The 129,856-nt window shown below is 44.9% G+C and overlaps 1 protein-coding gene across 3 annotated transcripts; it reads right to left on the bottom strand.

Annotated features, from left to right (window-relative positions):
* Positions 1-10,285: 10,285 nt before the first annotated feature.
* On the bottom strand, positions 10,286-94,233 carry LOC147112259 (membrane-bound glycerophospholipid O-acyltransferase 2-like). Of its 3 annotated transcripts, none has more exons than XM_085996362.1 (11): positions 85,252-85,321; positions 71,144-71,261; positions 58,604-58,699; positions 57,643-57,698; positions 32,826-32,880; positions 26,094-26,277; positions 23,879-24,071; positions 15,004-15,107; positions 14,425-14,489; positions 11,687-11,819; positions 10,287-10,706 (listed from the first exon to the last, which is right to left on the bottom strand). In XM_085996362.1, exons 2-11 carry the CDS (start codon positions 71,149-71,151, stop codon positions 10,551-10,553), a joined length of 1,050 nt encoding a protein of 349 aa, XP_085852488.1. In that variant the 5' UTR covers positions 71,152-71,261; positions 85,252-85,321; the 3' UTR covers positions 10,287-10,550. The 3 variants fall into 3 exon arrangements, with proteins under 3 accessions (XP_085852489.1, XP_085852488.1, XP_085852490.1); XM_085996364.1 differs by lacking the exon at positions 71,144-71,261 and adding an exon at positions 94,092-94,233 and having other exon boundaries at positions 10,288-10,706; positions 85,252-85,329; XM_085996363.1 differs by lacking the exons at positions 57,643-57,698; positions 58,604-58,699; positions 71,144-71,261; positions 85,252-85,321 and adding an exon at positions 38,911-39,348 and having other exon boundaries at positions 10,286-10,706.
* Between the last annotated feature and the right edge of the window lie 35,623 nt (positions 94,234-129,856).

Here is a 129,856-nt window from a genome sequence, read left to right as displayed (position 1 = left end):
CCACCCTCTCTCTCCTCCCCCACCCTCTCTCTCTCTCCTCCCCCACCCTCTCTCTCTCTCCTCCCCTCCCCCTCTCTCCTCCCCTCCCCCTCTCTCTCTCCTCCCCTCCCCCTCTCTCTCTCTCCTCCCCACCCTCCCTCTACTCCCCCACCCTCCCTCTCTCCTCCCCTCCCCCACCCTCCCTCTCTCCTCCCCTCCCTCTCTCCTCCCCTCCCCCCTCCCTCTGTCCTCCCCCACCCTCCCTCTGTCCTCCCCCACCCTCCCTCTCTCTCTCCTCCCCCACCCGCTCTCTCTCCTCCCCCACCCTCTGTCCTCCCCCACCCTCCCCTCTGTCCTCCCCCACCCTCTCTCTCTCCTCCCCCACCCTCTCTCTCTTCTCCCCCACCCTCTCTCTCTTCTCCCCCACCCTCTCTCTCTCTCTCTCCCCCGCGATTTCCCGAGGCTCTCTCCCCCCCGCCCCCCGCGATTTCCCGAGGCTCTCCCCCCGCGATTTCCCGAGGCTCTCCCCCCCCCCGCGATTTCCCGAGGCTCTCCCCCCCCCCCCCCGCGATTTCCCGAGGCTCTCCCCCCCGCGATTTCCCGAGGCTCTCCCCCCCCGCGATTTCCCGAGGCTCTCCCCCCCGCGATTTCCCGAGGCTCTCCCCCCTGCGATTTCCCGAGGCTCTCCCCCCCGCGATTTCCCCGAGGCTCTCCCCCCGCGATTTCCCGAGGCTCTCCCCCCCGCGATTTCCCGAGGCTCTCTCCCCCCGCCCCCCGCGATTTCACGAGGCTCTCCCCCCGCGATTTCCCGAGGCTCTGCCCCCCGCGATTTCCCGAGGCTCTCCCCCCCGCGATTTCCCGAGGCTCTCTTCCCCCCCGCCCCCCGCGATTTCACGAGGCTCTCCCCCCGCGATTTCCCGAGGCTCTGCCCCCCGCGATTTCCCGAGGCTCTCCCCCCCGCGATTTCCCGAGGCTCTCTCCCCCCCGCCCCCCGCGATTTCCCGAGGCTCTCCCCCCCGCGATTTCCCGAGGCTCTCCCCCCGCGATTTCCCGAGGCTCTCTCCCCCCCGCGATTTCCCGAGGCTCTCCCCCCCCGCGATTTCCCCAGGCTCTCCCCCCCCCGCCCCCCGCGATTTCCCGAGGCTCTCCCCCCCCCCCACCCCGCGATTTCCCGAGGCTCGCACCCCCCGCGATCTCACGAGGCTGTGTGCTGGCGTCACGGGGGCCGTGCGCATGCGTGCCGGCGTCAAGGCGGCTGCGCAACGGCCGTGCGCATGCGTGGTTGCCGTTTAAAAAAAAAAAGCCAGAGCGGGCTCTCGCGGGCGAGGCGGCCCGCGGGGAGTAGGCAGGGAAACCCCGCGGGCTGGCGGCCGTTAGAGCGGGGAGTAAGCAGGGAAACCCCGCGGGCTGGCGGCCGTTAGAGCGGCTCACTTCGGGCCCCGACACCGTCAAACCTGAGAGGGGGAAGTAGAGAGAGACAGAGAGGGAAGAGGAGAAGGAGAGAGAGAGAGGGAAGAGAGATAGAGAAATTTTTGGAGCTTCAGGCCTGCCTGCAGCGGGCCTGGAGACCAGCACCGAGTCCCCCCTGCGCGAGGGTGAGGAGGAGGAGGAGGAGGAGGGGGGGGGGGGTTGCTGAACACAATATAAAACTGAAATAAATTGTTAATTAATTCCCTAACACATAATTCAAATATTTACCTTAGTTCCCTAACACACAAAGTGTGGGGGAAAAAATCGTGAAAAATCAAGATGGCGGCCACTCACCTCGGTTCAGAAGGATAAGGCCCGCCCACACACGCACCGATTGGTCGACCGGTCAGGTCACCGAAGCGTAGGATTGGTCAATCGTCGAGTCACTCGACACTCGACTGTAGGAAGACCTCGACGTCACACGGTCGCTAATGAGATGCTAATGAGCGGAACGCTGAACGTTTTTGGGATACCGCGGGCGGGATTTTTGTCCGGCCGAAACGTAAATACGCCGATGACCGGTCCGGAATCGCAAGCTTTCTTTTGAGGCGACGCGCGCGTCGGTACGCTCTGTAACTTCCAAACGCATAGAGACCAGGCGGACAGACAGACAGACAGAGACAGACACAGAAGAGCCGCTTTATATATATAATATAGATGAGGTCACTGGAAGGAACCCGAACGTGAACACTCTGGTCCCATCTCCTCCCCGATCCTCACTGAAAAATTGCAGACTGTAAAAAGGAACCAAAGATCTTCTCCAATGAATAATTGGTCAATGCTTCGCAGACCCCCCCCGGAACGTCTCCGCGAACCCCAGTTTAAAAACCACTGCCCTAGGTCAGTACGCAAATTAGCATCTCCAAGAAGTTGGAAGCATCCAGCTTGTCTTGGGTTACCACCTATGCCTAAAGTGTCATAGAATCAGAAGTTTACAGCACAGGAGGCCATTTGGCCCATCGTGTCCGTGCCAGCCAAAAGAGAGCTCTCCAGCCTAATCCCACTTTCCAGCTCTTGGTCCGTAGCCATGTATGTTACAGCACTTCAAGTGCATATCCAAGTACTTTTTAAATGCAATGAGGGTTTCTGCCTCTACCACCCTTTCAGGCAGTGAGTTCCAGACCCCCATCACCCTCTGGGTGCAGACATTTCATCTCAATGCCCCTCTAATCCTTCTACCAATTACTTTAAATCTAAGCCCCCTGGTTATTGACCTCTCTGTTAATGGAAATAGGTCCTTCCTATCCACTCTATCTAGGCCCCTCATAATTTTATAGACCTCAATTAAATTTCCCCTCAGCCTAAACAACCCCAGCCTATCCACTCTTTCCTCATAGCTAAAATCCTCCAGCCCTGGCAACATCCTCGTAAATTTCCTCTGTACCCTCTAGTGCAATCACATCTTTCCTGTAATGTGGTGAGCAGAACTGTACATACGCAGTACTCTAGCTGTGGCCTATTTATACTGCTATAGCATAACCCCCCTGCTCTTGTATTCAATCCTCAGCTTCCCTTTTTTGCCCCTTATCCCACCCTGTATGCCCCGTGACATCCAGGCGGCTCTAGATTTGGGAGTCCCACTCTTTTTCTTTGTGGGAACATATTTGCTCTGAACCCTCACTATCTCCTCCTTGAATGCCTCCCACTGCTCTGACACTGATTTACCTTCAAGTTTCTGTCTCCAGTCCACTTTGGCTAAATCACATCACAGCTTAGTAAAATTGGCCTTTCACCAATTGAGAACTTTTACTCCTGGTCTATCTTTGTCCTTTTCTAGAACTATGCTTAATCTAACCGAATTATGATCACTACCAAAATGCTCTCCCACTGATGCCCCTGCCCAGCTTCATTCCCTAAAACTAAGTCCAGAACTGCCCCCTCTCTTGTTGGTCTTGCTAGGTACTGGCTAACAAAAAAAGTTCTCCTGAATGCATTTCAAGAATTCTGCTCCCTCTATACCTTTTACATTGATTCTCTCACTTAATACTAGGGTAGTTCAAATCCCCTACTATTACTGCCCTATTGTTTTTGCACTTCAGAAATTTACCTACATATTTGCTCTATCTCCCTCTGACTGTTTGGGGGTCTATAGTACACTCCCAGCAGTGTGATTGCTGCTTTTTTGTTCTTCAGTTCAATTCATATGGTCTCATTTGATGATCCATCTATTGATCATCCCTCTTCACAGCTGTAATTATTTCTTTAACCAATACTGCAAACCCTACCCCCCCCTTTTTTATCCCTCTCTCTATCTGGTCTGAAAACCCTGTAACCAGGAATGTTGAGCTGCAATTCCTGCCCTACTTTAAGTCATGTTTCATTAACAGCTAGGATATCTCACTTCCACATGTCCATCTGTGCCTTATTGACTAGACTCCTTGCATTGAAGTACAGTATATACCATTAAGCACTGCCAAACTCCTTTGCTGTCTATTTTCTAGCCTTCGTTTCCTCCGCCTTACAAACTCGCTTACTAATTTTCAGCCTTCCATTTCCAGCTTTGCTTCTCTCCCTTCTGAATCTATGCTCGGGTTCCCATCCCCCAGCCAAGCTAGTTTAAACCCTCCCCAACAGCAAAAGGACTACTCTGGAGAGTTGATAGCACTGTCTGGTAAACTATTATTGTTGTATTGTCCCAGGTTTCTTGGCTGCTTCCCACATGGTAGCTGTGCTGATCATCCAGAATCCATATTGCACCTGTTTAGATAGAGACAAAACTTCTGAGACGTTGGCATGCCTGGTAGGTATTTACAGCTTCTCTGCAAGCATATGTGAGCACACCTTATTCCAAATGAAAAGATCTACAAACTCTGTGAAAGATGAGGCGCTTTGACCAATATGATCACAAAGGATGCTGGATTGACAAACACACAAATGACTCATGAATGTCCTTTAAGGAGGGAAACTTGTCACCCCTACCTGGTCTGGCCTACACACAACTCCAGCCACACGTTACATAGTTGACGCCTAATGCCCTCAGGACAACTAGGATTGGGCAATAAATACTACCGTGCCAATGTAGCCAACATCTTAAGTACAAAAAAAAGTTATGCACTAGCACTACAGTGGTTCTTGTACATTGTCGCTGCTAGACAATTAACATTTTCTAAGTGAGCTCAATGCAAATGATTGCTACCAAACTGCTTCCATCCTTGATAGGTTTATATGCCTACTCTTCCAGCAGCTGATCAAAATGGGGTCCTTAAACCTACTGTTAATACATAAGCAAGATTCTTTGAACCACTACTATAAGCCTTTCCACCATCTACAAGGCACAAGTAAGGAGTGTGATGGAATATTCTCCACTTGCCCGGATGAGTGCAGCTCCACCACCACAAGAAGCTCGTCATCATCCAGGACAAAGCAGCCCACTTGATTGGCACTCCATCCACCACCTTAAACATTCACTCCCTCCACACCGGCGCACCGTGGTTGTAGTGTGTACCATCTACAAGATGCACTGCAGCAACTCGCCAAGGCTTCTTTGGCAGCACCTCCCAAACCTGCAACCTCTACCACCTAGAAGGACAAGGGCAGCATGCGCATGGGAACACTACGATCTCCAAGTTCCGTTCCAAGTTACATACCATCCGGACTTGGAAATATATTGCCGTTCCTTCATCGTCGCTGGGTCAAAATCCTGCAACTCCCTCCCTAACAGCACTGTGGGAGTACGTTCACTACACGGACTGCAGTGGTTCAAGAAGGCAGCTCACCACCACCTTCTCAAGGGCAACTAGGGATGGGCAATAAATGCTGGTTTTGCCAGCGACGCTCCCACATCTCAGGACAAAAAAAAAAAAATTCTGGACACTCAAAATGCCTTATCAAAGTAAGTACCTGTACATCCAGTTGCATTTGGAACCACAAGGATTGGAAATTCTACATCCCAGCTAATAGTGTTTCCTGGAGACCCTTGGCACTCAGGCCAGGGTGAAGTCACACCCCTTCCTTTGCTCTTTTCTATGAAGATTCTCCAGGGCAAACAGTTTCAGTTGAGTCTATCTGTTTACTTTATAAAATGGAGTAGTTTAAACAGAAAGGAGTCTCCTGGACCTTCTTTCCCCTTTAACTAAACTGACTCTCAGCCAAACTCAAGCACTTCACGCTGAAAAGAATCTTACTGAAATGAAGAACTGGCTTTGTATTAAACAAATCCAGATGGCTGGATTTTCCAGTTTCCCACTCGCACAGTGCGGGGGGACCCAGGAGACAGCGGGAAACCCGGAAGTTCGTAGTTTTAACTCCACAGCGTGCGTGCAAGGTAAAGAACAGGCTGGCTTCCAGTCGTGCGGGGAACATTGACCAGGAGGCCGCTGGACCAGGTAAGTGCTGGGCCTAGGATGGTGGGGAGGGTCCGATCCGTGACCCCGGGGCTGAGTCGTGATCCCTGGGTGGGGGTTCCAATCCCGGGAGGTGGTGGAGCTTGTGGGGCCGGGAGGAAGCACTCCTGCTCCTCCCGGCCCACAAGGATTGCTCCCCGAGGCGGAGGCCGCCTCGGTGCAGCTACCGGGAATCCCGAGCCCCGGGATCCCCAGCCGCCTGCAGTAATGAGGCTTCAGGCCTCATAATATTTAAATTGCCAACTCGCCTCCTGGCAGCAGGTTAGCTGTCCGCCCAGCCCCCACACCCCGTCCCGCCTGAGTAAAAGGTGAAAGTGGGTGGGTTGGAGTCGGGCTTTAGATTTTTACAACTTTCACTTCTCCCCACGCCTCCAACTCATCTGTTCTCTCCTGTGAAAATTCCGGCCATAGAATCAAGGTAAACATCTCTGGCAGTAACAGAATACATGTAGGGGTAAAGTTTCTGCTTTGGGCACAATCGGCGATCTGGCCACAAATTGCGCTCAAAATTAGTTTTGGTAAGTTTTTCTCCCCCCTAGAGTTTCCGTGCATATCACCAAATGCAAAATCTGCCATGAACCAACGCAATCGAGCAGTGTTTTAGAGCTTTTTTTTTTTAAATGTTGCTTTAGAAAATATTCCTTGATATATTTAAGAGTAATAACTTGGTGCAGTTTGATTAATACAGCTGAAAATGGGTTTATCACAAAAAGTAAGCATTTTTAAAATCAGTGTCAATCCGCCACTTGATGAGCCAGATTTTAAATGACGGAAAATGACTTAAAAATATGCAGAACCATTTGCTAGTTATAGTGCGGCACAGGAGTCAGTTTAATAAACTTAAAAAAAATTACATTTAAGAGCTTTTAAACATCCTTGCACCCAAAAGAACCAGCTTAATTTTTAGAGCCTCCTCGATGGCCGGCAAACTAGCACAATTAGTGGAAACTCTGAATGGTGATTAATTCATCCCGGGAGTGTGGCCAGTTTTGTGGGCGGGGCCTGCTTCTAGCACAATCTTTTTTTTAAACTAGCGCAAAAGATCACGGAAACTCAATTTGCACTGAATATAATTTGCGCTTAAAATTCCGCGCTCTTCTGCGCGGTTACGCTGATTTTGGGCGAATTGCGCCGAAAAAACCCAGCTCAACTGAGCGGAAACTCTACCTTGTAGTTTATCATGTTCAAATGTCTCAATGTTTACACGCTGTATTTTTTTATTAGTTTATGTGGGTGTCGCTGGCAAGGCCAGCATTTATTGCCCATCCCTAGTTGCCCTCAAGAAGGTGGTGGTGAGCCACCTTCTTGAACCGCTGCAGTGTGGTGAAGGTACTCCCACAGTGCTGTTAGGGAGGGAGTTCCAGGATTTTGGCCCAGCGACGATGAAGGAATGGCGATATACTTCTAGTCAGGATGTTCCCATGCACTTGCTGCCCTTGTCCTTCTTGGTGGAAGAGGTCACGGGTTTGGGAGGTGCTGCCGAAGAAGCCTTGGCGAGTTGCTGCAGTGCTTCTTCGGCAGCACCTCCCAAACCCACGACCTCTTCCACCTAGAAGGACAAGGGCAGCAGGCACATGGGAACACCACCACCTCCAAGTCACACACCATCCTGACTAGATGTTTAAGGTGGTGGATGGGGTGCCAATCAAGCGGGCTGCTTTGTCCTGGATGGTGTCGAGCTTGCCTAGTGTTGTGGGAGCTGCACTCATCCAGGCAAGTGGAGAGTATTTCATCACACTCCTGACTTGTGCCTTGTAGATGGTGGAAAGGCTTTGGGGAGTCAGATGGTGAGACACTTGCCGCAGAATACCCAGCCTCTGAGCTGCTCTTGTTGCCACAGTATTTGTATGGCTGGTCCAGTTAAGTTTCTGGTCAATGGTGACCCCCCAGGATGTTGATGGTGGGGGATTCGGCGATGGTAATGCCGTTGAATGTCAAGGAGCAGTGGTTAGACTCTCGCTTGTTGGAGTCATTGCCTGGCACTTATGTGGCTTGAATGTTACCTTGTATTGTTTGCTTTTGAAGTGAAGTGACTTAGGCCTAGAAATTCAGTGGGCTGCGCCACCAGTTAGCGCCCAAAGAGGGCACTCAATGGCTTTAGCGCCACTGGCCACACCTCCCGCGATATTTAGCGGGGCGCTAATGGCGGCGTTAGCCTGTAGCGCTGCGCCGCCACCGATGACGTCATCGGTGTGCGCAGCGCCCCGCCCCGACCACCATATTTGGTCGCGCCCGCCTCGAACGCCGGTTGCAAATCGCGACCGGTTCACAGGGCCTACCTGTGGCGGTAGTGGCGCAAATTAAGGCGGAGGTGCGGGGCGACCGCCTGCCAGCACCTCTGTCCCCGGCCTCCTAACCCCCCCCCCCCCCCTGCGGCATTGCCGGCTGTTTCCCCGAGAGCCTGGCACTTCTCCTTGGTGCCGGGCTCATTTGCCGGCACTCGCGAGCGGGGCTCGCGCTGTTGCAGGCACCCCCCCTTAACAGTGGGAGGAAGGCCTGCAGTACCGCAGCGTGCCGTGCCGCAGCGTGTGGCGTTGCGCTGCGATAATCAGTTTCAGCACCCCAAGCGGGACGCGGGGAGCCTCGAGTAGCGGCCCGCTTCCGTTTGGGGCGCTGAAACTGAATATCAGGATGGCGCTAGTGGCTCCGCTCGCAGCGGTAATTCCGGCGCCCAGGCGAGCTTGGCGCCCCAAACGGCGCCCAACTGAATTTCTAGGCCACACTATTTAAGGAAATACCACAGGCACTCTGCGTCAGCATTGTTCCATAAAACAGCAGTGATATGACTCACTAGTTTGTATTTTTTGGTAGTATTAATTTAAGAAATCCAAAGTAGAGCCTGGCGATCATTACTGTCCACTGTTTCCCCTAGTGGCTATTGCTGCTTAATCATGTCTCATCTGAAGTCAAAGCAGCATCACCAAGCACGGCACTGGATGTCAGCTGGATGAGGCGTTCAAACCCATTACCTTCTCCAAAGAAGTAAATGCACTACAAACTAGGCTAAGCTGACACAGTACACATCACTTGCTGCTCATTCATTTAACTACAGTGCATGGCATCACAATAGATTTATTTTGCATAAGCAAAATCAGAAAGCTCTTGTTCAGGATAAGGGGTAGGACATTTAGGACTGAAATGAGGAGGAATTTCTTCACCCAGAGAGTGGTGAACCTGTGGAATTCTCTGCCACAGAGGGCGGTGAAGGCCAGTTCATTAAATATATTCAAGAAAGAGTTGGATGTATTTCTTAAGGCTAAAGGAATCAAGGGATATGGGGAGAAGGCAGGGACAGGGTACTGAATTTGAATGATCAGCCATGATCTCATTGAATGGCGGAGCAGGCTCGAAGGGCCGAATGGCCTACTCCTGCTCCTATCTTCTATGTTTCTATGTCTCATGTACTGAACCCTCAACTAGCAGAAACATATGGATTTGGTTGAAAAATGCACAATTCCTGGGAGGTACAAGAACTAATGGAAACTACTATTGCAGAGTGGATGGCAATATTATTCATAACATCTTCTATAGGCATATATATGCAATATTTTAATTTCCATGTAGTTTTATATAGAATCAAAGAGCACAAAGGAAGGCCATTCAGTCGGCTCTTTGAAAGACCTATTCCCTCCCACGCCCCTGCTCTTTCCCCATAGCCCTGAATTTTCCTTTTCAAGTATTTATCCAATTCCCTCTTGAAAGTTACTACTGAATCTGCTTCCACCACCCTTTCAGTTAGTGCATTTCAGATCATAACTCACTGCAAAGAACTACTTCGCCTCATCTCCCCTCTGGTTCTCTTGTCAATTACCTTGGCCCAGAACTTGGTGTCGGGGGCTTGCCGCGCGTGCAAGCCCCCGATGTGCGCTCACCCTGCGCGCCGACATCTGAAACCTGGCCCGCAGTGGATTTCCTGTCAGTGGCCCGGTTCTGATGTCGGCGCGCTGTGCTAACCTGACCCAGCGGCGTAGTTAGTGCGATGTGCCGGCTGGGATCAGGTGAGCACTGTTCAGCCAATCAGGGGAGGGGAAACTTCATTCATAAGTTTGAGAGTAAGAACTGTCAAACTCATGAGAAGTACTGCACCCCAAAACACTACTTAAACTTTAAATAAAATTTTAAAAAACATCCCAATCATTAAATAAAGTATAAATAAGTTTAAAAAAATAATTTAAACAATAATTTTTTTTTTGAAAAAATAAATTTTTAATAAAAAGGGTCTAAAACTAAACTTACCTTATTGTAGATTCTTTAAAATAATAAACCTGTGGGAAAAAAAGTCTAAATTGCACTAAAACACCACTTACCTGTAAAAATAAATACTCACGTGTGCTTTTTACAAGCGTAAAGACCGGAGGCCTTTACACATGCGCAAATCCCCCAAAACAGAGGAAATCCAAGACGCACGCGCTGCCCCCTACAGCGCACGCGCTAGCCTCTTCAATTCTTGGGTTAGAGAGGAAATGCCGGTTTTCAGTGCATGCGCTGTGCATGCTGAAAACCGGCATTTCCTCCAGCCAGACGCGCGAGTACCCCTTCCGTACTCACGCGTTTGGGGAGGAATTTCTGCCCCCTTAAATCGGTGTCCGCTGGTTACCGACCTTTCTGCCAGTGGAAACAGTTTCTCCCTCTCTACTCCATCAAAACCCCTCAATTTTGAACCTCTTAAATCTCCTTTAACCTTCTCTGCTCGAAGGAGAACATTTTATATTCCAATAAAACTACTACAGCCTTCTTTAGGCAACAGACTTTATCAGCTTACCTGTAAAATTTGAGAGACGGTTCCACCGACAGCAAAACAAATGGCACAACTGTGTAGCTTATTGCTATCATTGTTGCAATCCAGGTTATGACATCATAAAATAATTTGACAGCTGGTGACTTGATAAAGTAGAATCGGAAGTTGTTTCTAATCTAGAAAACAACAAAATAGTTGAGTGCAATACTTCAGATAACACACTGTCTTGGAGGTAACACCACAAGCTGCTGCTCGCAGTGGGAGGCGGCGCTCGCAGTGAGCACATCTCGGGAAATGACAGGCGTGCATCTCCTGATTTCTTATCTAGTCACTGAAATGGGCAGAGAAGCACGGGCTGTGCTCGCGCAGTGCCACTCCTCGTGGGAGCACAGAATTGATCCCATATCGTTGTCCCTTGAGCAGCCTGTATGTTCTTACTCTACAAAGCATAATTTAATTGTGTCTTTACTTTACAACAGACACTGCCAATTCTCACATATGCCTTTGAAAGACTTAAATGGCAGCACAAAATTCAACACCTCTAAGCGTTTTGGAATTTCATCAAAGTAAATTCTAACACACTTAATTATTTCTAAATTCTCTCAGCTTCTTCCATTTGTACATTTATGGCCCATTCATCCGGAGCTTGATCGAATTACAAAAAATAATTATTTTTACAAAGTTATTTTACTACAATACTAAAATGAGAAACAACATATGAAAGGTATAAAATGTATGAAAATCTTAAGTACAATTTATTTTCTTGTGTATATTTGGCTATCTACAAACTACAGGAAATTTTTCCAGACAAGCCACAGCTGGCCAGAAAAAAAAGGGAGTTTCTCCTAACCATCCAAGTTATATTAAAAACACATTCTGCCAATTCTTAAATTACTTATGTCTGTCAATTGTGAATTATATAAAACAAAGCAATTAAATGAATTTGGCAAGACCAACAAATGTAATTTTTTCAAAAATAAGGGAATATAATTGCAGACTTTCAAACCTCCATTTTTTTTTAAACAAGAAAAGCTATTTCCCACTGAAATAGTGTAGCCCCTTGAAATAAGTATTCTTGGAAGCAAGAGAGAAACAAAAAAAATCTGAAACTGTAGGTACAAACGTTGCATTAATAAATATAGAAACAATTACTTACTGCACGTGCTGCTAATGTCATTGGTATTCCTGTAAAAAATGTCATATAATAGCCAGGATACACTCCATGCCACATTGCAGAGAGCATAAAAGTTGCTACGGTTGGATGGTAAAGGCAGCGGTCATAGCAAACTCTGAAACAAAAGGGGGTTTACTAAATTCAGTGAAGATAATGAATTAATGTAAACAACTTCTAATCAACTCAAGGAATCTCCACTGGACCAACTCCTTTATTACAAGATGTAAATAGCAAAAGTTCTTAAGAGGGACATCATGGGCTCAACAATAACGATGAAGACTCTCAACATTGTATATTTCTCAATATTGATGACTACTTTGCTAGCAGTTTTCTTCTCTATATTGTCCGTCACAAATTCTAATCACTGGGTATTGGTGAAATCATTAAAGTTCAATAAACAATTTCCCAAAGTGGAATCTACCAAGGCTAATGTATTACGGTGAATGGCTAAGCTGAAGCTATAGATGGCTTAGAGGTTGGCAGTTACCCAGAGAATCAAGCTGTTAACATGCAAGCTGAGCAATACCTGTTTATAGTATACATCACCAGCCATTGAGAAAATTGCACAGTAGTGAGCAAGTTAGCAATTACACGGGATATACGGCACAGAAACAGGCCATTCGGCCCAACCAGTCCATGCCGGCGTTTATGCTCCACTCGAGCCTCCTCCCGTCTTTCCTCATCTAAATCTATCAGCATAACCCTCTATTCCCTTCTCCCTCATATGCTTGTCCAGCCTCCCCTTAAATGCATCCATACTATTCGCTTCAACCACTCCCTGTGGTAACGAGTTCCACATTCTCACCACTCTTTGGGTAAAGAAGTTTCTCCTGAATTCCCTGTTGGATTTCTTGGTGACTATCTTATATTGATGGCCTCTAGTTAAGCTCTTCCCCACAAGTGGAATTTTTTTTTTCTGTATTTGCTCTAGCAAACTTTTTCATAATTTTAAAGACCTCAATTAGGTCACCCCTCAGCCTTCTTTTTTCAAGAGAAAAAGTGACCCAGCCTGTTCATCCTTTCCTGATATGTATACCCTCCCATTTCTAGTATCAACCTTGTAAATCTTCTCTGCACCCTCTCCAGTGCCTCTATATCCTTTTTATAATATGGCGACCAGAACCAGGTCTCTTGTTGTAAATAAAAGGATTAATTTGGAAATAGTTTTTCTTAACTTGAGGTTAGACGAAGATAACTAATAATTTAAAAAAGTTGTATTCAATCATGTGGAAAACCTGGGAATAGCTGTGAAGAATTTAATCAATGCCTAAGCTTGAGCAAACTATAAATAATTAATTATACAGATTAACTGCCAGAAAACTACAATAGCTCTGCTCCTGAAATTTAGGTCAAAATTAAATTGACACAGCAGTGACTATACTTCAATAGGAATTCACTAGTTGTGAATTGCTTTGGATGTGCCGAGGATGTGAAAGGTGCTATTTAAAAGTTATTTTCTTTATTTCATTTCCGTATTGGGAGAGAGTCATAGAGGCACAGGAGGCCGCCATTTGGCCCATCGAGTCCGTGCCGGCTCTCTGTAGAGCAATCCAGTCAGTCCCATTCACCCGCTCTATCCCCGTAGCCCTGTAAGTTTATTTCCCTCAAGTGCCTATCCAGTCTCCCCTTGAAAACATTGAGTGTCTCCGCTTCCACCACTTCCGTCGGCAGTGAGTTCCAGGTCCTCACCACTCGCTGATTTCCCTCACATCACCCCCCCCCGTAGCTCTTGCCCAAAACCTTAAATATGTGTCCCCTGGTCCTTGTACCATCAACTAGTGGGAACAGCAGCCTTTGCCTGTCTAGCCTATCCAAACCCATCATAATCTTGTACACCTCTATCAAATCACCCCTCAACCTCCTTTGATAATCAGAATAAACAATAATTTGATGACAGCAATAGCCCATAGCAGATTTTAAATAAAGGCACTAGATAAGGATGGCAACATTTCATGGAACACAAAAACGGCATGCAATATCAGTACCATGATCAGAAAACCAGGAAATATTTTCAGAAAAAGTGCGTAAAAGAGCAGGAAGAAAAAAAAGAGCACAAGGGAAAACAATGTTGCTTGTATGACAGCAAGAGTACACAAGAGTAAGGGACAAAGTGAGAAAAAGAGGGAAGAGATAAACAGGAAAAAAAGATTTGCATTTATATTGTGCCTTACTATTTCTCCTCCCCAAGGCATCGATCCCTTTGCTGGATTTGTTGCCACAGGTGCCAAGCTTGCACTTTTCACATTATTCACAAAGATTACAGTCTGCTTTTGCCAAAGAACAAGGTTGCTTATTTCACTGAGAAGTGCTTCATCTCGAGCTCTTTCAGTATTCAAAGGGTCTCGTCTGACGGATTTGTTTTGATTAACTTCTGGTTTCCAGACTCCGCGTGTTGTGTTGGACCATTCCAAACCTCACCTATGCCAGCTGCTTCTTTTTTATGAATAAACTAATAGTTTAGTCAATTATAAAAAGCTTTTGGTTTGCTTGCAGACCAGGCTACGGAAGCTGCTTTTTGTGGCGAGAATAGGTAAAGTGTATTGGAAACTAGCCCGCATCACCACACCAGCAGCATCCGACCATTGCAGCCTGGGGATACAACATAACCTGCATCCTATATACGTAGTACAAGTTACAGAACCAACATCTAGCACTACTGCAACTCTACCTTATCTACAATTTTTTTTTTTTTTAAAGAAAACGCAAAGTCAAATCATTACCTTTTAAACCAGAGAGCAGTCTGTATGTTCCAGTTGTCAATGAACATTTTAAAACTTGTCGCAAACTGCAGAAAGAAAGCATTAAAATGGAAATTGTATTATGGGAATGACTGACGTGAATAGGGTAAATATAGGAAAGGAAAGCTCCGATGGGGGTTGTAAACTTTTTTTTTCTTTTAAAAACTTAAGTTTTTCAAACTTGCAGGGGAAATTTGGTCATTAGACTTCATCTGCACAAAATCGAGGTTAATTTCAGCATTGGAGCATCAGCATGCGGTGCCTCAATTAGGGGGAGGTGAAACTGTACCTCTCCGTCACAGAAGGAAGCAAGTAGAGGCCACAAAGGGATGCACAATCACTCTATGCTACTCATGCACACTTTCCAGTTTCAGATCTTGTTCCCATCCCTTGCTTATGTACCTCAGCAGTACTGAAAGGCCCGAGAGTAGGATACCTGGCCTCTTGGCTACAGGTACTGCATGGCCTGGAGAAACTAGAGGGAAGAAACCGGGGCGGGGCCACAAATTAGTAATTGCCCTCGAGCAAAAAAAAACCACAACCCCCAAAAAATATTCTCACCTCAATGTTAACAATATTTAAATTTGAAATTAAGTCCCAACGAGCATTGCCTTTCTCGTCATAACCATTGAAGCCAAATCCTGCAGCATTGTTGATAGCATCAGCTGTTCAAAATAAAATTGAATGCTACAATGAAAATCACTTTTTCAAAAGACCATTTTATGAATACACTTAATAGCTTTACACACACACACACACAATAATTCTCTAATTTGCTTTCATAGATATCAGTATTAGAATTTTTTTTGCTGTATTATAGCTAAAGCGGATACTTTGAGCCAGCCTGAAATGTCGAGCTCCCAAGCAGAAACCCAAGTTCGAACCCCAGCTAACTTATATATTTGACTAGTATTGCATGTTGGACTGCTTTCTTGTTCCTTTTCGTCTCGTTACTTTAAACACCAGATCATACACACATGTAGCAATGCAGGATCAGTCTTTATTGAAACCTCATACTTCACAAAACCAGTATAAGAGCGGAGTCATACTATCTGCAACCAGTAGGAGCTCTGTTCAGACATCATACTCCACACTTCCAGTATGAGCTGCTAAAACAGAGACTCACTCACAATCTTAAACCAATTTCATCACTGCATTCCATGCATACCACAATAAATCATAGTGCTTCAAAGATACATACAACTGCCAACAGAACAACATGATGTAAACAAACATGCACTTAACTCTTCTAATTATTTTACTGCCATGACCAGAAGCAACCCGATTGTCTAAATAAACTCTTCCCATTTCCACAAAAACAAGTGATCAAGCGGATATATTCCAGACCATGAAGCAGATAATGAAGCAGTCCATGCCCGCATGCAGCAAGACCTGAACAACATTCAGGCTTGGACTGATAAGTGGCAAGTAACATTTACACCACACAAGTGCCGGGCAATGACTATCTCCAACAAACAAGAGTCTAACCACCACCCCTTGACATTCAACGGCATTACCATCGCGAATCACCCACCATCAACATCCTAGGGGTCACCATTGACCAGAAACTTAACTGGATCAGCCACATAAATACTGTGGCTACAAGAACAGGTCAGAGGCTGGGTACTCTGCAGTGAGTGTCTCACCTCCTGACTCCTAAAGCCTTTCCACCATCGACAAGGCAGGAGTGTGATGGAATACTCTCCACTTGCCTGGATGCGTGCAGCTCCAACAACACTCAAGAAGCCTGCTTGATTGGCACCCCATCCACCACCTTAAACATCCACTCCCTCCACCACCGGCGTACCGTGGCTGCAGTGTGTACCATCTACAAGATGCACTGCAGCAACTTGCCAAGGCTTCTTCGGCAGCACCTTCCAAACCCGCGACCTCTACCACCTAGAAGGGCAAGGGCAGCAAATGCATGGGAACACCACCTGCAAGTTCCCCTCCAAGTCACACACTTGGAAGTATATCGCCGTTCCTTCATTGTTGCTGGGTCAAAATCCTGGAACCCCCTACCAACAGCACTGTGGGAGTACCTTCACCACACGGACTGCAGCGATTCAAGAAGGCGGCTCACCACCACCACCTTCTCAAGGGCAATTAGGGATGGGCAATAAATGGTGGCATTGCCAGCGACACCCACATCCCAGGAATGAATAAAATTAGATATGGCCGAGTGACACTTACACATTCTACTATCCTACTTTTGGGACGATATCCTCACTTGTAGGCCTCTTTACACAATTCATCTGCTGCTCAGTAGAAAGCTGTTTTATTTCACAGTATGCTGATCCCACAGACTGCCTAAAGAGGACATAGGAGGTACCTAGGCAGCACGTACTTTACAGATTGCTTCATAATTTTCCACCATTACAGAGTGCTTCATTTATGTCTTTATAAAAAAGCTGTCTAAAGTGTCACAAACGAAGACAAAGCCAGCCACCACCACCACAAGCCCACCCAACATGCTAAACCTCCAAGAATCCCCTGCCTTCGCCCTGAAACACTATTTTTCTCTAGTTTCTGTCCCATCTCCCCTCATGCCTTCTCTGAACTCATCTTGTCCATGAGACCCACACCCTGCTCTCAACACCATTCCCACTAAACTACTAACCATCCAACTTCCCTTCCTGACCCCTTGTCAACGTTCACTTTAATTTTGTTTAGCGCCACGTCGACCCTTTAAGAGGCCGCGCGGGCCATTCAAAATACCGCACATGCGTGTTTCTCATCAAAAAGCCACTGCGAGGGGTCCCTGGAGCGCTGGGCGGCCACGCAGCTTACAGGGAACATTGTCCCTTGCTAGCTGATGTTGTAAACAGTTCCATCTCCTCAGGTACTGTCCCCTTCAAAACTGCCATCATAACCCCTCTCCTTAAAAAAAACTACCCATGACCCCTATATTCTTGCAAACTATCGCCCCATCTCCAACATCCCTTTCCTCTCCAACAGGTTGCCCCGTCCCAGATCCATGCTTGAATCCATCAGGTTTCTGTCCGTCACAGCACTGAAATGGCAATAATCGAGGTCACAATTGACATCCACTGTGACTGTGACCATGGCAAACTGTCCCTCCTCTTCCTTCTCCACCTCTCTGCAACCTTTTTCATGGTCAAACACACCATCCTCCTCCAATGCTTCTCTTCTGTTGTCCAGCTCATTGGGGCGGCCCTTGCTTGGTTTCATTCTTACCTATCCAATCAATCATATCCAAAGCATCTCCAGCAAGGGCTTCTCTTGGCACCACCTCACTGTTGCCTCTGTGGCCCCCCCAGGATCTCTCTGTGGCCCCCTCCTCTTCCTCATCTACATGCTGTCCCTCAGACATCATCCATGGCGTTAGGTTCCACATGTACACCGACAACACCCAGCTCGACCTCTCTCAACCCTTCCACTGCCTCTGCATTGTCAGCATGCTTGTCCGATATTCAGTTCTGGGTGAAAATTCCTCCAGTAAAATATTAGGAAGACCAAAGCCATGGTCTTCAACTTTCCCAACTCCCCACCCATTCCATTTCCCTCCATGACCACTGCCTCAGGCTGAGCCAGACTGTTCGCAACCTCAGCATCCTATTTGCCCCGAGCCGAGCTGAGCTTCCAAGCCCATATATGCTCCATCACCAAGACCACCTATGACCACCTCTAACATAGTCGATCTCCAACCAGTCTTGGTTGTTTTAATTTCTCAAAAGGTCATTGAATATTGCTCACTAACCTTGTAAAAAAACAACTTGCTTTTATATAGCACCTTTAATGTAGAAAAACCATCCTCAGAAGCATAATCTAGCAGCAGGATTATTTTCCTGTAACTACAAAGCACTTCAAATTCTATTAATTCTCATTTGATCTTTGCTACTTTATTTCCAACTTTTCATTATGGGGGAGGAGACAGAGAGAGAGTGGGGGTTGTGCATTAAAGAAAAAATGTTCAGCCTACAAGAACAAAGGACAGCTCAAGGTGATCTTAAAAATGTGTATGCAGTGGACACACTTGAAGGGGATCTTCATCTAATGCTGCCCAAACACATCTGGTATACTGTTTGACCGAAGAATGAAAGCCCAGGTCACCGGTTTGGGATACTACCTTCTCTCAAACATTCAAAAATACTCACTCAAACCTATCTCATTACACTTTATTTAAAGCAAAATAATGCAATTCAGTTTTCAGACAGATCAATCACTATATTAAGTCTGTGCTCAATTAAAATCTAGAACGTCACGGATCCTCCATAACTGTGTTATTTCCCTTAAGACCGTCGGAATCATAAATAGCATGATTTGAGACTATAGAAACAGCTGAATTTTGTGATGGAAAATCAAATCATTAATTCTATACTAGTTGAAGGACAAAGTGCAGAGAGAATCATAGAATCGTTACAGCACTGAAGACGGCCATTCGAGCCCGTGCTGGCTCTCTGCAAGAGCACCTCAGCTAGTCCCACTCCTCCGCCCTTTCCCCGCAGCCCTGCAAATTTCTCTCTCAGATACTTATCCAATTCCCTTTTGAAAGCCGTGATTGAGTCTGCCTCCACCACCCTTTCAGGTAGTGCATTCCAGAGCCTAACCACTCACTACGTAAAAAAGTTTTTTCTTCTGTCGCCTTCGGTTCTTTTGTCAGTCACCTTAAATCTGTCCCCTCTGGTTCTCGACCCTTCTGCCAATGGGAACAGTTTCTCTCGAGCTACTCTGTCCAGATCCCTCGTGATTTTGAGCACCTATCAAATCTCCTCTTAATCTTCTCTGCTCTAAAAGGAGAACAACCCCAGCTTCTCCAGTCTATCCACATAACTGAAGTCCCTCATTCCTGGAATCATGCTTATAAATCTTTTCTGCACCCTCTAAGGCCTTCACATCCTTCCTGAAGTGCGGTGCCCAGAATTAGACACAATACTCCAGTTGAGGCTGAACCAGTGTTTTAGAAAGGCTCATCATAATTTCCACACTTTTGTACTCTATACCTCTATTCATGAAGCCCAGGATCCTGCAAGCTTTAACTGCTTTCTCAACCTGCCCTGCCACCTTCAACAATTTGTGCACATATACCCCTAGGTGTCTGTTCACGCACCCACTTTAGGATTGCACCCTTTAGTTTATATTTCCTGTCCTCATTCTTTCTACCAATATTTATCACTTCACACTTTTCTGTGTTAAATTTCATCTGTCTTGTGTCCGCCCATTCCACCAGCCTGTCTATGTTCTCTTGAAGTCCATCACTATCCTCCTCACCTGTTCACTATACTTCCAAGTTTTGATTCATCTGTAAATTTTGAAATTGTGCCCTGTTCATCCAAGACTAAGTCATTAATATACATCAAGAAAAGCAGTGGTCCTAGAACCGACCCCTGGGGAACACCACTGTACACCTCCCGAAAAACCACCAACCATTCACCATTACTCTGTTTCCTGTCACTTAGCCAATTTCATATGCATGCTGCCACTGTCCCTTTTATTCCATGGGCTTCAACTTTGCTGGCAAGCCTATTGTGGCCCTTTGTCGAACACCTTTTGGAAGTTCATGTACACCACCGTCAACCGCAATGCCCTCGTCAACCCTGTTACCTCAAAGAACTCATTCAAGTTAGTTAAACACGATTTGCCTTTAACAAATCTGTGCTTGCTTTCCTTAATTAATGCACACTTGTCTAAGTGATCGTTAATTTTGTCCCTGATTATTGTTTCTAAAAGCTTCCCCACTACCAAGGTTAAACTGACCGGCCTATAGTTTCTGGGTTTATCTTTACACCCTCCGCGGGTGTATCTCCGCGGTTTCTGCCTTCACTTCCCCCAGCATCCTAAGATGCATCACATCCGGTCCTGGTGACTTATCTACTTTAAGTACAGCTAGCCTTCTCATACCTCTTCTTTATCAATTCTTATCCCATCCAGTATCTCCTCTACCTCCTCCTTCATTGTCTTTGGCAGCATCTTCTTCCTTGAAGACAGATGCAAAGTACTCATTTAATACCTCAGCCATACCCTCTGCCTCCATGCGTAGGTCTTTTTGGCCTCTAATCGGCCCCACCCCTCCTCTTACTACCCTTTTGCTATTTATATGCCTATAGAAGACTTTTGGGTTACCTTTTATGGTATCTGCCATTCTATTCTCAGACCCTCTTTGCCCCATTTATTTTCTTTCACTTCGCAACTTTATATTTAGCCTGATTCTCAGATGTATTCTCGACCGGAAGTTTTTTTTTGCTTCATCTTACTCTCCCTCTTTCATCATCCAGGGAGCTCTGACTTTAGTTGCCCTACCTTTCCCCCTAGTGGGAATGTACCTTGACTGTACCCAAACTATTTCCTCTTTAAAGGCAGCCCATTGTTCCATTACAGTTTTGCCTGCCAATCTTTGATTCCAATTTACCCGGGCCAGATCCGTTCTCACCCCACTGAAATTTGCCTTCCTCCAATTAAGTATTTTTACTCTATAGATTGCTCCCTGTCCTTTTCCATAGCTAGTCTAAGCCTCATGATACTATGATCACTGTTTCCCTAAATGTTCACCTACTGACATTTGCTCCACTTGACCTACCTCATTCCCCAGAACCAGATCCAGCAATGCCTCCTTCCTCATTGGGCCAGAAACATACTGATCAAGAAAGTTCTCCTGAGCACATTTCAGAAATTCTTCCCCCTCTCTGCCCTTTATGCTATTACTATCCCAGTCTATATTAGGATAGTTGAAGTCCCCCATTATCACGACTCTATAGTTCTTACATCTCAGTAATTTGGCTGCAAATTTACTCCTCCATATTTTCCCCACTAGTTGGTGGCCTATAGAATACACCTAGTAGTGTAATGGCACCTCTATTATTTCTTAAGTCTAACCAAATAGATTCTGTCCTTGATCCCTCCAGGACATCCTCCCTCTCCAGCACTAACATTCTCTTTAACCAATACTGGCTTTCCTTCTCTATTTTTCCTGAACACCCTGGGCTGGAAATTCAGTTGGCTTTGCGCCCAGTTTTCGCCCAAAGAGGGCTTTTGCGCCAGTAGGGGTGGTAGTGCTGATATTGAGCGCCGCGGTAATGGCGGCGGTAGCCGGTAGCGCTGCGCCGGCACCAATGACGTCATCGGTGCGCGCAGTGCCCCGGTTCCGCCCTGCTACCGCCCCGACCCCCATATTTAGTTGCGGCCGCCTCCTCCGTGGCAGCCGCTACTAACACCCGGAGACCAGGGCCTTCCTGCAGCCTTAGTGGGGCGCATAAAGGTGGAGGTGCGGCCGGCCGCTTTTTCGGCGGCCGCTGCCCGCACCTCCTTCCCCGGCCTCCTCCACTACCCCCCCCCCCCCCCCCCCCCGCGGCATTGCCGGCTGCTTTCCACGAGCCCGGCACTTCTCCGTGGTGCCGGGCTCATTTGTCGGCACAATCCAGCGGCGATCTCCCCGTTGCAGGCACCTCCACCTTAAGAGAAGGAGGAGGCCTGCAGTACCGCAGCCTGCCGCACCGCATCGGGTGGCGCAGCGGCACCTAGAGCGCTGAAATTCAGTTTCAGCGCCCCAAGCGGAGGCGGGCACACCCTGGAACAGCGCCCGGTTCCGACTTGGGACGCAAAAACTGAATATCTCACGGGCGCAACTGGCACCGCGCGCATGCCAGCTGGCGGGCCCAAACTGAATTTCTAGGCCCCTATATCCAGGAATATTTAATACCCAATTCTGCCCTTTTTGAGCCAGGTCTCAGTTATTGCCACGACATCATATTCCCATGTGGCTATTTGCGCCTGCAGCTCACCAACCTTGTTTACTATGCTTTGTGCATTCACACACATACACTGTAAACCTCTTTGGCCATCCTGTGTTCTTAGTCTGCCCCACCCAATACCTTCCTATTTCTTACTTTCATACTATATCAGTCTCTCCCAATCCTTTGTGCGCTTCATTTCTCCTTTCCAATGCTCCATCCTGGTGCCCATCTCCCTGCCAAATTAGTTTAAAACCTCCCCACCAGCACGAGCAAACCGCCCCACGAGGATATTGGTCCTGGCTCTGTTGAGGTGCAACCTGTCCGGCCCGTACAGGTCCCACCTCCCCCAGAACCGGCCCCAATGCCCCAGGAATCTGAAGCCCTCCCTCCTGCACCATCTCTCCAGCCATGCATTCATCTGCTCTAGCCTCCTATTTCTATATACTCACTCGCGCGTGACACCATGAGTAATCCGGAGATTACTACCTTTGAGGACCTGCTTTTTAATCTCTTTCCAAGCTCCCCAAAATCTGCCTGCAGGAATCATCCCTCTGGGGGGAAGCTAGAACTAGGGGGCATAGTTTCAGAATAAGGGGTCGCCCATTTAAAACGGAGATGAGGAGGAATTTCTTCTCTCAGAGGGTCGTGAATCTTTGGAATTCTCTACCCCAGAGCTGTGAAGGCGGAGTCACTGAATATATTCAAGGTGGAGATAGACAGATTTTTGAACGATAAGGGAGTCGAGGGTTATGGGGAGCAGGCAGGGAAGTGGAGTTGAGGCCAAGATCAGATCAGCCATGATCGTATTGAATGGCGGAGCAGGCTCGAGGGGCCAAATGGCCTACTCCGGCTCCTATTTCTTATGTTCTACCTATGTCATTTGTACCAAAATAGACCACAACCTCTGGTTATTCTCCCTTCCCCCTCAATGTTCTGCAGCCACTCAGTGACATCCTTGACCCTGGCACCAGGGAGGCAACATACCATCCTGGAATCACGTCTGCGGCCGCAGAAACGCCTGTCTGCTCCCCTAGCTATCGAATCCCCATCTTTCTCCTCCACCCCAGTGTGGTGATGAGAGGAAGCATATAAATTTGGGGGGGGGGGGGGGGGGGGTGTTGGAAGGCAAAGAACCTTTTAAAAAAAGATAGGTTTTTTAGTATATAAACAATAGTGATGAATAAAATTTACTGTAACTAGATTTCTTGATAAACTTGCAGTTATATCACGATTGTTAATATTGCTATGCACTTCATTGAGCCCAGGAGTCAACTTCATTCTACAGTGGTAGCATTAAAATTATACCTAATTAAGCTCCTATGTAAAAATACCAGGGCAGGATTTCGAGAACGCTTATGATATTTATGAACCACTCAAGATTTTCTTAACCAAATCTTGGATCAGGCTGCCCCAAAAAACACATTTCAATTACAGATCAGGCTTTAAAGAACAGAAATGTCTTCCTTATCCACTCAGCACTACTGATTTTAAGTTTAAATGGGCTAATTTTCACATAATACATGAAGTCAGAAGAAGAAGAATAAAAAATGAAACAACATCTTGGTTTATCTAGTTCATGGTTTTAACCACGAGGTCACCATTATGCTCTTCTAGCCCTGGAGACTTAACTATTAAAAATGCATTTACAAGCCATTCCATTAATAATAAAAAAATGCAGTCTCAATTAAAACATTCACAAAAAAGTCAATGCTTCCAAGTCAGTCAAAAGCATTTGAAATGCTCACCAAGATTCCAAGCAAAATAATATTTTGGCCTGGCAGCCAACAATGAAATATATAGGTAGAACACGCGACTAGTTAAGGACGCTGTAGTCACAAAGGTGTCATCAATATTGTATTCGACTGGGAACACCTTAGTGACTGTGAGATGAAATGACAAAGAAATCCCACAAACAAGGAGCTTGCACAGTACAGCTGTCTGAAAGAAAACACAGAAGGAAAAACATTAATAAATTGTTACAAAATAAAACATTATCTTCAGGTTTTCAGAAAATCTATTTCTGGCACAGTTGCTCATCATTACTGCAATTCATGCTATAGTTTGTTCCGTTTAATCCAAAGTTACTTACTTCAAAAACATTTAACAATTCAAATCTTTTAAAGCACTAAATTCCCACTTTGCTGCTTTCCATGTGTTGCTTAATTAAAATTATTGGACAATTCTAACTTTTAGTGCAAGAAATGACTGAATAATGAGTAGATTGCAGTCACATCAACCAATTAATTACTCTTCAGACTGGAAACACACTTTTCAAAACTGCAGAGATAAAAGAAAAAAAACTGCAAATGCTGGAAATCAAAGACATTTACAGTATTTTCTTTTTATTTCAGAACAGAAATGATACTTGCCAGAATTTGCCTTCCTCGAGTTGCTCTTTTGAAAAGATTTTTTTTTTATGGGTGTTCTATTTGCTGTCTTCCTTGCTGCAAAACTCTCTTGCTACACTCAACCAAGAGAGAATAGGGAAGGCTGATTTTTTAAGAGTAGATTACTCTGCAGCTCCTGATCTTTTCTATATTGCCACTTCCTGCTCAAAATAATTATTTTATTCCCTTCTGAAATTTCTGTAGTCTTTTCTTAGCTGCCATTGTCCAGTGGATGCTTGTGAATTCTTGTCACAATAAAACCCCATAAACAACTTGCATAGATCACATTCATATATTGTCAAGCCAACAGATATAATAAAACTACTCCGCACAGCAGCAGATCAAATTTCCTGTCATTATAGTCACTTCCATGATCAAAAATAAATCAGTCAATCAATCAGACAAATTAGGAGAAAAGTTATTTTTCATTACGACGACCTCCAATTGTTTCCTCCCCCTTAAGGTTCAAGCACGTATTAGTCAGTTATCTAATGACCAACTAAAGACTATCCTCCTTGGTTTTTGGGGGTTGGAAAAGAGGGCGAATCAGCTGGTCGTTCAAGTGGCTCCAATTTTAAATGCCTGGCAATTTAAGTTTCAAAGTACAGGAAACACTCATTTAAACGGCACCTAAATATCCGGAATTCTCTATTAAACGGCAAAATTCTCACTCCGAAAACAACACCTCAATAACCGGCAATGTTGCAGAGTCCGAGTCTCCCGGGGTGGCCGAGTTAGTCAGTGGGGGTAGTTCTCCAAACTGCCACTACTCGGCTTCTTGGCACTGTCGGAAGTCAGAACACCTCAATAACAGGAGTCCGACTCTCCCGCGTTGCCGGGAGTCTCTTCTGATCCGCCATTTTACAGGGGTACTGTGCGTCTCCCACGCTGCTGGTAGTCATTGCATTGCATTACCCTCAACTGGCAATACTGTACTTAATCAAGCATCTTCCACCATCCATTTAACACAACATTCTGTAGGTGAGTACCCAATTATTGTACACTGCATATCTCTTGTTTTTTTTATTTTTCTTTGTTAAAAATAGCCTTGGTAGATAACCCTCTCCCTCATCCGGAATTTTTGATCAACCGACAACACGCCGGTCCCGTTGGTGCCGGATACCAAAGAGTTTCCTGTAACCCATTTCTGGTAGACTCTTCAATCTGAACCAGTCAGGTCCACAGCGGAGAGGCTTACAAATTTGTCTTAAACCTTTGGTAATAAGGGGACTAGTGTTAGCAGAGAAAATTGGCGTGGGGGCCAAACAAATTGGTGTAATGAGAGATATCCTGGGGCTTTATTGGATGCAACAGTTTCACACAACATGGAACAATTATCTATCTGCAACTTTATAGCAGGTTTCCTTGCTTGCTTGGCACATGGTTTCCCTGGAGCTAGGTAAGCTATACATCGGTGTCTAAAGGGTATCCAAGGAAGAATTCATTTATAGCAAATTCAACTATGTGATTTAAAATAAACATTCCAAAATGTCAATTAGATTTACCAGTTTGCTGCTTTTCAAAATAGTGAAATTCCAAGGTGAAACAAGGGTACCATATAAAAAAAAATTACCACAGGTGAAGGTTCACTTTTTCCACATTGTCCATTTCCTTTTCCATTTACTTCAGCACATTTCATGTGCAATGTCCTGCCTTCAATGAAAGCAATATAGTCCTTGTATGTGTATAACGGCCCCGCCAGGATACCCATGAAATTACAGATGTAGCTTAAATATTCCAATAGACTTGGCATGGTTCTGGAATTCAAATCATAAAAAAAGCACTTAATTTCAGTGAGCATATCCCTTTAGTTATCACTACACAATACTTTCAACAACTTTGGTGTAAAGAGACCTAATATTTTCTTGAAGCTGTGGATCAAAAAAACTGTCCTTAAAATAAAAACAAGAAGCACGCAGAGTAAAAAAAAGTCAAATACGAAACAACTGACTTAAGAATCTCAGTGAAAAAATGCATAAAGGATACAAGATCTGCACCTTTAGATTAAAAAATTCAGAAATGTTCATGTCTAACTTCAACCTCCTATTTTTTCTGCCACATCACAGAGGTATACAGTTAGTACATAGACAGACTTCAGTCTGAAACCTTGCATCTTGGATTTCCAAAACAATCGAACATTTTCAGCACCTACAAACTGGGAAGATTAAGGCAATAGGAATTAAAAACTTAATTAAAATTTCTCCTGCTTTTAAAAAAAAGATACAAAAATTAAAATAGGAAATGTGCAATGCTTTATATAATTCTACAAAAATGAGAGATAAGTACACAATCGGAGTGGGATTAATTTAATCTTCCTCCAGCAGCGCACAGTATTTTGCTGTTGTTTGGGATCTCAGGCCCAGGGAAAACAGTGGTAGGGGAAGAAAGGAAAATGTTCAGCCCACACTGCAAACATTAAGATTCATTGATCTTGCCTCAAATCTACTAAGCACAAATTATTACATTTCTAGGCATACTAGTCCAAACATATTAATTCTATATCTACATCACTTCGAACTTTACCTCCATAACTTCATCTCAAACCAATGAATTGCCATAGCGACAACCTCTCATCCCTCTGTAACCATGACTTAGTAGCTGGCATGAAAGCCCACTAGATTTTTGGACTATTTTTGAAACTGGGTATTTTGTCTTCAAAAAATGTCCTATACGCTTTACTGACTCCCTGCATTCTCAATGTATTGACATTAAGATTCATTGTACAACCTGCTGGCCCAACTCTCTCTCCCAGGGCCTCAACAGTGAAACTCATTAATTCTCTTAGGCAGTCCTTTCTCATAAAATCAAACTCTCAAAACTCAGGCACAATCTCTCGAGATACCTATTCCTCTTTCTTACTCAAGAATCACATTCCTCAATTAATAAATAATGCACCAGATGTTAGCCTGTTTTTCAGGATGGTTTGTTTACAGCATCTCATTTCTGGCTCTGCTTGCGTTTACCCCCATTTTGAAAACTGCAATCCTGGATCATTGGACAGCTGTCAGCTGCTACTCCTCAATTGCCATGTCAATAAAAGGAGCAGCATTGGAAACAGAGTTTCCCAAATATGCAGGCTGGTGAAATTCAAACAGGAAAATCAGCAGAACTAGAAACAAGAGCAGAGAGACAAAGCCACCTGCTGTTCCTTTTAATCAAAAATTCATGATCCTCTTGCTCAACACCAATTAAAATTTCAAGGAAACAGTGGCCAAGATCAGAGCACAGGCCAATATTAAATTCTTGGACTTTCCCAACATTAGAAGTTGATATTTTAGATTTACAAACAGGTGCAGATTCACAATAGAATGCCCAATCTTGAAATAAAGTTGGAGGACTGAGTAGCTAAACATTGATTTCTGAATTCTCTGCTGCAGAATTAAATAAATATGGATTGTACTGTAGTAAGCAGACAGTGCTCAGCAGTTAGCAGGTAGAGTCAAGCCTCCCAATATGGGTCTGGCTTGGAATTCGCTGGACAGAAAATGTAATGTAATGAAAACGTTCTGACGAAGGGTCATCGACCTGAAACGTTAACGGTTTCTCTTTCCACAGATGCTGCCTGACCTGCTGAGTATTTCCAGCATCTGCAGTATTTTGCTTTTGTAGAAAATGTAATGAGATTGCTTGGAAGTGGGTGTGACACTTCACATAATAAAGCACAGTGGCATAGTGGTTAGCACTGTTGCCTCACAGCGCCAGGGACGCGGGTTCGAATCCGGCCTCGGGCGACTGTCTGTGTGGAGTTTGCACATTCTCCCCGTGTTTGCGTGGGTTTCCTCCGGGTGCTCCAGTTTCCTCCCACAGTCCAAAGATGTGCGGGTTAGGTTGATTGGCTATGATAAATTGACCCTTAGTGTTAGGGGGATTAAATACGTGGGGTTATGGGGATAGGGTGGGATATGTGTTGGTGTGGGGGTTACGGGGATCGGGTGGGATATGTGTCGGTGCAGGCTCGATGGGCCGAAATGGCCTCTATCTGCACTGTGGGGTTTCTGTGATTTCTGTGATCTGTGAAAGTACTTTAAAAAAAAAAAAAAAAAAATACTTGAGTAAGTTATCAGAGCTGGTTTTAAAGTTACGCACCAGAATAAAAACTATAATAGGTGCACACCCATAAAAACTTTCAGCAGCAACCTTGCTACCTCCCAGCTTGCAGCCCCAATTCCATTTTAAACACATACTTGCAAATTACAAAATTTTAATCTGACCCATTCCCTTCAGTTCATTGGCTCAAAAGCAGACACTATAAATGACACCAAGCTTATTTCACCAGCAGCTCCCAACCCCACAACCTCTACAATCAAGGAAGAGAAGAATAGCAAGATCATAGAAACACCATCAAGTCACACTCCATCTTGCATTGGACATTTATTGCCATTTCTTTCATAGTTGTAGGTCAAACTCCTGAAATTCTCAGTGCCTCCCCGACACCAGCAGCACAAGAACTGCAGCCAATACTTCGGGGCAACTAGGAATGGGTAATAAATGTGGCCTTGCCAGCATCACTCGCATCCAAAGAACAAACGGGAGAGGGGCGGTGGGACAACAGCTTTGCTTCAATATAATTACATGGAGCTCTGAAAATTCCTTCAAGAACTATTTTTCAATTTTAATTAGTTGCTGCTCCTTTGAATTTTATTAAGATTTGTTTACAATGAAGCTGTAATCACTAGTATCTGACAGAAGGAAATGAAATGAAGTGATTCATGAACACAGGAATATCGACCAGTTTGCAGTATTGATGCACCCAAGAGGGGAAAAGACAAGTGAACTTTTTAATTAAAATTATCATAATGCAGCACTCGAGACAACTCCACATCATACTCCAGTGGTAAAACTTTAAATAGACGTCCTTAAACAGGTCAAGTTCACAAAGCATTCAGGAATACCCTGCAAAAACACTGCTGAGAAGTGATATTGTTGGCAATTGGGTGGCTTCTCATGAATAAGAACAAAAGAAATAGGAGCAGGAGTAGGCCATTCGGTCCCTCGAGCCTGCTCTGCCATTCAAATGAGATCATGGCTGATCTTCTGCCTCAATTCCATTCACCGGCCCTATCGCCATATCCCTTGACGCCCTTACTGGTCAGAAATCTATCGACTTCTGTTTTGAATATACCCAATGACTGAGCCTCCACAGCCCTCTGGGGTAGAGAATTCCAAAGATTCACCACCCTCTGTGTGAAGAAATTTCTTCTCATTTCAGTCCTGAATGGCCTACCCTTTATCCTGAGGCTGTGGTCCCTTGGTTCTAGACACCCCAGCCAAGGGAAACATTCTCCCAGCATCCACCCCATCAAGCCCTGTAATAATTTTGTATGCTTCAATGAGATCCCCTCTCATTCTTCTGAATTCAAGAGAATACAGGCCTAGTTTACTCAATCTCTTCTCATACGACAGTCCCGCCATCCCAGGAATCAATCTTGTTAACCTACATTGCACTCCCTCTATGGCAAGTATATCCTTCCTTAGGTAAGGAGACCAAAATTGTACACAGTACTCCAGGTGTGGTCGCACCAAGGCCCTATATAATTGGAGTAAGATTTCTTTACTCCTGCACTCAAATCCTCTTGTAATGAAGGCCAGCATACCATTTGCCTTCCTAATGGCTTGCTGCACCTACACATTCACTTTCAGTGACTCATGTACAAGAACACCCAGGTCCCTTTGAGCATCTGCATTCCCCAATCTTTCACCATTTAGGAAATACTCTGCCTTTCTGTTTTTTTCCACCAAAGTGGATAACTTCACATTTATCCGCATTATATTCCATCTGCCATGTTCTCGCCCACTCACTGAGCCTGTCGAGATCCCCTTGAAGCCTCTTCACATCCTCTTCCCAACTGACACTGCCACCTAGCTTTGTATCAGCAGCAAATTTGGAAATGTTACATTTAGTCCCCTCATCCAAATCATTGATATAGATTGTGAGTAGCTGGGGCCCAAGCACCGATCCTTACGGTACCCCACTAGTCACAGCCTGCCATCCTGAAGAAGACCCGTTTATCCCTACTCTTTGTTTTCTGTCCGTTAACCAATTCTCAATCCATGCTAGTATATTACCCCCAATTCCACGTGCCCTAATTTTGTTCACCAACCTCTTGTGTGGGACCTTATCGAAGGCCTTCTGAAAATCCAAATACACCACATCTACCGGTTCCCCTTTGTCTACTCCACTAGTTACATCCTCAAAGAACTCCAATAGGTTTGTTAAACAGGATTTCCCTTTCATAAATCCATGCTGACTCTGCCCAATCTTACTATTAGTTTCTAAGTGCCCAGTTATTGCATCCTTTATAATAAATTCCAGCATTTTCCCAACTACTGATGTGAGGCTAACAGGTCTGTAGTTCCCTGTTTTCTCTCTCCCTCCTTTCTTAAATAGCGGGGTTACATTTGCTATCCTCCAATCTGCAGGAACCATTCCAGCATCTATAGAATTTTGGAAGATGACAACCAATGCGTCCCCTATCCCAAAGGCCACCTCTTTCAAAACCCTAGGATGTAGGTCATCCGGTCCTTGGGATTTATCGACTTTTAGTCCCATTAATTTTGTTAGTATTGTTTTTTTTTACTAATAATAATTTCTTAAGTTACTCATTCTCACCACCCCCTTGGTTTTCTCATTTCTGGGAGGTTTTTTGTGTCAGTATTTATTTAATTTCTCTGCCATTCCCTCATTCCCCATTATAAATTCTCCCGTCTCCGACTGCAAGGACCTACATTTATCTTCGCCAGTCTTTTCCCTTTTCACATATCTATAGAAGCTTTTACAATCCGTTTTTATATTTCTCGCTAGTTTGTGCTCATATTCCATTTCCCCTTTCTTTATCAATTCCTTGGTTCCCCCTTTGCTGATTTCTAAAAAGATTCCAATCCTCAGGCTGACTGCTTTTTCTGGCAACTTTATAAGCTTCCTCCTTTGACATAATACTAGCTTTAATTTCTTTTGTTATGGTTGGATCACTTTTCCTTTTGCGTTTTTATGCCCTAGAGGAATTAAATGCTGCAAAGTTGGCTTCAGTGTTTTGATAGCTTTGAATGAGTTTATCAAGAAAGAGATTTTCTTAAACTCATTATAAAAGTGATCACTTGAGGCTTTTAAAAAAAAATTCTCTCTCCTCTCCACCTACTCATTTAATTTCCTATTTTCTATTATATACAATTCCAGGCTACGAACAGATCAACATTCAGCAGCCAACTCTCGCAATTTCATGCATCTTTGCATCACTCATTGGAGAGAGGGAAAATGAAAGGAGGTACTAGTGAAGTGGCTCTAATAAAAAGTACAATTCCAGTGAAAAGATATAGGAAACTAAAAATCCCACAGCCTGGTTGGTTGTATGTATGGGAGGAGATAGAGAAGAAAAAATATTAAGGAAAGAGATAAAAGTACAGGAAACTTTCTGGTATCCGGCACTGGCGGGACCGAGCTGGTGCCGTTAGATCAAAACTGCCGTATAAAACAACTCCAATGTTAAAACATAGAGCTTTTCAGCTCCGTGTGAATCAACAAACCCTGTTGCTTCAAAACAGTCGGCTGCAGCTGCAAGCGTCTCTAGCTGAAGCTGTTGCTTAGCTACAGACCTTCCAGAGCCTGACTGGGGAAACAAAAAGCAACAAGAAGTAAAAAAAACTTATAGAAAACGGCTCCTGAATTTTGCCGGTAGAGCTTTCCGGACTTTTTACCTCCAGTTAAACGAAAGTTTCCTGTGCTGTACTATCTTTTCACTGCTCTGAAGGTATTGACTAGTTTTCCAGTGATGCAAACTTACTTGCATTTTTATGACTCTGAAGCAGAACTCCACATATGTATACTTAAATGCACATGCAGAACATGACACTTGCCTCCCACTGCCAGTTCTTCCTAGGTGCCTCAAATCTGTCCTTTCTATAATAATTGAAGAAAATCAGTGACTCGGGCTGCAGTGGTAGGACAGTGAACTCATTTTAAAGCACGGACTTTCATCCCTTATTTGTCTGATCAAATCCAAGTTTCAAAGGCTATAAGGAAGCTTAAGTAAGCATGGCTAACTGGCCCAGGCTTCGTCAGGGCAGACTACCAACTGCACGATACCAGTGTCCTGCTCATTTCACCGCATTGTTTTCACATGAGTCACCATTGATTCATAGTGCACCACGTCAGAAAATACAGGCCAAATATAACTTACGGAACAGGTTGTACAAAATTTTCTCTAGATGTTGCAACACACAGTAATTATTCTGTGATAAGAAATCATACGTATTTAAAAGTGAAATTAACCGTTGCTGCCCAAGCATGGAGTTACTTCTAACAACTTACCGAACAGCTAAGGATTTTTGGACTGGAGTCAGATGTTCTTCTTTTCGTGCCATACCTAAAATAAACATATACAAGTTACAAAAAAGAAAACCTCAACACTTGTGCACATTATAAATGGTGGTGGGGTCACGCTGGAGGTGGGGAAGGGGTGAGCAATGTGATAATGACCAGATAATCTGTTTTAGTGATGTTGGTCACAACAGCAGGGTGAACTCCCTGTTGTTGTTCTTCAAATAGTGCCATGTTCACATCCACGTGAGGGGGCAGACAGGGCCTTTGTTTAACATCTCATCCAAATGATGACACCTCTGACAGTGCAGCACACTCGCAGCACTGCACTGGAGTGTCAGCCTAGACTTGGTGCTCAAGTCTCTGGGCTTGAACCTACAACTAACTGACTCAAAAGGTGAGTATGTTACCCATTGAGCCAGAGCAGACGTCGGAATCAAGAGGTCTGCATGGTGTGGGAGGAGATACAGGGCTAAATGAAGTTGCAGAGATAGGATGGGGGCCTTGGACTAAAACAGAAGGTTAGAGATGATGGGGTAGTTAGAGAGAACAGAAGGGGTTTTTTTTTTTTGAAAGGAGGAGCAATTGCAGTTTTGAAAGGGGAGCAAGACAGTGCCATAGGAAATGGATCAATTATAGGAGCATGGAGTCAGGAGGGGTAATTGAGCAGTTAGGAGTCAAAAAGCTCATCACTACTTGCTGCTCAGGGCCACAGAACGGCATTTTTGGGTAAGGTAGCAGAGGACTCTGACTGCCAGAAGCTGAGGTAGCACCAACCCAGCAACTCAAAGGTGAAATAACATTTTTTTCCTAAAGTTAGCTTGTGTACACAAGATGACCTAACCTTCAGACCACTATTAGTAAGTTACAGAAAGTAAAATCTGATGCATGTTTAAACTTTTATAGTTATGTATCTCAAGAGGCTCTTATGCTGTGGATCATTTTAATTTATAGTCAGCAATTTTATCAGTTGATTTTACAGTTTTATCAGGCAGCCACCAAATGAAACCATTGTTCAGATGACACCCAACCTGGCGGTTAGCCCTTACCGTCAGTGTGGACGGAAGAGGACAATTTTGCTAAAAGCTAAAGATGGAGAAGTTCTCGAATCTTTGGTGAAAATGGCATCACCACACCAACACTCCTCGCTCCACAAGCATGGCGTCCAAGTTAAAAACTTTTCTTGCATTCCACTTAACAAAACATCAATCTTCCTTTTCTTCCCATCGCTCACATTTTAAAAGCTCTAGAATATCAATAAGTATTTTAACTATAGGCTTACTGCCAGCAGTCCAAATTACTGAAAACAATAAACTTAACTGTTTGAAACCGGATTTTTACAGAAATACTACACAGGCAGTTTCTAGCATATGCCATTCCAAGAAGGAATATAGTGTTGGATTGTTGGATGACTATACTTTGAAGATTTTAACCAACCCATCTATTTATACACATACACTTTACAGCAATGATGAATCTTTTTGAACATGTAAACCATAGGTCACATTCACTGGTTTACAGTATTTTGTCCACTTTGGAAAGTAGCAAAGTTAGATGAGCAAATGTCCATCATAAGTTTGGCAAATATTTTCTAAAGTGTATTTAAAAGCTATTTAAGTGGCAAAATGATGCCCTCTCCCAATTGCACTGGGAACTAAAACTCTGGTCCCAAAGGAAATCTCGGAAAATGAGTTATGGCAACTTCAAAGCTTTGGAGACATGGGCAGAAAGAGGGATGAGGTCCTGCAGGCAGATTTTAGGGAGCTAGGAAAGAGATTAAAAAGCAGGACCTCAAAAGGTAGTAATCTCCAGATTACTCCCGGTGCCACGTGCTAGTGAGTACAGAAATAGGAGGATAGAGCAGATGATTGCGAGGCTGGAGACTTGGTGCAGGAGGGAGGGTTTTAGATTCCTAAGGCATTGGGACCATTTCTGGGGGAGGTGGGACCTGTACAACCCAGATCGAGACCAATATCCTCACGGGGGGTTTGCTAGTGCCGTTGGGGAGGGTTTAAACTAGCTTGGCAGGGGGGTGGGAACCTGAGAGTAGATTCAGAAGGGAGAGAAGCAAAGCTGGAAATGGAAGGCAGAAAATTAGTAAGCGAGTTTGGAAGGCAGAGGAAACAAAGGATAGAAAATAGACAAGGGAGCTTGGCAGTGCTAAATGGTATATACTTCAACGCAAGGAGTCTGGGGAATAAAGCAGATGAGCTGAGGGCACAGATAGACACGTGGGAGTATGATATAGCTATTACCGAGACATGGCTGAAAGGAGGGCAGGCATGGCAGCTCAACATTCCTGGTTACAGGGTTTTCAGACGAGATTAGATGGGGATAAAAAAGATTGGGGGGGGGGGGGGGGGTTGTCGCAATATTGATTAAAGAAAGAATTACAGCTGTGAGGAGGGATGATATCTTAGAATGATCATCCAATGAGGCCATATGGGTTGAATTGAAAAAAACGGGGCAATGACACTGCTGGGAGTGTACTATGGACCCTCAAAACAGTCAGAGGGAGATAGAAGAGCAAATATGTAGGCAAATTTCATTCGTGCAAAAATAGGGCAGTAATAGTAGGGGATTTCAACTTCCCTAATATTAACTGGGATAAAATTAGTGTGAAAGGTAGAGGGAGCAGAATTCTTAAAATGCATTCGGGAGAACTGTTTTAGCCAGTACGTAGCAAGCCCAAGAGAGGGGGCAGTTCTGGACCTAGTTTTAGGGAATGAAGCTGAGCAGTTGGAAATGGTATCAGTGGGAGAGCATATTGGTGGTAGTGATCATAATTCAGTTAGATTTAGGGTAGTTATGGAAAAGGATAAGGACAGACCAGGAATAAAAGCTCTCAATTGGGGAAAAGCTAATTTTATTAAGCAGAGATGTGATTTAGCCAAATTGGCTGGAGACAGAAACTTGAAGGTAAATCAGTGTCAGAGCAGGGGGAGGCATTCAAGGAGGAGATAGTGAGAGTTCAGAGCAAGTATGTTCACTTAAAGAAAAAGGGTGGGACTCAAATCTAGAGCTCCCTGGATGTCAAGGGGTAGGATAAAGAAAAAAAGGAAGCTTATGACAGATACAGAGGGCTCAATACTGCAGAAACTCTACAGGAGTAAAGTGCAGGGGTGAAATTAAAAAGGAAGTTTGGAAAGCAAAGATAGGGCATGAAAAAATATTGGCAAGGAAAACCCAAAGATGTTTTATAAATACATTAAGAGCAAGAGGATAACTAAAGTAAGAGTAGGGCCTATTAGGGACCATAAAGGTAACCTGTGTGTGGAAGCAGAAGACATGGGTATGGTTCTTAATGAATACTTTGCGTCTGTTTTCACAAAAGAGAGGGTCGATGCAGATATTGCAATCAGGGAGGAGGAGTGTGAAATATTAGATGAAATAAACAGTGAAAGAGGAAGTATTAAGGGGTTTAGCATCTTTGAAAGTGGATAAATCCCCAGGCCCGGATGAAATGTATCCCAGACTGTTAAAAGAGGAAATAGCAGAGGCTCTGACCATCATTTTCCAATCCTCTCTGGCTACAGGTGTGGTGTCAGAGGACTGCTAACGTGGTACCGTTGTTTAAAACGAGACAAAGGGATAGACCGAGTAATTACAGGCCAGTCAGCTTAACCTTGGTGGTGGGAAAATTATTGGAAAAAATTCTGAGGGACAGGATAAATCTTCATGTAGAAAGACACGGATTAATCAGGGACAGTCAGCATGGATTTGTTAAGGGAAGGTAGTGTCTGACTAACTTGATTGAATTTTTTGGAGGAGGTAACAAGGGGGGTGGATGAGGGTAGTGCGTTTGATGTAGTCTATATGGATTTTAGCAAGGCTTTTGATAAGGTCCTGCATGGCAGACTGGTCATGAAAGTAAAAACCCATGGATCCAAGGCAAAGTGACAAGTTGGATCCAAAATTGGCTCAGAGGCAGGAAACAAAGGGTGTTTTTGTGACTGGAAGGCCGCTTTCAATGGGGTTCCGCAGGGCTCAGTCCTGGGTCCCTTGCTTTTTGTGGTGTGCATCAATGATTTGGACTTGAATGTAGGAAGCATGATTAAGAAGTTTGCAGATGATATAAAAATTGGCCGTGTGGTTGGTAATGAAGAAGAAAGTTGTAGACTGCAGGAAGATATCAATGGACTGGTCTGGTGGGCAGAACAGTGGCAAATGGAATTCAATCTGGAGAAGTGTGAGGTAATGCATTGGGGAAGGGCTAACAAGGCAAGGGAATACACATTAAATGGTAGGACACCAAGAAGTGCAGAGGATCAGAGGGACATTGGAGTGCATGTCCACAGATCCCTGAAGATAGCAGGACAAATAGATAAGGTGGTTAAGAAGGCATATGGGATACTTGCCTTTATTAGCCGAGGCATAGAATATAAGAGCAGGGAGGTTATGATGGAGCTGTATAAAACACTAGTTAGGCCGCAACTAGAATACTGCGTGCAGTTCTGGTCACCACATTACAGGAAGATGTGATTGCACTGGAGAGGGTACAGAGGAGATTTACGAGGATGTTGCCTGGACTGGAGAACCTTAGCTATGAGGAAAGATTGGATAGGCTGGGCTTGTTTTCTTTGGAACAGAGGAGGCTGAGGGGAGACCTATTTGAGGAGTATAAAATTATGAGGGGCCTAGATAGAGTGGATAGGAAGGACCTATTTCCCTTAGCAGAGGGGTCAATAACTAGGGGGCATAGATTTAAAGTAATTGGTAGGAGGTTTAGAGGGGATTGGAGGACAATTTTTTTCACCCAGAGGGTGGTGGGGGTCTGGAACTCACTACCTGAAAGGGTGGTAGAGGCAGAGGCCCTCATCACATTTAAAAAGTACTTGGATGTGCACTTGAAGTGCCGTAACCTGCAGGGCTACGGACCAAGAGCTGGAAAGTGGGATTAGACTGGAGAGCTCTGTCGGCCGGCACGGACAAGATGGGCCGAATGGCCTCCTTCTGTGCTGTAACTTTCTATGATAACATACGACTTATTATCCTCATCTGCAATGTTAAGTAAGGAAAAAAAAAAGTTAAACAATTATCATTGATACTTTAACCTAATCGAATTAAGATTTTCATAAGCAGCCGGGGAGGGCAATAGGATGAGGTCAAATTTATAAAAAGGGTAATGTTCCATTTGTGGATGAGGGGCGAGTAATTACTGGAGTATTTATATATCTTGAAACTTGTGCAGAGAACAGCAACAAATGAAAGATTCAAGTTAAACAATGCAACACAAATGCCAGCCCATTTGTGTTTTTAAAAAAAAAACAATTCACAGCCTCAACACTTGCGTAACTGAAGGCAAATTACAATTTACAGATGACAGCTTTTGCTTTGAACACAAGTGATTCGAATCTAACCACATGTAACGTGAAACTACTTGTGTCTACTTGTACTCCGCATCAGACTGACACCAATATAAAATGACACTGCCCATCAATAACAAGTACCTTTCCTTTTGCTTGTAAATAGAAGAGGAGGCTCATCCCAATATTACTAAAACCACAGATATATAAACCTAGAATATTGCATGAAATTCACTCTTTCCATGATTGCAAGGCACCTTCACACCAAAAAAAAAAAATCTAGAGTCTGACGTAGGCTTGATTTTAAGTTTCTCAAATTGTATTTGTGCACTTGATTTGATGTAAAAAAAAAATTGTTCACTTAAACTAAGCCACTCAAAGCTCCAACTTTTTGCTAAATTTTCTGTTACTTACCTTCAGCCATGAACTGTCATGGCTGAATATGTATGCAAGAATGTTGCCAGCAGTGAAATGAATGTCAGTCATGCAAGCTTCATTGTCCAATTAACTCAGCAGTTTCTTGCACACAAGTACTAGAGAATGTTTCTATTGTGAAGATAATTGAAGAGGCTTCATTTGGCAATCATATTTATAGCCATCTTTAGAACTGAATTAAAGTTGGAAGGAAATCATGCACCATTCCATTTTGGCATGCGCCAACAACCAGCATGTCATGCATACATATTAAAAATATGGCATACACTACATAAATACAGCCAAAAGTTTAATCTAGGGACAAAAAATTGCATCTAATAGACTATGACAATTACCACATTTTGCTGAACTAATTCCAAATAGTTCATAGAGATATTATCCCTCTGCTTTGACCTTCTGTGGGCCTATATTGGAAACTACAGAAAATAAGAAGGTACGTTATCACCCGAGCAAAACCCATTATGCAACTACATAGCCATTTTAAAAGGATTCCATATTTAGTTCAATAAATTAATCGTCTCTTTAATTCAGTTACGCAAGGAAAATTACCTTGTGGGGGGGTAGCTCATCATTCAAGTTGGTCAGGCTCCACAAAGTATTGAACCAGCTTAGGAAACCAAATGATAATTACCAAAGTATTCCCTGCAAGACGTTTTGATGTTCTGCCATACCACCCAGGCAAGTTTCTTCCCCATTGTCAATTCCTATAATTCCCAAGACTCTACTTTTTACAGTGAAGCAATTTTTTAATCAATTTTTGGTTTTAAATTACAGGTCTGAAAAAGATCCAAGGGGTTGCTTCAGAATATGAAAGACGAGCTGTTTAAAACAAAGAAACGGCAACTTTGCCGCCTTCACCCACTTATCGTAATGATTTAGCACACACTAGTACTCTCCAGGAGGCAGAACATTTCTTTGGATTAGACACCTACCAAAAATTGTTTCCAATGATCAAACCAGTAACATTTCAAACTTCCGAGAATGTTTTAAAGATACAACTTTAGAGATGCTATCCGATCACTCCAGAGTTTGGGGCAAGAAGTGCCTGCTGTTGTGTTTCAATAATCCTGAACATGACTGGAAAATTGTCTCTTTGCCAGCTGGCAGCAGTTATGCATTGCTATGAGCCAGTTAGTACACTTTGTTTAGAGATAGGTTTAAAGATGCAAGATTCATAAGACAGTAGTATTGTTTAGATTTATTAAAAAAAGATTTGCTTCATCCATATAGGCATAAAATACATTTTGTATCAGAATAAATATTCCAGAGGCAAGAATAGAACAGATCAGTAATTCCCCCAAGGGGGAAGTTTAAAGACTACCCAAATTAGGTTTAAGGTGCTATGCCTATGCTAGATTGATTGAGGTTTAAATTGATTAATAAGCCAACTCAAAGTTAAAGCTAATATCTTACATTTTTCAGAGAAAAAAAAAACTATGAATCCAAAATTATTTCTTTAATATAAAGGATTTAGGTTCCAAGGCAGGACAAAAGGACTCAGCTTTGAAATTTTGCATATGAAAATCAATGCAATATTCTACATTATAGGATATTCAACAGGTGTCAGAAGATGGATAGCTGCAACTTGTAGTTTAAAAGAATTAATAGGTTTCAGATATTATGAACAAATGAGAACCAAGACTTTTTTTAAAAACTTGTGATGACAAATCGTTAGTGGAAAGTTTCCTGCCTGGGAGGGGAAAAAGGACCGGGGCCAGCACTTGGTACCTTTGAGGTATGAGGAGAATCTATCTGTTCATTCATCATCCTTGGGATGCTTTCAGCTTTGGGATGGGTTGGCAAAATGGCAGCCTGCACCTTTCTAGGTTGAGAGGCATGGTATCTCGGAGGCAGTCAGGTGTTGCAGGGCTCCATTTGTGCTGAATTTTAGGTATTACAACTGGGTGCTGGATGTAGCTCAAGAAATTCTCTTGGTCAGCATGGACCATTTAGCAGCTACTGTAAGGAAATGGCTCAGTCCTGGAGCCGCTTGCCTAATTTCACAATGCACTTTTCAGAACACACCCTGAAGCAAGAGCTTTCTAAAAAGGTCACAGCTGTACAAAAGTGAATGCAGGGAGATCGTGACAAACTCAATGCCAGAGGTCAAAGTTCTTGGGCCACCATGACAATTCAAGAGAGAGGTCCATAAAAAAGAGGCAACAGGCTCAAGGTACCTTTTTGTGTAGTTCAAGTTCCCTCCCAGCAACAAGATTAATGATACTACAGGTTGAACCCCGGTAATCCGGCACCCGACAGTCCGGCACCTTCAGTGGTCCGGCACGAATTGAAACCGACAGTCTTTAGTTTGCGGAGCAGCCGCTCGGCGGCGCCACCGTTTCCCGCGATAGAAACAAACATAATATTGTACCTAATATTGTTATTTTAGGTGTTATTTACCTAACCTTCAGTGGTTCGGAATTTTCAATGGTCCGGCACCGGCCTTGTCCCGAGGGTGCCGGATTACCGGGGTCCAACCTGTATTATGGTTTGCCAGCTCTAGAGCTATGCCATTCAGGGGTGATGTCAGGAACCACTTCTTCACACAAAGGGTAGTGGAAATCTGGAACACTTCCCCCCCCCCCCCCCCCCCACTCCCCAAAAAGCTGTTGAAGCTGGGGGGGTCAATTGGAAATTTCAAAACTGAGATTGCTAGATTTTTGTTAGGCAAGGGTATTAAGGGATACGGAACCAAGGTAGGTGGAGTTATGATACCGAACAGCCAAGATCTAATTAAAAGGGCATGGTGTGGAGTTAGCAGGGCAACTGCTGGTTTCATTCCCAGACAGTGCTTTTTTTTGAGGGGGGGGGGGGGGGTGCAGGGCAGGGCAGAGAGAGAGGAAGCCTTTTATAGGCCACAATCGCCTGTGGCTACACTACCCAGTAATAAATGTTTGGGAGACTCAACCTGCCTTTCTATGACAGAACTGGAACTGCCACCGCCGCCATGCGCTTGTGGAGATTGCCAAACTACTGTGCTGTCATTTGGACGGCCAGCATCTGGACTAGGAAGTTTAAGTCCATTCTTGTAGTGCTCCTTTTCCCTAGCAACAAGGCGGACAGGTGGTTTCATTCAGTCATCGTCTGTATAGATGCTGGAGAGGAGATATGGGGGCGGGGGATTTTTTTTCCATCTGTAAAGGGCTGAAAGTTTAATTATTAGCCTGGATATTTGAAGCCTGTCTACATCCAAATTTAAAAAAATACATTGCTCAAGTTAATTTCTCACCAGCCTTAGCCACAGCCATACCCTGTGGTTTTAAATAGTTGAACTTTGAACCAGACAGTTGGTCAAATCTTTGACAAAAGTAGAAGATGACAGGTTGGAACTACAAAGTAATAGGTTATCCAGATTGCAGATGATTTGTTGAACTTAGAATGCCTGGCTCCGGAGGCTCTGTATCCAAGGTCAAAGTTCTTGGGCCACCATGACAGTTCAGAAGAGGTCCACACGAGGCAAGCATGAAGGCACAACTCCCTTTAGGCTCTTGCCCATCACCATTAGGTTATTCCCCTGTTCAGTTAATACATTTGCTTCATTATTTCAATCTAAATCAAGGTCCGATACACATGCTCTACAGCTTTTGAAGACTGGAAGATCGAACTTGTGGAGGCACAAGATAGTCCAGTACCTAAAGGCAATTATCAGAGTCTGCTGTTAAGTTTACCAAAAGCTTAGCTAAATCTTAAGGCAAGGAGAGATGATCTCTAATGTTTTGTGGAGGCGAGACTTGCCCGCGCAAGTGATTTGAACTATGCAAGCTGAAATAATCTAGAATGAGGTTAGAAAAGACCCAAAAATGTAACAGCTATGCAACTTTGGGCGGTATCATAGTCCTCACTCAATGCTCACACACTTTCCCAGCAGAAGTCACTGGAACGCAATCAAAAGCACAAACTCAGATTCTCACTTTCCCCCTTAAGCCCAGGGTCACATTTCTGCCCTGGAATGGAGAAACATCCATTTGAAGTATGGTGAAGATTGTAATGTTTGAACACCACCCACTAATATTTTGTTCTTTAGCCCACTCTTAATGAAGGCAATGGCCTTTCACAAGGTGAACACTGGCAATTTTTTGGGAGAACAGGGGAGACTAAGTTGTAGATTCCTGGACCTGATTCTTCTTGCTAGAGGACCAGAAAATGAACAAGCTGCACATAAAAACAGGTAACAGCCTATAAACAGACAATGGTTCAAATTGGGATTGTTAATTTGGAATTCCGGCTCATGAGGAATTAATGGGACTAAGGCTCATTTGTGCAACCAAGCACGCCCACTGCTTGTTCCCAATTGCTTCAAAAGTTCTCCTTCAATTCAAATCAAATCAAATCAACTTTTATTGTCATTGTTAGTGCACAAGTGCAGTACAACGAAATGTAGGCTTGCAGCTCCCGAGAGTGTACATTTAGATTAAGACATTTAAACATTCAACATACATTTGGCTTGTAATACATTAACATAAACATAACCATAATAAAGTGCATTGGCAGATGTGCAGGCTTTAGAGTTTATTTGTGGAGTTCAGTAGGATGACAGCCCTGAGAAAGAAGCTGTTCCTAAATCTGGTCGTACGGGTGCGAATGCATCTGTAGCGCCTCCCAGATGGCAGGAGGGCGAACAGACTGTGGCTGTGGCGAATTGGGAGATAGTTAGGTCTTGGCAGCTGTGGGATATTCGTGAATGGAGGACTGATCTTGTAGCCCTTTCATTTGTTCCGAACAAATTCCTTTCTATTGAAAGGGATCACCAACAGCTTAGCTGAAGACCGGTTTGGAAACCCATAATCTTACTAACTATAAGGAGAGATTTCCTCATTATACTAGGGATAGCAAAGTTATAAACCTGCTTATGAAGAATGTGTTAAAAAAAAAAAAAACCTCTAATCTACAGACCAAATCACCCTATATTCATAGAAGATGCTTTGGCCAACAGATAATACATCTCATTAAAGTGCTGCTCCAAAATAGCAGTTTGTAGAAGGCAAGACTCTTCTGTCAGAACACATAATCCAGATTACACACCACACTTGATCAAGGAATTCTACCCATTTTGTCCTCTCACTTCACAAATTAGCATGTGGTCTATTCTTACACACACGCACACGGATGATACTCCATGCTTATGCCATATTCGGAAAGAGTTCATCAACAGTGAAGTGCAGATATCACCAAAATACAGGTCTCATGACGGGATGCACAAATTTAACAGCAAAAAAGAAATGGACAAAAGTCTCTGGCTATAGGTCTGGTGAGATTCCAAAATCCTCCCAGAGGTCCTCCCTTAAAAAGGACAGCGAAGATGGTACCAGCAACTCAACTCTGTTCTTGTGGAGTAAGCAGAGCTAAGGATCAACCAAGGGGAATTGTATATAATCGGAGAGATGAATATCATGGGTGATTTCCCAATAACATCTTAAAAAAAAAAAGGATTAAATAATTATTCCATCAACATTACAGATTGAATAAAATATAGCTGAGGGAGGAACTTAATAGCAGAGACAAATATCAACACTCGGTTTCTTTGGGGGTGGGGGGGAGAAAATGTATTGCTAATTAAGGAATCATAGTTGGACAATATAACCACCAAGCACTTAAATTAACTTTGCTATTGGTTAAATTTTAGCTATTTAGAATAAAGTTCAAAATCATTCAGTAATTTAATACCAAAACTGGAAGCTCTTTCTAATTTAATCACAAATCATAAGCCTCAGAGCAATTGGTAGTTCTCTCGTGTCTCCTATAAAAGAATATACCAGTTAATTTGGTGTATCCAGCAGGAGCATGGGACCACCACCGCCAAGTCACACACCATCCTGACTTGGAAGTATATCGCCGATCCTTCATCGTCGCTGGGTCAAAATCCTGGAACTCCCTCCCTAACAGCACTGTGGGAGCACCTTCGCCACACGGACTGCAGCGGTTCAAGGCGCCGGCTCACCACCACCTTCTCAAGGGCAATTGGGAATGGGCAATAAATGTTGGCCTTGCCGGCGACGCCCACATCCCATGAACGAATAAAAAAAGGTCAACATTTAAAAAGGAAATTTCTAGAGAAACAAACTTTAGTCAAATTTGAAATTTAATTTACACAATGTGGTGCAGCAGATACTTACAGTTGGCATCAAAATAGGCTTTCACCATTTCCAATGTATGTAGAGATACGCAATAGTATAGCTTTCCTAATCCAGATTTAAATTGACCTTGACCCACTGTTCTAGATTTCCCACCCATTCATAGTCAGTGGGCAGAAAATCTAGCCCCTGGGTATTCACACTTACAATATATTTAGATGCAACCACTCATTAAATTTGTATTTTAAGGATTATTTAGTCATCATTCTGCAATCTTAAAGACTATCTACTGCCACAGCACAACTGATAATTACTGAATAATTGTACTGTCTAGTTTTTAACAGTGAAACAAATCAACCTTGTCATCTGAAACTGAGCCATTAGAAGTAAATGCTCCAATCAAAACCCACTAATTTAAGAAAGGAGGGAGAGAGAAAACAGGGAACTACAGACCAGTTAGCCTGACCTCAGTAGTAGGGAAATGCTAGAATCTATTGTTAAGGACATGGTAACAGGGCACTGAGAAAATAATAGGGTTGGGCAGAGTCAACACGGATTTATGAAAGGGGAATCTTATTTGACGAATCTGTTAGAGTTTTTTGAGGTTGTAACTAACAATAGATAAGGGGGGGACCAGTGGATGTGGTGTATTTGGATTTTCAGAAGGCATTCGATAAGGTGCCACACAAGAGGTTATTAAACAAATTTAGGGCTCATGGGATTGGGGTAATCTACCAGCATGGATTGAGGATTGGTTAACGGACAGAAAACAGAGAGTAGGAATAAACAGGTCATTTTCAGGTTGGCAGGCTGTAACTAGTGGGGTACCGCAAGGATCGGTGCTTGGGTCTCAGCTATTCACAATCTATATCAATGATTTGGATGGCACGGTGGCATAGTGGTTAGCACTGTTGCCTCACAGCGCCAGGGACCCGGGTTCGAATCCGGCCTCGGGTGACTGTGTGGAGTTTGCACATTCTCCCCGTGTTTGCGTGGGTTTCCTCCGGGTGCTCCGGTTTCCTCCCACAGTCCAAAGATGTGCGGGTTAGGTTGATTGGCTATGATAAATTGACTTAGTGTTAGGGGGATTAAATACGTGGGGATAGGGTGGGATATGTGTTGGTGTAGGGGTTACGGGGATCAGGTGGGATATGTGTCGGTGCAGGCTCGATGGGCCGAAATGGCCTCTATCTGCACTGTGGGGTTTCTGTGATTTCTGTTCTGTGATCTGAGGGGACTAAATGTAATATATCAAAGTTTGCTCATGATGCAAAGCTGGGTGGGAATGTAAGTTGTGAGGAGGATGCAAGGAGGCTTCAAGGGGATATAGACAGGCTAAGTGAGTGGGCAAGAACATGGCAAATGGAATATAGTGTGGGGAAATGTGAAGTTATCCACTTTGGTAGGAAAAATAGAAAAGCAAGAGTATTTTCTAAATGGAGAGATTGGGAAATGTTGGTGCTCAGAGGGATCTAGGTGTCCTTATAAAAGAATCACTGAAAGTTAACATGCAGGTACAGCAAGCAATTAGGAAAGCAAATGGTATGTTGGCCTTTATTACAAGAAGATTTGAGTATAAGAGTAAAGACGCCTGTCGTGTATTGATTGCGAGTTTGACACCAGTCAATGCGGTAATGTAATGTGCATTGCATTATGGGAATTACCCAGGAAAGCAGCAGTCAGCCATTTTAGAGAATAGAGATCATAGTTGGAAGCCTGTCTGCCTGATTCTATGCTTGAATGCATTCATACAACCTTGGCGACGAGGATAACGAACGGAATCATTTTAGATAGGTAGTTGCCCAAGTTTTAGTTAGCTAGGATGGAGAAGACCGGCATTCAAAATTTTGCATGCTTCGCCGAGCCAGCCATGTTGGGTCCAAGATGGACGAGGTGGTTAACGTCTTTTGAGCTTTATGCCGACGGCAAAGGACTCATTATCGACGATACCTCTACAGCTGCCACAAAGCAGAGAAGAGCTCTACTTCTACACCTAGCAGGACCAGATGTCCAGGATATCTTTTCGACTCTACCGGACACAGTAGAGCCAGCAGACTACACAGCGGCGGTTAGTGCTTTGAATCACTACTTCGTGCCCCAGGTCAACGCAGCATTTGCTAGACAGACTTTTCATAAGTTGTCCCAGAAGGCAGGTGAGACTGTGCAACAATTTGCTACTCGCTTGCGGCAGGCTGCTAAAGACTGTGCTTTTGGGGGGGGGGGGGATGCAGATAATCAATAAGAGACGCTATCCTGAGTAGGTGCACGTTGTGGTAAACCACTGTTTGTATTCCTGTTTGTCCTGTTTGTATTCCACTGTGTACATGCCTGGACATGCCTCGGCTGACTCCTCCCACAGGTCCTAGTATAAAGGTGACTGCTCCCCAGCCCTTGTATCCTGGACCGGTCGACCACTCGAGGCAGACCTCCATTCTGTTGTTAATAAAAGCCTTTGGTTACTCTTCTAACTCTCAGTCTTTTATGAGTAATTGATAGCGCATCACACGTCAGCCTACGTGCGGAGGAAATTGCAAGAGGAAGGGTATGGTCTAACGCTCGCCCGCACGTTACAATTGGCCTCACAATGTGAAAACGTCGAGGAGCAGATGTCAGCCATGTCATGTACAGAGAAGGCGGAGACAGATACTGTTCGTCGTGTTACACAGAAGAGGGTATTATGCGAAAAGCTCGACAGAAACCAAAGGGAAATGGCGATAGGAATGAAAGGAAATGTTACAGATGTGGACACACAGACCACATGGGCAGAGATCCGAAATGCCCAGCACGCAGACAAACATGTCATAAGTGCAAGGGAAAGGATCATTTCTCCAAAGTATGCCGCACAAAGGGTACAAAGAAACAGTGTGAACAATGTAGAGGAACAAAATAACTGTGCATTTGCTGTTACTGGAAATAACGGGACAGAGAGACTTACCTTTTGTGTGGGGGGAGTAAACCTGAGAATGTTAATTGATTCGGGTGCAACTAGTAATGTGATAGATGAGAATACATGGGAAGGATTAACGTCAGAACACATTAAGTGTCAGTCACATGTCCCCAAGACAGAGAGAAAGTTATTCTCTTATGCTTCTAGCCGACCACTGTCAGTTAAAGGTGTATTCACATGTGGGATTACAATAGGTAAGAGAACTGAGCAGGCGGAGTTCATTGTGGTTAAAGGCCATGGAGAGCCGTTGCTAGGAAGGGAGACAGCCATGAAACTGGGAGTTTTAAAAATAGGCACAGATGTCTCAGCTGTGGTAGATGTAAGACAGCTACAAGAACAGCAGTATCCAAAGGTGTTCCAGGGAGTAGGAAGGCTAAACACAAAACAGATCAGTTTGTATATCGACCCACAAGTGAAGCCTGTGGCCCAGCCACTCAGGCGTATACCATTCAACTTAAGGGGGGCAGTAGAAGCCAAAATAAAACAATCGAGGGACATGGACATTATCGAACCTGTAACTGGTCCCATCCCATGGGTAAATCCTGTGGTTATTGTACCAAAAGCAGATAAGGATGTAAGGTTATACCTAGACATGAGACGAGCAAACCAGGCAATAGTGAGGGAACGATATCCAATCCCCACCGTTGAAAAGATACTCCAAGGTATGAACGGCTCGACGGTGTTTAGTAAGCTAGAAATGGGGTTATCACCAGCTAGAACTGACCCGAGTCACAAGAAATCACAACGTTTGCAGTACATAATGGAGTATACAGGTATAAGAGGCTGATATTCGGTGTATCTTCAGCTAGTGAGCAATGTCAGCACGAGATAGCTAATGCCTTAGCTGGAATAGAGGGTGTTGAAAACATCTCAGACGACATTATCGTGCATGCACGCACACGACCAGGAAACGCACGACAGACGCCTGCACGCGGTCATGACCAGACTAATGGAAAGTGGACTGACACTAAACTCAGAAGTGCCAATTCAACATGGACCGATTGATTTTCATGGGAATCCTGTTGTTTGAAAAGGGCATCGGACCAACAGCACAGAGAGTACGAGCGGTGGCAGAAGCTCGGGGACCAGAGAATGCTACAGAGGTGAGGAGTTTCTTGGGACTCGTTGGGTACAATAGCAGATTCATCCCGCAGTTTGCAACGCTATCAGAGCCACTGCGACGCCTGACGAGAAAAGACACACCATTTAAATTTGGATCACAACAGAGACAGTCATTCAGCGCACTCAAGGAAGAGTTGGCCAGAGCCGGCACTTTAGCATATTTTGATAAGGACGCACCAACCAAGGGGATAGCAGATGCCAGTCCTGTAGGTTTAGGCGCAGTACTAGTTCAGGACCAACAGGGACAAGAGGTGCCAATATGCTATGTAAGTCGTAGTTTAACAGACTGAGGGGAAATACTCTCAAACAGAGAGAGAGGCCTTAGCTCTTGTATGGGCTTGTGAGAGGCTGCATCCATATGTGTATGGCCGAAAATTTAACTTGGTAACTGACCATAAGCCATTACAAGTGATATACGGCCTACACTAAACCCTGTGCCCATATAGAGAGATGGGTACTTAGATTACAGCCGTACGATTTTAAGGTGATACACATTCCAGGCAAGCAAAACATTGCAGACCCACTGTCACGATTGCTGGGGGAGACAGCAAAACAGGAGAGACATTCTCATGGCTCAGATGAATGTGAGATTTGTAGCTGTGAGTGCGACACCAAAAGTACTCACTACTGGAGAGGTGGAGGAAGCCTCTGCTACCGACCCAGAGCTGATTGAGGTACGGAAGGCAATCACAAACAGACATTTTGAGAACTGTAAAGCTTATGCAGCAATTGCAAACGAGCTGTGCGTAGTGGGGTACCTAGTTCTTCGGGGAACACGCATCGTGCTACCCACAGTGTTACACACACGAGCCCTGGTGTTAGCACATGAAGGACACTTGGGAATAGTTGGAACAAAGCAACATCTCAGAACCAAGGTTTGGTGGCCTGGCATGGACAAGGCAGCTGAAAAACACTGTAAAGCGTGCCACGGCTGTCAGATAGTAGCCAGACCCGACCCACCTGAACCGTTGAGACCAACACCATTACCGGAGGGCCCCTGGCAGGGTGTAGCTATAGACTTACTGGGACCCTTGCCATCCAACCACTCCATTCTTGTGGTAGTTGATTATTATAGTCGCTACTATGAATACGACATCATGACCTCCACAACAACAGAGAAGGTTATTGATAGTTTAGAGTCAATCTTCAGCCATCATGGTTTGCCAATCGCCTGCAAATCTGATAATGGTCCCCAATTCAGATCTGAATTATTCAAAGAATACTGCGAAAACAACGGGATCAAACACCTGCAAACGACAGCAAAATGGGCTCAGGCTAACAGAGAAGTCGAGCGCCAGAATGCATCGCTGATGAAGAGAATCAGAATTGCTCAGTCAGAAGGACTAGATTGGAAACGTGAACTTAGAAAATATGTGACTGTGTACAGGAGCATTGACCATGCCACGACAGGAAAGAGCCCGGCAGAGCTGCTCTTTAAACGGAAAATGAGAGGAAAGCTGCCAGACATCACAGAGTCACACGCAGACATGGAAGTATGTGACCGGGACGCAGAACAAAAAGGCAAGTCCAAACTGTACGCAGATGAACAGCGGAGAACACAATACTCAGAGGTGGAAGTTGGCGACACGGTGCTGGTACGGCAGGACAAAGTGGTCAAGTTCACCACTCCTTTTAATGCCACACCGCACAAAGTTTTGAGTAAAACAGGGAGTCAAGTAGTAGTAGAATCTCCAGAAGGAGCACACTACTCGAGAAACACTACGTTTGTGAAGAAATACAGAACCAATGGACCAAAGGAGACACTCCATGAGCAGGAGGAAACACAAGGGACTGAAGACAGTATAGTAGACCCTGACACACATACCACTGTGACACAGGCAATACCCACTGACACCAACATGTCAGACATACCCAGTACAGCCAGACCTCAAAGGGTTAAAAGAAAACCCCAAAGACTGTCTGATTATGTCACAACATAAACTGTGCGAGAACTGCATGGGTGATGTTAAATATTTAAACCTGGGAATTATTTAGTTGTGTGGTAAGACACAAGTTTGTAAAAAGTTTATAAACCAAATAAGTTATGCAGTGTTATTGTAAGCAACTGTTTGTAAACTGCAAGTTTGTTTCCAAGGAAAAGGGGGATGTCGTGTATTGATTGAGAGTTTGACACCAGTCAGTACGGTAATGTAATGTGCATTGCATTATGGGAATTACCCGGGAAAGCAGCTGAAGTAAGATATTGAAAATTGGGCATAACAGGGCAGGTTAAACAGGATTTAATTGCAGCCACAGAATGTTTAAAGATGAAGTGTACTACTTACTTGTATGTTTAATTGCAGAAATGACTACCAGTTTGGAGAGATGAAACTTACAAAAGGAGACACTGGTATGACTCATTTCCAGGACACTGAACCTTAGAGGCAGAAGGAGAAACAAAACTTAGTAGGGGCCCGAAGGGGAATGGCTCATTTCCAAGAAATCAGCAGACCAGCATGACTCATTTATAGGGAAAAAACGAAACTTATCCTATGTTACTCTGTATGAATAAGACACTCCCAGATAGTGATTAATGTATAAACTTTTAAATCGATTGGATCTCTGAGGAGGTATGGCTTGCAAAATGTGTATAACTGTGTCTGCTGAGAGGCTCGTTGGAGTTTGGGTCTTGTGTAGGGACACAAGAAGTACTCCCCAGGCCTGAATAAACCGTTTTGACTTCAATTATTGGGTCTGTCTTTCTTTCAACAAGCCGGTGACGCCGACCTTGTATATCACTTGGTCCGCACTTTGGGGGCTTACATCAGCAGCAGTCAGCCATTTTAGAGAATAAAGAGAACATCGTAGTTGGAAGCCTGTCTGCCTGATTCTATGCTTGAATGCGTACATACAACAACGCCTTACTGCAATTATATAGGGCCCTGGTGAGACCACGCCTGGAGTATTGTGTACAGTTTTGGTCTCCTTACCTAAGGGTATACTTGCCATATAGAGGGAGTGCAACGAAGGCTCGCCAGACTGGTTCCTGGGATGGAGGGATTGTCCTATGAGGAGAGATTGAGTAGACTAGGCCTATATTCTCTATAGAGTTTAGAAGAATGAGAGGTGATCTCATTGAAACATGTAATATTCTTAGAGTTTGACAGGGTAGATGCAGGGAAGATGTTTCCCCTGGTTGGGGAGTCTAGAACCAGGGGCCACAGTCTCAGAATAAGGGATCGGCCATTATGGAGTGAGATGAGGAGAAATTTCTTCAGGAGGGTGGTGAATCTTTGGAATTCTCTACCCCAGTGGGCTGTGGAGGCTCAGTCATTGAGTATATTCAAGACAGAGATCGATAGATTTTTGGATATTAAGGGAATCACGGGATATGGGGGATAGTGCAGGAAAGTGGAGATGAGGTAGAAGATCAGCCGTGTTCTTACTGAATGGCGGAGCAGGCTCGAAGGGCCAAATGGCCTATTCCTGCTCCTATTTCTTATGTTCTAAATGCTAAAGTGTAGTAGAACCAGCCTGTTTTAATGTGCAATTGTTATGAAAATAAAAGACTAGGTAGAGATCACAATCAAAAATCTTGTAGACATGAGTGGCACTTAAAAATAATTATGCAATTTCAATACCGTGATACCTTCCACACACACACCCTATAATTAGTGCACGTGTGTACAAGTATAACAGATACTGAGCCAATGATGTGCACAGGATACATGTGAGCCTTCCTGGATACAGAATATCCAGGAGCAGTACATACATATGAAGTGTCTAAAGTTGCACTGTTTGAGCAAAGGAATGCGGAGCTCCAGCATCAGTTCACCACACTCCGCAACGTGTGAGGGGAAAGGGAAGGGAAAGGTTGCCCACTCACTCAAGTCCGTCTATGTCCCTTTATAACTTCCTGCTCCCATCTATGCAACTTATTGTGCCTCCTAACTTAGTGCCATCTGTAAACATGGATGTACAGCTCTACTCCTTCATCCAAGTCATTAATAAATATGGGGAAAAGCTGAGGCCCCAGAACAGATCCCTGGGGAAAACCATGCCAATCAGAGAACATTACCTTTATCCCTACTCTGTCCCCTACCTCCAAGCCAATTACCAACCCAGGTCACAATATCATCTCCAGTTCTATGCCCTCTCACTTTTGCTAATAATCACTTTGTGTGAACCTTATCAAATGCCTTCTAGACGTCCATATAGACAACTCCCTGTTGCTAGTGACCGCCTCAAAAAATTCAACTAGATTAGTCAGGCATGACCTACCCGTTACAAGTTCATGCTCTGATCAGCTCATACTTGCCCTAATGCTCAGTAAAATTAAGTTGAAACTAAAGGCTAAAAAAAGCACGTGATAAAACTAAAGCTAGCAACAAGAGCAGTGATAAATACCATAATTAATAAGAAACAAAAGGGTGTATGAAAAACATACAGCCAACATAAAAAGGGAAATAGCAACAGTTTTTATAAACCTATTCGGAGAAAGACAATGATGAAGGAGGGGCTGGGGGCCACACAATGAGCTTGGTAATGTATTATGGTTGAGAAAGAATTTAGAGTTACTCAAGAAATACTTTAGGCAACTCAGCCAAGTGAAGGAAGTCTTCACTGGCCTTGGATAAAGCAGCAGAGAAGCAATGTGTATTAATAAGGACATTTAAAAAGAAGCAGAGGGTGCTAGAAATTGAAGAGTCCTGGGCCAGAAAGTAATCACCCAGAAAATCAGATGTATTAGGAAGCATCAGCGATGAAACACAATTTTCCAAAAGTTATTCAAGAGCCATGCAAAAGGACTCGAGAATAACACATATTACACCTCTGTTCAAAAGTGAGAAGAAGAAGCCAGGCAACTATTGACCGGTTAGCCTTAGTAGGAAAACTACCAGTCACCATAATTAGAAATAAAATAAAATTTAAAAAACTTACATTTCTATAGCACTTTTCACGACCACCGGACGTCTCAAAGTGCTTTACAGCCAATTAAGTACTTTTTTGGAAGTGTAGTCACTATTGTAATGTGGGAAATGCGGCAGCCAATTTGCACACAGCAAGCTCTCACAAACATCAATGTGATAATGACCAGATAATCTGTTTTTTGTGATGTTGATTGAGGGATAAATATTAGCCAGATCACCGGGGAGAACTCCCCTGCTCTTCTTCGAAATAGTGCCATGGGATCTTTTACGTCCACCTGAGAGAGCAGACGGGGCCTCGGTTGAACGTCTCATCCGAAAGACGGCACCTCAGACAGTGCAGCACCCCCTCAAGCACTGCACTGGAGTGTCAGCCTAGCTTTATGTGCTCAAGTAGGATTTGAACCCACAACCCTTCCGACTCAGGCAAAAGTGCTACCCACTGAGCCACAGCAGACACTAAACGACGACTACTTAGAAGGGCTTGGACTGATCAGAGATAGTGAACAAGGATGTGAAAGGCAAGGCAGGTTTGATTAATTTGATAGAATTTTTGAAAGAACTAGTCAAGCTCCTGTGGTATGAAACACGTGTAGTCTTCAGATGAAGCCTCAATAGAGCATAGAGGATAACTGGATCAAAGCAAATACATATAAATCAGGCCCTATTTTAAAAAGTCATGCATTCGGTTTGCTTTTTAAAAATATATTTTCCAATAAAAATGCCTATTTGCACATTTGTTCTTACTGGAAACTGCCTGCGCAAATTTGAGATACTGTAATTACAAGCTCCTGCCTGTGGTGGCACTGCAGCATCTCCACTGGCCAAGGGTATAATTACCGTGTGACAGTTTCCATTATAAATGTGGACAGAGGAAGTTATAAATAGGAAGAGTTGACTGGGAGCTTGCACAGACTTCAGCTTTTTAATATATTGCTAGTTGATCTCTCATGGTGGTGCACATGGACCAAGTGCAGTCTTAAACCAAGGAGGGCAGAAAATAATTGTTTCAGTCAGACTGCCAAGAAGGTATAATGGGGTGGGACAGAGCAGACGATGTGGGGAGGGAGGGGAAAGAGGTTGAGGGGACAAGGGGGAAAAGAGGATGATGAGGGAAGAGAGCAGGCAGAGAGGTTTGAGTGTGTGAAGTTGGGGAAGAGGGGTCAGGCAGAAGGATGGGGCAGTGGGGTGTTCAGGATTGGAGATGGAGGGAGAAGAGGGTGGGATAGTCCAAAATTAAAAAAAAAAAATCAATGATTCATGAATTTAAAAAGGAGCCTCAAAGACACAACACCAAATAAATAAATAAAACAAAGTTAGCAATGGTGGGGATAAATTGAATTAAATAAATTGGGCATAATTAGATAATGGTATGGTGTAATAAACTGATATTGGCCCTTAATCAAGTTTTCTTTTTGCGTTCCTGATTTCACCATTAAAAACCTACACGCCAACCCAATGGATCAATCGGCTTATTTGATTTTTGCAGTACGATCAGCTCGATGAAATCACCGCTGGTGCAGAGGGGTAGATGAAGAGAGAAAGAAAACGAGGGGAAAAAAATGATTGTTGAAGCACTACACAGAACAACTAGAATTGGCCACATTCATACTGGAAAATCAAAGTCCTGAAACCAGCCACCCCCGTCCCACCCACTCAGCCAGCTATGGCATATTGCCCATCTCATCACCAGGAACTTGCACATTCTAGAAAGCCTCTGTCTGTTGCCTTATACTGTGGTTCTGCTCAAGAGAAACTCCATCTCTTGCTCCTGGATGCAATACTGTACAGTCCAACAATATGCAGGCCAGTGGCCTCCTATCCAATATCAAAGAAATAATATGCCCTTTACTGGAAGACCATGAAAACCAAATTCCCCACATTTCCACCAGAAACAAAGCTTCTGTAACCCCACCACAAACTTTTGTACGATTTAAAATAATCTGTACCTAATGCCAACAGTGTAATAAACTTTATCCACAACTAGAACTCTGTCCCCCTGTATGAAAACACAAGAGCTAATCATCACTTAAGGTAGAGATGTCCAATATTTTGAAACTGCGGGCCAGATAAACTTGGCAAAACTAGTGATTGTGCTGCAGATTACTACAGTGTACACAAAATTGCAAGAACCTTTATACACATAAAAAGCAAGAATTTCAAAAACAGAAAGCAAGACGCCATATGCCTAAAAGCAAGATCTCCATACACAAAAATGAGAGAATCTCAAAACTGGGATAACACGCGCACAAAAACAAGACCCCCTACGAAATGCACAAAGAAAAGTGAGGCCCTCCATCCTCCTTCCTCTGCCCCCACACTTCAGGTTGCTGCCGGTGTCCTTGTATACCAAATATATGCCACAGAGGCACAAAAACAGTAGGACCAATCAAAAGAAAGGAAAGAAAGACTTGCATTTATATAGCACCTTTCACAACCAACGTTCCAAACAATGTTCCCTCTAATTTTATTTTTGGGTGCGTGGCCCATTCAAACTTCTGCGCATGCGAGGTTTTTCCACCGAGAAACCAGCAAGCGGCCTGCACGGGAGCTTCAGACAGCTGCAGAGCGCCTGTGCAGCTAAAACGGGAACATTGGTTCCAAACCACTTTGCAGCCAACGTGGCAAGGTCCCACAAACAGCAATGTGATAGTGACCAGATAATCTGCTTTAGTGACGCTTGTTGAGGGATTAATATTGGCCAGGACACTGGGGAGAAAATCCCCTCGCTATTCTTTGAATAGTGCCGTGGGACCTTCAACTTGAGGGGGCAGACAGGGCCTCAGTTTAACGTCTCATCTGAAAGATGGCACCTCAGACAGTGCCGCACTCCCTCAGTACTGCACTGGAAGTGTCAGCTTGGATTATGTGTTGAGTCTCTGGATTATGTGTTGAGTCTCTGGAGTGGGGCTTCAACCCACAACCTACTGACTCAGAGGCTACCAACTGAGCCAAGACCGTCACCCAACCCAAGACAGAATTTTCACTCCAGGAAACCTAATTTAGATCCAAAGAAGAGAAATTCTCCTTTGCCAAGTCTATGGTCAGACAAAAAAAAATCCTAAGCATTACCAATTCAAAAGCAATTAAAATTAAACCCAGCACAATTAACTCAATGCAGTTCTTCCATAAGCCCAAAAGTAAATCACAAGGTAGATATGGATGAGAACAGCTCTTCACACCATGTTCACCCATCCATCCAGAAAGAATGGATAATCTTTTCCAATCCCTTCCCATTACAGCATCAAACTAATTTTAAATGGTTCCCAAGTTTTTGTCAACATTAGTCTACCCAGAAGTCCAGTCCATGCTTTAATAAGCTCTGAAGAACTTCTCCCCGACATCAGTCGTAAGTTTACCTTTTATCTTGTTAGTTTGAACCGTTGTCCCACTGTCATGGTTTAATTTTGAGATTGTGTGCTGGATTTACCTTTTCTGTACAAATACTATTTATTTACCTCTTGTAATGAAGTCACCTCTTAACTGCATCCTTTCAAAAAAGCTCAAGTCCCTCCAGACAATCCACAATACTCAGTCCTGTGACCCTAGGAATCAGTCTCGTGGCTCTTCTCTGCACTGCCTCCGTGGCTTAAATGCATGCCTTATATATCTTGATGATCAGAGCTGGACAATACTCAAGGTGTGGATTCATTAGGCCACTGTACAATTTATGTACAACTTCCTGACTGGTACTCTACGGTTTTGGCTATATAGTTCAGTGATTTATTTGCTTTGTTGATTGCAGCAATTGGACAGGTTGAGCACCAATTCTAGAAAAACCTTTACATGTCTTGTCTTCTCCCTTAGCTACTTCAACATCATTCATGGAGTACTTCCCAACGATATTGCAGGAGAAAGCATAACATTAGAATCCATTTACTGTAGTTTCCTCCTCTTGCCCCTCCACCAGCAAGGAGTGGTTTGATACTCGGACTGAGTTCTTGGGCAAGGATAAAGGGGAGGAGAGAGAAGAGAAGGAAAACTTTTAAAGAGTCCAGTACACTTGTATCTCATCTTGATTATAAACACAATTTACCAAAAAGTCTGATATTTGCTTACCATCATGAATTTCAAAGGCCAGACTGGTTATCTTCTGTGTAATTATCATCATTGGACTACAGAACAGAAATGGCAGAGGGGAAAAAATTCAGTTGTCATTTTTTTTGAAAAAAGCTGTTCAGAACATAATCTGCAGGAAGATTAAAATGGCATCTGGGAGACTGGGTGATGCAGGTTAAACTTTCATCGCTCGGAGCTGGGTGCAAATCCAGCTCTCAGCCTCCTCTGTCTGCTGTCTAAAGCAGTGTTGTCAAATATATTGCGATAGCAAAATACTGCGGATGCTGGAAATCTGATATATTAAATATATCTGATATATGTCAAATATATTAGCACTTACCACATGTGGCTAATTGGGAATCTAGAATAGGCTAATTGCATTTCTGATTAGTAAATAAAAAATTAGCAATAGACAACATCACTGAGTATGTGACTTCAATACTCATATGCAAGTACACTTAACATTTTTGTGCATTGGTTAGTAACATGGCAAGACGTAAAGCAGACTGCACAACTGATTTTTGATCATACTGAATGTATTACCTCCCTGGTTACTGAATGGTGATAATGTATATTTACTTAACATGTGAAGTATATTTACCTGTATTGAGAGTGTATGCAAGGAGTTTTCTACCAAAATTAGTGCATGTGGCTAAAGCGGTATTGCCGTAGCCACACCATGGCAAGTGAACAATTTCTATTGGACAACATTGAAAGGAGTTTGGGCAGTCTGAATTCAGCACCTTGTGGCATTACACTTTAATTATATAAAACTGGTGATTGAAAATCTCACCACCAATATCAACAGCTTTGGAATTCGCATACTAGAAAGCCGATTCTTATTTTAAAAGGTTTACGGTAATAGGCAGACGTCCAACGGTCACAGAATTCCAGTAATGGTTACTTTTTCCTCAAACTTTCTGAATCCACACATTAAATGAAGTGAGAGCAATACACTTACCCAGTAAAGTCAGCTGAATACTGCCCATAATCAAAGAGGTATACTCTGCTAACTTGGCACAGGGCGAGGTATCCAAAAGCAATGACAAAACAGAACCTAAAACAAATAAATAAAAGTACTTAACACCAAGAATAGATACTGTGCATTCAAAGTTACTTGCCTGGAACGTGCTTAGCATTCTAGGTTTCAGCTCGGTTTCTTAAAAGTATCCATTTCCCCAGGAGAAAGGAAAAACTATTCTCCATCAAGCTCCGAATATATCCATTTAATTGTTACAGGACAATCAGCTAAGGCGATTCTCATATCACACTAATGTGATTTCTAATTAGCTTTTCACACCAACTCTTGCCCAATTCACTCTGTTGCTCTCTCCAGGGAACCCAAACCTGAAGGGCGACATAGAAGAGACTGTGATGAAATAACTGTGTTCTGGATTGTCTGTTGTTGTATTTGTTAATGTCTGTAAATGTTTTACAGGTGTAACCACTAATGTTCCTCCCTAGCTCCGCCTTTATGGATCCTCCTGATTGGTGAAGAGTCTTATTTATAAGAGCTGGGTTTTACTCATAAGGGCTGGGTCGGTGATGAATGATGGTTGCCCTGTGTTAATTTGGTGCCAAGATTCTTACTTAATAAAAGCCTTTAGTTTTAAGTTGTAACCTCATGGATTCAGGCAGTTATTTGGCACATCAATTTTATTAAGTAACAACTTTGGAAGATGGATCGATTTTTGAAACCAGAGCGTCTGGATATCGATCCCCATTCGGCAGATGCATCGAAGAAATTTACACATTGGCTTCGATGTTTTGAATACTTCATCGCATCGATCGATCCCGACGGTTAACAAGTTGGGTCTTTTAACCAACTTGGTAAGTCATCAAACTTACTCTATATTTGAAGATATTACCACGTATGAAGAGGCCCTTGCAGCTCTTAAGGCCCAGTACCTTAAGTCGGTTAATGAAGTATACGCCAGGTATCTTTTGTCTACTCGCAGGCAATTACCCGAGGAATGCCTGGATGATTTTCTGCAGGATCTTAAGGCTTTGGCTAAGGATTGCAACTACAAGGCTGTCTCTGCCATATTGTATCAGGAAGAAGCCATCCGTGATTCTTTCATATCTGGCCTTCGATCTAATTATATTAGACAGAGACTCCTCGAGAATGACTCGTTAGTTTTAAAAACAGTTGTTGTTACGGCTCGATCGTTAGATGTAGCCCAGAAGAATTTAGAAGTGTATGCATCAGCCCATGCGTCTCTCTCAGCCTCGTGTGTTCCGAGTATGGAGGCATCCATAACGTCAATGGAGCCTCCACTTAATCCTACTGTTGCGGCTGTACCCCGTGGGTCCAAGTGTTATTTTTGTGGCCAACCTAAACACTCCAGGCAAAGATGCCCAGCCAGAGAGGCTACTTGTTTTAAATGTAAGAAACGGGGACATTTTAGTAAAGTGTGTAAGGGTAATCCTGTACCCGATGTCTTCTCTGCTGCCGTCCATCGTTTTACTCTAGCCTCGGCTACGGTTGACCAGACCATACCGTGTTCCTTGTCGAAATCTATGATGGACATCAAGATTAATGGTCGTCCTACTGGGTGTTTGATAGACTGTGGCAGTACTGAAAGTTTTATACACCCCAACCTTGTTAACTCCTGTTCATTGAAGGTGTATCCTACTCGAAGTGAAATTGTGATGGCGTCAAAGTCCCTTACCTCAGAGGTAACTGGATATTGTAAAGTCACATTGACCGTTAAGGATACGGAGTATAAGGACTTTATACTCCTTATATTACCTCAGTTGTGTGTGAACTTAATTTTAGGCTTGGACTTCCAGTGTCAGCATGAGAGCGTTACCCTTAAATATGGTGGATCTCAGCCTCCACTCACAGTCTGCGGCCTTTCTACTTTAAAAGTAAGTCCGCCTTCTTTGTTCGTGAACCTTGCTCCTAACTGTAGACCTATAGCGACTAAGAGTCGACGGTATAGTTCATAAGATAAAACATTTATAAAAGAGGAAGTGGAAAGGCTTCAACGGGAGGGAATCATCGAACATAGTAATAGCCCGTGGCATGCCCAGGTGGTGGTGGTTAAAACTAATGAAAAGAAAAGACTTGTGGTTGATTATAGCCAGACTATAAACTTGTATACCCAGACTATAAACTTGTATACCCAATTGGACGCCTATCCTTTGCCTCGTATTTCTGAGATGGTGAACCAGATAGCTCAGTATCGCGTGTTCTCCACCATTGATTTAAAGTCTACCTACCATCAACTCCCTATCAAAATAGAAGCCCGACCTTATACGGCCTTCGAAGCTAATGGGCGCCTGTATCAATTTCTTAGGGTGCCCTTTGGAGTGACGAATGGGGTATCCGTCTTCCAACGCGAGATGGATCGTATGGTGGATGAATACGCGTTGGAAGCAACATTCCCGTACCTGGACAATGTTACTATCTGTGGGCGCGACCAATGGGAGCATGATCAAAATCTCGAAGTTCCTAGAGACGGCAAAGAGGTTAAACCTGACCTACAACAAAAACAAGTGTACCTTCAATACTACACGTTTGTGCATTCTTGGTTGCATTGTGGAGAATGGGGTAATCGGGCCGGATCCTGAAAGATTACGCCCACTTAAGGAATTACCTTTACCTCACACTGTAAAAGCTTTAAGGTGTCTGGGATTCTTTTCGTACTATGCCCAGTGGGTGGCTAGCTACTCAGATAAAGTCCGACCTCTTATTAAGTCGACGTCTTTTCCGCTATCGGCGGAAGCTCAGGAGGCTTTCTGTAATATCAAACGGGACATTGAGAAGGCAGTGGTATGTGCCGTGGATGAGAAGATCCCTTTTCAAGTGGAAAGTGATGCATCTGATTTTGCATTGGCAGCAACTCTTAACCAAGCTGGTAGACCAGTAGCTTTCTTCTCTCATACATTGCAAGGACCAGAAGTTCGACATTCTTCAGTGGAAAAGGAGGCGCAGGCGATTATCGAAGCAGTCAGGTATTGGAGACATTATCTAGCTGGCCGATGTTTTACGCTTATTACTGACCAGCGATCTGTGGCCTTTGTTCAATACTAAGCAGAGAGGCAAGATCAAAAATGATAAGATTTTAAGATGGCGAATAGAACTGTCAACATAGGACTATGATATTCAGTACAGGCCTGGAGTATTTAATGATCCATCGGATGCTTTGTCACGAGGAGTATGTGCTAGTCTAGGTATAGATAAGCTTCAAAATCTCCACGATGCACTTTGCCACCCTGGGGTTACCAGAATGAACCACTTCATTAAGTCCCACAATCTACCCTACTCTATTGAGGAGGTCCGGACAATGACCAGAACCTGTCGTGTTTGTGCTGAATGCAAACCCCGCTTCTATAAGCCGTCCGAGCCAGCTCATCTTATTAAAGCAACTCGACCATTTTTGAGTCTCGATTTTAAAGGTCCCCTTCCATCGAGCGACCGTAATGTCTATTTTCTTATTATAGACGGAGTACTCTCGGTTCCCTTTTGTTATCCCCTGTCCGGATGAGGCTAGTGCTGTTGTAATTAAATGCCTCTGCCAACTGTTTTCTTTGTTTGGCATGCCTAACTATATACATAGTGATAGGGGTTCTTCCTTTATGAGCGAAGAATTGCGACAGTTTTTGCTATCGAAAGGAATTGCAACGAGTAGAACTACCAGCTATAACCCTCGTGGTAATGGGCAGGTCGAGAAAGAAAATGCGACAGTGTGGAAGGCTATCGTATTGTCTCTGAAGTCACGAGGCCTGCCGACCTCTCGCTGGCAGGATGTCCTGCCAGACGTGCTGCATTCCATAAGGTCTCTTTTGTGTACAGCGACGAATGCCACCCCTCATGAAAGGATGTTTAGCTTTCCAAGAAAAGCTACTACTGGAGTATCGTTACCCACATGATTGACGACCACAGGCCCTGTGCTGTTGCGCAGACATGTGAGAGGCCACAAGACTGATCCACTGGTGGAGGAAGTACAACTCCTTCATACTAATCCCCAGTATGCGTACATTCAATACCCAGATGGGCGAGAGGGTACGGTCTCTATTAACGATCTTGCACCTGCTGGAGTTCGAAAAGAGTTCGACTCGGAGTAGAGTTTTTAATCGTGGTATTGGACCTTCAGAGAGACAAACCCTCAGTGTGGAAAACACGGATGATTCTGGGAATTCGGATGAACCGGAGTTGGTACTCCGGGAGGAGCCTCGGCAAGAGTTACGTCGTTCCCAGAGGACTATCAGGCCTCCTGACAGATTGAATCTATAGCAGGGGGTGAATGTGATGAAATAACTGTGTTCTGGATTGTCTGTTGTTGTATTTGTCAATGTCTGTAAATGTTTTACAGGTGTAACCACTAATGTCCCTCCCTAGCTCCGCCTTTATGAATCCTCCTGATTGGTGAGAGTCTTATTTATAAGAGCTGGGTTTTACTCATAAGGGCTGGGTCGGTGATGAATGATGGTTGCCCTGTGTTAACTTGATGCCAAGATTCTTACTTAATAAAAGCCTTTAGTTTTAAGTTGTAACCTCATGGATTCAGGCAGTTATTTGGCACATCAGAGACTAGGTAGTAACAATGTTTTAACACCGGCTCTAAAGACTGGAGATCAAATCTCAGTGGCAGTTATCGCCATGATTCAGTAGTTCATTAGTTTCAGTCAGATTAAATGGGTATCCACGAGAAGGCGACGAGGGGAGAAAGGCCATCTTTAATCATCAGATACACCTCTACATGTCTAGAAACTTACGAGTTGGAGAAATTATCCTATAGTTTACCTAAGTTAAATTAAAAAAGACTTGCATTTCTATAGCGCCTTTCACGACCACCAGACATCTCAAAGCGCTTTACAGCCAATCAAGTACTTTGAGTGTAGTTACTCTTGTAATTTAAACAAATTTAATCTGATTGAATATGAAAGAAACTCAATGAAGCAGGTTTGTAGAGTGTTAATATTTTCTCCTCTTCCATTGCAAAGACATTAGGGGAAACACTGATTAATTAACACCTATGTGCAAATAACTAAAATTTTTGTGCCATGACAAAAACAGACAACATTTTGTCCATATGAATCCACATGACTCAGTCACACATCAAGGAACTCAGGAAAGCCACACCAAAGCCTTTTGATTTATTTAAAAATATAAATATGTAGTGTTCATATTTGTGGATCCAGAAGAGAGATGCATACAAAAGGAGGACAGCTAATGTTAAATAGACTGTTGCAAGTTTAGAGTCTCCCCTGGGTATTCTTTCAGGTACAACAGAGCTAGTCACTCCCATGAGCGGTTCAAATGTCTTACGGTCAGCAGTTTGGGAATATTCAAATACACAATAGCGTAACCCAGGTGTATAAAAATAGGATCCCCTGGTGATCTAAACCTGATATCGTGCCTTCCACACACGTGCTTCTCCAACCTTTTTGAAGGCAACACCAAGATACTTATTGAGACAGAGTTAGATATGAATCGTTAAGCCGTTTTATTTTACGGGCAGCAAGTGAACATAGAATGGAACAACAGTTCAAGCGAATTCCACTCGCTTTGCTCAATCTCGCTTCACTCAATCTCGCTTCACTCCTCGAAAAATAATAAACAATGTGCCTGATCCCTCTCATGGGCCAACTTGTTTAACTTTCTTTTGAGAAAATTGCTAACTTTAAAAAAAAAAAACTATTTTAGCTTTCAGCTCCAGGCTTACACCTCTTACAGTCTCTTGTTTAAAACTGGATGGCCATCAAATGTAGGTTTCCCCACCCCCCTTCTTTCTGTTAATTCAAGCCCCAGGGGGTGGCATCTAGGAAACTATAATCATTCTCACCACAACAGGAACTGTGGAGGAGCAAAGGAATTTGGGTGCCCAAGTACACTTAATCACTAAAAAAAAGGACAGCTACAAAAAAACAATTAAAAGTCTCATGGAATGTTGGCCTTGATCAAGACGACTGGAATACAAAAGAGAAGTTATGCTTCGGTTGTATAGAGCCTTGGTCAAAGGCCATCTAGAGTACTGTGTTCAGTTCTGGGCACTGCCCATCAGGAAGGAGATATAAAAAGAAAATACTGCGGATGCTGGAAATCTGAAATAAAAACAGAAAATGCTGGAGACACTCAGCAGGTCAGGCAGCATCTGTGGAGAGAGAAACAGAGTTAACGTTTCAGGTCGATGACCCTTCACCTGAAGGGGGGGTGGGGAGGATATATATTGGCCTGGAGGGGGTGCAGCACAGATTTATCACAATCATACCAGAACTTAAAGGGTCAAGTTATGATGACATGTTACATAAAACTTGGCTTGCATCCCCCTTGAGTATAGAAAATTGAGGGGTGATCTGATCAAGGTGTTTAAAATGATAAAAAGATTTGAGAGAGTAGATATGGAGAATTGAGTGTAGATATGGAGAATCCATTTCCTCTGTGGGGAATCCAGAGAAAGGGGGCAGAATCTTAAAATTAGAGGCAGGCCATTCAGTAGTTAAATCAGGAAGTACTTCTTCACACAAGGGGTAGTAGAAATCTGGAACACACTTACCCTGCCCCCCCCCCACAAAAGGCCGTGGATACTGGGTCAACTGAAATGTTCAAGACCAAGTTTGGTAGATTGTTGTTAGGTCAGGGTATCGAGGTAAATGGAGCAAAGGTGGGTAAATGGAGTGGAGGTACAGATCAGCCTTGATGTAGTTGAATAGCAGAACTGGTTTGAGGGGCTGAATGGCTTACTCCTGTTCTAACATGTGAATATCTTGCACAAAATAATTAATTGCTTAAATGCCCCCGGCCATTCTGGCTAACTGACCTGGAATGTGACGAGACAACAGAGCCGCTTTGCGACAGTTTGACGTAGACTGTGACGATATTGCAGAAACTTACTGGCTTTAAACATCTTCAATGTCTGCAGCGCCTCTTTTTTTTTATAAAAAGGCACTGAAAATTCACCTCGTTTTAAAACAATACTTACAACATAAACAATTCCAAAATTCTTTCTGGGGGAAAGAAAAATGTCAAAATTTGACAGAGACTAAACAAACAACTTGCTACAAAAGGTCATCTGCACAAAAATATCCTAGGGCAGCTGAAAAGAGTCAGTTCAGATTCGGAGGCTCTCCAATGTCTCGGTTGCTAAAGATGGCTTGTAACTGAACTACGCAGACTAGAAAGTCCCACATTTGGTTCCCATTCTGCAGGATCATTCTTAGAAGTGCTGCAATTGGCTCCAGTGGCCCCATCCACCCCAGGGCACTTTGACCAACTGTGGTACTCAGACTATTAACTCGGGTGTCTGTTCCTGGATGTGATCCCAGTGACCCCAATTGGAAAGGACACCTGCGGACAGAATAATGCTCAGCAGCAATGCCACCTACCCACCCCACCAAACACACACAGCGCCAATATTAAATGGTTGCATTTATGTATGAACAATGGTTATTTGGACACCGTAGTGGAGCAGCAACAGCACCCCTGGAATTATATTCCAGCATCAGTCAGTGCTTCCAAGAGAGGTGAACTAGGGTTTCCAACTCCGATTGCCCAGGAACTCCTGGAATGGGGCATGGATCTCCTGGGCGTTGCTGCAATAAGTATTTGAAAAGGAGTAATATTGAAAAGGAGTAATATAAAAAGATCTGGTGGGGAATGGAAATTGTGTTGCAGAGAGCACCAGTCAAAGCCTCCTTGTGTGCTGTAAATTCTATCATTCTATGAAACCTCCTTTATTGATTCAGAGCCCAGGGAGTGGTTTAGAAATGTTGTTGGTCGAGCTTAGGACGATGTGCCCTGTGAGAAGTGCCCCAAACACGGAGCTGGCTGCCCTTTGCGTGATCTGTTTGGTTCAGGCCGGTTTGTGCCAGCTGATTTTAACGTGTGAAGTCCAAGTACAGATCTGCTCTCCGTCACACAGAACCACAGTCCAAACAGATTGCAGCATGCAGGGAGTGTCGCTCTGGCTGCCTGCCTCTCGTCCATGCCCGGGTGGCCCTGGAAAGGGAGCATGCAGTGTCCACCAGTACGCTGAAGGCCTTTCATGGGCACAACAGGGAATAGATACTTGCAATATTCACAGGAGGAGTGTTTTAAAATCATGTGTTCTTTCAGCATTCTTCACAGAAATGACTATAAAGATGTAGCCAGATCTCAGATGTTAAATCACGAATTTATTGATGCTACATGTCACTGAAGTAGCAAAGACACGTCATTCCAGCGAGGCCAGCACACCGTTATTTAAGATAGCCATTATCCAGAATGGAGAGGCCAGTTCTCCTGCACCTCGTCAATTTCAAGCAAGTTAGTGACTTTCTTTCAAGTGAAATTCAAGAAAAAAATCCATTAATGTTGCAAGTCATAATGCAACCATTACTACAGTTCTGATGAAAGGACATGGACCTGAAACGGTAACTCTCTCCAGGTGCTGTCTGACCTGCTGAGTGTTTCCAGCATTTGTGTTTTTATTTCATTACTGTGCACCTTTCCACAGTGAGGGTTTGTGCCACACCCAACAGCAATTACACCATTATTAGGAGAGGCAGTCTTTGTGCTGCACTAACGGAAAGAGCAGTTACATATTCATGACTTTTCTTGCCCATTTATAGACAAAATAGTACAAGCTGCCTGATTAAAGTTATGCCTTTACTAAGGATCCGCTTGTCCCAAATCTGGAGGGTTTAGGAATAATAAGAAAGAGAGGAGGAAAAATAAATCAGGAAAAAAAGGGCAGCATAACAAGACACTGTTGCTTAGGCTGCAATTTTCTCCCTTTAGCTTCCAAAATAAAACCATGTTTTATTATCCAAAGTCAGAACTAATAGAAGATTAAAGGATATACTGCGGTGCCAAGATATGGAGCCACAAATCTTGCAAGAGGTTGAATATTAACTAGAAAAGTATGCAACTTCTGGCATATTTCAGATTAGCTACCAATAAAATGACAATTAGTAATCAAAGGAATTTACAATACAGAAGTGAAGGGGGAAAGCCAGCCCTGGATAATCATTTTACTTCCTCTGGCATGTATTAAGAGCTCCAATGTAGAACTTCTGCCGTGTCGCAAAGGCAGGTATATGGAAGTTAGGTCACAGATCAGCCATGATCTCATTGAATGGCGGAACAGGCTCGAGGGGCTCAATGGCCTACTCCTGTTCCTATGTTCCGATCACTTCAAAAGGCTGTTCCAGTAGTCACACCAGACACTTTTATACCAAGCTAAACTATTGAACAGATTTATTCAGAAAGGAGTTATTTAAAGAATATATTCAAAAATCAGTCCAAAAAAAATATTGGAAGCCAGTCTGTGAAGGGTTAAACAGACCCTTTGAAGGCTTCCCTGCAGAACTTGGGGTGAAATAAATGTTTGAGAAAGTTAATAGTCTGTTCCTTTAGAAACCAATAGGTTTAGTCTCTGTAGGATTTGCATGGGAGTATATCCGTAGGATATAAACCACCCCACTCGCATGCAGAGATCACACGGATTACAGATAATGGAAGCCGATAGTTGGTTATGAATGCTAAAGTGCTGACAATTTTAACAGCCAAGCACTCAGTAACATCTAAAAATCACATGGCATTCCAGGAACTTCTTACAATAAGGCCAAAATCATTAAAATAATAGAGGCTTAATCTTCAAGCACCAAGTCAACATACAAATTTTTAGCTATACAGTTACAAGGACATGAAAAAGTTAGACTAAAGCAACTGACTCTATATTGGTTTCAAGTTAAGACTACAGTCCAGTAACTTGAATAAATCACATTGAGCTCTGAAACTAGATAATACAGGAATGTCCTTTTGGAAATCGGGATTTTTTTAGTCCAAAAGTTTAAAATAAACAAACTTTAAAATTGCATCAATCTGGCCATAATGTAAAAATTACATATTACAGTATATACTAAACTGTTTTGTCAGACAGACAGATAGAGATAGAGGTACAGGAGTGACAACACAGTTTAGTTCCTCAAGACACTCCACATGGCAAGGTTCCAATCTTGGCTATGGAGGGGCGAAGGGAAGGGGGAGAAGGAGAAGGAAAAGGAGAACAACTTGTATTTCTATAGCACCTTTAACATAGTAAAACCTCCCATGGTGCTGCACAGGAGGATTAAGAAAAAAAATGACACCAAGCCACATAAGGAGAAATTAGGGCAGGTGACCAAAAGCTTGGTCAAAGATACAAGATTCTGAAGGGGATTGACAGGGTAGATGCTGAGAGGTTGTTTCCCCCTGGCTGGAGTGTCTAGAACTAGGGGGCATGGTCTCAGGATAAGGGGTCGGCCATTTCAGACTGAGATGAGGAGGAATTTCTTCACTCAGAGGGTTGTGAATCTTTGGAATTCCCTGCCCCAGAGGGCTGTGAATGCTGAGTCTTTGAGTATATTCAAGGTGTGGAGATGCCAGAGTTGGACTGGGGTGGACAAATGTAAGAAGTCACACAACACCAGGTTATAGTCCAACAGCTTTATTTGAAATCACAAGCTTTCGGAGCGCTGCTCCTTCGACGAAGGAGTATATCCAAGGCTGAGATCGAGTGTGTTTTGGACTCTAGGGGAATCAAGGGATATGGAGATGGGCGGGAAAGTGGAGATGAGGTCGGTGATCAGCCATGAATGGCAGAGCAGGCTCGAGGGGTCGTATGGCCCACTCCTGCTCCTATTTCTTATGTTCTTAAGTGGTAGGTTTTAAGGAGCGTCTCAAATGAGGAAGGAGGGGTAGCAAGGCGGAGGTGTTTAGGCAGGGAATTCCAGAACTTAGGGCCTCGGCAACAGAAGGCACGGCCACCAACCAATGGTTGAGTAATTTATAATCAGGGATGTTCAAGAGAGCAGAATTAGAGGAGTGTAATATCTCCGGGGGGGGCTGAAGGAGATTACAGGGGTAGGGAGGGGGGCGAGGCCATGGAGGGATTTGAAAACAAGGATGAGAATTTTGAAATCGAGGCGTTGCTTAACCGGGAGCCAATGTAGGTCAGCGAGCACAGGGGTGATGGGTGAACGGGACTTGGTGCGAGTTAGGACACGGGCAGCTGAGTTTTGGATCACCTCAAGTTTACATAGGGCAGAATGTGGGAGGCCAGCCAGGAGTGCATTGGAATAGTCAAGTCTAGAGGTAACAAAGGCATGGATGAGGGTTTCAGCAGCGAAGTCACAAGCCACTGAGCAATAACTGGACAGATCTGAACATTAGAGACAGAAAAGATAAAATTCATACCAAGTTCTTGCATACCTCCTTATGACTAGAGCAAAAATAGCACTGGCCCAAGCACAGGAACAAGAGCTCCTGTGCTGGCTCTATGGAATTACAAGGCAAATAGTCAAGCATTGTAGGTCAAAAAACCCTAAATTCAATCTCTGGTCTGTGTCAAATTAGCTGTCCTCAGCCAGGACAGTGGTAGGACATTCCAAGTGGCCTGGGCACTCCCAGGTTGAAGGGAAAGAAAGAGAGCGACTTGCATTTATATAGCACCTTTCACGACCACCGGACGTCTCAAAGCTCTTTACAGCCAATGAAGTGCAGTCACTGTTGTAATGTGGGAAACGCGGCAGCCAATTTGCGCACAGCAAGCTCCCACAAACAGCAATGTGATAATGACCAGATCATCTGTTTTTTTTAATGTTATGTTGATTGAGGGATAAATATTGGCCAGGACACCAGGGATAACTCCCCTGCTCCTCTTCAAAATAGTGCCATGGGATCTTTTACATCCACCTGAGAGAGCAGATGTCTCTCGCATTGAACGGCTCATCTGAAAGACGGCACCTCCAACAGTGCAGCACTCCCTCAGCACTGCACTGGGAGTGTCAGCCTAGCTTTATGTGCTCAAGTCCCTGGAGTGGGGACTGTGAACCCACAACCTTTTGACTCAAGAGCAGAGTGTGCTACCCACTGAGCCACAGCAAGAGAAAAGTTTTTTTAAATATTCATTCTCTGGATGTGGGCATCACAGGCAAGGCTGACATTTATGGTCATTGGCAGTTGCTCTTGTACATTTGAGTGGCTCGCTAGGCCAGGCCACTTCAGAGGGCAGTTAAGCATATGGGTGTGGGACAGGAGTCACATATAGGTTAGACCAGGTAAAGATGGTAGGTTTCCTTAGGCACCAATATCCTTTAGGATGTTAAACCAGTTAGGTTTTTAAACTTGCCAGCTTTTTATTTCTTTTTTTTATATAAACAGAATTCAAATTCTCAAACCGGCCTGATGAGATTTAAAATCACATTCTCTGGGTTATTAATCCAATAATATAACCACTGCACTACCAGGGTTGCTCGCTCTAGTCACTTTCCAACAACATTCGCTTGACGTACACTCGTGCGGACATAGATGAAGCCAAGATAGGCCATCGTGGCCGTGATACCCTCATGGTAAAAAAGCTAGTCAACACAATGCCTAGGTTTACACACAAATGCCCAGTTGGCCAAGATAACCAAAGAAACCCAGGAAGGAGATCAGGGTGAGAAAATTGAAAGACAGAGAGCCAGGGGGTGGGGGGTGTAGGGAAGATAAAAAGGGGGCACTTGGGAGTGCATTACCTGCTAGCCTCACCTGTTCATTGAGCCAGTGGCTGGATGTACAAGTTTTTTTTCTTTTCCCTCCAATAGTCAGGACTATTGATCTACCCAATGGGTCACCACAATATTAATTGTTCAAAAACCACAATTTCCTGAGGGTCAAATATTAATTAAAATACCATTAAAATAATTGGTCTTTGCTTTAAAACTCATTGAAAATTCAGAATGATTTTCTGAACCCATGTTATCAAGATTTAAACTACAACTTCAGAAAAGGAATAAAGTACTAAAATATTCTATATATACACATACACATGCAGGATTCATGATAAATGATTAAAGAAACAGCAACAGTACCCCACATAGTTCACATGGACATGAGGTAAGTTTTTGATTCAAAAATAGGAGAGCGCATTCAACCAACATCCCTAATCTCAAGGAACACAAAAGGAAGACCATTAAAAAAAAACTAGAAGCCAACCCTTTCTTCTCACACATTTATAACCACAGAAAAACAACCAATTCTGCTTACACGAGAATTCAGACATGGGGGCAAAAACTGGAGAGGAAAGAAGGTTGCTAGGTCCATTTATTGCTACCACCGGCTAAACATGAGGGGTAAGGCAAGGAATGATTTGTTTGTATTCTTTTGAAAGTATATTTCACATTATTTGACATGACACATGTAGCTAAGATATCAGATGAACAGATGGCTCACACATTTGACCCTGGAAGTTGCTGAAAACAGAGCTACGCAGAAATTGTAGTGTTGTACTCGTGGGCAAGTCACAGGTTTCCCAATACAGGAAACTCCGGCACCTAAATATCCGGAAATCTCTCAACCGGCAAAATTCAGGAGTAGGTTCAGGTAAGTTTTACTATATATTAGTGGCCGTGTAACCGGCGTTCCTGGATCTGTGGCCGTGTAACCGGGGTTCCTGCGCCTGTGGCCGTGCAACAGGGACGCCTGGATCTGTGGCCGTGTACGGGGCTCTCGTACCTTGGTAAGTATACCTCTCTGTAATCCGGACTTTTTGATCAGCCGGCACCACGCCGGTCCCGGATAAAAAAAAAGTTTCCTGTACTAGAAATTGCTCCAAAACCTTGGATCAGCAATTGATGGTTAACTCTACATATGAATTTCCAAATATGAGAAACAAAACCCAGTGTGACAACACTGTGCTGGAATGCACGAGATGCAAATACTTGAAATACTGCAGAGTTTCATAGTGTGCACTAAGTGAGCTCAAAAGTGACTGCAGGAAATTGAGGTCACCAAGACAAGAGTAAAGAACGGAAGACACACAAAAAAAACCTTTATTGTTCCCACAATTCTATAATTACTCTGGGCAACTAAAACCAAATACACACAATGATCAGAGATAAAGGAGTGTGAATGAGAAAATAAGAGACACATACTTCCTGAGTTTCTCTCCCCCTTCATTCCTGGGCTCCAATGGTGCAGATTGGGAACACACGTCAGAGAAGTTAAACATTGCCAATGCTTACAACTAGCAGGCTCAAACACAGTAAGGCACCATGCCATTAACATTCCCGCTAAGTTGCTCGGCCGTGTAGCGGTTGAGGTCCCACGCAGGCCTCTCACCGGCTTTTAAGTGGAAGAAACTGCCCATGCGCAAAAACTTGAATGAGCCTTGCAATGGGTTAAAGGGACTGCGCACAAAAAAAATTAGAGGGAACATGCCGCACTATTTTTTAAACTGTAATGGTACCAAGTAGAAAGTCAATGGACGGAATTTTAAACCCCAAGTATGGGTGGGTAGTTATAATTGTTTGATCATGCTCGCAACCTTGCTCCAACGAGCCCACTTCTGGGTTTAACGGTGACACATTGAGATGCCTGCGAATAACCTACTTGCCAGAGTAAGGACCTTAATTAGTTCAGACGGGCGGCTACTTATCGCAGCAATTAACATCCTTATGCGGTTTTAATAAGTTTTTTTTTGCATTGTATTTTACTTCACTAACTTTAAATTTAACTAACGTCTCCAGCATGGATTTCCCCGAGACTCGGAAAACCCAGCAACTGAAGGGAGGAGAGAAGGGCAGAAGTGTATCCCCCCAGCCCCTCGATCAAACCGGCTTCCCTCGCTGTGATTCAAACATTCCCCCCACCCCAACGACCTTCCATCCACCATCTCCCCCTCTCAATCTGGTTGGCTGCTAGCGCATGCAAATTCATAGCGCAGAACACAATTAAGCAGTCATTTCGAAAAAGGATGACGGATGTGAGGAAATGGAAATGTCACAGTTGTGCCACAGAATGGCCTTCTGATCTGGGGTTCTCAGACATTTTCACACCTACTAAACATTTTTATACGATAGCAAAATACTGCAGATGCTGGAAATCCAAAATAACAGAAAACGCTGGAAAAACTCAGCAGGTCAGGCAACATCCGTGGAGAGAGAAAGAGGTTTTTTTTCTGTTATTAAACATTTTTATAGCTTGATGCACACAGATAACAGCATTGGTAAACCAGTTTGGTAGGTCAGAAACAAACAGGCCAAAAAGAGCAGAAGTCAGTTTGATTTCAATATATGGCCTGAATTTGTGCCTAAAGAGCAACGAAATACAAGAAAATAACCCGCCCCCCCCGCCCCTTGTTGCAGATTGGAAGAGAACTAAAAGTTGAATTTTAAATACCTCAAAAAAGTTGTTTGAAACTGAAATACCCCTTAGAATTTACCATTTAAATCAAGTTCACATTTCATGCTGATGGAAGTGCAAAGACATATTTTTTGCTATTTCCTCCCGTTAAACATTGGGAAGACTAAAGCCAGTGCCTTCAGCCTCTAGCACAAACTCTGTACATTCACGCCGATTCCATTACCCTCCACGGCCACTGTCTCAGGTTGAAACAGACAGTTTGCAACCTTGACATCCTATTTGAGCGAGTTGAGGTTTACACCCCATAACCTCGCCATCACAAAAACTGCCCAATTCCACCTCTAACACACCCGTTTCTGCCCCTGCCTCAGCCCATCTACTGTTGAAACCCTCATCTCTGCCTTTAGTTATCACCAGACTTGACTATTCCCGTGCTCGCCTGGCCAGCTTCCCATCCTCCACGCTCCATATACTTCAACTAACCCAAAACTCTGCTGCCCCAAGTCCTGGTTATCCATCACTCCTGTGCTCACTGATCTACACTTGTACCTGGTTCCCCAATGCCTCTCAGAATCATAGAAAGATGCAGCGCAGAAGGCAGCCATTCGGCCCACCCTGCCTGTGCTGACTCTCTGGTAGAGCTATCCAATTAATCCCATCCCCTGCTCTTTCCCCATAGCCGTGCAAATTTTTCCCCTTAAGTATTTATCCAATTCCCTTTTGAAAGTGATTATTGAACCTGCTTCCACCGCCCTTTCAGGCAGTGCATTCCAGATCATAACCAGTCACTGCGTAAAAATGTTTTCCCTTCATGTTATCTCTAGCTCTTTTGCCAATTACCTTAAATCTGTGTCCTCTGGTTACTGACCCTTCAGCCACTGGAAACAGTTTCTCATTTACTCCATCAAAATCCTTCATGATTTTGAACACCTCTTAAATCTCCCTTTAACCTTCTCTGCTCCAAGGAGAACAACCCCAGCTTCTCCTAGTCTCTCCACATAACTGAAGTCTTTCAGCCCTGGTACCATTCTAGTAATTCTCCTCTGCAAAAGGCTTATTTAGCCACAAATTTTAAATGATCAATCGGCGTGTTCAAATCCCTTCATGGCCTCGCCGCTCATCTCTGAAACCTTCTCCAGCCCGACAATCCTCAGAACTCTGCATTCCTCCAACTCTGGCCTCTTGTGCATTCCTCAGTCCCTTCTTCTGTGCCATCAGAAGTGTACACGCAAATTCTTTCCCTAAACACCTCACCATCCTGAAAACCCACCTCTTTGACTAAGCTTCTTATCACCCCCGCCTAATGTGTTTATCTGTGGCTCTGTTGATTTAGTCCGATTACACTTCTGTGAAGCGCCTTGGGATGTTTTCCTACATTAAGGTGGGGGGGGGGGGGGGGGTATAACTGTAAGTTGTTATTTAGTGCATATTTTGTTAGACCCCCTCCAAAATACACCACCTCTTATTTCTACACATTAAATTACATGCTACACAATCTACTAACCTGCATCCTCTTGAAGTTGCTGCCTGACCTGCTGAGTATTTCCAGCATTTTGTGTTTTTATTTCCGACCCCCACGGGTGCGTATGCACTTGTAGGGGCCGCGCAAGTGCCAGTTTCAGGCGGGCAAAGCGCATGTGCTGAAACCCGGCACTTGCGACCTGTCAAGAATTCTCTTGACAGATCATCCGCATGCCCAAGTGAAGTGCTTCTGCGGGTGGAGAGTTGCGCTTTTTGCACAACTTCCGCCCGCTGATTGACTTGTCAAATTCTTACACCTGGTAAAAACAGGCGTGAGGCCGGCTTTTACCAGCTTAAGAGTTTAAAAAAAATAGAAAAATGAAATTTGATAACTCATTTATAAATTAAAAATGCTCTTCAAAAAGCTAAGTTTATTTTTAGCCCTGTAAAAACATTTAATTCTTTTCAAAAAATGTAATGTTTAATATTTAATTAAATGCCATTTTAATTATGTAATTTAATTTTTTTAATGTTTTACTGGGTTTTCAAATCTGTCAAAAGTATGAAGGGGGATTCCCTTCTTTCATTGGTTCGCCTGGCCCACGTGATCCCAGGGGCATTTGCGAACCGCCTGCATCTTTGGGATGCCTGGGCCTCTACGCATTTCGAAGAGGCGGCGCCCAGGATCGCAAGCCTCGGGATCTACGGAACCAGCAGGTAAGTTCGTAGATTTATTTCCGATCGGAGGCATCCGCCCGCAGGAAGCCTCCGATCGGAAATTCAGGGCCAATATGCTTTCTACAAATCTGTGCTGGTCATCCGTAACTAACCAAAAAGCACAATAATGCAGATGCTGAAAATTGAAATAGATTCACCTCATCTGTGATTGCCAGCTTCAGGTGAGGTGGATGGGGGAAGAGGAGTCTACAGAAAGTCTCGTTCTCCCCTCGAATCACAGAGGGTAATCTGTGTTCTTGTATCAGCAGCAAGATGATGTCTGTGTTTTGAAAAACAGGACCGAGCTAGAGAAGGTGAACCAAGATTGAAAAAATTAATAAGTTGCACCTTCACAGTTTTCCAAATCGGGAAGTTATACTCACTGAAATCTAGGAAGCTGTTCTGACAAAAATGTAATGGTGGGCCAGGGGGAGGGGCAGCGGAGTTGCTAAAGGGGGAAATGAAGCAGAGTAGGGGTAGCCCAAGAGGGTGAACTGCACCCTCCCACTTGTTTTTATTATAAAAAGATGGGAAGGAAAAAGGCTGAAAAGAAAAAGGTAACAAATAACAGGGGGGGGGGGGGGGGGAAGAGATCAGGGAGAAAGAAACAAGCCTCTAGACTTTACTATTCAGACACATTCCTGACTGGCCTCACAGTTTCTATCATTTGTGTACTTGAGGTCATCCAAAACTCTGCTGCCAGTGTCCCAACTCGCACCATGTCCTGTTCACCTACCACCACTGTGCTCGCTGACCTACATTGGCTCCCGGTAAAGCAACGCCTCGATTTCAAAATTCTCATCCGGGTTTTCAAATTCCTCCATGGCCTCGCCCCTCCCTATCTCTAATCTCCTCCAGCCCTACAACCAATGTCCCCTGTAGTTTTATTTTTGGTGCGCGGGCCCTTTAAGTAGCTGCACAGCCCATTCAATTTTCCGCGCGTGCAGGGTTATTACCATTGTAAAGCCAGTGAGCGGCCTGCGCGGGACCTCCAGACCACTGCCCATGTGGCCACACAGCTTAACGGGAACATTGCCTACAAACCTCAGATCTCTGCACTCCTCCAATTCTGGCCTCGAGCATCCCTGATTTTAATTGCTCCACCATTGACGGCCGTGCCTTCAGCTGCCAAGGTCCCAAGCTCTGGAATTCCCTCCCTAAACCTCTCCGCCTCTCTCTCTCCTCCTTCAAGATGGTCCTGAACATCTACCTCTGATCAAGCTTCTGGTCATCTGCCCTAATATCTGTTGTGTATGTACCTTTAAGGGAATAACTGGTCTTAGACTGCAGTACCGGCAGTGACCACCCCTGTATAAAAGGCCCTAGCAGGCTTCTGTAGTTTCAGTTTCAAGCTGCCTCTTGTTCAGTAAAGTACCTGTTAAACTGTTCTCCTGAAGTCCGTGTATTATTGAGGCGCGGACTTTACAGTGGCGACGAGTAAGTTTGAACTCACCTGCAGTGTGGCATCATCTCACGGGGATCTCTCCTGAAAGGAAGGTCCTGGAAGGTCGTAGTCTGAGCAACAGGCGTCGACCGAGGGCAACCGCCCAAAGAATCCATCGGTGTTTGGAGAATTGCGGGAGAGACTGTGGTTTCAGCGAATCGTGCTGGTAGCAGGTAGCGCGCTGACCCTTCCGGACTGCGGCGGGCTCAAGCTCGATCGAGCGGCTCTACAAATCGGGCCGCGCAGCGTCGCCGGGAAAAGAAAACAAGAGAGAGGGTGGAGCTCACGGCGCGGTCGGTGCTCGAGAACAGGACAGCGGAGAGAAACTAAACGGGGGGGGAAGGAAAGCGAGGCGCGCCGAAATTACCCCGTAGAACGCTAGGAGCAGCATGGCAGTAAGGGGAAGAAGCAAAAGCGCGGGAGGCGCCATTTTAAATCGCCCAAGATGCCGAAAAGTGGCAGTATCACTGCTTTCGACAACAAGGTAGAAGACTGGACCACGTTTGTAGAAAGAATCGAACTGTACTGCAAGGCAAATGAGGTGGCCGATGGAAAGAGGGCGTCGGTATTATTCATTCTGATGGGTGCGAATACGTATGGCCTATTGTGGAATTTAATTACCCCAGCTAAACCAATGGAGAAAAGTTTTGAGGAGATTGTTCATATCTTACAGGAACACCTAAGCCCTACACCACTGCTGATAGCAGAAAGATTCAAGTTCCATAAAAGAAACCAGCACAAAGACGAGAGCAATGCTGACTATCTTACGGAACTACGCAAGTTATCGAAGCACTGCCAGTTCGGAGCAGGACTGGCAGACACCTTACGGGATAAGTATGTCTGCGGGCTCGAGTGAAGGAACCCAGAAACGACTACTTTCAAAAAAGGACCTGACGCTAGAACAGGCTTTCAGCGTGGCAGTATCCTACGAAGCAGCAGCACGGGGAGCTGCGGAAATACAACAGAAACCACAAGAATACAGCGCTAACGAAATGGCGTATGGAGCCGAAAAGTGCTATCGCTGCGGCAGAACAACCCATGAGCAGAAGGACTGCTGGTTTAAAGACAAAATATGCAGGCAATGCGGGAAGATGGGACATATAGCAAGAGTCTGCAGGTTGGGAAAGAAGACCAACACGACAAGAACTACTAAGGAACAATACAGGAAAGTAAAGAAACTGACATAGTAGTTCAGAAGATCAGGAGAGTGATAAGGACTCCGGGAGCAGGCGACTAAGTTGTTTAAAGCTACACGACGTGATCGCAAAAGAAGATCACCGAACCATTTGGGTCACCCTCACGATAGCAGGGTCCCCAGTGAAGATGGAATTGGACACAGGATCAGCCCTAACTGTCATGAATCGACGAGACTATGAGCGGCTATTCTCACACATACCCTTAAAAGGACACGTCCACTGCATTGTAGACATACACGGGGCAAAAGGTCTACCCCAGAGGAAAAATAAGGGTGCCAGTTGAATATAACGGAAAGGAAACACAGAAACTATACATGTATATACTACGAGATGGAGGACCACCATTATTGGGACGTGAATGGATCCGAAGGCTACAATTGGATTGGCATTCCATTCTGGCACTAACTGTGACTGGCAAAAAAGATGATGACGTCGCACCTGGACGTCGGTCACAAATTCTATCTGACGCGGAAGAGGTGTTCCAACAAGGACTTGGGACTCTAAAAGGAGTAAAGGCAACCATAAAGATTGAGGATAACGCAACCCCAAAATTTCTCATGGCCAGACCGGTGCCATACGCGATACGCCCAGCTGTGGAAGCTGAACTGGAGAGTCTGGAGCGTTCGGGGGTGCTGTCTAAGGCGGACTGGAGCGAGTGGGCCACACCCATCGTTCCTGTAATGAAGAAAGCATTGAGCAGCACGCCTGGGGAGCCAAGGAAGGTTCACATCTGTGGGGACTTCAAGGTGACCGTGAACCCAGTCCTGCACACAGTACAGTATCCGCTTCCGCAGATAGAAGATATTTTCGCCTCACTATCTGGAGGGAAACGTTTTACAAAGATTGACCTGGCTCAAGCGTATCTACAAATGGAGGTGGAAGAAGCATCTAGGAAATACCTCACGATAAACACTCAAAGGCCTTTACCAGTACAATCGACTGGTATTTGGGGTAGCATCGGCCCCGGCTATGTGGCAGAGGGCAATGGAACAAGTCCTGCAAGGGATCCCGGGGACCCAGTGTTATTTGGACGACATCCTGGTTACGGGCGAAAATGACAATGAACACCTTGCCAACCTGGAACAGGTGCTCACGAGATTGCAGGAATATGGGCTACGAGCCAACCGTTCCAAATGCGAGTTCTTCAGGAGACAAATCTCGTATTGTGGCCACATGATTGATGAGGAAGGGTTGCATAAGTCGCCGGACAAGATTGAGGCTGTAGTCAAGGCTCCAGCACCAGAAAATGTGTCGCAACTGAGGTCATTCCTCGGGTTGGTGAACTACTACCATAAGTTCTTGCCGAATTTATCTACAATTCTGCACCCACTGAACGCCCTCCTTCAAACTGGTGTAACATGGAAATGGAGTGATGAGTGTAAGCGTGCCTTTCAGGAATGTAAATGCCAAATCACTTCGAAAGAAGTATTGGCCCACTACAACCCAACACTACTGATTCGGTTGGCACGTGATGCGTCACCTTACGGCATTGGAGCGGTGCTGTCACACAAATTCCGTGACGGTTCAGAGAGGCCAATCGCCTTTGCATCGCGCTCACTAACCTCAGCCGAGCGTAACTACGCCCAGATTGACAGGGAGGCCCTCAGCCTGGTGTGGGGGGTGAAGAAGTTCAATCACTATCTGCACGGGCAGAAATTCACTACTGACTGATCATCAACCCCTGGTCTCAATTTTTAACCCAAAGAAGGGCGTTCCGGTGCTGACGGCGCAACGGCTGCAAAGATGGTCACTTTTTCTAGGGGCACATCAGTATGACATAGAGTACAAAGGTACGAAACAACATGGAAACGCTGATGGGCTGTCGCGCCTACCGTTGCCTACGGCGGAAGAAGCACCTGCAGTGGACCCTGTGGAGATATTCCATGCGACCATAGTCGAATGTTTGCCTGTTACAAACGCAAGTATTGAGAAGGAAACCCGAAATGACCCGACACTCTCTCGGGTCTATGATTTGATGGTGAAGGGATGGCCAGCATATGGCGACTCACTGTTGCCAGCATTCTCGCCAAGGAGGGAACAGCTGTCAGTGTGCCGGGGAACCTTGATGTGTGGATCCCGAGTGGTAATTCCACCCAAGTTGAGAGATAGAGTACTCAATGAGCTTCACGAGGGTCATCTGGGAGGGATAAAAATGAAGAGTCTAGCCAGGGCGTTTGTGGGGTGGCCGGGAATCGAGAAAGAAATCGAGGATATGACTAAGAGATGCACAGGATGCCAGAAGGTCCAAAACACTCCACCACAGGCCCCGCTACATCCATGGGAGTGGCCCTCATCTCCATGGCAACGGGTACACATTGATTTCGCTGGTCCATTTATGGACTCAATGTTTCTAATCGCTGTGTATTGCAGTCCTAAGGACCATCTTCGCCAGGAATGGGTTGCCAGAACAGATCTGTTCCGACAATGGCCCACAGTTTGTGTCCGAGGATTTCCGGAGGTTCCTGAAGAATAATGGGGTGAAACATTACACATCTGCCCCATATCATCCAGCCACAAATGGATTGGCTGAGAGGTTTGTTCAGACCTTTAAAAAGGCCATAAAGGCAATGTATAATGACGACATACCACTGCAACACAAGGTGGATAACTTCCTGTTTGCTTACCGGAATGCGACACATGCAGTAACCAACCAAACTCCAGCCGTACTGTTTTTCAACCGGAGACCAAGATGTCGCTTGGATTTGCTCAAACCAAACATAAGACGAGACGTTGAGGATAAGCAGTTCCAGCACATAAATGAGAAGCCAACCAGGAGCTTCAAGATAGGGCAACCAGTCTTGGCCCGTGACTACCGAACAGAAAAATGGCAGCCAGGCACGATATGCACACAGCAGGGACCACTAATGTACACAGTGGACGTTGGAGAGAGTATCGTGAGACGCCATGCTGACCAGATTCTAGAGTCACAGGAACAAGCCAAACCTGTACCACAAGCAAGTGCACCTGGTAATGAGCCCGAAGTACAGATTGCGTCTACCTCAGAAGCAGGGGTATTGGAAGCTGACGAACCAACCAATGACAATGAGCCAGAATTGACTCCACCGCCAGAACAGGATACTCGAGAAAGGCGCTATCCAGTCCGGATCAGGAAGCCTCCTCAAAGACTGAACTTATAAATGACTATTCCAGTTGATGTATATATTACTGAGAAAATTGTAATTAGTTATTATTTAGTTGTTAAATGAATGTTATGTACTGTTTATCTAAAAGGGGAGGAATTGTTGTGTATGTCCCTTTAAGGGAATAACTGGTCTTAGACTGCAGTACCAGCAGTGACCACCCCTGTATAAAAGGCCCTAGCAGGCTTCTGTAGTTTCAGTTTCAAGCTGCCTCTTGTTCAGTAAAGTACCTGTTAAACTGTTCTCCTGAAGTCCGTGTATTATTGAGGCGCGGACTTTACAATATCTATCTCCTTTAGTGGCTCGGTGTCAAATTTTGTTTCAGAACGCTCCTGTGAAGTGAAACCCCAGCATCGAAGCTTTGACCACGCTCGATCAGCTACGATAGACGGGTCACATCGTTGGCATGCCCGATACGAGACTCCCAAAACAAGCGCTCTACTCGGAGCTCCGACATGGCAAGAGAGCCCCAGGTGGGCAGAGGAAACGCTTCAAGGACACCCTCAAAGCCTCCTTGAAAAAGTGCAACATCCCCACCGACATCTGGGAATCCCTGGCCCAAGACCGCACAAATTGGAGGAAAAGCATCCGGGAAAGAGCCGAACAACTCGAGTCTTTTCGCCAGGAGCAAGCGGAAGGAGCGCCTGTCAACCCAAGCACCCCACCCACCCGCCCCTTCAACCACTGTCTGCCCCACCTGTGACAGAGACTGTAGGTCCCGCATTGGACTCATCAGTCACCTGAGAACTCATTTTTAATGTAGAAGCAAGTCATCCTCGGTTCCGAGGGGCTGCCTAAGAGAGAAGTGCCTTGGGGTGTTTGACTATATTAAAAGGCGCTATATAAATACAAGCTGTTGTCAGACCAGCTCGATTTCACACTTCTGTCTACTAAGTTATAAAATAGCCTTGACGTTTTGCGGGGAAAAAAATGATGAAAGTTGAAACCACTCATACTATCCATTTACCTAAATGAAATGAGTTGCTTTTACTAACCCTTCTCCCACATACTAAAGTAACACGCAATGTTTAAAAGAAAGCATGTACCCTTTCCTGGATCAACGCTGGTTTGTGTTCAGACTAGTGAATCCTAATCAATATCCCTGCAACGCAATTTTTTTTCTCCCACCTCCACTCTGCGGGGGTGGGGGTGGGGGGTGGGAGGAGGGTTGTGATACTCAATGTCAGTATTTTAAAAAAGGGAAGGTATAAATACTTTGAGTTAGAGAAAACAAATTTCCTTAACCTTTGGTGTCGGAGCTATAATCCAGTCCAGACTTGATGAAATTTTCCTCTTGCCAATAGCTTTATAGGTTACCATAATGAATACACTCCAGTTTTGCAGGAAAGCACTAATCCTTGCCCATTGCGCTCTAATCGGTTTTATAAATGAATCCAAATTAGATCAGCAAGTTAGGTTTAAAATCATATTTCAACAGTGTATAGCTGATAGAATTGTGTCCTCTGATTTTAGACAGAATATCAGCAAGATTTTAGACAGAATATCAGCAAGATTTAACTGATTTAATAAAACAGGCTAAGTTCTAAAAGCACTATTCCCTGATGGGCCTGGGAGTGTGTGGGGGGGGGAAAAGAGAGGAAGAGGTGGCGGGGGGGGGATGCGTGGAGGCACCAGCCACTGTAGCATGAAACCACAAAGGCCAGCAGGTCCCAGGATTGTGTTAGCTGATTTACAGAGGCAGCAGATGGGATGCTACAAATAGCCTCAGAGCTCATAGGTTAGGGAGGAATAAAGAATGAAGCCAAAGTTCCACACCTGATTGTTGGCTAGTGATTCCTGCTGGAAAGTGCATGCATGCAGAGGTCAGTGGTGATTGTGCCTTCACAATCACATAGCCTGCAGCACTTAATTCAAATGATCCAAAATGAGGTGAGAGCTGCTGGAACCAGTGGAACACTGCCCCAGCAGAGAGTTTGGCCTTTCAGGAGGAAAGAAAAATACAAAAAACAAGCTACTTCTACATTCAATTAAATTGGAGTTCGAGCTACACAACAAATATTAACGTACATGGATAAAGCTGGAAACACTACTGAAGAAAAAAATCAGCAACAATGTGCACTCATTCAATATACAACAGAGATAACACTAATGGAGACAAGTTACATAAGCAAGTCCATACGTGCTGCAAGTTCACCACCCCCCCCCCCCCCCTTCATTCTTGCTGTGGTACAAGTCCATGCCTCAATTTGCCTTATTCTTGAGCCCAAATAGTGAGCATCGACAAGCTACGTAATCGGGAATGTGGGGGAGCATAGAAGGAAGAGGATAGCATTGCAGCCATGCCCATTTGTGCCCTCTAACATCCACGCTTTCCAGTAACAGTCATTCGATAGCACTCAGAAGCAAGAACACGGTGTGTTATTTCCATCCTCCCTATTCCAAAGACGATGAGACGAGTTTAAAATGTCCCTACTACTTCTTTTCTTAGGCAGTCCCTCGGAACCAAGGATGATTTGCTTCCACATTAAAAATGAGTTCTCAGGTGACTGATGAGTCCAATGCGGGACCTACAGTCTCTGTCACAGGTGGGGCAGACGGTGGTTGAAGGGGCGGGTGGGTGGGGTGCTTGGGTTGACGTGCGCTCCTTGCGCTACCTGCGCTTGGTTTCCGCTTGCTCCCGGTGAAGAGACTCGAGGTGTTCGGCGCCTTCCCGGATGCTTCTCCTCCACTTTGAGCGGACTTGGGCCAGGGATTCCCAGGTGTCGGTGGGGATGTTGCACTTTTTCAAGGAGGCTTTGAGGGTGTCCTTGAAGCGTTTTCTCTGCCCACCTGGGGCTCTCTTGCCGTGTCAGAGCTCAGAGTAGAGCGCTTGTTTTGGGAATCTCGTATCGGGCATGCGGACCATGTGACCCGTCCATCGGAGCTGATCGAGTGCGGTCAAAGCTTCGATGTTGGCCCGAGCGAGATCACTGACATCGGTGCCCCAACTGAGCTCAGCTAATTCATCACTACATTAAAGTACCTCATTAAAGTTTGGCACCTCCCACATACAGAGCCAATACAACACTCAAGAGGTAGGCAATACTTACAAAGTTGTATCTGGAGATTTGTAGATCACCTCCCTCAACCCCCATATACCACTCCCTGATCTAAATCCATACACCAACTGTAGCCAATAGGGAACCCTGTGACCGGATTTCAGGGCTCTGCCTATAACCACTCAAGCACACTCCTAGGCAGCGAGCAAGAGCATCCTGGTGAATCTCTTTCTCTGTTCCTTCAAGTGAGCAAATACAAGCCCACCAGTGTAGAAAAAGGGATCTTTGTTGTAGTTTTAAAGGCATTTATTTATGAAATGAACACATCTCGTCTAAAAGCACTGCATCAATGCTGACCTTTCCCAGCACATGGAGCTGCTGCCCAAAGCAATCTTTGTTACTAGCAGATTTAGACTGTGTCTTGAAGCGGTGGTTGGCACTGCACCACACCAAGGGATGACATTTTTTAACAAGTATTTACAGCTCTTCACAAAGAACTTTTGGACAACAACTAAAATGAAAAGCAAAAAGGATAACATTCACTGAAAATACTTACTTATGCATGTGCCCCGCCCCAACAATGATCATGATGTAGTAAGAAATTCCACCCTGCACAACAAAATGCAAGGCATACCTAAAAGAAGAATAAATGAACATTACAGTTAATGAAGCTCTAGATGAAATGGAGTCAGCTCTAAACTACAAGTTGGCAGTGTAATTATAAATGACACCCAGATGCATTTTTAAAAAAAAACAAATGTATCATAAAAATCATGCAAAACCAGGCACTTTAAATAGTAAAAATAGAATGCAAGGAAGTGTGTGTGTGTGTCCAATAGGAGACTGCATCAAAACCAGCGTTTTCATGACAGACACACCACAACTTTTTCCGCAGAAACTTACTGGATACGATTTGAAACTTTTTCAATCTTTACTCCACTTCTCGCTTTAAAATACATTTTAAATAAAGAACTGCTCAAGGAACCTTTGATTTTTCTATAGAGCCATTGTTTTCTTTCCTCCCACCCCCTCCTGGTCTTGTTTGCTGACAAGCTCACATCTACCTCGGTTGCTTTATATGGTCAGCACTGAAAGTGACCCATAATAATGCACTGGCTATCATCAGAAGTATATATATGGTACAGTACTTCAAATCTACAGCTGAACGTTGGATTTTTCAAACCAGCTGGCTAATTTAGCAACTGGTCTAATTAAGTGGCAGATCATTTTTCCTGCCCCATCAGAATATAACACACCTGGTTTTAGTAGCAATTTATGAAAATCACTTCAAGGTTTTATTACGTAGCTTATACATACAACCTGTATGTGGGTTTCAGTGCCCCTTTCCAACATATAATGCTGCATGAAGACTAGAGCATTTCAAATGCTCTCAACTATTCAAGTCACTTGCTAACCCTGGCATTGCCTTTAGCTCACGGTCATTACTTTCAAAACACCTCACAGCACTTTAGCAATCTCTTCCAGTTACACTACTCAGTTAGTTGACAGCACTCAAAGGTCATAGAGTGTTGTCCTCTAGGCGGAGTGGGGGCAGGGAATATTCAAGTACAGCAAATTGTTCTATATAATCTGTAATTTCATGTTTGCTCATTAGATTGTGGAAAAAGTACAATGATTCACTTTGTTAACATTAAATTCATTTCAGCGTAACAGCATTACAAAAATGTAGAACCAATTTTCTCCAAGCACTAGAAAGTGTTCAACAATAAAATGTATTTATTCCATATGTAAATATTAATACAATGCACAATTGTTTAAAAAAAATACATTATAAACTTACATTGCAACTACAACTGAGACACGTGTTTTAAAAAAAAATCAATTCTCTTTCTAAATTTCTTTCCCTCCTCTAAGACACGCCTTCTGCCTGCAGTATGGTTCCCAGTGGTCCTTCACCCTCTTTTGCCAGCCCACACCAACTGACTCCTTGCTGGAGTATTTTTCCATAAGCTCTCTAGCACCTCAATCAGCAACTCGTATTGCTCGAGTCGTCCAGACAGCGAGAGTTAGATCATTCAGCTTCAAGGGTATCAAAGCCAAGCCTGTCCAGCACCGACACACAAGACAATCCAGAAGGCACACTAGATAGGTGATCAAGAGCTGCAGGGTGATGAACTGTCTCCATCAATTGTTTGCACTTCTGCCCATCACCAAACTATCTGAAATCAGCTAACCAAAGATTGAACTTGAGATCTTGTCTATACAGATCAGCTACTCACGACATCGTCTCACTGAACCATTACTTAAAATCAAGTAGCCTTTCTTCACACGAGCCTAGATATTAGTCATCAAGCTATTCGATCAACTTGTATTGGGGCTTCACACAGTGTAGACCATACAATCCAACATGGAGCGAGTGGCACCCACCATTACACAGCCTTTGCTGACCGCTCTGAGAGTTGTACAAGCTACCACGGAAGCTCAGACAGCTGCCAACTTGGATCTGGGAGCCAGTGTTGACTGGGGCTTCCAGAGCGCCACATCACTCCTGCACTGTTCTCGGGCAGAGCCAGAGGGGTGCTGAGGTGCAGGCCTAGGAGAGTGGGCTTGGCTCCATGGGAAAGGCACTTGCTATCATCTCAGGATGACAACATGCCTGCTCCTCCGCCAGTACCCTGGTTAGTGTCACATTGCCAGCTGGGCCAGATTACCCACCAAGACCATCAGAAGTGTCCTCAATACAAGCTCAGCAGCCTTTCACCTGCCAAGCTGTAACCACTGGGGAAACACTTTGTAGGAACACGAAGATAGGTAAACGGTGATGACAAAAAAGGAGATTCTTAATTATTCCTGTTAAATATTATATACAGATGGAATTGTGGGAGGGGGCCAGGCCAGATGGACTGCATGTAAAACAATGGGATGTAAAACGGTGGGGAACCCTAGCGGTGGCAGAGCATTGTGGAATGGACCCAGGCCTAATGTAAAACAGCGGGGAACACCAGCGGCGGCAGAGCTAAACAAACGGAGGAATAAACATTTTTTTTTTTTTTTTTTTTTTAAAAAGTGATGTGAATCAACATAGGTGGAGGAGTTGGGGAGCCAGAGGAATTTAAACCAAGTGCTTAATTTATTATCCACATTCTAATTTTAATTAAGGGGTTACTTAACTTAATAAAAAATAGGGTAAAAGGAGTAACTGACTGACAGTCAGCAAGGCAAGGGAACATAGTAGAGGCAGGGAATGAGGAACCGCTGAATCTGGACCTGTCCAACAGGCATGATGTACTTGCTATGTGTGAGGATAAGGAGAAAGGCTGCAGGAAGGATAGCCAAATAGCTAGCCAAGGCACAGTGGAGCAGGAGGCAGCTCAAGGTGGTAGAAAGAGAACAAAATCGTTGTAGTTATAGGGGATTCGATAATTGGGGAGATAAATGGTATCCTCTGCAGTCACGATCAAGCGTTCAGAAGGGTGTGTTGCCAGCCCAGTGCCAGGGTAAGGGATATCTCAAAGCAACAAATGAGGTAATATACAGTATCAAGCTAAAAGGATGCTTACACAAATGCAAAAAAAAGTTGAAATCCAGAAGGCTGGGAGAACTATAAAAAGCATCAAAGGGATACAAAGAAAGCATTAAGAACTGCAAAAAGGAATGTGGAAAAAAAAACTTGTAAGGGATAAAGGCGAACAATAAAAGTTTATGTAAATATATTGAGAAACAGAATGGTTAAGGGAAATGTGGGCCCATTAAAGACTGGCGAAGGGGATATTGCAAGTCAACCTTAAGGAAATGGCAGACTTGTTATATGGATACTTTGCTCCTTCTTCACAGTAAAGGAAGACAACAAAATACCAGCAGTACAAGGGAAACCAAAAATAAAAAAGGGAAAAACTTATTGGATATTATACAAGTTAATAAATGATAATGGAGAAAATAATGGCACTTAGGATAGACAAATCTCCAGGACCTGATGCCTCCCATCCAAAGGTATTAAAAGGTAGTGAGGAAATTGCAGATGCTCTAGTCATAATCTTCCAAAACACTTTAGATTCGGCAATTGTGCCATTTGATTGAAAAATTGCAAATGTCACTCCATTAAAGAAGGGAGGGAGAGAGAAACTCGGTAACTACAGACTTGTCAGTCGAACGTCAATTGCAGGGAGGTTAGTAGAATCTGTTATTACGGACAGTGACTGAGTATTTGGACAAACTACAGCTGATCAGAGAGTCGGCAGGAATGTGATGGGCAAGTCATGTCTGACTAATTTAGTTGAATTCTTTTTTAATGTTATAAAGGTCACTAGCATGGTGGATAGGGGAGTGTCTACAGGAGTTATTTATATGGACTGCCGGAAGGGCATTTGATAAGGTTCCTCAAGAGATTATTAGCAAAAATTAAGGTGTGCAGAATTGGATGCAATCTTGCAACATAGGTTGGGAGGGTTGGAGGCAGAGAGTAGAGATAAAGGGAACAGTCTCTGACGGAATGTGAAAATCCAGATTTGTACCGGAGCCTCAGCTTTTACCATATTTATCAAGGACTTGGAGGAAGGAATCTAGAGTTACCTATCCAAGTTTGTAGATGAAACAGTTGCAAGGCACAGTAAATAGTGCAGATGGGAACAGGGCACTACAAAAGGAGTGGGCAAAAGTGGCAAATGGAGTTCAATGTGGGGAAATGCGAGGTCATCCACTTTGGATCCAAGAAAAAGAAGTTGGAGTATTTGCTAAACTGTGGAGGAGCTAAGAGATTTGGGTGACCATGTACACACAGCACTAAGCGCTAGTGGTCACGTACAGCACGCAATCTAAGAGTGTAATGGTGGCCTTTATCTCAAGGGTTCTGGAATATAAAGGGGAGGAAGTTACGCTTCAGTTCCATAGAGCCTTGGTCAGAACCCATCTGGAGCACGGTGGTCAGTTCTGGGCACCGCATCACATGAAGGAGATACTGGCCTTGGAGGAGGTGCAGTGAAGATTCACCAGAATGATACCGGGGCTTAAAGTAGAGGACTGGGAAGGTCAGTTTGCCGTTTGCCATCAGTGGGAGGTTTCGCTGAACTTCCATGAGGGGAATGGCTGGCAGTAGGTTTCTGCTCATTGGTGAAAGTACCTCGGTTTCAGCGCGCTTCGGGGGGGGGGGGGGGGAAGAGAAGAGAAGAGAAAAAGGAGGGGATTAGGCTGTGTTGTATGCTCAATCCAGGCTGGTGGGATGGTACAAGCGCCACTCAGTGGAGAGGTGAAAAAGAGAGGCACTACTTCATCTGGCATGCAGACATTTTCCTGCTTTCGTACAGAAAACATTTCTTTCCTGTGTTCAAGCTGCACTCCACTTATTGGGGGAGCATTCCGTCCCAATCTGCTCAGTGAAGGGGGGTGGGGGGCGGGGGGGGCCATGTCCCAAGCTATGCTGGGGGAGGGATTTTTAGTACATTCACCAACGAACTTCCAAAATTCTACAGACCCTAACTTAACTGCCCCCACACCTGGTGGAAACTGGGCCAGAGGTGGCTGTTAAAATGAGGGCAGCAAGTTACTCCCTAATAGGATTGGGCAGAGTCAAAACAGATTTATGAAAGGGAAAAAATCATGTTTGACAAATCTGTCAGTTTTTTAGGTTGTAACTAGCAGAATAGATAAAGGGGAACCAGTGGATGTGGTGCATTTGGATTTTCAAAAGCCACCGATAAGGTGCCACACAAGTGGTTATGAAACAAAATTTGGGCTCACGGGATTGGGTGTAATAACCAATCCTCAACCCATGTTTGTATAACGGACAGAAAACAGGGAGTAGGAATAAACGGGTCATTTTCAGGTTGACAGGCTGTAACTAGTGGGGTACCGCAAGGATCAGTGCTTGGGCCTCAGCTATTCACAATCTACATCAATGATTTGGATGAGGGGACCAAATGTAATATATCCAAGTTTGCTGATACACAGCTGGGTGGGAATGTAAGTTGTGAGGAGGATCTAAGGAGGCTTCAAGGGGATATAGACAGACTAAATGAATGGGCAAGAACATGGCAAATGGAAAATAATGTGGGGCAATGTGAAGTTATCCACTTTGATAGGAAAAATAGAAAAGCAGAGTACAGGAAACTTTGGTTTATCCGGAGGTTATAAAACACCATAAAACAGAAAACTTAGGTGGAAATGATTTGCTGGAAATGACTATGGCTGTTGCTTGGGTCTGTCACTTAACACAAGGTGTTGCCCCATTGCAATCAATTAGTCATGTAATATATTTACAGTGCCACTTATACGCACAATACCTTTGGAATCAGGAGTAATCACCTTTTTAAATAAGTAATAGATAATTTAGCAGATCTTCCATGGTGTTGTTCACCGAGTCAGTGGATACACAGTTTTGCCAGTCTTGATCATGATGGCTCCCCAGTCCCACACTGAAAATAGCCCATGCTGCCATCATTGCGCACCCACACTGACATGGATGGAAGATTAGGAAAAAAACACTAAGCCGGTTTAAAATTACCAAGTGAAAAATTGGCATAATTTGTCAAGACACTCAAGAGTTATTATAATTGAATTACTAAGTGTTTGTAAAGGATTCATGCTGTTCCTCAGCCCAGAGAGAACACAGAGGAAAGAAACAAAACTTGTATAGCGCCTCTAACGTCGTAAAATGCCCCGCTTCACAGGAGCGTTAGCAAAATTTGACACCGAGCCACAGAGAGATATTAGGGCATGTGACCAAAAGCTTCAAACAGGAGCAGAGAGGTGTAGAAGTTTACGGAGGGAATTCCAGACCTTCGGGCCAAGGCAGCTGAAGGCATGGCGGCCATTGGCAGAGCGCAGAGGGTGCATAGAAAGATACAGCACAGAAATAGGCCATTCGGTCCATCGTACCTGTGTCGGCTCTTTGGTAGAGCTATCCAATTAATCCCACTCCCCTGCTCTTCCCCCATAGCCCTATAATTTTTTCCCTTCAAGTCTTTATCCAATTCTCTTCTGAATGTTACTATTGAATCTGCTTTCAGGCAGTGAATTCCAGATCACAACACACCGCTGGTTCTTTTGCCAATCACCTTAAATCTCTGTCCTCTGGTTACTGACCCTTCAGTCATTGGAAACAGTTTCTCCTTCATTACTCCATCAAAACCAGTCATGACTTTGAACACCTCCATCAAATCTCCTCTTAACCTTCTCTGCTCCAAGGACAACGACCCCAGCTTCTCCACGTATCTGAAGTCCCTCATCCCTGGAACCATTCTAGCAAATCTCTTCTGCACCCTCGCCAAGGCCTTCACATCCTTCCTAAAGTGCGGTGCCCAGAATTGGACACAATGCTCCAGCTGAGGCCTAACCAGTGTTTTATAAAGATTTAACATAACTTCCTTGCTTTTGTACTCTATTCCTCTATTAATAAAGCTAAGGATCCCATATGCTTTTTAAAAAAGCCTTCTCAACCTGTCCTACCATCTTCAAAAATGTGTACACATTTATTTTATATTGCCTCTCCTCATTCTGCCTACCAAAATGTGTCACTTCACACTTTAAATTACATCTGCCATGTGTCTGCCCATTTTACCAGTCTATGTCCTCCTCATTGTTTACATTTCCAAGTTTCGTATCATCTGCAAATTTTGAAATTATGCCCTGTACACTCAAGTCCAGATCATTAATATATATCAAAAAGAGCAGAGGTCCTAATACTGACCCCTGGGGACCACCACTGTATACCTCCCTCCAGTCTGAAAAACAACCACTACTCTCGGTTCTGTCCCTTGGCCAATTTTGTAGCCATGCTGCCACTGTCCCTTCAATCCCATGGGCTTTAATTTTGCTAATAAGCCTATTACAGGAAACTCTCGATTTACCAGCACCTAAGTAACCAGCAAAATTCAGGAGTAGGTTCAGGTAAGTTTTACTTCCTATTAGTGGTCGTTCCTGGATCTGTGGCCGTGTAACCGGGGTTCCTGCACCTGTTGCTATGCAACAGGGACGCCTGGATCTGTGGCCATGTGCGGGGCTCTCGTACCTTTTACTATACCTCTCTGTAATCCGGACTTTTTGATAAACCGGCACCACGCTGGTACCAGATAAAAAAAGTGTTTCCTGTATGTGGTATTTTGTTAAACGCCTTTTGAAAGGCATTGCCCTCAACCACCCTGTCACTTCATCAAATAACTCTCATCAAGTTAGTCAAAAACAATTTGCCTTTAACAAATCAGTGCTGACTTTCACTTATTAGCCTATACTTTTCCAAATGCCAATTAATTTTGTCCAGATTATTGTCTCCGGAAGTTTCCCCACCACGGACGTTAGGCAGACTTGGCCTGTATTTCGCAGGTTTATCTGTCGCCCTTTTTTTTTTAAAGCAGGGAGTAACATTTGCAATCCTCCAGTCCTCTGGCACCATCCCCATATCCAAGGAGGATTGTAGGGCTGGAGGAGGTTACAGAGATAGGGAGGGGCGAGGCCATGGAGAGATGTGAAAACAACGATGAGAATTATTAAAAAACCGAGGCGTTGCCAGAACCGAAGCCAATGTAGGTCAGCGAGCACAGGAGTGATGGGTGAACGGGACTTGGTGCGAGTTAGGACACGGGCAGCAGAGCTTTGGAGGAGTTCAAGTTTAGGGCGGGTGGAAGATGGGAGGCCGGCCAGGAGAGAATTGGAAGAGTCAACTCTAAAGGTAACAAAGACATGGATGAGGGTTTCAGCAGCAGAGGAGCTGAGGCAGGAGTGGAGACGGGCGATGTTACCGAGGTGGATGTAGGTGGTCTTGGTGATGGAGCGGATATGGCGTCGGAAGCTCATCTCGGGGTCAAATAGGACGCCAAGGTTGGGAACGGTCGGGTTCAACCGCAGAGTGGCCAGGGAGAAGGCTGCAGTTGTTGGCTAGGGAACGGAGTTTGTGGCGAGGACCAAAGACACCAGTTAGGTGCGGAACAAGTAAATTGTGGTACAGTACCCAGTTGTCCAGGGAGTATCAAGACTGGATTAAAGCATGAAAATCAAACGCAAGAACATTGTACCCTGCAAGTGACAAGCACACCCAACCCTTGCCCTACACCAAACTCCTATGATGTGGCACTTAGTCATACCGATCAGTGAAATCCCAGGTTCAATCCTTAATCTGTGGTAAATTGGCAAATCGCAGAAGCAGTCATGCACTATATTAGATCTTAGCATCAAAGGAAGGAAAAAGAAACAAAAATTCCTACCCCTGCTGGAAGCACACACACACAGGGGTGTTGAATAAAAACAGGATCAGGCTGAGCTGTAAATGACCCCTATTGTGTAAAAGGCAAGAAATACTGTCCAGTTCCACATATGAAGAACTGTCATTTGGATGAAGGTCAAAGGGCCGGATGTTAGCAACCATGGAACCAGAACCAGCATAAGAGATCAAACTGGAAAAAAAACGCCCCACATTATTCAAACTTTAAAACTTCATGCAATACTCACCACCCAAAGCAGAACAATGCAAGGTAAAGTCCCAGAAGCGTGGCAACAGCGTGCCTGGCATAGCTGCTAGTTTTACTTGGGTGAAGATAAAGTCGAAACCACACACTGGCTAGCAAAGCAAACAACTGGCACACTACAAAATTCACCTAGAAAGAAAAAATGTAGTTGTTATACTGTAGTGACATTCAAAAAAATCAAATCAGAATACATCTCTAATTTACAAAAAACAATTAAAAATAACTGATTAGCCGCCAATTCCACTGGTTTAAATCCACATGGTCAAACTGCAAACTCTTGGACCCCCGGGGAAACCCCAGGTTATCAGTTGATCAGATTTATGAACTTTTTCCAATATTTGTTGGCTCGGTATTTCTGTTCCTGTGTAGTAATGAAAAGCATTTACTTCAGTGATCGCTCTGTTTTGCTTTGACAAGGTCTTTCAAACATGATGCTCCAGGAGGTGAAAGGGGTCCACGCACAGAAAGGTTGGAAAACCATTGTTTAAGCAAGAAAAACCATGCCAACAGCAATACAGGAAGTCTAAAATTGCAGTGGATTGTCAAGGCTGCCTGGTTTAATCACTGCGGGAACTTCTGCACTGCAGGAAATTTGATGCAATTACTGAACACAATAGCAAGTTCCTCGCATCGATTTATTTCTGTATCAAGCATTCCAAGTCCACATTTCTATTTGCACTTAAATTGGTTGATTTGGATGATTATCTATTGTAATTAAGAATAACATTCATTGTCCAGTAGGTAGTGAAAGCCTACTATACACAATCCATAATTTGGCACAGAAGGAGCCATCTCACTCAGACAGCACTAAGTATTATTGTGGGGGGGGGGGGGGGCGCGCGCGGGGAAAGAGAGGAGAACCAGAACTCCCACTGGTCAGACTTATACTGCCAAGATAGAGATCTTAGTCCCATTTCTATTCCAGGTAATCCTCTGTCTGAACTGAGTGCTCTCAGTTTATTTTGAGGGGGAAGGGATTGGTCTTATGCCTCATTTTGAAGAACAAAAATTCAAGAGTTTATTTTCTCACTTCAATGTTTTATCTTAAGTATATTTACAGTACAAAACACAGAAACTAAAGGAAAACACATAGCATTCCATTTAATATAAATAATCCTTAGATTTCTTGCTCAAGTTAAAAGCTTTTGCCCAGTTCCCTGATGGCTTAGTGGGTTAAAAGCAGACAGGGTGTGGTGTACTAAGCTCGATTGGCCAAAAGGTTTCAGATTTCATTCCCACTCTATCTATGCTGGGCAAACTGCTCCCAATCCTGGCAACAGTAGTTTTGCTAGAGTTTGCCTCTGTATCCATGGGCTGGAGAAATTAGTCTGTGGCAGATGATGGAAAAGTTTTTTTTAAAAACAGCCCAGGGCTCCTATTGGCAATTGCAATTTTACGACTGCTGCTAAACATTGCAAGTGGCCAAATTTAAACCGGATCAGGCTCTGCTCTAATGCACACCATAGCCAACTAGCCTGCCAAAACTTACTGCTCTAGACTCAAGAATGGTCACTTGGGCTAGGTACTGGAGAACTGCACACATCCAAGAGTCTCTGCTTCCAGGAGAGAAAATTGGTTAGGGAAAACGAAGAGACATTTGAACCGGTTGTTGCCCCCAAATCCTTGCCATCTTTCCTTCAACTCTTTTTTTTTTTTTAAAGGGCTCTCTCCCTTAAGGTTTTCCACTCCTGCCACAGTACCGCAATAGCCCTGAACCAAGAAGTCACAAACATTCTCAGTGTCCATCATCATTCGGTCAACCACACCATCCACTTTGGTGGAACTGCCCTCGCGGGGTCCCACTGTAAGCTATCCAATCATAGCCAGAATATCTGCAGCAATGGCTTCTCCTGTCCTTCCCCCACACCCATTAAATCAGGAGTCCCCCCTAAGGGTCTATCCTTGGCCCCTTCTTCACCACCTCGTTCGATGGTTCCACTGCCTGTGTTGTCAGACTGCTTAGTTAACATCCAATCTTGGATGAGCTGCAATTTCCTGCAGTTAAACATTGGAAAGACCAAATCCATTGCTGTCGGACCTCACCACAAACTCCATACCCTTGCCATTAATTCCATCTTCTTCAGCCACCTTAAGTTTTAAGGTAACTTTGTCTCGCTTACAGCCCATTCCCCATCACTTCTGTTAAATGCTGAGCGTATGACTGTCCTACTAGTTTTTCAGCTTGATTTTGCTACTGTGGGGATCCTGGCCTAAAATTCACTCTCCTGGGCCGATGTCTACATCGCACCGCTTCTGGATCTTGCTGACCCCAAACCTCCCCACCATTTTTCTGCACCATGATCAATTCTGCACAACTCCTGATACTTCATTTCTATGGAAATACCTCCAGCAGTGCACCTCAGATATGCTACGCTTCAAATAGCTTCGAGACTACCTTGCCCTCCACACCCGTCTCTAACCTGGACATAGTTTAAGCTCATTGATGCTCCAAGCTGATTCCATGCTATCTAGAAACATAGAAGATAGGAGCAGGAGTAGGCCATTCAGCCCGTCGAGCCTGCTCCGCCATTCAATGCGATCATGGCTGATCATCCAAATTCAGTACCCGGTCCCTGCTTTCTCCCCATATCCCTTGATCCCTTTAGCCTTAAGAAATATATCCAACTCCTTCTTGAATATATTAAAAGGATTGGCCTCTACTGCCTTGTGGTAGAGAATTCCACAGGTTCACCACTCTCTGGGTGAATTCCTCAGCTCTGTCCTAAATGGCTTACCCCTTATCCTTAGACTGTGACCCCTGGTTCTGGACTCCCCTGCCATCGGGAACATCCTTCCTGCATCTAGTCTGTCTAGTCCTGTTAGAATTTTATAAGTTTCAATGAGATCCCCTCTCATTCTTCTAAACTCCAGCAAGTACAAGCCCAATCGATCCAATCTCTCCTCATACGTCGTTCCTGCCATCCCAGGTATCAGCCTGGTGAATCTACATTAACTTCATCCCACCACGGGACCTCTGACTTTAACTTTGTACTCCCTCTTATTATCTCCTCTCTATTCTCCATTTATTACCAGTACCTGTACATAGCTATCCTAATCTTGCTATGTAACCATGCCTTTCTAACTTGAGTTTGTGTCCATTCACGTGCACGTTTTGGCTGCCAGTCCAGATCTGATCCCATCGCTTCTATTTTCCTCTTTACCCCTCTCTCCTGTAGTCACGCCTAATGTACCCGTTAAGCTGCACGGCCGCACAGCGGTCTGGAGGTACCGCGCAGGCCGGTCACCGGCTTTTGAATGGAAAACACGTATATGTGCAGACAGTTGAATGGGCCGCGCACCCAAAAAGAGAGGAAACATTGATCACGCCTCCTTTCATTTCTCACCTCGTACTCTGCACCTCCCGCCAAATCCCTTCCTACTCCCATCCCAGGTTCGACTCCTCCTTGGATAAGCCTATAGCTTTCCTCTGTGCCTCTCGGCATCCACCGAAGGGGCCATCAAGGCACTCATTGCTGCCTCAATACAAGCAGCAACCCCAACTGCCATTACCCTAGCGCTGACCCCATGGACTCTGCCAGTGGTTCAGCTATTAGCACTTCCTCCACATTTCCATCCAGAATGTCCATGCACTTGTGAACTAGGCCCTTGCCAACCATGATCTTATTATGGATTAAGAAACAGAAAATGCTGGAAACACTCAGCAGGTCAGGCAGCATCTGTGGAGAGAAACACAGAGTTAACGTCAACTCTGTTTCTCTCTCCACAGATGCTGCCTGACCTGCTGAACATTGAGCATTTTCTGTTTTGATTTCAGATTTCCAGCATCCGCAGTATTTTGCTTTTGTATCTCATTATGGCCTGGAGGGAAACTTGGCTGACTGGTGAAAACATCTTCTCCCTTAAAGACTCACCGGCTGGTTGTACCTTTCACCACTTGCCCTGTCCAGTCTGCCGCAGTGGTGGTGTGGCCCTCAAAACCAAATCACACCTTGATCTGTCACCTTCTCTTGAGCATCTCACTTTGTTCTACCCCTTTCACTTGTCCTTTAAAATCCTCATTCTCTGCTGCCCATCCAAGTTCCACACCAAATTTCTCACCGAGATATCTTCACTGCTTTCCTCCCCCACACTCTGCACCGAGTGACTCATCCTTGGTGATTTCAATCTCCTGCCATCTCTCCAGAGTTCACTGCCCTCCCATCATCCCTTAATTTCTGCTTGCCTATAAACTCGCCTACCCATATTCACGGCCACCCCCTTGACCTTGGCATCTCACGTGACCTCTCTACTCCCATCGTGTCAATCACAGATAAGGCCATTTCTGATCCTTTCCTTGTATCCCCTCTCCCAACCCCACTTACTTCTGTGTCCACCCAATACACTTACAAATATCTAGCCTTTGGCCCTCCATTCCCCATAGAAACATAGAAGATAGGAGCAGGAGTAGGCCATTCGGCCCCTCGAGCCTGCTCCGCCATTTAATGAGATCATGGCTGATCATCCAAATTCAGTACCCTGTCCCTGCCTTCTCCCCATATCCCTTGATCCCTTTAGCCTTAAGAAATATATCTAACTTCTTCTTGAATATATTTAATGAATTGGCCTCAACTGCCTTCTGTGGTAGAGAATTCCACAGGTTCACCACCCTCTGGGTGAAGAAATTCCTCCGCATCTCTGTCCTAAATGGCTTACCCCTTTATCCTTAGACTGTGACCCCTGGTTCTGGACTCCCCGACCATCGGGAACATCCTTCCTGCATCTAGTCAGTCTAGTCCTGCTAGAATTTTATAAGTTTCAAGGAGATCCCCTCTCATTCTTCTAAACTCCAGCGCGTATAAGCCCAATCGACCCAATCTCTCCTCATACGTCATTCCTGCCATCCCAGGTATCAGTCTGGCGAATCTTCGCTGCACTCCTTCCATGGCAAGAACATCCTTCCCATCCCATCCAATGACATTGAAGCAGCTACTGATCTGCGCGATCACACCCTCAATTCCACCTTTGATGCCCTTGTCCCCATTAAAATCATTTCACGCTCACCCTGGCCGTTCCCCCTGGCCCTTATCTCTGCTCCCTCATCTCTGCTCCCTCAAGTCCAAGAGGCACAGACTTGAACATTTATAGCTAACAACTGGTTTAGCCTTTCACCTCCAGATCTGGCTGGACCACATCAAGCACCATTGGGTCCTGCTCTCCTCTGCCAAAACTGCTCCTGATCATCCAGAAATGCAAAGATAACCCCCGGCTTTTCTTCTCCACTACAAACCATCTTCTTAAACCCCTCTCCCCTGCCCCCTCCACCCTCACCAACAAGTGCAAGGAGCTCATGGACTTAGTCACTAAAAATTGAGACCATCCGTTCAGCTGCCTCTGCTGCTTCCCTCATCCCCTAACCCAACGTCCCCAAGGTTCCCCCCTGCCCTAGCCCTGAACTCACATCTTTCTCTAGCTTCCCCTTTCATCTCCCCTTCGAACTCATCTTGTCCACGAGACCCACCTCCTGCTCCTTCGAACCTATTTCCACCAGGCTGCTGACCACCCAACTTCCTTTCCTAAGCCCCAGGTTAGTCGATATTGGCAGCGATTTCGTCTTAAGTACGATCCCACTCCCCATCAAATCTGCAGTCAGCACGCCCCTCCCCTCCTCAGAAAACCCACCCTTGATCACACTGTCCTTCGAAACTACTGTCCCATCTCCAACCTCCTGTTCCGCTCCAAAGTCCTTGAACATGTAGTCGCCTCCCAAATCCGTGCCATTTTTGAATCACTCCAATCGGGTTTCTGCCTTGCCACAGTACTAAAATGGCTCTCATCAAAGTCACAAATGACATCCTATGTGACTGTGGCAAAGGTAAACTATCTCTCCTCGTCTGTCTCGACCTGTCTGCAGCTTTTGACACGTTTGACCCCACCATCCTCCTCCAAAACCGCTCCGTCATTCAGCTGGGTGGGACTGCCCTTGCCTGGTTCTATTCTTGCCTATCGAATCGTAGCCAAGAACTGCAATGGTTTCGCTTCCCACTCCCGCACCATTACCTCTGGAGTCCCCCATGGATCTAGCCTTGGCCCCCTCCTATTTCTCATCTACATGCTGCCCCACAGTATCATCTGAAAGCACACGTCAGGTTCCACATGTACGCTGATGGCACCCAGCTCTACCTCACCACCACACCTCTCCGCTGCCTACGATTTGTCACACTGCTTGTCGGACATTGTATTGGATGAGCAGAAATGTCCTTCAACTAAATATTGGGAAGATCAAGGCCAATGGGCTAGAATTTGCTGTAGCAAGGCATCTGCAGTTAGGTAGAGTTTCCCCTGCACCCTTCAGCGCAAAACATTTTTGCCCACAAAGTTGAAGGTGCGAGCTGACAATGACACAGGGAGGGAAACGAGGCATCTGGGACCCAAGAAAATATGGGACCCAAGAAGGTACCTCCTTAACCACTTGAGATTTAAAGATTAGAAAATAAACAGCAGATGGACTGAGAAAAAGGGTGAATTAAATGTCAAATCAGGTTCAGAAAGAGAAAAAGATGGGAAAAAAATTGGATTAAGAGAAACAAAAGAAAAAAGACATTTTAAAATCTACCCGAAAAATTCAAAACCTAAAGGAATGAGACTCCACATTTGTAATCGTTAATTTTCAGTGTCAGAGGTTGATTGGCAGTAATCAACAATGAAATGCAAGTTGCTGTTCTGTACAAGCTACTTGCATTTGAAAGTGCTGTATTTACATTTATTTCAATTACTCCCTCTATGGCAAGGATATACTTGCCACAGAGAGCGAGTGCAGCAAAGGTTCACTAGACTGATTCTTGGGATGGCAGGACTGTCGCATGAGGAGAGATTGGGTCGACTAGGCCTATATTCACTAGAGTTTAGAAGAATGAGAGGGGATCTCATTGAAAAGTATACAATTCTGACAGGGCTAGACAGACTGGATGTTTCCCCTGGCTGGGGGGTCTAGAACAAGGGGTCACAGTCTCAGGATACGGGGTAGGACATTTAGGACTGAGATGAGGAGAAATTTCTTCAGAGGGTGGTAAACCTGTGGAATTCTCTACCACAGAAGGTTGTAGAGGCCAAGTCACTGAATATATTTAAGAAGGAGATAGATAGATTTCTAGACACAAAAGGCATCAAGGGGTATGGGGAGAGAATAGGAATATGGTATTGAGATAGAGCATCAACCATGATCATATTGAATGGCAGAGCAGGCTCGAAGGGCCGAATGGCCGACGCCTCCTCCTATTTTTCTATGTTTCTAATGATCAGGTTAGTAAAAGGGTACATGCACTACTAGTTACTAGCCCTAAATATCTGAGGTGGGTTTAGATTGTATTTATTGCGCAATTACAGCACCTTCATGACGTTCAATGCACGTCAATGGTGGGGCAGACAGTGAAATACTCTTTTCGCGAAGCTAACAAGAGTGGCGCAACTCGGACAGCTAAGTTTTGGATATTCAAATTTAACCGCGCATCTGCCCCGCGCTGAAGTTGCACCATTTACGCATAAATAAGGGCGAGTGCCATTAGCCTCAGACTTATTTTGACAGCAAATTACAGCCCATTGTCTTTGGCCCCCCGCCACAAACACCATTCTCTAGCCACCAACCACATCCATCTCCCTGGCCACTGTCTTAGGCTGAATCAGACAGTTTGCAACCTTGGCGGCCTATTTTGACCCGGAGCCGAGCTACCGACCCCATAATCCTCTCCATCATCCATAAGGTATCCTATATTACACATAAGGTATCCTACATTACACAGTGACTACACTTCAAAAGTACTTAATTGGCTGGAAAGCACTTTGGGATGTCTTGGTCATGCAAGGCGCTATATAAATGCAAGTCTTTCTTTCTATTACCAAGATCACGCAGTTCCTCCTCCGTCACCCCTGCCTCAGCGCATCTGCTGCAGAGACTCTCATTTATGCCTTGGTTACCTCTAGATTCAACTATTCAAATTCTCTCCGTCAGCCTCCCACCTTGCACCCTCCGTAAAATTGAGCTCATTCAAATTTCTGCTGCCCGTATCCCAACTCGCACTAAAAGTCCCCTTCACCCATCACCCGGGTTCACTGCCTTACATTGGCTTCCGGTCCGGCATCACATCCTTGTTTTAAAACTCCCTCCGTGGCCTTACTCCTCCCTATGTCTGTAACCTCCTCCAGCTGTACAACGCACTGCCATCTCTGCGCTCCTTCAATTCTGGCCCCTTGCGCATCTCCGATTTTAATTGCCCCAACATTGGTGGCTGCGCCTTAGCTCTGGAATTCCCTCCCTAAACCTCTTCGCTTCTTCAAGATGCTCCTTAAAACCGACCTCTTTGACCAAGCTTTTGGGCACCTGCCCTAATATCTCTTTGTGGCTAAGTGTCTAATTTTGTTTGGTAACGCTCCACTGAAGCATCCTGGGATGTTTTACTACATTAAAGGCGCGATAAATGTAAGTCATCTCTGGCAAAACCAGATTTTTTATTTCCTGCCCATACCTCAGCTCATCTGCTCAATGGTGTCAATGTGTGGTATGGTAACACCACTGCACAGAACAAGAAAGCCATCCAGAGAGTTGTGAATACGGCAGAAAAGATCGGGTGCGCACTTCCGTCCATCGAGGAGATCTTCCAGACCAGATGCCGGGACAAGGCCCGCTCCATCATCCGGGACCCCAATCACCCTGGGCACAAACTGTTCTCCCTCCTGCGGTCCGGACGTCGGTACCGCAGCATCCGAACCAGGACCAGCAGGTTTAAGAACAGTTTCTATCCACAGGCAGTGCGCCTACTGAACTGCTAATCGCACTGCCCCATATATTATAGTTATATGTTTATGTAAATATATATATTATACTTATATTACCATATATTTATCATATTACATTACTATTATTTCCAGTGGTAATTGAGGCTTTTTTGCACTATTCATCATATCCTGCAACTTGGACTGTTATTGCTATACTTTTTGCTTATTGTTTTTATTTATACTTTTTATTTTTTTGCTTTTATATTATGTGCTTGTATTGTGGGAGTGAGTGGGGAGTAAGCATTCCATTGTACTAGTTACATATGGCAATAAAATGATCTTGAATCTTGAATCCATGTCTGCGTCAGCTCCAGACTCCACTATTCCAATGCTCCCCTGGCCAGCCGACCACTCTCCATGAACAGGAGCACACCCAAATCTCTGCTGCCCTATCCCATCTCACACCATGTTCTGCTTGCCCAAGGATCTACATTGACGCTCGAGTCCCAACACCTCAAATTGAAAATCATCCTCGTGTTTAAATCCCTTCACAGTCTCGCCCTCGCTATCTCTGCAACCACTACCAGCCCGACAATCCCCATCAAAAGTCACCATTCCGCTGACTGGTTCCTTATGCATCCCCTACTCTTCATCCCACATTTGGCAGCAGTGCTTTCAGCCACCTAGCCCCACAATCTGGAATTCCCTTCCTAAACTTCACCGCCCCCTCCTCCTTGGCAAGCTTTTGATTACCCACTGACTATATCCTGCGTTGGCACGGCCTCCATTTTCTGATTATGCCTGTGAAGTGCTTTGGGTTTTTACTAACAACTAGATAAATGCAATAAAAACAGAAAATGCTGGAAATACTCGGGTCAGGCTGCATCTGTGGAGAGGGGAAGAGAGTTAACATTTCAGGTCGTCGCTCTTTATGTTCCTCTCTCCACAGATGCTGCCTGACCTGCTGAGTATTTCCAGCATTTTCTGTTCAGATTTCAAGTATCCGCAGTATTTTGCTTTTGTACTGGAGAAATGCTCGTTGTTATTTAGGCTAAAGCAAACCTGAAAGTGGGGTTGTAATGTAACTGCGGAGGGAGTAAAAATGTCATTACAAAACCTAAATATTCACAAGGAAACTATCTGTACTCAGCAAAAAAGTGTTAAATAGGACAAAAAGTTATCAGACCCAAATGGTGATAGCCCAGAATATTGAAGATTGAGGAAACAATTACAGAGACACTGAAAATAGACTGAAAAAGTTAAGAAATCCATTTTACATGACACTTCAGTTTTAGATTATTTCGAAGTTTAAAAAAAAGGGAAGATGCAAAAAATAAAGGGCTGAAAAAATGTGTACAGAGGTTGTGTGCAGCCTGCTTTTCAGCCAGCTGGCACATGTTTGCATTTTGATTCGCTTTATCGTCCCCAACTGGAAACTCAGTCCTATTCTCAGGCCTTTCTAATGCAAACATCCGCACTGTGCGCGCAACTTGGGAGCATACAGGCCTAGCACATTTTGATATGGGATGGTACCGAAAATGGGTACAGAGTCATGCGTGCAAAAGGCTATGGATTAGCACATTTTAGAAATAAGAGAAATGAGATCATAACCTCAAGGCGGGGGGGGGGGGGGGGTGGAGGAGAGGGGAATGAAATCAGAAGGAGAAAGCCAAGCTCAGCTGGCTGTAACCGAATATTTTTCTACAACGCAACTTACGTAACCTCAGATGTTGGTCATGAGTATGTGCAACATTTAATCTTTAATAAATCTGCAAACTTTTTTGATGTGTTTGAACTCTCTATTAATGTAGACACAGGACTGCAGACTTTTTTGTATCTATACTGAAACAAAAACACATTCATAACATCCAGTTACAAATTTTACAGCTTTACGCTAATTATGTCGTCTTTGGTCTCAACATCGCTCCTATAAAAGGAGACCGCATGTCCTCTACGATCTGGCACGCAACTTTACTTCCAGCTACGAGTTAAGCAATAGCGTGGCCTGGGAATCCTAACAATAGGCCCCTCAGTGTGTACTGGATTCTCTGATCTTGCATGCTGCCACATGCAATCTCCTGCCACATGCAATCTCCTGCTTTTTCAGAAGGCAGACTGCGAAGTGCTTGTGAGGACATGGCTGATTGCCAACAAAACAAAGTTTTATTTTACATGAAACATATGAGCAAACAGAATACAGTTTTCCAGAGAGATACAGCTATTTCCCCAGCATTTCTCATTTTTTTTTAAATGCAACTCCACTCCCGTTGTGGACTAAACTGGTTAGCTGTCCCCAAGCCATTTCTCTTCTGGCCTCTGGGCTTTATGTAACGTCCACCTTCTCCGCCACTTTCCACTGACCTACCTTTATTCCAGTACCTGGCCTGTTTCATCGGGCTCAGTTTTCTGTTTCTCAGACATTTCACTACATGCAGAGTTTGCTTTGATCCATTCCTGATGCTTCCCATCCTGCTCTTGACTCTAATTCTATGATGTCGCTATCCATTTGCTTCCTGTGGTCATTGACTCAGCTCTGTTTCACTTGCCCTTCAGAACTCCATCACACTTCACTGGACTGGGTTCGACCAACTCCATAAGCTACTGCCGCTTTTCCCAAACTTGTGTTGTCCTCACCAAATTCCACCCCCCACCCCGCCACACCTCAAAAAAAAACACCCATGATGCCTCAGTCTTTGCAAACTACCACCGGATCGTCAACATCTCTTTCCTCTCCAAAGTCCTTGAACAGGTTGTTAGCTTGCAAATCCCCGTTTAAATCTTTCCCATTCAGGGTTTTGCCCCTGCCACAGCACCAAGTCCCAAATGACTTTTTCTACGACTGTGGTACATTATCCATCCTTGCTCTCCCCACAGCCTTATGGCATGGTCAGCCACACCACCCTCTTCCACTGCTTACCCTTTCCTCTGTTGACCAGCTCAGTGGGGACTGCTCTTATTTGGTCCCAGTCTTACCTATCTCCGATTGTAGCTAGAGGCTACTTTTCCCAGCCCATTCCTCTAGTCCCCCAAAAGATCCATCCATGGCATCCTTTAAACTTATCTACAAACTGCCCCTTCGAGACATCATCCAAAGACAACAGGTTAGCTTGCACATGTACACCAACACCACCCAGCTCTGACTCTCCACCAGCTCCCCCGACCCTTCTGCTACCTCACACCACTGGCAGAGTGGCCAGACTGCTTGCCCGACAGCCAGACTTGGAGGAGCCTCAATTTCCTCCAATTAAACATTGGGAAAAACACAAGTCATCGTATTTGGCCTCCGCCTCAAACTCTAACCTTGCATCAATTCCATCCCCTTCCCAATCTATTGTCTCGGTCTGAACCAGGACAGTTCATAACCTCAGCATCCTATTTGACCTGAAACTATGTCTTAGTAATGGACAGTGCATGGGATTGGAAGCTAATTTTGGGGTTAAATATGACATCAAGGTTGCAAGCAGTCCTATTTCAGACAGAGGTAGTGACCAGAGTGGTAAGTGGAATTGATGGCAAGCTTATGGAGTTTGTGACAAGGGCTAAGGTTGACAGCTGCCATATCCTCAACTGGAGGAAATTGCAGATTGGATGTCAGACAAGCAGTACAACTGCATAGAGACAGTGGAAGGAGGTCGAGATAAGCTGTCAAGAGATAGAGCTGGGCATCAGACATACATGTGGAAGTTGACCCAGGATTTCAGATGACATCACCAAGAGGCAGCATGTAGATAAGGACGAGGAGAGCAAGGTTGATTCTTTGGGTACTCTCAAGCTGATGTGCAGGGAAAGAGAAGCCATTGAGAGATGCTCTGCCAAAATTTGATAGGCAAGAGTGAAATCAGGCGAGGTAGTCCCACCAAGTTGGACAACAGAGAAGAGGCATTAGAGGAAGATGGGGGATGAACAGTGTCAAAGGGTGCAGAGGGATTGAGAGTCAGAGTGGACTGCATCTCTGCCTGAGCTATTCCCCTGGTGCGAGGGGTGTCAATGACCAAAAATATCAGCCAGTTGGGTGAAGGGGGTGGGGGGGGTGGAAAGAGAGAGAAAGAGAAAGAGGAGTCATATGCAGGCAGGTGGAGCTGTGTTAGGGCATTTCAAGGTAAAACAAACATTGCAAAGTACAGTACCTGAAACAGGATACTGTACTGCCTTTGAGGCACCGGCCATTTCCACAGCCTGTTCACCTGGTGGCTCTGCCCCGGAGAGCACTGAGACAGAGGCTGGAATTTTTACTTTTCCGACAGGCTGGCAGCAGGATCGTGCGAGGAACCCGGAAGTTTAAGAGGCACATTCTGCACTGGCTTTTTAACGAAACCACTGCATTTGCATCGGACTTCCAGATTTTCCCGACCAATTAACAGGAGCAGCTGTGATGAGGTCATGCATGGGTCCAATTCAGCCCAAGTATTTAAAGGAGCAATGCAAAGAGGACAGTTGAAGGTTGGTTGAAGTTGAAGTTGGAGAGAGATTGGTTTGTTTGTTTGCTCGGAGAGAGATTGGTTTAATTGTAGAACAAAAATGCAGTCTCTCTGGAACGCCTGCTGCAAGGAGTTGGGGCCTGCAGGGAGGGGTTATTCCCCGCTGACGGAGAAAGTGCCAGACTCAGACACCAAGAAGGCATGGCTGGAGATAGCATCAGAAGTGAGCAGGAGTGTGGTGGCAAGGTTCTGGATACAGTGCAGGAGGAGATGAAATTACTTCATGAGGTCAGGAAAGGCGAGGACAATGCCACATTCAACTACATCCTGATGTGCAAGTCACCCCAACCCCCTCTCACTCTGCCTGCACAGGCCAACTCCTGCACATCAGTTCTCACAGCAACCTACTCTGCAGGTGCACCCCTCCCTCGGTCTATGCACGTCCTCGCATCCCCATCTGACCATCCACCACTGACACGCAACCGCATCTTAATGCAATGTCACGCCTCTCCCTCAGTCATCTTCTACAGATGTTGCCCATCCATCTGTTCGACTCATTCCATGACTCTCACTCAAAGGTCTCTTATTTCCCTCCTTGCAGAAGAGAGCACAGAACACCCAGGGTAGGCAGAGAACTGGAGGTGGCCCTCCAGTCATAACCACGCTGACTGCAGCAGGAGGAGGAGGCACTCGAGATAACTGGAGTATCTGCACTGATGGCAGTGGGAGATAGAGAGCTCCCAGCTACCTGGTGACAGAATTAAATATCACACAGCCACATGGGATACAACAGTCACTCATGTTGGCCAGTGAAATATGATCATGTGCATAAAGTTCACTTAAAACATCATGACAGTTCTAATTCACGTCTTTACTCTCCCACAGGCCCATCAAGTGTCCCACAGCCAGTCCAGCTAGAAGAGGAAGACTCCGAGGGTGCACCATCACATGACGCATGCACACCAAGCACCAGCGCAGATACACAAGTCAGTGGAACCATTAAGTCAGAAAGTAGTGTTGTCATCTGGTGTCTCACGTCACGTGAGCAAGAACAGATGGTGCAGACAGGGACAGTAGGGGAGAGTCCTCAGAGGGGGGCTCAGAACGCTCAAAGCTCTGCTCAGCTGGATGCTGAATCTCGGCGGCCGTCGACAAAGAGGATGATTCTGGAGGAGCAACAAAAAACTGATCGCGGCTCTGGCAGGATTTCCAGCCGCAATGTGCTCACTTGCAGGGAGAATGGAGGAGTCCATCGCAAGCATGACTGGCATGATGTCGCAGGCTATGGCTATGTTGTGTGTCTCCATGGAAAGGGTGGCCACTTGCATGGAGCATCAAACGCAGCATTCAAATGAGTGCACGTTTACTCTCACTAACAGCTTGCACACTCAATGCCACCTTAACAAGGATGAATAGAAACCTAGACTTGGCCACTCATCGCCCCACTGATGTACATCAAAGTGCTCTCCAGCGCCTTGCTAGCAGGGAAGTGCGGCTGGGCCATGAGGGGACACAGCTCAAAGCGCTTCCACTTCTCCCCTGTTGCCCCACCCTCCGTCAGAGCCCCACATGCTGCCTTGTCTCCCGATGGCCGAGTCTGCCCCTGCACAGGTGCAGGAGGAGCAGTCTTTGGCGGGGACCTCATGGGCTCCAATACCCAGAGGACGTCGGCCAAAAGCATCTCAGCAGTCACACCAGGGAAGTGAGTAGCCTGCCTCTACCTCTGCTGAAGCCACAGGGGTTGCATGATATAGATGGTAGGAAGAGGAAGATGAAAGAATTCTAGCTACACAGGGCTGTGTTAGGCAATGTTGCACAGTTAAGGTTATGTTGATACTTGGAGGCACATAATTATTTCTTTGCACCACTTTCCCGTCTTGTCCATTTTTTGCCTGCAGCCTGGCAAGTGGCGTCGTCACTTGTAATGAATGGTAAGACATGAAAACTGCAAGCAATGGGTGTCTGTGAAAGGAATGGTTTGGTCATTTTAAGACTGCTTTGAGAGTTTTTTGGGGTTCTGTGGTGGGGGGGGGGGGGGGGGGGGGGGGGAGAGAAAGAGTTGGCTCAGCATCTGGGTGCAATGTGGATGCACTGGTACAATCTAATTAAATGATGCCATTATGAGGCCATTCCAGGAAGCAATGTGCATCGCTGCTGGTGCTGTGCCCACATCAAGTTCCTCCTCCTCCAAAGAGGCTCTGCACCTTGCTCCTCCAGCAGCTCCAACCCTCGCTGCTGCGCTCTGTTGAGCACAGCATACCACGATCATTCTGGAGACCCTGGCTAGTGCCTATTGAAGGGCTGCTCCAGATCTGTCCAGGCATCTGAAGTGCATCCCGATTGCTTGCTCTATTACACATCCCGTCTTCATTTGGTTTTGACTAGCACACTCCAGCCTCATTGCTTGGTCTCCTCAAGGGCGTCATCATCTACATCTTCAGTGGATACCCCTCGTTTCCAAGCAGCCAGCAAGTTTGGTTGGAGGCGCAAAGAGCGGAGGGAGAGTGGACTGGTGCAGGACAAATTAATCAGCTCCCTGGGAATCTGGCACACACATGCATGATGATCTTTTTGTGGTTGCAGACAAGCTGCACTTTGATGGAGTGGAAGCCCTTACAGTTCATGAACACTCCTGGGTGATCTGGGGATGCCTCGACAGCCACGTGTGCAGTCGATGATGGCCTGCACCTGCGGGAAGCCAGCCAGAGCTGCAAAGCCAAGCACCCGCTCATTCTGACTGGCTTCATTGGTGAAGTGTATCTTACTGCCTACCCTGGCAAACATGGCACCAGTCACCTGGGTGATGCATTTACATAGATAGAATATAGAATGTACAGCACAGAAACAGGGCATTTGGCCCTACTGGTCCATGCCGGTGTTTATTTGTGGGCAGCCAACTGCTAAATCCTGCAATATCGCCTGCCGATCTCTAGAAGCCTGAAGCGAAGAAGTTGAGGGTGGTGATCACTGACAGCCACAATGAATGGTAGGACCCTAGGAAGGACAGAGGATCAGGGGGACCTTGGTGTGCATGTACATAGATCCCTGAAGACAGCAGGACAGGTAGTTAAAAAGGCATATGGGATACTTATATTCTATGCCTCGGCTAATGAAGGCAAGAGCAGGGAGGTTATGATGGAGCTGTACAAAACGCTAGTTAGGCCACAGCTGGAGTACTGTGTGCAGTTCTGGTCGCCACACTATAGGAAGGATGTGATTGCATTGGAGAGGGTGCAGAGGAGATTTACCAGGACGTTACCTGGGCTGGAGCACTTCAGCTATGAAGAGAGACTGGACAGGCCGGGGTTGTTTTCCTTAGAGCAGAGAAGGCTGAGGGGGGACCTGATTGACGTGTACAAAATTATGAGGGGCATAGATAGGGTAGATAGAAAGGAATTTTTCCCCTTAGTAGAGGGGTCAATAACCAGGGGGCATAGATTCAAGGTAAGGGGCAGGGGGTTTAGAGGGGGCTGGAGGAAAAACTTTTTCACCCAGAGGGTAGTTGGAATCTGGAACTCACTGCCTGAAAGGGTGGTAGAGGCAGAAACCCTCAACATTCAAGAAGCATTTAGATGAGCACTTGAAACGCCATAGCATACAAGGCTACGGACCAAGTGCTGGAAAATGGGATTACAATAGACGGGGCTTGATGGCCGGCACGGACACGATGGGCCTCTTTCTGTGCTGTATAACTATGACTAAAGCTTGCCCACCAGGTCCACTTGGCAGCAGGTCTTCTTCTAGCAGGCTACAAATGTCTGCCATGACCTGACAATAGCTTGAGCCTCCTGAGGCACTGGTGTTCAGTCATGTCCAGGAAGCTGATCCTCTGCCTATATCTCTCTTCTCTTAGGCAGTCCCTCGAACCGAGGATGACTTGCTTCCACATTAAAAATGAGTTCTCAGGTGGCTGATGAGTCCAATGCGGGACCTACAGTCTCTGTCACAGGTGGGTGGGTGGGGTGCTTGGGTTGACGTGCGCTCCTTGCGCTTGGCTTCCGCTTGCTCCTGAAGAGACTCGAGGTGTTCGGCGCCTTCCCGGATGCTTCTTCTCCACTTTGTGCGGTCTTGGGCCAGGGATTCCCAGGTGTTGGTGGGGGATGTTACACTTTTTCCAAGGAGGCTTTGAGGGTGTACTTGAAGCGTTTCCTCTGCCCACCTGGGGCTCTCTTGCCGCGCCGGAGCTCCCAAGTAGAGCGCTTGTTTTGGGAGTCTCGTATCGGGCATGCGGACGATGTGACCAGTCCATCGGAACTGATTGAGCGTGGTCAAAGCTTCGATGCTGGCCTGAGCAAGAACACGGACGTTGGTGCGCCTATCCTGCCAATGGATTTGCAGGATCTTGCTGAGGCAGCGTTGGTGGTACCTCTCCAGTGCTTTGAGGTGCCTGCTGTACATGTCCATGTCTCTGAGGCATACAGCAGGGCGGGTATCTCTGCCTATATACCATGTTAGGGGCATCGCCTCCTGCAAGGTGCACCCCTGTGCTCATCCCCTCTCTCCTATAGAGCAGGTCAGTGAGGAGAAGGCTGCTGCTGCTCCTGCTGGTGTTCATCTCAGTCTTCATCACGGGTCCAAGATGAAACAGCCCAAGTGGCACCCATGCTGATCTGATATATGACATAGGTAAAGTGGAGATCAAATGCCCAATCCTCCAGTGTACCGAGAGTGAGCTCCAAAGTTGTAGAAGTCACCTGCATACTCCTGAAAGTAAACTCTCAGAATAAGTTGTGAACAAAAGCCTTTCCCTTAGGCAAGGAAGCAGGTGTGAGGTCTCAGTATTTACGGGATTTTTTGATTGCCATTTGTTCAGCCCCTTTAATTGCCACTCTGCTCTCACCTGGCTTTCACGGACGAGTCTCAGGAAGCCTGGGAATCCAGTGGACACAGCAAAAGTTGAAACCCCAGGTAAAAAAGCCTCTTAACTAGCTAGTAATTGCTTTATATTGCTAACCAGCCCTTCAGAGGGGGTTTCTCGCTCACAGCCGAACGCGTTCCAGTTAAATGCGGAAGTCAGCGGGTTGAAGCCAGCTTCCCAACGTGCTGTCAATTTCAGCGCTTTTAACTTCCCACCCACTCACTCTTAAAATTCCCTTAATCCCTTTGGTTAACAAAAATCTGTGGACTGGTACCTCCAGTCAACCAATACAGGGTTTGAATAGTGCAAGCTACCACTCACTCATTCCTTCCTTTCCCAGACGGAGAGCATCACAGCAGTAAGGAATAAGTATGGGGGTGGCGGGCTTAGAAAAAGGAAACAGTAGACAAATGAAGGCCTTAAATACAACATTTCGATAACACACCATATCCTTGGAATTTGTCCAAGATTACAAAACTTCAATGAGACTTCCACACAGCTCCAATTATACATATGCACAAGACATTGTTATTACTAATGTTTGAATTTAGGATCGGCAACTTCGAGATAATATTTACTGCACTCGTTTTGCCAAGAAAGGACTAAAGTTTACTCATCGATTAAAAAGTTTAGTACAAGTTGAAAATAGACTTTCATTGATATTTTCAACAGCAATAGAAAGAAACTTACAATGGTTTCCATTTAGCCTCAGTTATGAGATCATAGCCTTAGTTGAAGAAATAGAGCCTCTTGTTATGCAACAGGTTTTAAGCTCATGAACTTCTTTGTCTCCAAGATTGAGACCATCTGTTCAGCTGCCTCTGTTGCTTCCCGCCCTTTCTCTAGCCCACCGGGTCAAACTTCCTCTAAAGATCCCCCCTGCCCTAGCCCTGAGCTCACATCTCTCTCTAGTTTCTCTCCCATCTCCCCTCATGCCCTCTCTGAACTCATCTTGCTCACGAGACACACCTCTTGGTTTCTGGACCCTATTCCCACTAAAATGCTGACCACCCAACTTCTCCACCTGGCCCCCATATTAGCTGATATTGTTAACGCTTCTCTCTCCTCAGTTACTGTCCAGGCACCCCTCCTCCCCCTGCCTTCAAATCTGCAGTCATCATCCCCTCCTCAAAAAAAAACCCTTGATCCCTCCGTCCTTGCAAACTACCGCCCCACCTCCAACCTCCTTTTGCTCTCCAAAGTCGTTCAACGTGCAGACGCCTCCCAAATTCGTGTCCATCTTTCTCCAAACTCCATGTTTGAATCCCTCCAATCAGGTTTCCGCCCCTGCCACCAACGTTCCCGCTAAGCTGCGCGCAGCAGTCTGTAGGACCGACTTCAAATGTGAAATTTCGCACATGCACAAAAATTTGAATGAGCCTCTTAAAGGGACCGCGCACCCCAAAAGAATTTAGGGGGAACATTTGAGTTGTTTCAGCACTGTGGCAGGCAAAATCACAAGTAACATCCTGTGGCTGTGACAATAGTAAACTATCCCTCCTCAACCTTCTCGACCCATCTGCAGCCTTTGACGCAGTTGAACATGCCATCCTCCTCCAGCACCTCTCCACCATCGTCCAGCTGGGTGGGACTTCCCTCGCCTGGTTCCATTCCGATCTATCTTATCATAGCCACAGAATCACCTGCAATGGCTTCCCTTCCCACTCCTGCATCGTTACTTCTGGTTTCCCCCAGGATCTATCCCTGGCCCCCTCCTATTTCTCATCTACTTGTTGCCCCTCTGATATCAGCTGAAAACACAGTGCCAGTTTCTACACATACGCTGATGACACCCAGCTCTACCTCACCACTTCTCTCAACCCCTCCACTAGCTCCAAATTGTCACGCTGCTCGTCAGACATCCAGTACTGGATGCGCAGAAGGTTCCTCTAACTAAATATTGGGAAGACCAAAGCCATTGTCTTTGGTCCCCGCCACAAACTCCGTTCCCTAGCCACTGGTTCAGTCTCAGACAGTTGCCAGGGAGAGGGATGGAGTCAGATTGTTTGCAACCTTGGTGTCGTCTTTGACTCAAAGATAAGCTTCTGACCACACATCCACGCCATCACTGAGACAGCCTGTTTCCACCTCTAACATCGCCCGACTCCGCCGCTGCCTCAGCTCATCTGCTGCTGAAACCCTCATCCATGCCTTAGTTACCTCTACACTTGACTATTCCAAAGCACTCCTGACCGGCCTCCCATATTCCACTCTCCATAAACTTAAAAGGTCACCCAAAGCTCTGCTGCTCGTGTCCCAAGTTGCACCAAGTCCCATTCACCCATCACCCCTGCGCTCGCTGACCTGGATTGGCTCCTGATTAAGCAACACCTCAATTTTGAAATTCTGATCAGTTTTCAAATCCCTCCATGGCCTCGCCTCTCCCGGTCTCTGTAACCTGCTCCAGCCCTACAATCCTCCAAGATATCTGCGCTCCTCAAATTCTGGCCTTTTGAGCATCCCCGATTTTAATCGCTCCATCATTGGCGGCCATGCCTCCAGCTGCCAAGGCCCATGCTTTGGAATTCCCTTCCTAAACACCTCTGCCTCTCCACCCCTCTTTCCTCCCTGAAGATGCTCCTTAAAACCTACCTCTGACCAAGCTTTTGGTCATCTACCCTAATATTTCCTAATGTGGCTTGGTGTTTATCCAGATCCTTTTATTCATCTCTCTCCTCCCCGCCCACAGATGGCAGTAATTCAGCATAAAATCTTGTAGTCTTTCACTGGTTTTTCTAAATCATATCTTGCATTTCACAAGGACACACAAATTACAAGTACACACACACTGATTTCCATTACACAATTCCAAATCAAAACATTAAAAAAAGATACTTGAGGTAAAAATGTCATCTACATTTCAGCAAAATGAGATCTGAAGTCTGAAGAATTCCATTTCCGCTAATGCTAGCAGAAAATTTGAAATGGAAGCAAATAATGCCCACCTCTAATCACTTCCCTATAAACATAGGTTCAGTGAGAATCACCACATTGGGCAACCAAATGCCTGGCTTGGACTCCATAGTTTAACAGTTAGGAGACGAATACCTGAAACACAGTATTCCGATGCTCGACAAGGTCTCCTCAACCAGTAGGCATCACTCCAGGGCGTACACACGCACACCTTTTACAAGCAACGCCCTTGCACCAAGTTTTTCCATTTTTGGCATGAGCACACTCAAACATACGCAACAGTCTTTAGATTTGTACATCTGCACTGTGTATTCATGTGGCATTTTATGAAGCAAAACACAAATCCATGTAGTGAAGTAAATGAAAGTACAAATTAAAGAGTAAAAATTAATTTTCAAATAAGCAAACATTTCACCAACATGTACACTTTTGCCATAGAGAAGTACATTATTAAATGAGGGCTTAATTCCCATTTCAAGAATTAGAATGTTTTGATCAATGCAATGCAACAAAAACTGAACTTTTACATAGAAACATAGAAGATAGGAGCAGGAGTAGGCCATTCGGCCCTTCGAGCCTGCTCCGCCATTCAACGAGATCATGGCTGATCGTCCAAACCCTAGCACCCGGTCCCTACACCGACAGCCATCCCACCCAAGCCCTATCCCCGTAACCCCACGTATTGAATCCCCCCTAACACTAAGGGCTAATTTTTTATCATGGCCAATCAACCTAACCCGCACATCTTTGGACTGTGGGAGGAAACCGGAGCACCCGGAGAAAACCCACGCAAACACGGGGAGAATGTGCAATCTCCACACAGTCACCCGAGGCCGGATTTGAACCCAAGTGTCTGTGGTTTCTCTATTCTAGTTTAGATTTAACTTTTCCGTTTTGAATATCAACATAGGAGTTACAATATTTTATGTCAACAAATTTCTTCAGATAATAATATCTGGTTTACTCGCGACAAAATACTTTGACAACTCTCGCAAGAACACTTCCTGTAATCTCATTAGGACAGGCTGCAGGAAGTTAGATGTTGGACTTTGATCAGAAAAATCTATCTAGTTAAAAGGTGCTTTGAACCCAGCTACAAATGGGAAACTGTCTAATGTCTATTGTGGGCTTTAACAGTGTCAAATTTCGCAAAGATTATGTATATTTACAGTCCTCTTAGCACCCTCTTCAAAAGGAATTAGGATTTTAAAATATTTCCTGTATTAGCAGTTCAGTTGTCTCATCATGGAGCACGGGGACAGTTTTCGTTTGGATTGCATATCAGATAGATGGTGGACGGGATGCGTGCTGTGCCCAAAGCAATCAGTATGCGGTTTGTACAATTTTCATGGCCAGACCCAATTTAAATTGAGAGCAGCCAGCACGAAATGTGCAGCCTATAGACAGCTTGTTGATTGGGAGATCAGGAAATCCAAAGTTTTCTCTTTCTGTTTAACTCTCACACACACACTCGCCCAGCATGACAGCCTCGTGGCACAGTGCGCTGACACTCATCTGCTGCTGCTGCTTACCCTTGCCGCTAAATGCTAACCCGCATCCTTCTCCCCTTTTTCTAGATCCAGATGCCTTGCAGTCACACGGACTGAGGGGGGAGAATCCTTCAAAAGATGCATTCTCACTCTTTCAAATCACCAGCACAGAAAATGGCACCCTGCACTACATAAATACAGCTTTAGTAAATCACCAAGTGCAGACTCCTCTAAGCACAAGAGAGTGGGTACCAGTGGAAAGGACAGCCCAGGAAAAAGCACACCAGAAGGCCAAATTGCATCCCAGTTCTGCTGAAGAGGACAAAGATGCAGACTTTAGGGGCCCAGCCTTTCATAGAAAGTTTCTGTGCAATGGATTGGACTGCCTGCCAGGGAGCTTCTGTAGTATGTTAAGAGTGTGGAGGAGTCCATTACCAACTTGTGCAGGGTTGTGGCGCTTGGCATTGGCACTCTGCCATTAACCATGGAGCTTATGGTCACCTCAATGGATGCTGCATGCTGGGCCATAATTTCAGGAGTCTGCGACACCAGTAGTAGCATCTCTCAAGATGATCATACTGGAGCCGTGCAGCCTTTGAGTTCAACCATCTTCTCCGCCATGGGCAGGCTGGGAGAGTCTCAGCCAGATCACTGATGTCCCACAGTCTGCTCTCCCACAGATCAATGAGTGCGCTGAGCTACAGCCTGATAGCAGGGGCAGTCATTAAATGGGAGTGGAACTGGAACATTTAGCCATCTCAGGATGACAGCATGTCTGGACCTTTGCAACCCCTCAACCAATACACTTCCATTTTCATGTGTAATTGGGGCAGTAGGGACACAAAAAAAATCACCCCCATAAATTTGCAAAATTGAGCGGTTTTACCAAAGAAACATACTGAATTTTAAACAAAAATAACTCACCGATAATGATTTGAAAGAGCACTCACTAGTACTATTGTACAAAATGTTATTATGCAGAAGACAGCACAATGCTAAAGCTTTGGACAAGAACTACCTGTCCAATTGGAATCTGTAAGCTTATAGTGCAGGCAGCTGTAACTGTTGGATGAGAATACACTGGGGCAGAAATTCCTCCCCAAACGCGTGAGTACGGAAGGGGTACTCACGCGTCTGGCCGGAGGAAATGCCGGTTTTCAGCATGAACAGCGCATGCGCTGAAAACCAGCATTTCCTCTCCTCTAACCCAAGAGGTGAAGAGGCTAGCGCGTGCGCTGTAGGGGGCAGCGCGTGTGTCTTGGATTTCCTCTGTTTTGGGGGATTTGCGCATGTGTAAAGGCCTCCGGTCTTTACGCTTGTAAAAAGCACACGTAAGTATTTATTTTTTTACAGGTAAGTGGTGTTTTAGTGCAATTTAGAAAAGAAAATTTCCACATGTTTATTATTTTAAAGAATCTACAATAAGGTAAGTTTAGTTTTAGACCCTTTTAATTAAAAAAATTATTTTTTTCAAAAAAAAAAATTGTTTAAATTATTTTTTTAAACTTATTTATACTTAATTTAATGATTGGGATTTTTTTTAATTTTATTTAAAGTTTAAGTAGTGTTTTGGGGTGCAGTACTTCTCATGACTTTGACAGTTCTTACTCTCAAACTTATGAATGAAGTTTCCCCTCCCCCGGATTGGCTGAACAGTGCTCACCTGATCCCAGCCGGCACATCGCACTAACTACGCCGCTGGGTCAGGTTAGCACAGCGCACCGACATCAGAACCGGGCCACTGACAGGAAATCCACTGCGGGCCAGGTTTCAGATGTCGGCGCACCAGGTGAGCGCACATCGGGGGCTTGCACGCGCGGCAAGCCCCCGACACCAAGTTCTGGGCCACTATCTTTATGTCACTCCTGTCCCCTTTACACAAGGCCGTTGTTACTCAAATTTTAGTAAACACTAGCTAATCTCCTGTGGCATTGCTCACAGGCAAAAATATAATAAAAATTGCATGTCTCTCTTTCGACAACCTTTGTTTTATCCTCTCTGTCTTGGTTGGCTTCCCACGCTTGCCTGTTCTTCCTGTATGGCTCTTGTTCTCTACTGATGTTCTCTGCATTTCTCCATCTCTTTTACTTAGCGTTTCTTTCTCCAACTTTCTGCATGCCTCTCTGTATACATTATCCTGTTTCTTCACTTCTCCATCCCTCTGCCACACTCCCTAGAGAGTCACTTAGAGCTGGTCTTGGACCCCTGACGTTCTTACTGTTAGAGGAGGCAGTACTGTTACAGAAGAGATGGTAAGCTGCTAGGCAGCCACAGCCTGGCTGAAAAGGAGTACAGTAGCTGGTTATTATGGGGGGGAAAGTCTCCAGTAACCACATGATCAATAATGCATTGACAGTTACGTGGTGAACACAAACCAAAATCAGATCTGGGAGTCCGTGAGTCACAATTTTTTAAAATTTACAACTAGTCCCATGATGTTGCATACATTAATTCAGAGGATATAGTCTCATTCTTACCAATTAGCTTCTTGTTGCTGCTTCTCAATCGCTCACCCCTTCTGCTTCACAACAACAACTAGCGTTTATATAGCATCTTTGGACATAATAAATACCCCAAAGTACTTCACAGCAGCGTTATCAGACAAAATTTATCACCAAGCCACAAAGATATTAGGACAGGTGACCAAACGCTTGTTCAAAGAGGTAGGTTTTAAGCAGCGTCTTAAAGAGAGGAAATTCCAGAGCTTAGGGACTGGACAGCTGAAGGCACGGCCACCAATGGAGGGGGGCGAAGAAAATCAGGGTGCACAAGAAGCCAGAATTGGAGGAACGCAGAGATCTCGGAGGGTATTAGGGTTGGAGGAGCTTACAAAGGGACAAAGTCAGGGAAGATGAGAATTTTAAATTTGGAGGTATTGCTGGGTCGGGAACCAATGTGTGTCAGCGAGCACATGGGTGATGAGTGAATGGGACTTGGAGAGAGTCAGGATGCAGGCAGCAAAGTTTTGGATGAGCTGAAGTTTATGGAAGGCGGAAGAAGGGAAGCTGGCCAGGAGAGCACTGGAACAAGTCGAGTCAGGAGGTAACAAACGCATGGATCAGAGTTTCAGCAGCAGATAGGCCGAGGCAGGGGCGGGGACGGGCAATGTTATGGAGGTAGAAATACGCGGTCTTGGTGATGGAGAGGGTATGGAGCCAGAAGCTCAAAGTCAAGTTCACTCTATCCACTCTGCTTCTTAGGTAGCAGCTAGTAGGTGGTACTGCATATTGTGGCATAGAAAGTGCTGTTGATGGCTGTAGACCATATTTTCCAGTGGTGGGTGGAGAGAAAATAAAATGGCCTGCAGTGCTTGGCGGGCCAACTTCCTTCCCCACCCTTCTGTTCCCATTGCATTCAGTACCCCTCCACTTTCTCAATACTCCTGCCCTTTCCAGCACAACCTCACTACCATTGCCTCTCTACCCCTTAATCCTTCTCTCCCAGTCACCTCTACTTGCCCCTCTATCCATTCTCCCCCTTCATCCTCCACCCACTACTCAAGGGCAGGTAGATAACATCCTCACTCTCCCCACCTTCCAGTCCCCTTTACATCCCTTCCCCATCCTACCCAACTGCCCCAAGGCCCCTGTCTATTGTTCTCATGCACACCAATGACCATACCCATGACCCCCTTCCCCCCAAAACTGGTAGAGTCTCCTCCCCGTCCCAGTCACTTAAGCTTCATCTTAACTCATGTCTTGACAAAGCTGGGATGCTTCATTGGGAGCAAATAAAAACAAGGAGGGCCAGGAGTAATGCAATGGAAAAGTATTAAAGGAAGTAAGCAAGAGACTTACAGCAAGCACATATTGTACATGATTTTTTAAACACAGGCACAGTTTTGAATTACTAATGCTTCAAATTGTTAAAGTATTTTTTAATTATGTTTCTTATACAAGAGTAATAAAAGGTAATCATTTTACATTAGATTCCTTTGATCTGCAACCAAGAAATTATAAGTACCTACCAATCCATAAACTTCACCAACAATTAACATCTAATTGGCCCAAGCATCTTGCTATTGAGAGCAATTAGGTATTGTGGGCTAACAAGCCAGGTTACTTAAAAAGGGACAAGCCAAGTTGAACATAACTATATCACATGAGTTGTGCATTATATCGTGCAATGCTGCAGTTTTCACATACAAACAATACACTCCTTTTTTTGTTTGTAAGCAACCTCATTTTTACAAAGGCTAATTTAATCACAAGGGGGACATAAATTCAGGGGAGTGGGCACTGTGCACTGGAGTTCTAAATCTGCTATGGAGCAGTAGGATCCTGGATAGTGACTTCTTAGCCACACACAGGTCAACTACTACTTCAAAGGGAGGAAGAAAAAGGTAGCTATTTAAATTATGAACTATTCCTTGCAGTGGTAAAGATCAACTACTGTACATGTTAAGTGCTATCCCCCACTGAACACCTTTTTAAAAAAAATCTTTCACAGAACAATGTTCAGTTAAATTGTAACTTGGAACGCAGCAAATACTAAAGTCATTTATTCAACCCAAATACAAATTATAGCTCACCTCCCAATTCCATTAAACTTACTCACTCGATGTCAAGTCATTCATAGTACACAAATGTGGGTGGAGCTCAATTCTTACTTGATAGTAAAACTTCCCAGTGAAGTTATCACTTTCTTGCAGATTTGTTCAGAAAGAAACACTAAACTTAACTTTTTTTAAATTTTCAGGTTATTGTTTTGCTGATTACCTACAGTATACTTCATCAACTCTTGAACACCAATGCCCCTCCAGAACCTTCTTCCCCTTCACTTTCCTCTAACCCCCCTTCTCCCAATCTCACCCCCTGCCGTGTTTTCACTATCCCCTCTGACCTTCCCCCCACTCTGACCCCGAACGATCAGTCCTCAGCAAAGCCCTGAGCTTCATCCTCTTACACGCCCACCTCAATGAATTTTGAGCTCGGCACGATGCTGAGCGCTTTTTCCACCGCCTTCGTCTCCGTGCCCACTTCTTTGGCCAGGAGTCTTCCCCCCGCACAACTGACCCTTTCTCCCGCTTGCAGAATTCCCGTTCTACCTGGACCCCTCCCTCTGGCCTCTTACCCTCTCTAGATCTTTTCATTGCTAATTGCCGCCACGACATCGGCCGTCTCCATTTCTCTGCTCCCCTCACTCACTCCAACCTACCTCCCTCTGAACTTGCAGCACTCCATTCTCTCAGATCCAACCCCGACATTGTCATTAAACCTGCTGACAAGGGTGGTGCTGTTGTTGTTTGGCGAACTGACCTCTACCTAGCGGAAGCTGAACGCCAACTCTCCGACACCTCCTCCTACCTCCACCTGGACCATGACCCCACTACTGAAAATCAAACCACTGTTTCCAAGACTGTCACTGACCTCGTCTCCTCTGGAGATCTTCCCCCCGCGGCCGCCAACCTCATAGTCCCCCAACCCCACACAGCCCGCTTCTACCTCCTTCCCAAGATCCACAAACATGACTGCCCTGGTAGACCCATCGTTTTAGCCTGTTCTTGCCCCACGGAACTTATCTCTTCCTATCTCGACTCTATCTTTGCTCCCCTTGTCCAGTCTCTTCCCACCTACATCCGCGACTCTTCGGACGCCCTCCGCCACTTTAACAGTTTCCAGTTTCCTGGCCCCAACTGCTTCCTTTTCACCATGGACGTACAATCCCTCTACACCTCCATCCCCCACCAGGATGGCCTGAGGGCGCTCCGCTTCTTCCTTGAACAGAGGCCCAACCAGTCCCCATCCACCACCACCTGGCTAAACTTGTTCTCACATTGAACAACTTCTCCTTTGACTCCACTCATTTCCTCCAAATTAAAGGTGTTGCTATGGGTACCCGCATGGGTCCTAGCTATGCCTGCCTTTTCGTGGGATATGTGGAACACTCTTTGTTCCAGTCCTAATCGGGTCCCCTCCCTCACCTCTTTTTCCGGTACATCGATGACTGTATCGGTGCCGTTTCCTGCTCTCGCCCTGAACTAGACAATTTCATTCACTTTGCCTCCAATTTCCACCCTTCCCTCACCTTCACATGGTCCATCTCCGACTCTTCCCTTCCCTGGCTTCTCCGTCTCCATCTCTGGGGATAGGTTATTGACCAACATTCACTACAAGCCCACTGACTCCCACAGCTACCTGGACTACACTTGCTCCCACCCCGCCTCCTGTAAGGACTATTCCATTCTCCCAGTTTCTCCGTCTCCGCTGCATCTGCTCAGACGATGCCACCTTCCACACTAGTGCTTCCGACATGTCTTCCTTTTTCCTCAACCGAGGATTCCCCTCTACCGTGGTTGACCCGGCCCTCAACCGGGTCCCTTCTATCCTCCCGCGCTTCAGCCCTCACCCCTGCCCCTCCCTCCCAGAACCACGATAGGGTTCCCCTTGTCCTCACCTTTCACCCCACCAGCCTCCACATTCAACGGATCATCCGCCGCCATTTCCGCCACCTCCAAACGCATCTTCCCCTCCCCTTTCAGCATTCCATAGGAACCGCTCCCTCCGAGACACCCTAGTCCACTCCTCTATCACCCCCAGCACCCCTTCCCCTTTGCCCGGCACCTTCCCGTGCAAGCACAGGAGATGCAACAACTGCCCATATACCTCCCCACTGTCCAGGGCCCCAAACACCCCTTCCAGGTGAAGCAGCAATTTACTTGTACTTCTTGCAATCTAGTATACTGTATTCGCTGCTTACGATGTGGTCTCCTCTACATTGGGGAGAGGAAACGCAGATTGGGTGACCGCTTTGCAGAAAACCTCCGTTCAGTCCGTAAGGGTGACCCTGAGCTTCCGGTCACCTGTCATTTCAATTCACCGCTCCATTCCCACTCAGACCTCACTGTCCGCGGCCTCTTGCATTGTTCCACAGAAGCTCACCGTAAACTCGAGGAACAGCACCTCATCTTCCGATTAGGCACTTTACAGCCTTCCGGACTCAATATCGAGTTCAACAATTTCAGATCATAACCTCGGCCCCTATTATATTTTTTATCCACACTTTTGGTTTGTGACGTTTCCTTTTTCTCTCTCTCTCCCACATGACAACTGTCTCTCACTCTGCCAGCGCATTTCACACTTCATCTAGAGCCATTGTTTGTTTCTTTACCTGTCCTATTACCATCTCGTCTCACCTTGAATATCTCTTAATGTCTCTTCTTTCATCCCCTCCCCCATTTCACAGCCCCCAAACTGCCTTTTCTCAGTTCTGTAGAAGGGTTGACCCAAAACGTTGACTATTTCTCTCTCCACGGATGTTGCCTGGCCTGCTGAGTTTTTCCAGCATTTTCTGTTGTTATTTTGTATCTACAGTATACTATTGACCTTTACATACAATTATCTACCAAAAGCTGATGTCCATAATGCAAGATACTATGAATATGAAAACGTGTGAAATGTTTACTGTTTCAGTGTATGCCGACAGAAATCAGCACTACTACTTCTTCTGGCAGTTCTCAGTGAAAGTCATTCCAAGCAGCCCCGAAATTAGTTTGTGCACAGACAGAGCGAGCACTTCTGTACAAGAAATTCTATCAATCGGGTGCATGTGTGGAAGCTGCACAACTGTGAACGTGCACGGTGGTTGTGGGAACAAGATGCTGCCTGGCCTGGCCCGGGATTTGATAGCGCGCAAGGAAATTGATATGCTTTCTTTGGAATAGAAGGGGCGACAGATTGCGTGCCTTTTGTTCTAAATTTAAATGTGATCAGTTAAATAATGTTCTCCTGGCTCTTCAAAAGGCTCAGTGTAAGAGTGTGGGAGTTGTAGTTCCAAGGAAAAGCAATTACCTTGGTTTTTTTGTTCTATTTTTACAGAATGTGGAGTTAAGGAAGAAAAATAATAAATAGAGTTGAAGTGTTATAAGTAATGAGCCATCTTCCTGCACGTAGATACAGAAATGCAAGTTGCTGTTACATTCTTTACATCCAAGCTACTTGCATTTGAAAGTGTTGTATTTACATCTATTTCAATTACTCCCTCTATGGCAAGGATATACTTGCCAGAGAGAGTGTGCAGCGAAGGCTCGCCAGACTGATTCCTGGGATGGCAGGACTGTCTTATGAGGAGAGATTGGGTCAACTAGGCCTGTATTCACTAGAGTTTAGAAGAATGAGAGGGGATCTCATTGAAAAGTATAAAATTCTGTCAGGGCTAGACAGACTGGATGCAGGGAGGATGTTTCCCCTGGCTGGGGGGTCTAGAACGAGGGGTCACAGTCTCAGGATACGGGGTAGGACATTTAGGACTGAGATGAGGAGAAATTTCTTCACTCAGAGGGCAGTGAACCTGTGGAATTCTCTACCACAGAAGGCTGTGGAGGCCAAGTCACTGAATATATTTAAGAAGGAGATGGATAGATTTCTAGACACAAAAGGCATCAAGGGGTATGGGGAGAGAGTGGGAATATGGTATTGAGATAGAGGATCAGCCATGATTGTATTGAATGGTGGAGCAGGCTCGAAGGGCTGAATGGCCGACTCCTGCTCCTATTTTTCTATGTTTCTATTATAAGTAAGCCTACAGTCCATTATTTACATTACTCTCATTCATTTGTGCTCCATTCATGCATAGACATGCTGTTATGCTCACTGTATATTACCTCCAGATGGTACAAAAATCATGTCAATTATGGACTTAACAATTAGATATTTTCAATAATAAAATTAAGTAACACTTCTAGAATAAATTTAATTATTTTTTAGTTTCAAAGGCTGAATTGTATTACACTCCAAAAGATGATTGTTTACATACTGTGCATTTTCCAATGTTTCTGGGAGGTGGAGTCATACCTAGATTTCCCCCCCCCCGCCAAAAGGAAATAAATGTTGCATCTTTAATGATCACATCCCCTTCACAAATTCACACTAGATGCACCCGTGAAAAATGCTTCATGTACTTGCAATACAAGTGTTGGATATAGTACGTACCATACAGCTTAAGTTACAAATTAATCTCCTGCTGCGCTCTCAGTGTCACCACTTGTTTTCACACCATTGCCAAGGCCTTTTAAAGGTTTGGTTTTCACAAAAAATAAAAAAAGGGTCCAACTTCTGTAATGTGACCCCAAGTCAATGCTGAAATTCCTGGAATTCCATGCAGTAGAATAAAATTTAATTGATTCAGTCTCTCTAAAGCAGTGGCAGTAGTCATAGGTCTGCATTGTGGGCTATTTTGAGTTCCTTTAGGTTATCTAAATGGTCGGGGGGGGGGGGGGGCTTTTTCCACTTTGTTGGAGCTATTCATCAGCTTTTGAGAGCTTTCGAGTTTGTCTTCTATTTAACCATATATGCCAATGTAAATCAGAAAGCAGTAATTGGGTGATTTCAAGCTGTGGTTTTTCAATTCTCAAGATTGTAAAAGGAAGGAAATACTGAAGAACTAACAAGTTGCAGTTTTGACTTCCAAGGAAAGAATGAGTTAGAGCAAGAGACTGTGCGATCAATCTTGATTTCAACAGTGACTGCACATGGAGTAGGGGCATATACAATAGCTAATTAAGTGTTATGGGGAAACATTGCAGCCAAGTTTAGAAGAGCACTAGCCACAGTTGTGTTAATATGACAGAGAAAGGATATAACAGACAGAGGCTAAATGCAAGAGGATCATCCAGACAAAACCTTATTCTTGTAATCAAATCTATTATATAAAAAGTGTGACACTATGAGCTGTGGTTGTATGTAGTGCTGTTACATGATCCATTGAGTAGAGCAGGACACTCCTTAACGTTATGTGACAGGCTGCTCTACTTATCCTCTCCCCTCCTGGTATTTCAAAGTGGCATCTACCCTCATTATTTTCACCAACCCTTCCCTAAATGGCCTCCAATACCCAATCAACTCAAACTGTGTCAAACCAGAATTTTTTTTTTAACTCAAAGACACCGCCAAAGGCAATTATTTAGCTAAAGTTGCAGACCACAACCCAAAGAGCCAGCAGCAGTGGGTCCACTTTTAAATTCCTGTCATTCCACCCACCCCACGAGCAAATCTCATTATACTGTAAAACTATCTTCAAAATTGACCCTCCTCAAATTAGCTTCTACCTTCATACAACATCCCCCAACGTCAACTTGTAATTTAAGCTGCAGGTGTGCATAACATTCAACACTTGTATTGTAGCAAAAAATTAAAGTACATAAAAAAAGGAGCATTTTTCCCCCCACAGGGGAGGATCTAGAAAATGTTGGCGTTGTCCATTGGCCAAGGGAGAAAGCAAATGAACTTGGAAAGCGGTCATGCGTGTATGGGCATTTAAATCCGACAGGAACAGAAGAATTAAGCGCACAAATCATCCGAATGGAGACCATCAAGGAGAATCTGTTCATTATCCATACCTCCCAACACCTTAATCCTCTTGCAACCAAGGAGACAGAGCCCGCTCCTCCACCCTGTGAAGAAACTCAGATGTCACCCATTCCTCCACACCCCCTCCCCACCCCATCCTGAATCCAGTTATCACCACCTTCCAACGCCACTTAACTTGAATAATGTGCTTGGTCTTGGCCCTTGCAACCCCACCGAGCCAAAGGGGATATTAGGAAAGTGACAGAGAGGTAGGTTTTAAGGAGTGCCTTAGAAGAGGAGCGAGAAGTGGAGAGGCAGAGAAGTTTAGGATGGAATACCAGAGCTTAAGGCCTAGACAGCTGAAGGCACAGCTGCCAATGGTGGAGCGAGGAAAGTCAGGGATGCACAAGAGGCCAGAACTGAGAGAACGCAGAGTTCTCGGAGGGTTGAAGGGCTGGAAGAGGTTACAGAGATAGGGAAGTGCGTGGCCAGAGAAAGATTTGGGAGGGGTGTGGCCAGAGAGATTTGAACACTAGGATGAGAATTTTAAATTCAAGGCACTGGTGGACCAGGAGTCAATACAGGTCAGCGAGCACAGGAGTGATGGGTGAACAGGACTTGGTGAGAGTTTGGATACGGCGAGAGTTAGGAGAAGGGCCGCATTTTTTGGATGAGCTCATGTTCATGGAGGGTGGAAAGTAGAAGTAACAAAAGCATGGATGAGGATTTCAGCAGCAAATGGGCAATGCTACAGAGGAGAAATTAGGCAGTCTTGGTGATGAAGTGGATATGGGTTTAGAAGCTCGGCTCAGGGACAATTAGGATACAGAAGTTGGTTCAGCCTCAGAGTGACCAGGAAGGATGGAATCAGTGGCTAGGGAACAGAGGCCAAAGACAATGGCTTTGGCATTCCCAATGTTAAATTGGAGGAAATTTGTGGTCATCCGTTACCGCATGATGGACAAGCAGCCTGACAACAGAGGCGGTGGAGGGGGTCGAGAGGTGGTGGTGAGGTAGAGCTGGGTGTCGACTGCGTACATGTGGAATCTGATGTTTTCATTTCGGATGATGTCCCCGGGGGCAGCATGTAGATGAGAAATAGGAGGGGACCAAGGATAGATTCTTGGGGGGAGCTCAAGAGGAAGTGGTGCAGGAGCACTGGGTTGATTTCTGGTCTGTAATGAGCTCGGCAGTCTCAGGCATGACGCAAGCAAGTGTGCTACAATTGGCCTTAAATTCTCAGAAAAGGTGGTATAAAAGGAGCAGTTTAAGGAGGGAAACAGATGCAGGAAGTGGGGGGGGGGGGAAACTACAGTCAACTCTTAATTCAAAAGGTATATAATTGAAAATTCTGGAAAATTCAAGTTTTTCCAGTGCAAAAAAAACTTTGCTTTATCAGGCATAGACTAAATTGGCCAGATTTCCAGTTTCTGACTACAGCGCATGAGTGAATGCCAGATAAGGATAGGTACAATCTCACTAATTATACCCACCCCAGGTGAATAACTAGCTGACACTCACTGTTCAGCCATACACACAAAAATGGAGTGCGTGTTCCATGTTTCTATGGAATGTGAGAGGTTGCAGCCCCTCTTCCACTATTTGAAGGGGCTGCTCCTCGATTTTTGGCTGCACTTCAGTCCCACGTTCCTAATCTTTAGTCACCCGGTGCGGCTGTGGGGGGGGGGTAAAGAGGAAGAGTGGCCAGATCGGGGGACCTCCTCGTAGGACTGCTCCTGAGCCTGGCCAAAGTGGCTGCGAACTGATCCAGGCAGCAGGCGGTCGAGGAAGTTCGTTCGGCCCGACTGCCTGCCTCTCTTTCGCGGCCACATTCGCTCCCCGAGTGGCCCTGGAGATGCAACGCGCAGTGTCCGCCGGCACGCTCGAGACCTTCCGCGAACGGTGGGCACCGCAGGGACTGGAATGCATCATCACCCCGGCCAACTAAATTTTAATTTAAGTTTTATTTAATTTTTTTTTTAACAAATTAAGTTACAGTTTTTGTTTATCATCCATACAAAAGAGTACACACAAAAATGGCCACGCAAACCCAAGGTACCCCAGCATGTGCGATTACATTTAGAAAACTAGAAGGACTTGGTGGAGATGGAGGAGATAAAGGAATAGATTTTAAAAAGGGATAGATAAATCTAAAACTAAAATCAAAAATCACACTAGTTTGCTACAGACAATGCATTACAACAACCCTGGGACTGAGATCTCTGTGAAAACCATGAAAGAATGGATGTAGATATCTAAAAATCAACTCTTTCCTTCCCCTCCTTCACATATTGGGACCAGCGAGCGTGAACAATGAAGGCGGCGGCCAAAAACACAATCGGAGGCAAATGAATCCAATTAAATTTTATATTTTACTCGCTATATAGTATGCACTTGACTATGGTGTATTAAGCAGAGCTAGCTTAACAGGATATTGCGCAGAATGCATCAACAAATGCAGCCTACGTAAAATGCCCAACAATTAGACAACTGACATCCCAGCTGAACACATGAAAGGATCAAGCTGCTCTAATTGACAGCCGGTCAATAGAATTAAAGTGTTGATGTCGTATTGTATTTTTGCCACCAACGATGGTTGGCATGAGGAAAACAAAAAGAGTAGAACATGACTAAATGAATTGTTTCTACACTTCGAATCATTATCAATGATCAGGCTCTTGACAATTTGATGTGGGAGTTTGAAGAGATTCCCAGATGAAACAGTGTTACATTTCTACACGACGAGATCGCTCCCTGCCTCATGACCCAAGTGAATTGACTGCTTCAGTTCTCAATTTCTGTGTTTCACGGTTCTAGACTGCTTCCTCCTGCACTCACTCACTCAGCTTTTTCATCAAAGTGCTTTCTTTTTTCGGTTCATTTTTTTTTGGGGGGGGGGGGGTGGGGGGGGGGGAGGAAGGGGAGAAAACAAAAGTGCTAGAAGGGGGAAAATTACATCTTCGGGGCATCCAATATGCTTCACACCAATTAATTACTCGAAGTACAGTTCATGTTTTTTGGGAAAACTGTCGGGCAGCTGCCACCCATAGAACCATAGCCCATCACAAGCCAGT

Source organism: Somniosus microcephalus, chromosome 9 (genome assembly GCF_052327205.1).
Source record: "Somniosus microcephalus isolate GS21.2 chromosome 9, FLI_Smic_1.0, whole genome shotgun sequence".
In the NCBI taxonomy this organism is placed as follows: Eukaryota; Metazoa; Chordata; class Chondrichthyes; order Squaliformes; family Somniosidae; genus Somniosus; species Somniosus microcephalus.
Note: the sequence above shows the minus strand (reverse complement) of the source record. Positions and strands in the feature narration are given on the sequence as shown.

What these genes read in the sequence shown, in the direction of transcription:
- LOC147112259 (XM_085996364.1), bottom strand. Translation starts at nt 85,283, where the DNA reads ATGATCATTGTTGGGGCGGGGCACATGCATAA. An exon ending in TTATTTTGCTTGGAATCTTG is followed by an intron (nt 15,108 to 23,878) that starts GTGAGCATTTCA and finishes TATTTTGAACAG; the next exon opens with CTGATGCTATCAACAATGCT. An exon ending in TAAATATTGTTAACATTGAG is followed by an intron (nt 14,490 to 15,003) that starts GTGAGAATATTT and finishes TTCTTTCTGCAG; the next exon opens with TTTGCGACAAGTTTTAAAAT.